The following is a 121,896-nucleotide window of genomic DNA, read 5'->3' on the forward strand; positions in this document are numbered from 1 at the left end:
GTAGACAAAGTAAACAAAGTGGCATAGTCAAAGTGGCTAGTGATACATGTGTTACATAAGGATGCAGTCGATGATGTAGAGTACAGTATATACATATGCATATGAGATGAATAATGTAGGGTAAGTAACATTATATAAGGTAGCATTGTTTAAAGTGGCTAGTGATATATTTACATCATTTCCCATCAATTCCCATTATTAAAATGGCTGGAGTTGGGTCAGTGTCAATGACAGTGTGTTGGCAGCAGCCACTCAGTGTTAGTGGTGGCTGTTTAACAGTCTGATGGCCTTGAGATAGAAGCTGTTTTTCAGTCTCTCGGTCCCAGCTTTGATGCACCTGTACTGACCTCGCCTTCTGGATGATAGCGGGGTGAACAGGCAGTGGTTCGGGTGGTTGATGTCCTTGATGATCTTTATGGCCTTCCTGTAACAACGGGTGGTGTAGGTGTCCTGGAGGGCAGGTAGTTTGCCCCCGGTGATGCGTTGTGCAGTCCTCACTACCCTCTGGAGAGCCTTACGGTTGAGGGCGGGCAGTTGGTACCAGGCGGTGATACAGCCCGCCAGGATGCTCTCGATTGTGCATCTGTAGAAGTTTGTGAGTGCTTTTGGTGACAAGCCGAATTTCTTCAGCCTCCTGAGGTTGAATAGGCGCTGCTGCGCCTTCTTCACGACGCTGTCAGTGTGAGTGGACCAATTCAGTTTGTCTGTGATGTGTATGCCGAGGAACTTAAAACTAGCTACCCTCTCCACTACTGTTCCATCGATGTGGATAGGGGGTGTTCCCTCTGCTGTTTCCTGAAGTCCACAATCATCTCCTTAGTTTTGTTGACGTTGAGTGTGAGGTTATTTTCCTGACACCACACTCCGAGGGCCCTCACCTCCTCCCTGTAGGCCGTCTCGTCGTTGTTGGTAATCAAGCCTACCACTGTTGTGTCGTCCGCAAACTTGATGATTGAGTTGGAGGCGTGCGTGGCCACGCAGTCGTGGGTGAACAGGGAGTACAGGAGAGGGCTCAGAACGCACCCTTGTGGGGCCCCCCGTGTTGAGGATCAGCGGGGGAGGAGATGTTGTTGCCTACCCTCGCCACCTGGGGGCGGCCCGTCAGGAAGTCCAGTACCCAGTTGCACAGGGCGGGGTCGAGACCCAGGGTCTCGAGCTTGATGACGGAGGCTGGTTCGTGGGCACAACATACTGTTCATGGCTAACGATCCAGCAGGGAATGGATGTCAGGTCAGAGCTTTTGAAGGGGAGAGGTGATGATCAGGTGCGGGTGAACATCGATCTCCCAACAAGCTAATTCGCCCGGCAACCAGACAGGGTGCGTTCCAGGACACCGGAAACACACTCCAGGACAGAAACACAGGCAAACACAGACTCAGGAAGCGGGATTCGTGACACATGTATTGTGTAACATGAAGTCCTATGAGTGTCATCTGATGAAGATCATCAAAGGGTAGTGATTAATTTATCTATATTTCTGCTTTTGTGACTCATCTCTTTGGCTGGAACAATGGCTGTGTTTTTCTGTGAATAGGCACTCACCTAACATAATCGTTTGTGGTGCTTTCGCTGTAAAGCCTGAAATTGAACACTGTGGTGGGATTGACAAGAAGTGTATCTTTAAAATAGTGTAAAATACTTGTATGTTTGAGGAATTTTAATTATGAGATTTCTGTTTGAATTTGGCGCCCTGCACTTTCACTGGCTGTTGTCATATCGATCTCAGCAATAATAAGTTAAAAAGAGCAATTCACTTTCTTTTCAACCTCATATTCATTATCTCCAGCACCAAAACAGGGTCTACATATGTGACCGACCGGCTCAAATCGGTCTTATATCAAATTTGAAATATTTGTTTATATTTTTACATTGGATAAAAGCAGAGACTCAGAGCTACAAAATGGTATATCATACACTACAGTTGAGGAACAAAGGGAAGAAAATTGCCTTTGAATGTTTTGGTACTACTACTGGAGAGCAGTTCTTTGTCTGCACCCATTCAGCATCGTGTACACCCTCTTAAGCTTTAGCTTATCTATTTAAGGGTTGATTAGTGTTCTGTACTAACAGCAGCAGTCAAGCACCCAAGCTAACCTGCTAGCAACTTCCAGACACAAATGAGAGAACGGCTCACTGAACATTACTCGTCCAAGCAGAGCTGGTTAGGCTGTTTTGTTATCCAGAGCGTTGGTGACTACAACTGCTGTCAGATTGTCCATTCGTAAATTCAGTGCGTTTAGAGCTGCAAAAGAGAAACTGCACCATTATTAATACACACAAGGATGTCTTCAGAGAAACAAGGGTGGTCAGTGCAATGGCACAGCAGCCAGGCTGACACACAACTCAGCCAGACAGGGACTCGGGAGAACTCTTTCCAAGGTGTCAAACTGAATGAGGGAGACCCAGCAAAAGAGTCCTTAATCAAAGGGAGTTTTTTTGAGAGCTTGGCGAGGAACTTGGATGCTAGAATGTTCTCTCAAGACATTTACATTTACATTTAAGTCATTTAGCAGACGCTCTTATCCAGAGCGACTTACAAATTGGTGCATTCACCTTATGACATCCAGTGGAACAGTCACTTTACAATAGTGCATCTAAATCTTAAAGGGGGGGGGGGGTGAGAAGGATTACTTATCCTATCCTAGGTATTCCTTAAAGAGGTGGGGTTTCAGGTGTCTCCGGAAGGTGGAGATTGACTCCGCTGTCCTGGCGTCGTGACAGAGTTTGTTCCACCATTGGGGGGCCAGAGCAGTGAACAGTTTTGACTGGGCTGAGCGGGAACTGTACTTCCTCAGTGGTAGGGAGGCGAGCAGGCCAGAGGTGGATGAACGCAGTGCCCTTGTTTGGGTGTAGGGCCTGATCAGAGCCTGGAGGTACTGAGGTGCCGTTCCCCTCACAGCTCCGTAGGCAAGCACCATGGTCTTGTAGCGGATGCGAGCTTCAACTGGAAGCCAGTGGAGAGAGCGGAGGAGCGGGGTGACGTGAGAGAACTTGGGAAGGAGAACTCTTTCCAAGGTGTCAAACTGAATGGGAGAGACCCAGCAAAAGAGTCCTTAATCAAAGGGAGTTTTTTGAGAGCTTGGCGAGGAACTTGGATGCTAGAATGTTCTCTCAAGGACAGGCAGTGGACAATACAGGACATAGCCAGTTCATCGAGGAGCTGAAGGTACTTTGTATGGGGAAATAGAGATAGAATCTCTCTGCCAGCGGTTTGATGCGGGCCTACAGACAGTACAGGGACACCAAAGGTAAAGGAGACATTCCAGATGGATTGAAAGAGTGGTTTGTGACAGTTAGCACCATCCCCAGTGCAGAATGCGAGCTGGGATTAACAGGGTCTACAGACAATCACCGATTATAAAAGGAAACCCAGCCACGTCATGGACACCGATATCTTGCTTCGGGACAGGCTGAACACCTTTTCTCGCTTTGAGGATAATACAGTGCCACCGACGCGGCCCGCTATCAAGGACTGTAGGCTCTCCTTCTCCATGGCCGACGTGAGTAAGACATTTAAGTGTGTTAGCCCTCGCAAGGATGCTGGTCCAGATGGCATCCCTAGCCGCGTCCTCAGAGCATGTGCAGACCAGCTGGCCGGTGTGTTTACGGACATATTCAATCTCTCCCTATTACGGTCTGATGTCCCCACATGCTTCAAGATGGCCACCATTGTCATCTTGTACCTAAGAAAGCAAAGGTAATTGAACTAAATGACTATCGTCCAGGAGCACTCACCTCTGTCATCATGAAGTGCTTTGAGAGACAAGTCAAGGATCATATCACCTCCACCTTACCGGTCACCCTAGACCCACTTCAATTGTCTTACCACCCCAATAGATGCACAGACGACGCAATCGCCACCACACTGCATTGTCTCATCTGGACAAGAGGCATACCTATGTAAGAATGCTGTTCATTGACTATAGCTCAGCATTCAACACCACAGTACCCTCCAAGCTCATCATCAAGCTCGAGGCCCTGGGTCTGAACCCCGCCCTGTGCAACTGGGTCCTGGACTTCCTGACGGGTTGCCCCCAGGTGGTGAAGGTAGGAAACAACACCTCCTCTTTGCTGATCCTCAACACTGGGGCCCCACAAGGGTGCATGCTCAGCCCCCTCCTGTACTCCCTGTTCACCCATGACTGCGCGGCCAAGCACTCCTCCAACTCAATTATGAAGTTTGCAGACGACACAACAGTAGTGAGTTTGATTACCAACAACGATGAGACAGCCTACAGGGAAGAGGTGAGGGCTCTGGGAGTGTCGTGTCAGGAAAACAACCTCTCACTCAACCTCAACAAAACAAAGGAGATGATTGTGGACTTCAGGAAACAGCAGAGGGAGTACCCCCCCCCCCCCTACCCCCCATACACACTGATGGGACCGTAGTGGAGAAGATGGAAAGCTTCAAGTTCCTCGGTGTACACATCACCGACAAACTGAAGTGGTCCACCCACACAGACAGTGTAGTGAAGGCGCAACAGCGCCTCCTCAACCTCAGGAGGCTAAAAAATGTTGGCTTAACACCTAAAACCCTCACAAACGTTTACAAATGCACAATTGAGAGCATCCTGTCGGGCTGTATCATTGGCTGGTACGACAACTGCACCGCCCACAACCGCAAAGCTCTCCAGAAGGTGGTGCAGTCTGCCCAACACATCACCAGGGGAAAACTTCCCACCCTCCTGGACACCTACAGCACCAGATGCCATAGGAAGGACAAAAAGATCATCAAGGACATCAACCACCCCGAGCCACTCCCTGTTCACCCCACTATCATCCAAAGGCGAGGTCAGTACAGGTGCATCAAAGCTGGGGCCAAGAGACTGAAAATCAGCTTCTATCTCAAGGCATCAGTCATCACTAGCACATCAGAGGCGGCTGCCTATAGACACAGATTAGGGATCACTAGCCACTTTAATAATGTTTCCGTATCTAGCATTACTCATCTCATATGTATAAACTGCACTCCACACTATTCTACGGTATCTTAGTCACTTTTAAATTGTGTTTACATATTGTGTCACCCATCTCATATGTACATACTGTATTCTATACTATGCCACTGTATCTTAGTCCATTCCGCTCTGACATGTGTATATATATTCTTAATCCATTCCTTACTTAGATTTACATGTATTTTGGGTATATGTTGTAAAACTGCTAGATATTACTTGTTAGATATTACTGCACTGTCGGAGCTAGAAGCACAAGCATGTCGCTACAACCGCAATAACATCAGGGCAAACACTGGCCGATGAGTAGGGTTGATCCGAACGGTCTGACCTCACAACGGCAGTCAAGCATCCAAGCTAACTGGCTAACATTGGCTAGCTTGCTAGCTACTTCCAGACAAAAATTAGAGAACACTCCACTCTGACCATATTCCTCACCCTAGTTAGGCTGTTTTCATGTTATCCAGAGCGTTGGTGACTGTAACTGTGTTGCTGGCAACAATTGAATAACGCTTTTTTGCCGACGCTTACTGACACTGCAATATTCAATGGGTGTTGAGCGTTCGTATATTCATCAGTTATTCTGCGCTCTGGCACACTCAAACAAGAGAGCCTTTTTGATTAGACATGTAGCTAGCTAGCTAGGTAAACAATGAACTATAATCCCAACTCATGACGTTACTACCCTGCATGAATCTGCAGGTAGCTAACCAACCAGGTTCAATGTTAGCTAGCTAACATTAGGCTATAACTAGTCAAGCAAATGGCTCTGAGACACGAATAATAAGATCATACACGTAACGTTAGCTAGCGAACCAGCTAACATTAGCTAGCTAGCTAACAGTACAAATTTACCAGCTAGTACGCCTATCAACAGTTGTTGGTGACATTCTATTGAAATGGATACTTGCATAGTAGAGTCCTTTGTTAAGACATGCCATTCACGTAACATTAGCAAGCGAGCCAGCCAACCAGCTAATGTTAGCTAGCTAATAGAACACTTTAACTTGAAATAAAAACATTTTCTGTCAAATTAGAAATGTGTAATATCTGAAAATGTAGCTGGCTGGACTATCTTACCTGTATACATCATGGATGGACGGGTCTCCTGTCGGATGCCATGGTTGCCCTTAGTTTGAAGATATAATCCGGAGACAGATGTTTTCTCCATCTCCTTAGCTATCATACTCAAATTCCACTGATTTCAAAACTCGGGCCTCCAGAAAGTGGAGAGCATACACGTAACGTTAGCTAGCGAGCCAGCCAACTAATGTTAGCTAGCTAACAGTACACTTTAACGTGACATTAGGTTTATGCAGTTATACTACACAATACATTTTTTAAAAGCCACGTTAGATAGGTTTACCTAGACATACTGACCAGCTCAAATAGACAGAAGTGTGTTATATGGCAGACCAATCCAAACTCATCTCTTGGCATGTCCAGCCCACTCATTATTTCAGCCAATCATGGCCAGTGGAAGGTTGCTTACTTTTTCTGTGGCTAAACCAACTAGGCTCGTAATTTAACAATTGTACTTGTATTTACAGATGGCATACATGTTTGTTATTAAGGCACATGAACGTTCACATGTTCGAGAAGGCATTTCTGCCAAAAAACACTTTTAAAAAAAAAGTGTCATACGCCTAGTTTCCTTAAACGGGTCACAAATGTAAAAACTGCGAATTTCTATGACTTGTGGTTAAAAGGGTCCTAAAAAGCGCTTCTCTGTGACATCAAAGGGTAGGATTAAAAGTAAGAAAAAACAGTGATTTTCAAATCCTGCAATGAGTTTCTAGCCAGAGGAAGGGTATTTTCTTGCTCCCCACATCACTGCGAATCTCATAATGTTTGAATATCACTGTTTTTAAAATGTTTAAACTTTTGATGATCTCGTCAGGTATAATCAATCAATCCAATTTATTTATAAAGCCCTTTTCTACATCAGCCGATGTCACAAAGTGCTGTAAAGTAATCCAGCATTAAATCCCAAACAGCAAGCAAATGGCTAGGAAAAACTCCCTAGAAAGGCCAGAACCTAGGAAGAAACCTAGTGATCGAACTGGGTGGCCAGTTCTCTTCTGGCTGTGCCGGGTGGAGATTATAACAGTACATGGCCAAGATATTCAAACGTTCATAGATGACCAGCAGGGTCAAATAATAATAATCACAGTGGTTGTAGAGGGTGCAACAGGTCAGCACCTCAGGAGTAAATGTCAGTTGGCTTTTCATAGCCGAGCATTCAGAGGTTGAGACAGCAGGTGTGGTAAGAGAGAGAGAGAGAGAGAGAGAGAGAGAGAGAGAGAGAGAGAGAGAGAGAGAGAGAGAGAGAGAGAGAGAGAGAGTGTGTGTGTGTGTGTGTGTGAGTGTCAAAAACAGCAGGTCCGGGACAAGGTAGCCGTCACATTTTATCTTACTATGTATTTTCTACAAAACGCAGAAATGCATGCAGACACTGGTATTGTACTGGAGATAATTAAAATGAGGTTGAAAAGTGGTGGAGTTGTCTTTTAACAGAGGTCATACTTAACACTCAAAATGAAAAAAATTGGCACTACAGCCAGAGTTTTCCGAACAGCTTACAAAGGAGGCTAAACGTCACAGGCCCGCTCATGGCTTTAAGCAAGAAATCAACTGTCAGGAGTTAAATGGACTTGACATGGGGAGAATTCTCCATTCCAACAACGCTGGCTGCAACACACAGCAACATATTTAATCCGAAATGAAGCGAAAACTATTTGAAAGAATAGTACAGGGTACTCCCAAAATCAGCTTAATGCTGGATGAGGCTACTAGTTTGAATAAGAAAAGTGCCTTGATTGTAAATATTAGACTTCAGCTGGCAAATACGGACATACCTGCAAAAAAATGTTTTGACCTTGTAGAACTGGATGATTTATCTGCAGAGGGATTAGTCCATAATCTGTTATCTGCATTAGAGGGTGTGAAGTTGACTGAGAACTTTCGATCCAAAACGCTCATTGGAATAATGTATGATGGTGTGCCTATCATGCTGGGACGTAAGAGTGAAGTAACAACCAAGCTCCAGGCAATGTGGTAAAAGAGATGGGAGCGATCAATCATTTTAAAATAGTGATGGACAAACTATACGCACTTTATAGCGTATCTAACAAAAAACAAATGTAGCAGAGGAAGTGCGTAGATAGTTTAGACATTCAGCTGTGAAACTTGGCAGGATCTTGGACTCTAGATGGGTGGCATCCAGTTTTAGAACTGTAGATACTGTTTGGAAGCATTTCAACACAGCAGCTGAGGATGCCTCCCGCGACAGCGTGACTCGTCAGAGCTATAGTGACCTTGCTATGCTCATATCCTTGCATACGTTTGTTAACAATCTAGGCCTTGTGTAATGTACTTTAAGAACTGAGTTGTCACTCGAGCTGCAAAAGAGAAACTGCAGCATTATTAATACGCACAAGGATGTCTTCAGAGAAACAAGGGTGGTCAGTGCAATGGCACAGCAGCCAGGCTGACACACAACTCAGCCAGACAGGGACTCGGGAGAACTCTTTGCAAGGTGTCAAACTGAATGAGGGAGACCCAGCAAAAGAGTCCTTAATCAAAGGGAGTTTTTTGAGAGCTTGGCGAGGAACTTGGATGCTAGAATGTTCTCTCAAGACATTTACATTTACATTTAAGTCATTTAGCAGACGCTCTTATCCAGAGCGACTTACAAATTGGTGCATTCACCTTATGACATCCAGTGGAACAGTCACTTTACAATAGTGCATCTAAATCTTAAAGGGGGGTGAGAAGGATTACTTATCCTATCCTAGGTATTCCTTAAAGAGGTGGGGTTTCAGGTGTCTCCGGAAGGTGGAGATTGACTCCGCTGTCCTGGCGTCGTGACGGAGTTTGTTCCACCATTGGGGGGCCAGAGCAGTGAACAGTTTTGACTGGGCTGAGCGGGAACTGTACTTCCTCAGTGGTAGGGAGGCGAGCAGGCCAGAGGTGGATGAACGCAGTGCCCTTGTTTGGGTGTAGGGCCTGATCAGAGCCTGGAGGTACTGAGGTGCCGTTCCCCTCACAGCTCCGTAGGCAAGCACCATGGTCTTGTAGCGGATGCGAGCTTCAACTGGAAGCCAGTGGAGAGAGCGGAGGAGCGCGGTGACGTGAGAGAACTTGGGAAGGTTGAACACCAGACGGGCTGCGGCGTTCTGGATGAGTTGTAGGGGTTTAATGGCACAGGCAGGGAGCCCAGCCAACAGCGAGTTGCAGTAATCCAGACGGGAGATGACAAGTGCCTGGATTAGGACCTGCGCCGCTTCCTGTGTGAGGCAGGGTCGTACTCTGCGGATGTTGTAGAGCATGAACCTACAGGAACGGGCCACCGCCTTGATGTTAGTTGAGAACGACAGGGTGTTGTCCACGATCACGCCAAGGTTCTTAGCGCTCTGGGAGGAGGACACAATGGAGTTGTCAACCGTGATGGCGAGATCATGGAACGGGCAGTCCTTCCCCGGGAGGAAGTGCAGCTCCGTCTTGCCGAGGTTCAGCTTGAGGTGGTGATCCGTCATCCACACTGATATGTCTGCCAGACATGCAGAGATGCGATTCGCCACCTGGTCATCAGAAGGGGGAAAGGAGAAGATTAATTGTGTGTCGTCTGCATAGCAATGATAGGAGAGACCATGTGAGGTTATGACAGAGCCAAGTGACTTGGTGTATAGCGAGAATAGGAGAGGGCCTAGAACAGAGCCCTGGGGGACACCAGTGGTGAGAGCGCATGGTGAGGAGACAGATTCTCGCCACGCCACCTGGTAGGAGCGACCTGTCAGGTAGGACGCAATCCAAGCGTGGGCCGCGCCGGAGATGCCCAACTCTGGGAGGGTGGAGAGGAGGATCTGATGGTTCACAGTATCGAAGGCAGCCGATAGGTCTAGAAGGATGAGAGCAGAGGAGAGAGAGTTAGCTTTAGCGGTGCGGAGCGACTCCGTGATACAGAGAAGAGCAGTCTCAGTTGAATGACTAGTCTTGAAACCTGACTGATTTGGATCAAGAAGGTCATTCTGAGAGAGATAGCGGGAGAGCTGGCCAAGGACGGCACGTTCAAGAGTTTTGGAGAGAAAAGAAAGAAAGTCTGTAGTTGTTGACATCGGAGGGATCGAGTGTAGGTTTTTTCAGAAGGGGTGCAACTCTCGCTCTCTTGAAGACGGAAGGGACGTAGCCAGCGGTCAGGGATGAGTTGATGAGCGAGGTGAGGTAAGGGAGAAGGTCTCCGGAAATGGTCTGGAGAAGAGAGGAGGGGATAGGTTCAAGCGGGCAGGTTGTTGGGCCGCCGGCCGTCACAAGACGCGAGATTTCATCTGGAGAGAGAGGGGAGAAAGATGTCAGAGCACAGGGTAGGGCAGTGTGAGCAGAACCAGCGGTGTCGTTTGACTTAGCAAGCGAGGATCGGATGTCGTCGACCTTCTTTTCAAAATGGTTGACGAAGTCATCTGCAGAGAGGGAGGAGGGGGGGGGGGGGATTCAGGAGGGAGGAGAAGGTGGCAAAGAGCTTCCTAGGGTTAGAGGCAGAAGCTTGGAATTTAGAGTGGTAGAAAGAGGCTTTAGCAGCAGAGACAGAAGAGGAAAATGGAGGGAGCGAAAGGATGCCAGGTCCGCAGGGAGGCGAGTTTTCCTCAAGGACAGGCAGTGGACAATACAGGACATAGCCAGTTATTCGAGGAGCTGCAGGTACTTTGTATGGGGAAATAGAATCTCTCTGCCAGCGGTTTGATGCGGGCCTACAGACAGTACAGGGACACCAAAGGTAAAGGAGACATTCCAGATGGATTGAAAGAGTGGTTTGTGACAGTTAGCACCATCCCCAGTGCAGAATGCGAGCTGGGATTTTCTCGAATTAACCTGATATGCACCTCACTGCACACCACCAGAAACTGTGGATAGATGAGAGCATTCGCGCAAAACTGAAAGCACGAACCACCGCAATTAACCAGGGCAAGAAGACTGGGAATATGGAAGAATACAAACAGTGTAGTTATTTCCACCGCAAAGCAATCAAGCAGGTTAAATGTCGGAATAGGGACAAAGTTGACTCCCAGTTCAACAGCTCAGACATCAGAAGTATGTAGCAGGGTCTACAGACAATCACAGATTATAAAAGGAAAACCAGCCACGTCATGGACACCGATATCTTGCTTCGGGACAGGCTGAACACCTTTTCTCGCTTTGAGGATAATACAGTGCCACCGACGTGGCCCGCTATCAAGGACTGTAGGCTCTCCTTCTCCATGACCGACGTGAGTAAGACATTTAAGTGTGTTAGCCCTCGCAAGGATGCTGGTCCAGATGGCATCCCTAGCCGCGTCCTCAGAGCATGTGCAGACCAGCTGGCTGGTGTGTTAACGGACATATTCAATCTCTCCCTATTACAGTCTGCTGTCCCCACATGCTTCAAGATAGCCACCATTGTCACTGTACCTAAGGAAGCAAAGTTAATTGAACTAAATGACTATCGTCCCGTAGCACTCACCTCTGTCATCATGAAGTGCTTTGAGAGACAAGTCAAGGATCATATCACCTCCACCTTACCGGTCACCCTAGACCCACTTCAATTGTCTTACCGCCCCAATAGATGCACAGACGATGCAATCGCCACCACACTGCATTGTCTCAACTGGACAAGAGGCATACTTATGTAAGAATGCTGTTCATTGACTATAGCTCAGCATTCAACACCACAGTACCCTCCAAGCTCTTCATCAAGCTCGAGGCCCTGGGTCTGAACCCCGCCCTGTGCCAACTGGGTCCTGGCCTTCCTGACGGGTTGCCCCGTGGTGGTGAAGGTAGGAAACAACACCTCCTCTTTGCTGATCCTCAACACTGGGGCCCCACAAGGGTGCGTGCTCAGCCCCCTCCTGTACTCCCTGTTCACCCATGACTGCGTGGCCAAGCACTCCTCCAACTCAATTATAAAGTTTGCAGACGACACAACAGTAGTGAGTTTGATTACCAACAACGATGAGACAGCCTACAGGGAAGAGGTGAGGGCTCTGGGAGTGTCGTGTCAAGAAAACAACCTCTCACTCAACCTCAACAAAACAGAGGAGATGATTGTGGACTTCAGGAAACAGCAGAGGGAGTACCCCCCCCCCACACCCCCATACACACTGATGGGACCGTAGTGGAGAAGATGGAAAGCTTCAAGTTCCTCGGTATACACATCACCGACAAACTGAAGTGGTCCACCCACACAGACAGTGTAGTGAAGGCGCAACAGCGCCTCCTCAACCTCAGGAGGCTAAAAAATGTTGGCTTAACACCTAAAACCCTCACAAACTTTTACAGGTGCACAATTGAGAGCATCCTGTCGGGCTGTATCACCGGCTGGTACGACAACTGCACCGCCCACAACCGCAAAGCTCTCCAGAAGGTGGTGCAGTCTGCCCAACACATTACCAGGGGAAAACTTCCCACCCTCCTGGACACCTACAGCACCAGATGCCATAGGAAGGACAAAAAGATCATCAAGGACATCAACCACCCGAGCCACTCCCTGTTCACCCCACTATCATCCAAAGGCGAGGTTAGTACAGGTGCATCAAAGCTGGGGCCAAGAGACTGAAAATCAGCTTCTATCTCAAGGCATCAGTCATCACTAGCACATCAGATGCGGCTGCCTATAGACACAGATTAGGGATCACTAGCCACTTTAATAATGTTTCCGTATCTTGCACTACTCATCTCATATGTATAAACTGCACACCACACTATTCTACGGTATCTTAGTCACTTGTAAATTGTGTTTACATATTGTGTCACCCATCTCATATGTACATACTGTATTCTACACTATGCCACTGTATCTTAGTCCAATGCCGCTCTGACATGTGTATATATATTCTTAATCCATTCCTTACTTAGATTTACATGTATTTTGGGTATATGTTGTAAAACTGCTAGATATTACTTGTTAGATATTACTGCACTGTCGGAGCTAGAAGCACAAGCATGTCACTACAACCGCAATAACATCTGCTAAACACGTGTATGTGACCAATACATTAGCTTTTGATCATATCAGGACAACTTTTTCTGAACCTTGTTTTCCCCTGACCAAATTCAACCCATGTGATGTCATGGATTGCTAAAGGACAAAGATGTGGCACAGACACCAGAAAAAATACAGGGAGAAGACACAAGAGTGAAGGGCTGTCTTGTGGGAGGTTTTGGAAAACTAAGGTAGACACATACTGTATGTTGTTTTTGACAAACCTGTTCTGTACTGTGAAGTTAATCTGAATATGCGCTTCATATCATCACATAGGCAGGCCTATACAGTTTGATACAGTATGTGTGTTCTGCTGTATTCTACATTGACATATTTTATTAGAAATGATAAACTGGGTGGTTTCTTCCCTAAATGCTAATTGACTGACAGCCACGGTATATCAGACCGTATAACACGGGTATGATTATCATTTTTTTACTGCACTTATTACGTTGGTAACTAGTTTTTAATAAGGCACCTCAGGGGTTTGTGGTATATGAACATTATACCACGGCTAAGGACTGTAATCCAGGCACTCCACGTTGCGTTGTATAGCATATACCTCACACCCTCTGGCCTTATTGCTTAATTATATGAAGTTGGGGCATGTAAAGCTGAGAGCTGAGTATGTGGGCATATGCGCATGATGAGTGTTCTGCAGTGACGTCTAAAATGCTTGGAATTAATCAGCACCTTGGAGAGCGCTGTCCATTTCAGTACCATTGTACTGAGTGTATACAGGTAAAAACTATGATCCCATATTAACGTCACTTGTTAAATCCACTTCAATCAGTGTACATGAAATGGAGGAGACAAGTAAAAGAAGGATTTTTAAGCCTTGATACAATTGAGACATGGAATTTGTATGTGTGCCATTCAGTGAAGGGCAAGACCAGATTTAAGCGCCTTTGAATGGGGTATGGTAGTTGGTGCCAGGAGCGCCGGTTTATGTCAAGAACTACAACGCTGCTGGGTTTTTCACACTTAACAGTTTCCCGTGTGTCTCAAGAATGGTCCAACACTCAAAGGATATCCAGCCAACTTGACACAAATGTGGGAAGCATTGGAGGGGGGGGGGACTCAATATGAAGAATGTGTCCTTAATGTTTTTTACACTCAGTGTGTAGTAGGCTACCTGGCTGTTTCATTTGTCTTCTGTGCTGTTACGCTGGTTGCCATTTTTTACCCCTCATAAATTCTGGTATTTTGATGTGTGTTCGGTTGCTGTTGTAAGGCAGGTCCTCACAAGACATCACCGGCAACAACATCGCCTATGGGCACAAACCCACTGTCGCTGGACCAGACAAGACTGGCAAAAAGTGCTCTTCACTGACGGGTTGCGGTTTTGTCTCACCAGGGGTGATGGTCGGATTCGCATTTATCGTCGAAGGAATGAGCGTTACACCGAGGCCTGTACTCTGGCGCGGGATCAATTTGGAGGTGGAGGGTCCGTCATGGTCTGGGGTGGTGTGTCACAGCATCATTGGACTGAGATTGTTGTCATTGCAGGCAATCTCAACGCTGTGCGTTACAGGGAAGTCATCCTCCTCCATCACGTGGTACCCTTCCTGCAGGCTCTTCCTGACATTACATTTACATTTACATTTAAGTCATTTAGCAGACGCTCTTATCCAGAGCGACTTACTTGTCATGACCTTCCAGCATGACAATGCCACCAGCCATACTGCTCGTTCTGTGTGTGATTTCCTCCAAGACAGGAATGTCAGTGTTCTGCCATGGCCAGCGAAGAGCCCGGATCTCAATCCTATTGAGCACGTCTGGGACCTGTTGGATCGACGGGTGAGGGCTAGGGCCATTCCCCCCCCCAGAAATGTCCGGGAACTTGCAGGTGCCTTGGTGGAAGAGTGGGGTAACTTCTCACAGCAAGAACAGGCACACCTGGTGCAGTCCATGAGGAGGAGATGCACTGCAGTAGTTAATGCAGCTGGTGGCCACACCAGATATTGACTGTTAACCCCCCCCCCCCCTTTGTTCAGGGACACAATATTATATTTCTGTTAGTCACATGTCTGTGGAACTTGTTCAGTTTCTCTCTCAATTGTTGAATCTTGTTATGTTCATACAAAAATTTACACATGTTAAGTTTGCTGAAAATAAACACAGTTGACAGTGAGAGGACGTTCCTTTTCTTGCCGAGTTTATATGGTGTGTTTCTGCAGTGACACTGAACAAAAATATAAACGCAACATGCAACAATTCAAGATTTTCCTGAGTTACAGTTCATATAAGGAAATCAGTCAATTGAAATAAATAAATTAGGCCCTAGACTATATATATAACATTACTGGGAATACGTATATGCATCTGTTGATCACAGTTACCTTAACAAGAAGTAGGGGCATGGATCAGAAAATCAGTCAGTATCTGGTGTGACCACCATTTGCCTCATGCAGCACAACACATTTCTTTTCGCATCAGGCTGTTTATTGTGGCATGTGGAATGTTGTCTCATTGCTCTTCAATGGCGAAGTTCGAAGTTGCTAGATATTGGTGGGAATTGGAACACGCCGTCATACATGGTGATCCAGAGCATCCCAAAAATGCTCAATTGGTGACATGTCTGGTGAGTGTGCAGGCCATGGAAGAACTGGGACATTTTCAGCTTCCAGGAATTGTTTACAGATCCTTGCAACATGGGGCGAGCATTATCCTAATGAAACATGAGGTGATAGCAGCAGATAAATGCACAGCAATGGACCTCAGGATGTCATCAATGTATTTCTGTGCATTCAAATTGCAATCAATAAAATGTTCTTTGTCCGTAGCTTATGCCTGCCGATACGATAACCCTACCACCACCATGGGGCTCTCTGTGTACAACGTTGACGTCAGCAAACATCTCGCCCACACAACAACCATCTGCAACCATCTGCCTGGGCCAGTGGCCATCAAAGGTGAGCATTTGCCCACTGAAGATGGTTACGACACTGAACTGCAGTCAGTTCCTGGCGAGGACGACGAGCATGCAGATGAGCTTCCCTGAGACGGTTTCTGACATTTTGTACAGAAATTCTTTGGTTGTGCAAACCCACAGTTTCATCAGCTGTCCGGACGGCTGGTCTCAGATGATCCCGCAGATGAAGAAGCCGGATGTGGAGGTCCTGGACTGGCGTGGTTACAAGTGTTCTGCAGTTATGAGGCCGGTTGGACTTACTGCCAAACTCTCTAAAATGATGTTGGTGGAGGCTCATGATAGAGAAATTAACATAAAATTCTCTGCCAACAGCTCTGGTGGACATTCCTGCAGTCAGCATGCCAATTGCAGTCAGCATGCTCCCTAAAAACCTTGAGACATCTGTGGCATTGTATTGTGTTACAAAACGGCACATTTTAGAGTGGCCTTTTATTGTCCCCAGCACAAGGTGCACCTGTGTAATGATTATGCTGTTTAATCAGATTCTTGATGTGCACAAGCTATACGGAGCTCTCTGCATTGTTACACAATTTGGGAGGCACACGGCGATGGAGTACAGAACTTATTTTGGCCACAATTATGTCACACCCTACAGAGATTCCAACCACATTTTCGGATCAAGCGTAAATTGGCTTTTAAATCAGCACCGGAGAGCGCTGTCCATTTCAGCACAACTATATAGTAGGCTACCTGGCTGTTTGTGCTGCTATGTTGTGTTTGACACTTTTTTTCATGCGTTCCAATACCTCAGAACCCCCCCAGTTCACCCCCCACTCACGATCAATTTTGCCACCTCACGATTTACAAATAAAGCCCAGATAAAAAAATACCGGTACACACATATTGACCAAAAAGAGAAACCTTGGAACACTATCAAAAAGCTAATACACATGGTAAATCTGTGGCCTTTGAATCTCAACTTGAATTTTCCCCTTCCGTAATTGATGGCAAGGGATTACAACTACGACTCATAATAATGGGGTGGATCTATTTAGTGCTTTTCACCAGGGGGAATTTGGTCCCAAGTCAGCACCTAGACAAGATTCTTGTGAGAATACAAAAATCCCTTCATCAACTCTAACATGTTGCATATGGTGGAAGCATTTTGGAGGAACATTTTATGTTTTCTGTCTCACCCAATGCTAATCCAATACTGACATAGCAACTCTGTCAGAAATAATTGACCATAATCCTGTTACTCCAGCTCTTATGTTTGACATTTCTAAATTATTTGTGAACTATGACATTAATGATCCAATGGGCCCAACCTTTGTTAAATCAAATTGGACAATCCTTGAGACCTTTAAACAGCTTGAATCAAACGATAATAAAGGCCTATTTTCTCTCGGAAGGAACAAGTGGGCTGTAAACTGTACCGTCTTATTTACCAGCTAAAGAAGGTAAGTTAGATGAAAGTACCATACTAGGAGAACGAGCGAGAAATATTCTAGTGCTTAAATCCTTTTTAACAAGCCAATGAACTTTCACTGCTTGTTCAACTGCAACACCAGGACCAGGGAAATGCTGACATTTTTTCCTCTAAAGCAATTTATCCTCGCAACGTAATCATCATAAGTGTTAATAAGGGGATTTGCTAAAAGTGTCAGCTTGTGCAAAGAAAAGTCATGTTTCTTCAAGCTAATTGCTGTCTGGAAACCCTCAAAAGGTTCAAACTCAGTTTGTTTTGCTCAAACAAATTATTTGCATCCGCTCTTGTCTATCGCTTAGCCAGGTAACATGGAGAGGGTCGATCTCCTCACCAAACAGCCAAACAAAAGGTGTTCCTTAGGGATCAGTGCTGGGTCCCCTAATGTTGTGAAGGTTTTACATTTGTCAATTTACCTACCACAATGGAGCGATCTATTAATTTAATATTCTACCCTACCTGGAGTGAGTCGGATTTGAAACCCGTTGGCCACAAGCCTGGGATCAGAGAAGGCCACTCCACTCATCTCAGGACTTCCCTTCTCCATGTTCCAGAGAACCTGAGTACACCCACTTGGAAACTAGAAAAACACAAGAACATATTAATCGAGGATACCAAATCTGTACCTGATACCAAATGGGACATTGTAGTACTTGTTTCAATGAATCTCACAGTAATCCAAAAATGAATTATTATGTAATTATAGAAAAAGTACACAGTTTTATTTATAAGTATATCAGGCAAATAGCAAACTGTAAAATGAAGTGTAACTAGATACATAAGGGGTGCTACATAATGACCAGATTATAGTATGCGCCATGAAATCGCTCTGAACTTATGAGCTGAGAACAAGATTGTGTCAATGTTCCCCTTTTTTCTGTCAGGTGAGAAATTGGAGTGATATGTCACCCATCTGTTAACTGTATAGGGTTCTGCAGGATCACTGTGGGAAGTATATTATTCTGCAGAAGTCTCCTAAACAGCAAGGCCTCCTCCACCCGAAGCAGATTTAACAACATGAGCTTTCTACCAAATAAAACGACCCAGGCGCTTTGAGAGGCCAAGCCATTTACAAGCCTGAGGCCCCGAAGTCTTGGGACGCTCTGGGACGAAAGACGATTAAGCCGCTGCCTGAGGGCAACCACACTGAACGGCAGGGGTTGTGAGGGCTTGGGCCTGGGGCTTCTCTTCTTCTGGAGTTGGGAGGAGAAGAGCTGGTCCAGGACCGGCTGGTTAGAAGGCAGTTCCTTGTGTTTCTAGCCCTGGGGCCGACTCTGTGGGGAGCCCAGACTGAGCCCCCTCTCGGGCTCTCTCACACCTCGATCTGAGGCCAGCTTGGTCTGGAGGTCATAGCGTTCCAGGTGTTTCTTTGCCTTATCCTCATACCTGCAAGGACCAGAAACCCTTTAGCCAATTAAGAAATGGTATATTATCATCTCCTGAAAGAAAGGAAAAACAAGTACTCGCTGAAATATTGTCTTTTTTTTTACAGGAGCAGAGTGTTTGGAGAACTATAGACATCCACCGACATTGTAGTACTGCTTTTTTCAGAATCATTATTTATATACATGTTCTACTGTTTTCCCACAAAATAAAAAGAAACAAAGAAAACTGCACATTTCTCAAGGGAAGCAACCTAACACGAGTTCTTCATTAAGGCCTCTAGGGCTCTCTGTTTTGTAAGACATGGATATAATATGCCTCTCTCTGTAACAGTCATTTGTATCTATTACCTCCCCTCTTATGTGGCTGTACAACTTGGAAAGTCAGTTTGCACCCGTCTGACCGCATTAGACGCCTGGCTTACAGGGGGCTTCTCGTCACCAGTTCTGATGTTGCACTTGTGCTCTGTAATACAAACGTTCAATTCCCTCTTAGACTTTCCAACATAATAATAGCCACATGAGCACTTGACAGTAAATGGACCACAAATTTGGTTTTCATTCCCGTATGAGGGTGAAGAAAGAAAACACCATTGGCCATTGCATTACAGTTCACACAATTATGACATCACAGTTCACACTTCTGTAGCTCAGTTGGTAGAGCATGGCGCTTGTAACGCCAGGGTAGTGGGTTCGATTCCCGGGACCACCCATACGTAGAATGTATGCACACATGACTGTAAGTCGCTTTGGATAAAAGCGTCTGCTAAATGGCATATATTATGTTATATGACATCACAGTTCACACAATTATGACAGAAAATTGCCAGGAGGGAGGGTATACAGAAAATGTTGAAGGGGTACATATTAATCTGCTCTTACCAGGCCGTCCCTTAGGTTTCTAGCACGCTTAAAAGCGAATCGAGGGATAGTCTGAAAAGCCCGACCAACATAGGGGTCCGTAGAGATAACATGCCAATGCTATTTAATGGAAGATTTAACAGTCAGACACATAGGGGAATAAGTAATAGGGCTGTCCCCAACTAAAAACAAAATCTTGGTCGACCGAAAGTCTGTTCTTTCGACAAATACCTAGGTGTCTGGCTAGACTGTAAACTCTCCTTCCAGACTCATAAGCATCACCAAACCAAAATTAAATCTAGAATCGGCTTCCTATTTCGCAACAAAGCCTCCTTCACTCACGCTGCCAAACATACCCTCGTAAAAGTGACCATCCTACTGATACTCAACTTCATGTGATGTCACTTACAAAATAGCCTCTAACACTCTACTCAGCAAACTGGATGTAGTCTATCACAGTGCCATCCCTTTTGTCAACAAAGCCCCATATACCACCCACCACTACGACCTGTATGCTCTCGTCGTCTAGCCCTCGCTACATATTTGTCGCCAGACCCACTGGCTCCAGGTCTTCTATAATTGTTTGCTAGGTAAAGCTCCACCTTATCTCAGCTCACAGATCACCATAACAACACCCACCCGTAGCACGCGCTCCAGCAGGTATATCTCACTGGTCATCCCCAAAGCCAACACCTCCTTTGGCCACCTTAAATTCCAGTTCTCTGCTGCCAATGACTGGAACGAATTGCAAAAATTGCTGAAGTTGGAGACTTATATCTCCCTCACTAACTTTAAGCGTCAGCTATCGAAGCAGCTTACCGATCTCTGCAGCTGTACACAGCCCATCTGTAAATACCCCATCCAACTACCTACCTCATCCCCATATTGCTTTTATTAACTTTTTTTGCACACCAGTATTTCTACTTGCACATCATCTGCACATTTATCACTCCAGTGTTCATTTGCTAAATTGTAATTACTTTGCTACTATGGCCTATTTTTGCCTTATCTCCTTACTCCATTTGCACACATTGTATATAGATCTTTCTATTGTGTTTTGGTTAAATAAAGGTGAAAAGAATAAATAAAAAAATAATAATCGTTTGGTCAAAATATTTAAATGTGCATTTTTCCATATACACAACCTACATGTTTAATAAAATCTACTATATATGCATGGAGCTTGTCTGATGCTATAGAGATTGTAGAGGAATACAAATACCTGGGCATTCTCTTGGACAATAAGCTTCAGTGGAGTAAATGTACAGACCTGATCTTACAAAGAGTCAACAGAGACTGTACTTCCTCAAAAAGCTGGGATCTTTTAATGTTGACTGTACTAACTCTGTTTTTACAAATCTTTCATTGAGAGTATTTTAACTTTTTGTATTGTTTGTTGGTTTGGCAATGCCAATGTCAGCCAGAGAAACATGCTGAGAAGGATTATTACCACAGCAAGCAAGGTGCTTGGAGTCAAACAGACAGGCCTGGATGAGCCTAAACCTATCAATGTTACATTGAACTGGGTGAAGGGAATATGAATGACAGTCATCCAATATGCTGTAATAGAAATAAGGTCATGCTCATTAAAAAATACAATTGTCCTCCCTCATCTGAAACGGCACAGACTGCCATTGATTGAATTTAGTCTTCAAGATCAAATCCAACTTTATTTGTCCCATGTGCCGACACATGGGACAACAAGTGCAGTAGACCTTACCGTGAAGTGCTTACTTACAAGTCCTTAACCAACAGTGCAGTTCAAGAAAGAGTTAAGAAAATATTTACCAAAAAAACTAAAACAAAAACACAAAATAACAATAACGAGGCTATATACAGGGGGTACGGGTACCGACTCTATGTGGAGGGGTACAGGTTTGTTGAGGTAATTTGTACATGTAGGTAGGGGTAAAGTGACTATGCCTAGATAAAATAGTGAGTAGCAGCAGTGTATAAAACAAATAGAGGGGAGGGGGGCTCAATGGAAATAGTCCGGTGGCCATTTGATTAAATGTTCAGCAGTCTTACGGCTTGGGGGTAGAAGCTGTTAAGGAGCCTTTTGGTCCTACTGTAAACTTGGTGCTCCAGTACTGCTTGCCGTGCGGTAGCAGAGAAAACAGTCTATGACTTGTGGACTAACCCCACCTAGTATATACACTACTATTCAAAAGTTTGGGGACACTTAGGAACGTACTTGTTTTTGAAAAATCACATTTATTTGTGCATGAAATTGATCAGAAATACAGTGTACACATTGTTAATGTTGTAAATGACTATTGTAGCTGGCAACGGCTGATTTTTAATGGAATATCTACATAGGCGTACAGAGGCCCATTATCAGCAACAATCACTCCTGTGTTCCAATGGCACGTTGTGTTAGCTAATCCAGGTTTATCATTTTAAAAGGCTAATTGATCATTAGAAAACCCTTGCAATTATGTTAGCACAGCTGAAAACTGTTGTTCTGATTTAAAGAAGCCAGTTGAGTATCTGGAGCATCAGCAGTTGGGAGTTCGATTACAGGCTCAAAATGTCCAGAAACAAAGAACTTTCTTCTGATACTCGTCAGTCTATTCTTGTTCTGAGAAATTAAGGCTATTCCATGCCAGAAACTGAAGATCTTGTAAAACAGGTTGTACTACTCCTTTCACAGAACAGAGCAATCTGGCTCTAACCAGAATAGGAGTGGGAGGCCCCGGTGCACAACTGAGCAAGAGGACAAGTACATTAGTGTCTAGTTTGAGAAACAGACGCCTCACAAGTCCTGAACTGGCAGCTTCATTAAATAGTACTGCCAAAACACCAGTCTCAATGTCAACAGGGAAGAAGTGACTCCGGGATGCTGGCTTTCAATACTTCGCACCTTTGGCAGCGATTACAACCTTGAGTCTTCTTGGGTATGACGCTACAAGCATGGCACACCTGTATTTGGGGAGCTTCAACCATTCCTCTCTGCAGGTCCTCTCAAACTCTGTCAGGTTGGATGGGGAGCGTTGCTGCACAGCTGTCTCTCCAGAGATGTTTGTTCGGGTTCAAGTCCAGGCTCTGGCTGGGCCACTCAAGGACATTCAGAGACTTGTTCCGAAGCCACTCCTGCGTTGTCTTTGCTGTGTGCTTAGGGTCGTTGTTCTGTTAGAAAGTGAACCTTCTCCACAGGTGAAGGTCCTGAGCGCTCTGGAGCAGGTTTTCATCAAGGATCTCTCTATACTTTGCTCTGTTCATCTTTCCCTCGATCCTGACTAGTCTCCCAGTCCCTGCTGCTGAAAAACATCTCCACCACCATGCGTCACCATAGGGATGGTGCCAGGTTTCCTCCAGAATTGACGCTTGGCATTCAGACCAAAGAGTTCAATCTTGGTTTCATCAGACCAGAAAATGTTGTTTCTCATGGTCTGAGAGCCTTTAGGCAAATTTCAAGCGGGCTTTCATGTGCCTTTTAATGTGGAGTGGCTTCCATCTGGCCACTACCATAAAGGCCCGATTGGTGGAGTGCTGCTTAGATGGTTGTCCTTCTGGAAGGTTCTCCCATCTCCACAGAGGAACTCTGGAATTCTGTCAGAGTGAGCATCGTGTTCTTGGTCACCTCCCAAAGGCCTTATCCCCCGATTGCTGAGTTTGGCCGGGTGGCAAGCTCTAGGAAGAGTCTTGGTGGTTCCAAACTTCTTTCATTTAAGAAGGATGGAGAAATCTGTGTTCTTGGGGACATTCAATGCAACAGAAATATTTTGGTACCCTTCCCCAGATCTGTGCCTCAACACAACCCTGTCTTTGAGCTATACAGACAATTCCTTCAACCTCATGGCTTGGTTTATGCTCTGATATGCACTATCAACTGTGAGACCTTATATAGACAGGTGTGCGCCTTTCCAAATCAAGTCCAATCAATTGAATTTACCACAGGTGGAGACCAATCAAGTTGTAGAAACATCAAACATCAAGGATGATCAATGGAAACAGGATGCACCTGAGCTCAATTTTGAGTCTCATAGCAAAGGGTCTGAATACTTTTGTAAATAAGGTATTACTATTTTACTAGTAAAATGTATGGGGTATTGTGTGTAGATTAAGGACATTTTATTTAATCCATTGTAGAATAATGCTGTAATGTAACAATGTGGGGAAAAGGTATGTTTTATTTTTAACAAGAAAATCTTAACAAGAACATGTTCTTAACAAGAAAATTTCCCAGGACATCGACATTTCTTATATGGGCAGAAAGCATACATTCTTGTTAACTTAATCGAACTGCACTGTTGAATTTACAGTGAGAAAATACCATGTTATTGTTTGAGGAGAGTGCACAAAAAAACTTTTATCACAGCAACTGGTTTGATACTGTACATTCACCTCGAAGGTAAATAATGTACTTCCATTCAGAAATCTTGCACTGATTTGTCATCCTGAGGGTCGCAGAGATAAAATGTAACATAGTTTTGTTTATAAAATCAATTTTTATATTCAAATGTAGGAACTGGGTTCTAAAGTTTGAACTCCTGTTGTTTCTAAGTCTTTGGAAGCGGGTGAGAACCATGAGCCTCCTAGGTTTTGTATTGAAGTCAATGCACCCAGAGGAGGACGGAAGCTAGCTATCCTCCGGCTACACAATGGTTCTACTCTACAGAGTGCTGTTGAGGCTACTGTAGACCTTCATTGCAAAACAGTGTTTTAATAAATTATTTGGGACATGTGAATATTTAGATTTATCTAAAAATTATATTTTAAATGTGTTAAAAAATATATATGAAATTCACTGAGGATGGCACTCCCCTTCCTCCTTTGAAGAGCCACCAATGAAAACCATATAGCATCAGACTGACGAGGTGAAAAAACTGATTGTTTGACTATTATTTAGATACTTAAAATATTACCTGAGAAACCACAGGCTCCATCTACAAATGACCTGGCTCAATCTGCACCTTTGTTTAAAAAACTCAATATCTTGTCTATTTACGACATTAATGTACAACAATTATGTACTTTCATCTACAAATACTCCTTCCTCCCAGACTGTTTACATAAACCATTCAATGGACTATTCCAGGTGAATTCTGAATCCATCTATTGACCACCAGACACTGTGATAATCTTCACCTTCCCCACTGCCACACCTCACATTGTATCTGATAGAGAATTGACTGAGGTACCATACTCTGGAATTCTTATCTTCACATTGTCAAATCACCGTCATCCCTCAATAACTACAAGCTTAAACTGGGGGTCAGCCTGATGAACCAAACTACCCAATTTGATTATGTATACTGTGTCATGTATTGTATTGTCATGTCTTGTCCCTGTGCTTTCTCTTCTCTTCGTTTCCCCCTGCTGGTCGTATTAGGTTTCTTTCTCTCTCTTTATCCCTCTCTCTCTCTATCGTTCCGTTCCTGCTTCCAGCTGTTCCTCATTCTCCTAACGACCTCGTTTACTCTTTCACACCTGTCCCCTATTTTGCCCTCTGATTAAGTCTCTATTTCTCTCTCTGTTTCTGCTTCTGTCCTTGTCGGATTCTTGTTTGCTGTTTGCTTTGCCTTTGTTCCGTCCAGTTGTATTCTGCCTCGTCATCAGATACTGCGTGTGAGCAGGTGTCTCTATCCTCTACGGCCCGCGCCTACCCGTAGGGACCTGCAGTCTGTTGCCGCTAGCCCTGCAACTCTCCTCAACAACTAGAAGGGGGACTCTCCTGCTAAACTAGAGGACTTGTGTTTTCCCTGTTTGGACTTCCCCTGTAATGATTGAGGATTTATGTTTTCCCTGTTTGGACATTAAAAGACTCTGTTTCCGTTATATCGCTTTTGGGTCCTCACTCACCTGCATAACATACTGAGTATATTTTGTACAATTACAATGAATGTGCTTTGTTTAACTGTCTGAACAAACTTTTCTTTGTACATATATTTGTGGTGTGGTTTTCATAAGTCCTTTTGCACTTCCAACCTCAACTGCACACTGTTTTTACCAGTGTTATATCAGTTAGTTTTGTATTTGACTTTTCTTTAGTGCGAATAAATAAAACCTATGAATAAATAAAACCTTCCATACTCAAATGGTGAAACACTAAATGTGATGTTCTTTGTTCGACTGTACATGCATGAAACGAACATTATGGAAAACATGCCTCACACTAAGTCATAGTTAGGAGTAGAATAATGTATTGGCAAGAATTTGGCACCGTCAACTTTAAGAAGGTTACTAAGAAAGTTCAGCCAGACACAAGTCAGTATTCGATGCCCAAGGACGTCGGGAGATGACGGGGACACCAGACACTAGGGGCAACAGGGATTCATTTCACCTTACTCACTTCGAAATTTGACGTTTGGAACAACTTGGCAATTTGATGTTTGAGAAACATGGATGAACGTCTAATTGTGACGTGAGACTGTGAGAGCTTGTTGGGAAAGTTAGCCTAATCATTTAAACCACCTAAATATATTTCCTTTACATTTAGTATTTGAAACTCAAACATGAATTCCCATCTGCTTTTTCTATAATGCTGCAGAATCTGTATCATTATCCATACCTTATATTCCAATGCATCAAACATTAGGGGCTGCAGGTAGCCTAGTGGTTAGGTTGCAAGATCGAATCCCCGAGCTGACAAGGTAAAAATCTGTCGTTCTGCCCCTGAACAAGGCACGTAACCCACTGTTCCTAGGCCATCATTGAAAATAAGAATCTGTTCTCAACTGACAATTTTAAAAATAAAAAGTTACACATGCCCACCATGGTGTTGGGTAGCTGCTGACATTTGAGAACTCATCTAGTTTAGAAATCAAACTCTGGTCATGTTATTGCAGAGCACATTGTATACATTTTTTGCCCAGCTGTTTTTAGAGAAGATTGTAATTGTAAGGTAGCTGTAATGTTCGTTTTTAAACCTCCATTCTAGCATACATGACACACACATTTTTCAATCGACATGCTTTTATTTGGGTTTCTATGCTAATTATAAAACTGAAATGTTTCTTTGAGCTAGTTACTTAAAATTGTAGAAATATAACCATGCCAACACATGATTCAAACATGTAATTCACCAACAGAGAGGAAACTAATGAAACACTGGCTTTGTCAGCAGGCAATTTTACATTTACAGTAGCTTGCTAGGCTAATCAAACTAACATTAGCCAGCCTCAATAAATTGGCTAAGTGGTCAATGGAGTTGGTGCTTCATATGATTAAGACAATGTTCATTGCAAGCTGTATTTTTCAAGTGCACTCAAACAGATATGGATCTTATTTCAGTCATTACACAAAGTGAGCAGCTCGAGTTTTCATGTGAGGCTGTGTTTCAATGACTGTATATCTGCGTTTACATCTTAGATAGAAGCCGGCCATTGGCTGCCTTCATCACGGGGGGTATGTACAGGAGTTCTGATTGGTTCCAATTTTGGCAAATGTGCCTGTGCAGACAGTGTTGAAATGTACTTTTTATGAAAATGTGCAAGACTTCAAGGTGCCAACAAATTTGATAGTCTTTATAACAACGTTTCACTGATATACAAAAAGAATCTGCTCCCTCGAAGGAGATCAATCAACTTCACGTTTTTCGGCTTTCTGCCCACCACCTAGAATATGGAGGCATTCCATCATGGATGCCTCAGAAGAATCTGCAGAATTTTCTGGCAAAAAACCCCCCACCAAAGACGAACTCTACAGGAAGACCAAAAGCCAGATTATCACATACCAAAATCAAGATAAGAAGAATGCGTTCGCTTGGCCATGTTTTCCGGATGGAGCAGGATAGCATCCCAAAATTTGCCCTATGGTGGACCGCCAGGGAAAAGAGAACCTGGAAGACCTAAAACTACTTGGAGAAGAACTGTGATGGACGAGCTGGCCAAGATGAACCTCTCGTGGGGGCGAGGCACAACACGTGGCCAAGGACAGAGAGCGGTTGAAGGAACTCATTGTAGCCTTATGTCCCCATAGGGGAAGAAGAAGTAAGGAAGTATAATGCAGATTGTCAATCAATTAAGCCCAAAAGTTTGTAATACTACAATGACATAATATTGCTGCTAATGCCTCTGGACCTTTCATCAGAGGGCAATGAGACGAAATCCCAGGTGTGCCACTGCTGCTATGTCCTAGAGGTAAGGTCAACTAAATTACACTCATAAAAAGCCTGCTTTGGTGTAAGGGGTTAAAGGCAATTGAATCTGCTAACTTGCACTCCCATACGCTTCAATGTAAATGATTATTTTTGGTATTATGGCACGGCATCCACACATGCAACTGACCTGTGTTACTAGAGTTCACGTGAGAGCGATAACGATTCCTAGAAGTGGCGTGCCCCTTAACTGTGGCGTCGAAAAAGGAGCCAAATATTTGCCTCGTCTTATTTCACGTTTAAGACAGCGGTAACACAAGGTGGGATTCTAAACAGATGTCTTTTTCCATACACTCGTCCATACCTTACATAAGTTCCACACGTAGGCTAGCGCTGAGACACATTTTCCGTCCTTTCAATGACTTTAAACTGGTATGCAGTGATCCACGATAATTGGGTGGAGTGCTTTCGGTAGAGGGTAATGATACTATTCCATGATGCTGGTTGAGTTGTTCAGTCTCAGTGGATGTAGATCAGAAGATAATGCCATTTATGATTTGTTTTACTGGCATGTGAATGTACATCTGGATGTTGTTAGAAAATAAAAAGGAAAGGGGGATACCTATTCAGTCCGTTGTACAACTGAAGGCATTCAACTGAAATGTGTCTTCCTCTTTTAACCCAACCCCTCTGAATCAGAGAGGTGCGGGGGGCTGACTTAATCGACATTCACGTCTTCGGCGCCCGGGGAACAGTGGGTTAACTGACTTGCTCGGGGGCAGAGCAATAGATTTTTACCTTGTCAGCTCTGGGATTTGATTTTTTCCGAAGGTCCCTAATGGCAGTACGACGTGCATTGCATATCTTTGATATGGGCCGGCAGGTAGCCTAGTGGTTAGAGCGTTGGACTAACACCCGAAAGGTTGCAAGATTGAATCCCAGAGTTTACAATGTAAAAATCTGTCGTTCTGCCTCTGAACAAGGCAGTTAACCCACTGTTCCTAGTCCGTCATTGAAAATAAGAATGTGTTCTTAACCAACTTGCCTAGTTAAATAAAGGTCAAATTAAAATTTAAAAAATATCCAATTTAAAACAATTCTTCAATATTAGGGAAGCACAAAGGTGAGTGACCTCTCTCGTGCTGAATCATGAGTCACGCAGACCTTTTTACAGTGTGCTGTACTATACAGACACCACCGAAAATCATGGCCTCTCAGCTGTGGAAAGGCAATTAAGGGTCACAAAATGTAACTTTCACATTTTCTTATAAAATGTTCAATTGCATTTTCTGAATTTTATTCATATCAGTTTCGTTCTCCTACATCTTATTTTTATTAGGCGAAATACTCAAACTTGTTCATAATTTACATACTGAACAAAAATATAAATGCAACATGTAAAGTGTTGGTCCCATGTTTTATGAGCTGAAATAAAAGATCCCAAACGCAGCAAAGGCTTATTTCTCTCAAATGTTGTGCACAAATTTGTTTACATCCCTGTTAGTGAGCATTTCTCCTTTGCCAATCCATCCACCTGACAGGTGTGGCATATCAAGAAGCTGATTAAACAGCATGATCATTAAACAGGTGTACCTTGTACTAGGGGCAATAAAAGGAGACTAAAATGTGCAGCGTTGTCACACAATCCAATGCCACAGAAGGTGCAATTGGCAAGCTAAATGCAGGAATGTCCACGAGCTGTTACCAGAGAAAATACCTTTGAGTGCTCAAGATGCATGGCATACTTTGGAAAAAGGAGATATTTCATGCAGAATACCTGTTTAACAGTGGAAAATATTGACCATGTAACCTAGTAATCAGATGCAGTCTGGAAAATATAAACATAGCTCATATTAACAATTCTGTCTGGGTAGCAACATGAATAAGCCAAGCAAAATTTCCAGGGCCATATTTTACACATGCAAGTGACAGGTCAATCTTTCTTTTTTTTGCCTTGCTAATAATAACTAATGGAAACTGCTTCGAAGGTGAAGTCTGGAAACTCACTTCTTTCGGTCCTCCTCCCCCAGGTTTTTCCATCTCTCCTGCACGGCAGAGGTGATGTCCTGGAGGCTTGCTGCGGGCTTCTCCTGGAGAACCTCTGCCCGGGTCTCCCTCTCAAACAGGCAGGGGGGGGGGGGGGGGTCCTCATGGTACGGCTACTGATCAGGTTGTAGGCCTTCAGTGACACACGTTTCTCCGTTATAGCGTTTGACACCTTTTTGCCAGGGCTGCTCTGATCCTTGGCCTGGACCAGGCCCAGGTCATTGCTGCATCCGGTGGGCAGGTGGACCTTGACTGACTGCAGTGGCTCTCCTGTGGAGGGGTCTGTCAGAGCTGTGCCTCGGCTCCAACTCACTGCTGATAACTGCTCAACGTTTTGGTCAGGACCTTGGTCATGGCGGTTGAGCCTCTCCAGGCCGTTGGCTGGGCCTGGATTTATTATCTCGCTGCAGGTCAAAGCAATTTCATCTTCCAATAGTGGAAAAGTCAAAGTCCCCTGGGATTTGGTTGACTATCCAGTCTTCAGAGGAAGAGGAGGAGCTAGTGTTTACTGTCTGGTCACCTGCCACTACCCTGGATGGAGAGCCATCACTGCAGCCAAATGGCGCTTTTTCCACCGTGACACTGTGCTCCATAAGACTGTCCGCTACGTCAGCGTTTCCCCTACAGTTGCCCAGTGATAATGGGCAACTGTAGGCATCTTCTCCAGTGACTGGTGGAGCCTCACTAGGAGACCCCGAACCAGGGCCATACAAGGAAACCAACAGCGTCTCCAATTCTGCCAGCACAGCCTCCTGACAGTCACAGTCTCTGTGAGAAATAACATAACACACTAATGCCCATGCTGTTCACTTTCCCTTCTTTACAGGCAGTGGCTGTGCACCCAGGTAACTGCACATTTAGTTAATGTGGTTAATTACATCACTGGTCAGCTCCTCCTATTTCAAATGGTGGTGGCTAAGGAACTGATTGGCAACTTATTGTTTACTGTCAGCGCTTTCTATTTTTTATCACAGAAAATCAATCAAGTTCTTTTGAGGAGAGAAACGAGATAGTTGGACAAAGGGTAAAGGGACAGTAACGTTAGCTAGCCAAAGCAAGTGAATGGATTCCTTGCTGTACCGTAGAAGCTACATGTAAGGAAATCATACATTTGCTAACTGGATCTTGCATCGCATATTTGCAGCGGAATCGGTCAGAAAGCTGAGAAGGATAAATTGACTGGTATCTGGTTCTGCAGCTACTGTCTGTTTTTATACATCTTTTGAACATCTTCAATCATATTTAGTTTCCCCTAAGTTTTGTATTCTTTCAACCAAAGATCATAGAAAGAGAGTGGTAGTATGGAACATGAATCTGTTCTCAAGGAAATTGAGAAAAAAAAAGAGAGAAAACGGAAACCCTGTTCTGGTGCAGAATCTGGGTCTTCTTGGGGGGGGGGGGGGGGGGCAGGTTGACGCCTACAGTGGATGCGGGAACAGCGATGTTGAGCATCATAGTGGGATAACGGCTGCAGGCAGAGTCTGCTGGGTACTTGAGCCAGGTAGTGCTGCCGGACTACCCGATGGTCAAGCAGAAATAACGTATCAGATCGATCATTCAAAGATAGATGTTTTGCTGGGGTTACTGGAGCTTGATAAAGAGCCATCCATACCAGGTTTGGGAAAGAATCGATCTATCACAATCTGTTAAAATAAATCAAATCAACATAATAACTGGGGAACCATTTCAGTGAAAAACAAAATTATATTTTCTATATTTGTATTTCGGTCCCCACTTCATTCCAAGTGGCTCTGCCTATTAACATGCATAGTACGCAGGAAGGTAGAATGTTATGTAGACATTTTTACATAGCTACTGTAGTTACAAACATGCTTTTTGCATAATTTGTAACAATATGTAGCTATCCACACAGTACTTAAAAGGCATCTGTCATTTAAACACCATGTAAAAATACAGAATGCTAAAGGGATAGTTCACCCAAATTTCAAAATTATTTATTTGTTTCCTTCTATGGACAAGGAGAGACAATTCTCTATGCTTTCATTGTTTACCTAGGCACTGCACTGTCACCAACCGCTTACAATAATGTTTTCTTACCAAAAACCAGACACCCAATATTAACATGTTTAAAATTTCACAGCCAAACCATGTTCACTTCAAACCAAGTTATTGAAAAATACAAACTTTTGGACTTTGAGATTTTTAAAAGTACACTATCAAATCGATTCATGTCGGATCCTCAAGGGTTTTAAATCTTAAAAGGATTCACTTTTTTTTCTCCCCTACACAAACATATCACACGCTGTAGACACTTTGAAAAAGTTTGAACAACCAATGACATCTAAATGCTGTTGCCTTCTAAACTCGAAGAAAACAGTTTACGTTGACAAGTGTTGGTGAAAAGAGAAACTGCTCCAAATGACTTAATTAGCAAATCTCTCACTGCATGACTCGGGCAAACAATTCTAAAATAAACAAGCTTCGCAGTTGACGAGCATCAGGGTCATAACAACTGGAGTTTTTTTAACTCTCTAATTACTGCCATTGAGACCTTGATAATAGCTGTGTACATTACATATACTTTGCCATTACAACATTTGTCAATTACTGTGATACAGTTGATACTGCCTGCTGACTGCCTGGCCATGAATGAGCCCTATTATTCCCATTCTGAGTTGTGTAGAGGCATCTGGGCCTCATTGGCAGCAGTGTTCACTGCCACAGGACCCTGCTCTGATAATTAGAAAAGCAGCACAGAAAAACTGACCAAGGTTCACTGTCAATAAATTTAAAGCTAAGTCTCTTAAACTCTCGATTTGTCCACTCAATCAAGGAGTGATTACGAGTATGGACTTTTTCCCCCAATAATATTTTTGATACAAAATTTGTTAAACAATTCTATCTTGCCTAAAGTGATAAAATACTTCAGAAAGATAATAGGCACGAGAAGAAAAGGAAAATAATAAAAACAAAACAAGTCAGAACTCTGAGGCTTGTGAAATCTGAAAGAAGATCTACCTAAATCTGCAAAACAGAGGTCCTAGGTTTGACACAAAGTCCTAAGATTGATACAAACGTTTCTCAGGTGACATGAGCAATAGGCCGGGGCTGTGTTCCCCAGTCTGTCTGCACACGTCTTCACGTGTCACACCCATGAGCCCGGAACTGGAACACATCTCGGCTTGGCGTCCTACCTGATGACTGATCATCTTTTCCTGGCTAATGACTGATTATTCAAGCAGATCTCTCACCGCATAAATTAAGAGGGTGGGACATTCTAAGAATTGTTGAGAGAAAAGTACAATAAATTGGTACACAAAAACATTTCCTTATCTGGCAAATGATGTTCATGAGCCAGACCTATGGCTAATATTATATAACAGGCAAGAGAGGAACAAATTGCAAAGCAATCACTGTGGCTGGGCTATATATAGTGCTGTACCACAAAACCAAGCACTATCCTCACACATGGAAGAAGTAGTTCCAGGGACACATAGCTTTGTTTTAGGATTGGCACACTGATCATTTTAATGAGCAATACAAAACTTCTCATAACTTTTAAAACACATAGTAAATGGAAAGCCAGTTCATTGATGCAACACTGTTTGAGGTTTTGCGGGTACATGTGGTTTCCTCTCGTTCAGCTCATTATCTACTCATTAGGTCAGGTTATGAGAGAACCAATGGCACCTTTGCTCAAAAGGGCATGGTTGTGGGTTGACACGTTGCCAAAATAAGTGTAACATTTTGTTCCACAAGGGGCATGGCTCCTCCATCAACTTGCCAGAGTTGTGTGTGGAATCTTTGAACTGGATTCCGTGATCGCTAAGCTTCGGCCAGAGAAGGGGGAGGCAATAAGTGTTCTTTCATTGCTACAGGGAGTAGAGGACAAAGGCCAAAGGTCCTTGTCATAACTGGGCTCCAGAGTCCTGCTGCAAAATAACAACAAAGGAAACAGGGGAAAAGGGACTTGCGCTCCATATCTGTCAGGCCACATTAGCCGGGAGATGCACGGCAGGTAGCAGCCACACAACGCCTACCGTGACCAAGCAGAAACTTAACGCTCCACAGCCAACTCAATTACCAGCAGCAAAGCAAATCTCTCTCGCACAGAAGGAGAAAAGGGCATGGACATAGCTGCCCAACAGCCAGCCAACATCACATACTGGCTTGAAATCAAGAGTTCTTGATGCAGCCATTTTACAAGCTTGCTGTCTAGTATTCCTCTTGGGTTTTTCACTTTGCAGTCAGTCACACAGACTGTGGTGGACCTGTTTGTTTTGCAGCTCAACCACCACCTTCCAGAGAAAGGTTCATGCAGACTGTGGAACACACCCAGGGTATGGGGAGAGGGTCTCTGGGACCCCTGGTGTTGGCCAAGACTGGAGGGCAGTGGGAGGACGAGTGGCTGGGTGCCAGTGCAGCCGTGCTATGTCTCTCTATGACGCTAGGCCATCCACATGCACCACGGGCCACAAATTAGACACACCCTATCTTTAATGGTGCCCAGTTTTGCATCACTCATTGTACTCTTGGTTAGGAGAAAATGCCAATCTCAGGGCACTTATTGTAAAGCAAAACAGTGTGACATGTACTTTTGGGAGATATGGAAGTCTGATTTGAATCAGTAAAATAGAAATTGGTGTCATTGAGCACTGCAGGAAAGGACAGAACTGCAAGAGCAGCAATATTTAAGTCAAGCTTTGTGTGGACACCTCCAAGAACAGCTGCCATCAATGTAATTGTCTGCATCTGCATCATTTCCAATCGCCATAAAAAAAGATTATGTCAATATATATTTTTTATATATTTTCCTTTATTATTTTACCTTAACCCCATTACCCCTCCCCTAACTGGAGTAAACTAATGGACATCTGCACCTAGGCTTCTACTTGCAATTTATACATACTATATACACTTTATAGACACGGTATCGTTTACAATAGTTATCTTTTGTTTGTATTTAGTCTCATCCTTCAGCTACCCTCAACCTCTCCCATCTATCTCTGAAGACCATCCAGTTTTGATTTCTACTTGCCATATATATTTAAACTGTACTGTTTCACAAAAGTTCTGGACCTCCGTGCATTTTACAGACACAGTATATTTTAAATGATTTATGTTCTTTCTAGTTAATAATAATAATAATAATAGTTCCACCCATCAGCTCCACTCAACCACTCCCATCTATCTCTGAACACCATCCAGTTTCGATTTCTATTTGACATATGTTTTTCAACTGTGCTGTTTCACAAAAGTTCTGAACCTTTCTATTCTCAAAGTTGATTTTAAATCACCCAGCAGTGCTATTTGCAGAGTTAGCTCCAGGTAAGTGTTGCAATTCTTCAGCCATTCCTGAACCTGCGACCAAAGACTAGCTACATGTGGACAGTATCAAAACAAATGGTCTAACGTTTGTCTCTTCGCAGGCAAAACCTGCAATAAAATACAAATCTTTGTGCTTCACTTATTTAGCATTGTTACGTGACATTTCTGCGGTATAAAAGTGTTTTTTTTTATCTCTGATGACTGGTTTGGATGGACCAGGGCCATGGCTGAGTGATGCTGGTGTTTGACTGACCTCTGGTTGTTCTTGTTGATGGTGGACTGAAAAGCAGGTGGGCCACAGCGTTGGGCCCCAGCGTAGCCATGAGAGCAATCCTGTGATCGGACACCTTGGCCTTCTGCCACACCACCACCTGCAACAACACGCAGCAGCTTATTTTCAGTCCGCCTAAAAAAAGACCACCTGCCGGATCTCGCATTCAAAACAGCAGACCCTGATGACCAATCAAAGCCTCTTCTCTAGCACTTCCCGTACCTGTGTGGATCGCTCAGAGAGAGGTTCAACAATAGTCCTACTCGCACGGGACTTGCATTACTATAGAACGTAGGTTATGTCATTATTAACCCCAGTATGTCTGTTTTTCCCAGAGGATGATTCGGACGGGATTCGTTTTCACCAAACTGCCCCCTGTAATTATTTTTCCCCCATTATGACAGAAGCCTGGAGGCTGTTCTAGGCATGAGGATATTTCAACTTGTCTAAAGATAATAATGGCTTTCAGTTGGGAGAATGTCAAAATAACATCAATAAGAACCGTGAACTAACTGCGTGCAGACGTTTAATTAACTGACGTTTTTGGTAATTTATCAATTCATTGGCACAATATCATCCTCTTCATCTTTAAAAAGAGTAAAAAGCTGATGAGACAAAACAGATCATTCATCTGTAGGGTATGTGCATAGCATTACATTTTAAGCATCCATTTGTTCCCATGTTCTAACCCAAACTGCAAGCAGCACCTGCTAAACACAGTAATACCCCTAAGTATTATCAGAGGACCTTGGAGTCTGCATGCCAAAAAAAACAGTAGGTTATTCTGGCTGGAATTATCACTCTCCTGTCACGTGAAAATGATTGACATGGCATATTCGCACGGGTGTGGTGTTTTGTGCTGTGCACATAATTACATTACCCGACCTCCCCCAGTAAAACTAATCCCGTCCGAATAGGGCTTATGTGTCATCTGTTCTAAAAAGGCCTAAACCAGACCAGAGGGGTTTAGGGATGACTAGAGAACAAGCTACTGTGCGCTGACGCCTATGTCAGGTCACAAACTGTGAGAGCAGTTCGACTGAATAAACGGGCCGTACTTCACACCATTCCCAAATCAGCATGTTGTCTGAACATATTATTTCAACCCACTGGATCAATGTACACTACATAATGAAAGCAGATACACAGTGACCACAAGGTTACACAATCTTCCTCATCTCTGTGCAGCCTCCACCGAGGCTTGGAATCCTCTACTTTTCCTTCATGTCCGATATATGTGAGAGAAAATGAGTCCAACACTAAATGAGAACACATATTTTCACACCCACGGGTGGGCTTGTCGTTGACGTGTCCACCAGCGAGTATATCTCCTGGGTGTTGATTTCTGAAAGTATGCTGTCCGCAGCAGCACACGTCTCCGCTATGAAATATGCAATTTGGTGACTGTAAACGGATCTCACACACAGCACTTGGAGAAGCCATGAAACCCGACGAAGGTCGAAGTGCAAAGTTCGGGATACAGATATGCCTCCCATGTGCTGATGCCATGAAATGGGGGCACGCTCCTCCCTTGATGATGTCAGAGTGATTTCAGTGAGACGTATACAGTGGTGTTATACCTCTGACCCCTTCCCTTAAAGATTCACTCCAAGTGGCCACTGACTGAAACTGAATCTGGGGTTAAGTCTGCAGCCCAGTGTTCTACAGCTTTCTCTGATGGTCTTCCTTTCTTCCATAACTCAGCTCCAAAGGCATCCACAGTTCACTAAATATGACTACGGGAGGGAGTGGGTTCAGGTCATGGGAAATTGCGCATCTTTTCACTGGCACCACAAAATAATCTCTGTCGTCTGGACAGCGTGCCCGGCAAGAACTAAATGGATTCCTGCACAGCATAAACATGTCAAATTCCCACACAAATGTGGTATACTAATTGGTGTGCTATTAAGTGAGAACCTGTGTAAAAAGAACTTGAATTCTCAAGATACTGCAGTGACAGCATAAGCAATGTGTTACTAGTTTTTTTTAAACGATAATTCCTTATTTCTCTGCAATACTTTGTCTGCCATTTTATCTACCTTGGAAAGTTGTGATAAATGATGGAAAAACTACATTTTTACATCGATGCCATATCTAATGATACTTTACTTTGACAAGCAGAAACCTAGGCTAAATCACGCATTTTCCACAAAATCAAACTCATTCACAAAATAAACCCACCTGTGCTCAATATATGGACATTGTTTTGGTGAAAAGAAGGTAAACGCCCAAGAAATGTTGGAGGAAGGCTTTTTGACATAGATATGAGTTGTGCGGCGTGTTAAATACACTGGAACTACTCCAATGCCAGTAACTTTTGAAAGACATGGCCCATTGATGAAGCTCTAACTAATAGCTGAGAGCAGTGACAGTGTTCGAGAGAATGAAAGAGGCGTATGACTAAAGAAAAATGTTTGCTTCATGTTTAAGCCCTATCAACGACAACACTAAAGTATCAAATCATTGATGGCATTAATGACGCTTAAGCAGTGATTAATGGAGTTGGAATGCGGGGAATGGGTTTCACCCATGGAAATGCAGACAGATGAGGACACCTTGTGGTAAGAAGTGTTATTGTGTGCAAGAAGATTAATAAACAGTGAGAACGAAGTTGTACCTTACTGTGAGTGAGGGTGAGTCTCGGCTCTGGTTTTACAGTGGCATACGCCATGAGAAGGTCCTGCACCTTCTTGTGCTCCTCCTTGCACTTTTTCATGTTGCCGCAATACTGCCTCCTCAGTGGGAGATTCTTAAAATATGCTTCAGTGCACAGACTGTGGTACCTGAAAAGACATCAAAGCCCATGTCTACCTATAAAATGTTTCTCTGTGACGTCTACATAAAAATACCATCAGAAACTGACTCCAATTTCAGTAAAAAGGGAAATGCCAAACCTTGCCCTGGGTGAGGGCTTCTGGGAAACGACCCTGCCCGTGAGGTCAAGCGTGTACTGGGTGCCGACGTCGTCCTCGGCAGTCTTTGTCGTGACTGCTACCTGGTGGGAGACCACGGGGCAAATCTATCACAGCTGCTTATTACCACTTTGAACTTTTTCAAGCAGAATTTAGTGTAAAAGAGAGCTGCTTCTGACCTCTGCCACAGTGCATAGGGAGCCCTGGGCCTTTCCTCTGAAGCCATATGTCTCCAGGCGCTCTAGGCCATCGTGGCTGCAGATTTTAGAGGGGTAGTATTTCACAGCCATCACAGCAGTATCAGCAGCTTTTATGCCTGAGCCATTGTCTATGATTTCTATTCGATCCAGACCATGATTCTCCTAAGACACATTAAATACATAAAATAGAGAATGTTCAGTATTGTCCCTTCAAAGAGCCTTGAAAGCAGATTAGATTTTTTTGTTGTTGTCATATTAACAGCTATGTGTTCTAAGTTCTTAAAGCCTCTTTTGTGGATTAATCTGATTATTATATACACTGAGTGTACAAAACATTAAGAACACCTGCTCTTTCCATGAAAGACTGACCAGGTGAATGCTATAATCCCTTATTGATGTCACTTGTTAAATCCACTTCAGTGTAGATGAAGGGGAGGAGATAGGTTAAAGAATAATTTTTAAGCCTTGAGACAATTGATGCATGGGTTGAGTATGTGGGGGGGGGGGGGTGTTCCTATTAGGAAGGTGTTCCTAATGTTTGGTATACTCAGTGTATGTTAGTGTCCACTCCAGCTCCGTTTCCAATTCAATGAGGTGTAAGTACAAGAAATTATAAATTGTGCTTCAAATAAATTGGGCTCTCCAGTGGCACAGCGGTCTAAGGCACTGCATCTCAGTGCTAGAGTCATCACTACAGACCGTGGTTTGATCCCAGGCTGTATCACAACCAGCCGTGATCGGGAGTCCCATAGGGTGGCGCACCATTGGCACAGAATTGTGCGGGTTAGTGGAGGGATAGGCCGTCATTGCCTAGTTAAATGAAGGTTAAATAAATACAAAATAAAAAACATTTGCTTCCTTCCATACAGGCAGGTTTATGTGCTAGAGATACTTGGAGGTCGTTTGATATTGACCATGTGGTGTTCAGTTCCGGGAAAATGTTTTCCTCTTGATAAGTGGATTTGCTTTCCTCTTGGCAATATAGGAGAAGTGTTGGAAATATTAGTCCAATCAAAAGGCTTCACTATGTCCTCAGAGGCTGGCTGTGCTGCCTGAAAGGATTACCGCTGACAGCTCATTAAGAAATGGCTCTGAAGTGGGCAAAGAGTGCACTCATGAGAGAGAACTCAAGTATTCCCCCATGCCAAGAAAAACAAATTCACAGAGAGAGCAGGTGAGCCGAGCCCACTCACAATGGGAAAATATCTGAGGAATTCAGATGACATGACCATATGAGTACACTATAACCATTTCGGACAGCATTGGGAGTTGGAGAGGGTGTGTGTATAGTTACATACATTTTATCAGGACATGTTTAACAGGATACCTTTAAGTAGGCCTAATTCCAACCAGGGAAAATGAGTACAATAGCTATGTGCTTTACAATGTGACAATTTCAACATGCCATGAGTGATTTGCATGTGCTTCACTGGCCACACTAAAGAGTGAACACACATTTTTTTTTTACCAGTTTAATGTAAATTCTCAAGGCACCAGCACCAGGAGTTCCTTCACCACGTTTACCAAAGAGGTGATGACCTCACAGTTGGACAGAATGCGCAGTTTCTGCAGGCAGCGGTTTCATGATTAGCTACTGTTTATGGACACCTGTAATATGGAGAAAGAAAACGTTGATGTGACATTGTTGTGCAATGAGCTGTCATTCACAAATGGAGGTTCTAGTCTGGAGTGTCCGGTTAAATTGTGGTTGAGGGCATTTTTAAACTCTCTAAAATTGTTCAATGAGTGAGAAATAGATGTCATTGTTGCAATAGTTTGTGAGTGGGCAATATATACTATCATCTTAAATGGGAATGTTTCATTATTTTGCCATATTAAAATAAAGTACATTGTGCTAATTTACCTAATGTGGACAGTTTGTGATACTACCTTACACAAGCTTGCATTTTCACCCATAAAATTGAGTGGAATTACACATCCTTTTTATCTCAGATTGGTGGTTTTAGTATAAAAGTTTAGTCATTACGATGACATAAGACTGATTGCTTCAAACGGTTCAATATCTTTGGTTTTGTACGTCGCGCGCGGTGGGATGTGCAGGATTAGGAAAGCGGAGTTAATAAAATTGCCAGGAAATGACACAGAATATTGGGGGTGGGGTCTCTATAAAAGTCGCTGGCCACACACCAATACATGGATTTGACAGTCAATATTTCACTTAAATTATCCAACAGAAAAAGTGTTTTGTTCTCTTTCCCATGGTGGCAGCCTCCCGAAATCAACATGCGACATTGCAAAATATAGATATAAACCTTCTACAGGTCATGAGTGACGTTCATGTGCTTCACTGGCCACACTAAAGGGTGAAATACCAACCATCTATAGGTAATTTCTACCATGTATAGGTTATTGACTTACTTAACGAACCATGTAAAGAGTATTCCAAGTTTCCGTGTGGTCTTTGACTAGTGTTAGTTTAAACAGCGCTACACCCCAAACGTTTTACCCTGTATCCTACTGAATTCAGCGTGATATCCATTGAAGTTATTAAAGTGTTGCGTTTAAACGTACAGCTTTGGCGACCCACTTGAATCAAAAGGTAGCTAAGCTGTTCGATACAAATTGTCCTATAACCAGTGACATCAAATTGTATTTGTCACTTGTGCCGAATACAAGTGTAGACTTCACCGTGAAATGCTTAATTACGAGCCCTTTCCCAATAATGCAGTTAAAAAGTACTAACATTAACAAATAGATAAATATTTTAAAAATAACACAATACCTATATACAAGGAGTACCGGTACGAATCAGTGTACTGGGGTACGAGGTAGTTGGGGTGATTGATTGCGGTAAATATACACATTCCCAGATTCCATGTATTTTTTTCCAGCTGTGTTAGTTAACAGACCGTGGAACCTCATCTCCCCCTCTCCCGCAATTGATTTCAACGTGATATCGATGTGTGATTGACAAATAAATGTTGCGTTTCTCTTCCCATTTTGGCGAACCCCTACTCAAAATACATCTAACTGATACATTTAACTGATTGTCTGCAGGTTAAGTTCCCCATTCATAGACTGGTTTTGCGCCTATTGACGGTAGAATCTTCTGACCAGTTTTGTTAGGAGTCGCGATACTTGCTCTAAACATTAAAACGCATCGCTTGCGGTAGGTTACGTTTTTGGAAACATAAGAAACGCATCTTTCATATCAGCGAAGAATAATTTTCAGAAAACGAATGGTTAAATTACTACACACCTTTATTGTGTTAGTGTTCCCACACCGCCAACATCGCTTGTTTACTGAAGACAGATGGAAGACATTGGCGGCTATCTTGCGAGCAACGAACATCTGTGTAAGCGTAACATGGGAGGATGTCTAGCTTGTCAATCTGTGCAAAACTAAGACAGTAAGTTTATTTTTATTTTTTAAGAGTCCTTGTTGATACGAGAGATAAAGGGCATATCAGCATGTTTCGAAAACCGGGTTGAAAGTGATTGTTTACTTTTCTAAACGTTAAAAACACCGCGTCGGAATTGTAGTGGAGCCAAAATATGGGCGGATGTAACCGCTGAAAACCTTACATTGTTGTGTTAGTTTCAACAGCGCATTACCCGATTTCCCCTCTAATCGATAGTTTTATTACCACTTGTCAAAACAGGGTTTTTGGTGCTTGTTTAAAATGATTACTATTGTTACACATGTATGTGTAGATGGATAGCAGATTGTATGTTTAAGCTTTCAACATATCAGGATTTGTTTCTGCAAACTGGAAATTGATTTGGATACGTTACAACTGTGTTTTGTCATTGGGCTATTTATCCAAATGTCTAGTCAACAGGAAGCAGCGACGAAAAAAATAATTTATGTTAAAAAACAACATTTAACTTAAGTTTTAGGAATATGAATTAAACTTCATTTCCAATTGAACATTTCTAATGGTATTTAATAAGGTAAAAACGGCCGAAGGAGTCCAAAAACTGCTTCGATGAATTTACTTGTATAATATACCAGAAATCTCCAAAACATGCCTAGGCTGAGTAGGGTTTAATTAGTTAATTAACTAACGTTACAGCTAACGTTAGTTATAACCTTACCTGCCAATCATTAACTCTTGAAACGAAGAACACATTTACAATACATTATGAATAGTGATTCACTGGTGGGCTGTGTAGTTATTAAACAATATTTAGTTGAATTGACAAGGTTATTGCATTTTACATGATAGCTGTCTCCTCTGCACTTCTTCTTCGGGTTGAGTTTGATGGCGGTTGGCATCCAATATGGTGCAGTACCGCCCCCAACTGAACTATAGTATAAATGAATTACACTTTGTGATACCAAAGGGGAAAGGGAAAATTAAATATTTTTAATTACCCTACCAACTAACAATACACACATTAAAACCCACCACCATATTCCACTACTTTAACCCAATCTGATCCTACCCCAGGCCATGATCTGAGAGGATCACACTACCACTCAACACACCCTGTACTACTACTGAAGTCAAATCTCGTAACATAGTGACCGGCCTCACACTCCAGTACAGTAGGTGGCGGGGTATGCATCTGTCAGTTGGTTGCAATCTGCCAATAAAAAGTTAAAGAAGACAGAAGACTATTTGCATTCTAGAGGACTGACAATTGCATGATGCTGCCTATTTGCTCATCAATTTAGCCTATAAAAAGCCTATTTTGTTAAATATTGTGTTGCAGAAGTCGAGGTCTGATATTTATTTAATCAAATTTAGAATAAGGCTGTAACGTAACAAAATGTGGAAAAAGTAAAGGGGTCTGAATACTACCCGAATGCACTCTATCTGTATCCTTTCATCATCATCAATAGTGTCTCCCAGGTCTTCCTCACATTTTTGTTTGACATGTTTTGTGTCATCGGAAAAGGCCTCTATCAACCCTTGATACAGTTTGGAAATCAACTTTGGAGATTTCAGACTGCTAGAGGTTTGAGCTGACCTGGCTGTGGTATCTACTAGCTAGCGTAATTAGCTAATTTATTTACCTCATTTGAGATGGGATGAAACATGTAACATTACATGTCAGTTACAATACTAGCTCAGCACCTGAATAAACACTCGTTTAGTTTATTTGTTTGTTAAGTTAAACAGCTGTTACCTTGCCAGCTACATCAGTCAATTGAAGAGTAGTCAGTTTATGCTCTGCTTGCTTTTACAACTAGGTGAAAGAGTGCAACACACACTATGGTCAATTCTCCTGTCCTGACCCGGCCAGCCTTCCAGAAGCTTTGCTTTCACACAGCCTGTCAGCCCGCTTTGTGGTGTCTGCACTGTCCTAAATCCAGCCGGCTGAACACTCCAAACAGTCTACCCGACCGCTCTGAGTCGTCCGCATGGTCCTAAAGCACACAGTCACTGTTTTTTGTATTAACATTGCAATGATAAAACCTGGGGGGGACAAAATGCAATTTCAGAATGTAGGGGGGATATGACACTGTTCGCAGTGAAAGTTGTCCCCATAATATTTAAATTGATGAAGTGTGATCATAATCATTATTTTAGCGATCCATGGTGGTAGACGTGTTTCTTAAGAACAAATCAAATCAAATTTTATTTGTCACATACACATGGTTAGCAGATGTTAGTGCGAGTGTAGCGAAATGCTTGTGCTTCTAGTTCCGACAATGCAGTAATAACCAACAAGTAATCGAGCTAACAATTCCAAAACTACTACCTTATAGACACAAGTGTAAGGGGATAAAGAATATGTACATAAAGATATGAATGAGTGATGGTACAGAGCGGCAAAGGCAAGATACAGTAGATGGTATTGAGTGCAGTATATACATATGAGATGAGTATGTAAACAAAGTGGCATAGTTAAAGTGGCTAGTGATACATGTATTACATAAGGATGCAGTAGATGATATAGAGTACAGTATATACGTATACATATGAGATGAATAATGTAGGGTATATAAACATTATATTAGGTAGCATTGTTTAAAGTGGCTAGTGATATAATTTACATCATTTCCCATCAATTCCCATTATTAAAGTGGCTGGAGTTGAGTCAGTGTGTTGGCAGCAGCCACTCAATGTTAGTGGTGGCTGTTTAACAGTCTGATGGCCTTGAGATAGAAGCTGTTTTTCAGTCACTCGGTCCCAGCTTTGATGCACCTGTACTGACCTCGCCTTCTGGATGATAGCAGGGTGAACAGGCGGTGGCTCAGGTGGTTGTTGTCCTTGATGATCTTTATGGGGCGGCAGGGTAGCCTAGTGGTTAGAGCATTGGACTAGTTAGTAACTGAAAGGTTGCAAGTTCAAATCCCCGAGCTGACAAGGTACAAAATCTGTCGTTCTGCCCCTGAACAGGCAGTTAACCCACTGTTCCTAGGCAGTCATTGAAAATAAAAATTTGTTCTTAACTGACTTGCCTAGTAAAATGAAGGTAAAATAAAATGTAAAAAAAAAAATGCCCCCCATCCCTGTTGATTTGAGCTGCTGAACTGTGTTTGCACTTGTGGATGAGAATGTGAACTTGCCATTTCCAAAAAGTTTAGTGAGGATGCTTTGCGATCTATTGCCTAGGACAGGGCTCTTAAACGCTTCCCCTAATCTTAACCATTTTAGCTAACCCTTCTCCTAACCCATTAACCTAACTTCTAACCTTAACCCTAGCTAACATTAGCCAGCTAGCTACCGTTAGCGTTAGCCATCTAGCTAACGTTTGCCACAACAAATTGGAATTTGTAACATATCATACATTTTGCAAATTTTTAACAATTTCCAAATGGCAATTTGTGACGTATCATACAAAATGGAGGAAGGTAACCCACAAATGAATACATACCATACGAATCCTATCATACTAAACGGGGGGTCTCTGCTTTACGTACTTAATAATACGAAATGTTCTGAGACTATGTTGCAGCGCAACCAAGAAGAGTAGTATGTTCAGATTCTGCATCAGTTTTTTTGCAGTATAGGATCTGGGAAGTCAAAGTGAGAATTGTATTTTGCGAAACAAAGCAATGGGATAGAGGTTCTGTTTTGTTGTATCCCTGCTCATACAGGTCTTGTAATGGGAACAGAAGAGAGAAATAATGTTGTCTAGGATGAGTTTAGAGCATACAGGATTTCATAAATTCTTTAAATTGACAGGGAAGCATGGTACTGGAACGTGCAATGGGTGTATGGTGGAAGAAACAGTTGAACATGTGGTATTATTATATTGTGAATTTTATGATGTATATAGGGAGAGTTTACTTGACAGGGTAAGAGAGGTGCGATGGGGTTTGGGTGGTATTTTGCAAACACGGAGCTAGATAAGAGGCTGTGACCAGTGAGGTACAAAGAACCGTGACCGGCCTCACACTCCAGTACATTAGGTTTGCCACCTAATGTATGTAACTTTTAGTTGGTTACGATCCGCCAATACACATTTTTTAAATAAGAAGCTAGCTGCTATGTGTATTAACTATACCCCATTGAAGTTGAAATGTAAAATGGTTACAGTAAGAGGTTAGGGTTTAGGGTTGGGATGTCCTAAGGATCCCGGATAGCATTGACTGAGAGAATGGCAGGTTGAGGTTTCCAGGGTCAGAAGGTATCGTATGGGTTAGTTGGTAGGTACATTTCTTCCCTTTTCCTCATCCTTTTTTCCCCTCATCTTTTTGTATCATAAAGTGTAACAAAGTCACACTGCAGAAATGCAGGCAGACACAGCGCACACAGAAAGTGTTGGCATGCATCGAGATCCCATTAAATTACTAGAGGGGCTATGTCATAAACCCGCAAAGTTTCAGAATGGAGTGAAATAGTCAACCATATTGCTCAGTGAGAAAGCCAAATCGCTCTAATTGGAATGAATGGCTGTAGCGGCATAATCCAGGAAAATAAAAGTAATGCATGTGATATGTCAGAAATTGTGTAATATAATTATTGGCAACTTAAAATATTGTCATATGTGGCATGGCTTGCAAACTATCACGAATTACAAAGGGAAATCGAGACGCGACCTGCCCAGTGACGTGAGCCTACAAGACGAGCTAAATGCCTTCTATGCTTGCGTCGAGGCAGGCAACACTGAATCGTACATTAGAGCACCAGCTGTTCCAAATGACTACGTGATCTTGCTCTCCATAGAAAATGTGAGTAAAACCTTGTCGTGGAAATTACCACCAGGGACACCCGAAGTCGATCTTAAATGAATTATTATCAGCAAGCACAGTCAAACTGAGATGCAAAAAGTACCTGTCTGAAGTGAGCTCTGCTGGGGAAGTCCCGTTAGTTCTCTTATATACTGCTTACACAGACAAGCCACATAGGCATGGTTCATAGGGTTGGTTTCTACATGTGTCTGGCACCGTCTCCCATCTTAATTTATAGAACATTTTCTGGCCGTTCTGCCAGAAGGTGTGAGGGGGTCATGACCGTCTCCCCCTCATATCTCTAACCAGCACCTACAAGAACCAATGATTGTATGAAACAAGATGTACAATTCTGTATGCTGTACTGTAGCGCCAGCTGTGCCACCAGAGACTCTGGGTTCGTGCCCAAGCTTTGACGCAACCGGCCGCGACTGGGAGGTCTGTGGGGCGACGCACAATTGGCCCAGCGTCGTCCGGGTTAGGGAGGGCTTGGCCGGTAGGGATATCCTTGACTCATCGCGCACCAGCGACTCCTGTGGCGGGCCGGGCGCAGTGCACGCTAACCAAGGTTGCCTGGTGCACGGTGTTTCCTCCGACACATTGGTGCGGCTGGCTTCCGGGTTGGATGCGCGCTGTGTTAAGAAGCAGTGCGGCTTGGTTGGGTTGTGTATCGGAGGACGCATGACTTTCAACCTTCGCCTCTTCCACCACTGGGTAATACTCTCATCATAATAAAGGTTATACTTCTATTAACGAGAGTGAATTCATAAAAAATATACACACAGCATGTTAACACAATTAGGCAAACAAAACACACGCTGCAGATAATTTGGCAATTTGGGATCCCAAACAGGGATTCCAACCAAGTTGCAAGTGTCCTTTCTGGTTGTGGGGAATTATTTTTTAGCAACAGTGGCAATGTATTCGGCGAGATCAGTCATATTAGAAGAGTGATCTGGGACAAAGGTACAACATTCATCGCCAATGATTGCACGAGTGCCCCCTTGACCTGTCAAAAGATAGTCCCAGGAAAAAAATATACCAAAGAACCTGGAGATGTAACAGTAGAATTAAACCGTCCCCTCGCGCGAACCAGGGACCTTCTGCACACATCAACAACAGTCACCCACGAAGCATCGTTACCCATTGCTCCACAAAAGCCGCGGCCCTTGCAGAGCGAGGGGAACTACTACTTCAAGGTCTCAGAGCAAGTGACGTAACCGATTGAAACGCTATTTAGCACACACCGCTAACTAAGCTAGCAGTTTCACATCCGTTACAGAGGCAGGTGCCTGGGTGTGAGTGATGTCAGTCAGATACCTCTTATCTCTCCTCAATCCAGGAGGTTTGTCCAGGAGGTTTGTCTCTCTTGTTTGGAATGGTTCTCATAGCTGTCACCACTAACCCAACAGTGCAGGCAATTGATCCATTAAGATTCATAGTACATTGTTGTTCAAAGTCTTAAAAGGCATTTTTCCTGCAAATGCTATAGTAAAGTTCACCTCCTTAACCAGACACAACCCACACATCCAATAGTCCTTTTCTTTGGATATCAGGTCGGCAACCAATTCTGCTCTGGATAAGAACAAATTGTCCTCATGGTCCTTCCACAATGACTTATGGGCCACTCCAGGCCTGCGTTGGTCCCTTTGGCTCAGGACTTACCTCACCATTATAGAAACAAACATGCCACCTTTGTACTTTGCCTCAGGCCACGAATACATTTGCACATAAATAATTCCATCTCACCCATAACACATTAATTGCTCCACTTATATGGTTATAAACATACTAATAACTTGCTCAAGTCAATTAGTCAGTTACAAAAAATGTGCCAGTTTCCAGCAATCCCTCATCTGGAACAATGATCACATGTTTGACACTACCTAGAAACCATATTGACTTTCACAGGGAAGAGAGAGAACACATGTTATAACAGTTTCACACTAACCTTGATAAGAATGAGATTGGGGATTGAGTCATTTTAGCCCAAGCTACAAGCTGGTGGCTCTCCTCACTGTAACACTTGTCGTTGGGAGATAGAGAGGAGGACCAAGGTGCAGCGTGGTAAGTATTTATATTCTCTTTTAATGAAAACTCGAACAAAAATAACAAACACGAGAACGCAACGAAAACAGTCCTGAACGGGGAAATACAAATACAGAACAGAAAATGAACACCCATGAAACACAGGTGGAAAAAGGCTACCTAAGTATGATTCTCAATCAGAGACAACTAACGACACCTGCCTCTGATTGAGAACCATACCAGGCCAAACTCAAAACACAACATAGTAAAACGAACATAGACCACCCACCCAACTCACACCCTGACCATACTAAAACAAAGACATAACAAAAGAACTAAGGTCAGAACATGACAGTGCCCCCCCCCCCCAAAGGTGGCCGCAAAACCTGAACCTATATGAGAGGGTCTGGGTAGGTGTCTGTCGGACGTGGATCCCACTCCACCATAGTCTTTCTCCGCCACTTTACCCACCTCAGTGGCCTCTTAAGAGCGGCGACCCTCGCCGCCGACCTCGGACTGGGGACCCAAGCCACGGGTCCCGACTGGACGGGAGATTCCGGCAGCACCGGACAGACTGGAGATTCCTGCAGCACCGGACAGGCGGGCAGCTCCTGGCTGACGGACGGCTCTGGCAGCCCCTGGCTGACCGGGCGGCTCTGGCAGCTCCGGACTGAAGATAGACTCTGGCAGCGCTGGACAGGCAGGAACACCTGTAGGAAGTCTGTAGCCTAAATCAATTTCGGGCATGGTTGACCACCCCCCTCCTTCATGGCACATATGTTCAATGTGGATGGCCCTTGATAATGTCCGGATTTCAATCTCTCACCTGAGCCGCTATATATATATATAAATAAAGAGAGAGAGGTAAAAAAAAGAGAGAGGGAGAGAAAAAAAAAATCTGTTTACCGTATGACAAATTATTACTACTACCAATATTCTTAATACAGATCTGAGACAAATGTAAAAAAAACAAGTACATTTATTATCAAGAGAATGTACATGTGTGTACCTAAAACTTGGAAAATAGGTAGAAAATGTCAGTTGTGCCATTTAATGTGCATCCTTTCTAACCTGTGAAAAACCCACTAAAACCAAAATAAATAGACCTCACACAAAAAAATCAAACAGTGTTAACACCACTAACAGATATGCATAACAGGTGGGTTGTGTGGGTGCTGGCATGTGAGGTAAAACATGGGGTAACAAAATGGCCAGACCTTACTTAGCGTGGGAGCTCCCTTAACAGCCCGATCAGGGTACTAATAGTTACGTATAATACACTGTCGTGTCTTTACTATCATTAAATTGAAGACTTAGTTTTTAACCAAAGATTCCTGTAATTAGTATTACGTGATTAAACTGAATAATCATGTAACTGTAATTAACTAGGAAGTCAGGGCACCAAGGAAAGTATTCAGATTACAAAGTTATAATTTCCCAATATAACCTTTCAGATATTTTCATATCTGATCAATAGTCTTCTGATTAATGATTTATTTATTTTACCTCACGTTAGTCTCATTCCAAACGTCGTAAATTGTTGGTTATCTGCACGAACCCAGTCTGCACTATGAGTCATCCACACATCAATTGTCTTAAATCATTTATTTACTACTAACTAAGTAATTCACAGAAATGCATAAACAAACAAACATGGTAAATGTGGTTACATGAAATGATAGTAAAATGTGCCCTAGTGGGCTGAACCGCATGGCGGCTTGTTAGACAAGAGGAGGAGTGGGGGTCGACTAAGAAGTTACTCCAAAGTGATAACTATAACAATTGAAATGCTAATCCTTACACATGATTGCTCACTCAGTCGGGAACAATTGCAATCAATATATATATTTACGCTCAGTGTATCGTCTTGATCGCTGGTGAAAAGTTCATTTCTTTTGTAGAATTGTCTGTCTCTCGCCCTCTCTCTCTCGGTTGAGGTTAGAGGGGATTGTTCAGAGTGACATTTGTTATAGAATGGATGCTTCGGCGGTTGTCGTTCTTCGCGTTCAATGATACCGAATTCCTAGCTGCAGACTAGTAATCAATATCAAAGACTTGTTCTTATTCTGTCGGTATCGATAGTCTAAGAGTTTAACCACGTGGTATGGTTAAAAAGATTCAGCAATGGTCTACACCTTTAGCCATCTCGTAATTAATATATAATATATATAAGCCATTTAGCAGACGCTTTTATCCAAAGCGACTTAGTCATATGTGCATACATTCTACGTATGGGTGGTCCCAGGTATCGAACCCACTGCCCTGGCGTTACAAGCACCATGCTCTACCAACTGAGCTACAGAAGGACCAGAGGTAAGCTTGGTCTGGGGATAATTTCTGAAAGTTGTGTTTTATTCGGAATGGCAGAAAAGGGCTGTCCCAGGATGTCTGACCCTAACTGGGCTCAGGGGCGGTCCTCTGATTTAGTTCAAATCCAATTCCCTTTTCGAGTTTTCCTTCATTAAACAGTCCAAAATCACATTGTAAAATTGTGTAAACAGTATCATACTCACTCATTCATCTTATACAACAATTAGATGTAAACCTTATATCTGGGGCTATTATATAAACAGCGTTATGGTAATGTGGCCACACTGTCTCCTATGAGCTTCCCAAGTTGTGACAAACGGACCAGTTCGTAACTGGATTCTTCACCGATCTTTTACACTTTCTCCGGAACATGAAATTTGTTCGTACCTCAAGTTCTGTGAGGTGGAAGGATTTCCTTTGTCTCCATGAAAAACTACTCTATAACTGTGTCCATGAGGTCTTCTCAGGAATTTACGACCTCTGACCACAGTAGCCTAGTTGAAGGAGGCAGGGAGAGGGGGATGGGCTTGCTATACCCAAAGAGGCCAACGTCAAGACAACACAGTCTCAATAGCTGCTCTCCTAAGGCACCTGCCTCAGGAAGCCTTTCAAAGGGAGAGATAGAGAATCATTGGTAAACTTGTCCAAAAAAAACTTTGTAGCGGACATTCCATCAGTCCTGGAAGAAAGAAAATAAATATGTACTTAGTTTTCACTGTTACATTTGAATCATTCCTAAAATTCTTCATCTTAATAGAGTTTTCTGCATCTTGGGCAGGAGGTCTTGGGAAAAGCATGGGAGAAGAGTTAGGATCGAGGGAAAGATGAATGGAGCAAAGTACAGAGATCCTTGATGAAAACCTGCTCCAGAGCACTCAGGGCCTCAGACTGGGGTGAAGGTTCACCTTCCAACAGTACAACGACCCTAAGTAGACAGCCAAGACAACGCAAGAATGGCTTCTGGACAAGTCTCTGAATGTCCTTGAGTGGCCCAGCTAGAACCCGGACTTGAACCCAATCTAACATCTCTGGAGAGACCTGAAAATAGCTGTGCAGCGACGCTCCCCAACCTGACAGAGCTTGAGAGGATCTGCAAAGAAGAATGAAAGAAGCTCGCCAAATATAGTTGTGCCAAGCTTATAGCATCATACACAAGAAGACTCAAGGCTGTAATCGCTTCTGTGGGTGAGAGAGGGTCTGGTTGAAATCATCAATTGCAAAGCTGATCTGACACATCTGGATCCTCACAGGACAGTCATGACAGCATGGTTCATAGGGTTGGTTCCTGCATGTGTCTGGCACAGTCTCCTATCTTAACTTAGAACATATTCTGGGCCAAAAGGTCTGAGGAGGTGTCATGACAGTCTCCCCCTCATATTTCTACCCAGTACCTACAGGAACCAATGATTGTATGAAACAAGCTGTACAATTCAAGGCTGTCCCTTCAGACTAAACACTTTTCCTCCACAACCTTTAAACAGGTTCACATTCACAAGGCCGCAATAACCAGATGGAATACCAGGACGCGTACTCAGCATATGATCTGACCACCATTTTCAACCTCTCCCTGACCCAGTCTGTAATACCTACATGTTTCAAGTAGACCACCATAACCGCTGTGCCCAAGAACGCCAAGGTAACTTGTCTAAATGACTATCGCCCTATAGCACTCACATCTTTAGCCATGAAATGCTTTGAATGGCTGGTCATGGCTCACATCAACACCATTGTCCCAGACACACTGGACCCACTCCAATTCGCATACCGCCTCAACAGATGATGCAATCTCTATTGCACTCCACACTGCCCTCTCCCACCTGGACAAGAGGAATACCTATGTGAGAATAGTGTTAATCGATTACAGCTCTATGTTCAACACCATAGTGCCCTCCAAGCTCATCACTAAGCTCAGGACCCTGGGACTGAACACTTCCCTCTTCAACTGGATCCTAGACTTCCTGACGGGCCGCCCCCAGGTGGTGAGGATAGGCAACAACACTTCCCCCATGCTGATCCTCAACACGGGGGCCCTTCAAGGGTGCGTGCTTAGTCCCCTCCTGTACTCCCCGTCCACCCATGACTGCATGGCCGTTCATGACTCCAACCCCATTATTAAGTTTGCTGACAACACGACAATGGTAGGCCTGATTACCGATGACGATAAGACAGCCTATAGGGGAAAAGTTAGTGACCTGGCAGTGTGATGCCAGGACAACAACCATGCCCCCATCGACATTGACGGAGCTATAGTGGAGCGGATTGAGAGCTTTAAGTTCCTCAGCGCCCACATAACTAAGGAATAAACATGGTTCACACACACCAACACAGTCGTGAAGATGGCACGACAACGCCTTTTCCCCCTCAGGAGGCTGAAAAGATTTGGCACGGGCTCTCAGATCCTCAAAACATTATACAGCTGCACCATTGAGAGCATCTTGACTGGCTGCATCATTGCTTGGTATGGCAACTGCTTGGCATCTTACCGCAAGGAGCTACAGAAGGTAGTGCATACGGCCCAGTACATCACTGGAGCAAAGCTCCCTGTCATCAAGGACCTCTATACAAGGTGGTGTCAGAGTGTAGCGGTATTTATTAAAAGAGGGGTAAAGAAAGAATTTGTTCGGGCGCCAGGCAGGTATTAACCCTGCCGAAAGGAAAAGAGTAGAATAGAGAGTACCACTACCAGACCCACACACATCAGCAGAAGAGACTGCCTAGAGTGTAGCCTGTTTACCAGATAGCCAGTGGAGAGAAAAAGAATACACACCATATAAAACCCACATCACAGCACAGGGGTAACCCAAACACAAATACCTCATACAATAATACTAATACTAATAATGGCAGAGCAATTCAACAGCAACTTCATACAAGAACGAACCCAGTCATCAACATAGGATTTGTAATAATCTGTATTATTTTCTAGTGGGTGAGTGCAAAGGGTATGAATGTGGGGGGTGTTCACCGACACAAAGGCCTTAAAAATGTCCACAGTCTTCTCGGCCACATGTCATTAGTACACCCCACCTCAATACAGTTCACATAATATACAACTTGCAAGTTACCTACTAAAATGTCCATCCAAATACTTCTGTCAGGGAAATAATAGTCCAGCTCTAATGAACTTCAATGGGCAGTGCATTTAACAAATAGAGAGTCTGTTGCAGGGTAAAGCACTGGAATGAGAGGGAAGAGAAAGAGAGAGAAAAAGATAAATCTTAGCTGTGGTCTTCAGGGCTGCCGGTGTCTGACTGTCCGATGGTTTGTTGGTTTGTTTGTTAAAGCTTCGCAACAATGTTGCTACTAATCCATGCGATCCATAACGGGCGCGGTCCCAAACAAAAACAACCACGATCTAAAGCGATCACACCGATGATCGAGTTAAATACGTTATATACTACAAACGCTGAAAACAAACAAAACTTCTGCAGCACACACAATCAAACTGCCGCGCCTCCCAAGAGCTCCTCCCCAAAGAGCTGAACGAGCCCTCTTTATTTCCTCATTCCTTACTGCTCATGCCCTCTTAAAGTGGCAGCGCACGGTGAATGCTCCGAGCAGATTTCGCCACACTCCTCCCCCCATGAAAAAACAATACCTGTAGAACCAGAGAGGATGCAGGCTTTGACAGGTTCATGTTCCTGCTACACAAAAACCAGGGAAGTCCTCCTCAGAGTCCTCCACGAAGAGGTCCTGCAGGTGTTGCTTTTGCCTGCGATCCAGCTCTTCTGCCGTAGGGTAGCAGGGCTTTAAGTCAACAACATGCACTGTCCTGACATCTTCCCCAGTGTCCTCCAAACAGACCAAGTAGTTCACTGGTCCCAACTGCTGCACTACACGGTATGGACCTTTCCATCTCGAAGCTAGCTTGGCAGTGAACTTCTTAGACGCCTTTGACAGATGTGAACGTACCCAGACACGAGACTGGGGTGGAAAACACACATCTCGTCTATGTTTGTCATAGTTTCTCAGCTGTCGTTGTTTGGCTTTGGTTTTGCTGGCCTCCACTCTGGCTAGCAAGGTGTGGTGGTGTTGTACGGCATCAAATGCTGGGCAGTCAGGTGAAACATTCGAACTTTGCAAGACCCTGTCCATCAGACCTTTTAGTGGTCTTCCCAGGTGGAGTTCGGCGGGAGTGACCCCAGAAGTCTCCTGCACGGCAGAGTTCAGTGCAAAGCGAAATTCAGGGAGATGCTGATCCCATCTTGTGTGCTGATCCCCCACGAATGAAGCAATCATCCCCTTCAGAGTTTGGTTTACCCTCTCAGTCAGGTTGGTCTGAGGATGATAGGCTGTGGTCAACTTGGCAATTACACCCCAGTAGGTACAGAGCTCTTTGTAGATTCCTGATATGAACTGCGGACCTCGGTCAGAGAGGATTTGGTCTGGAATTCCAAATCTGGTAAAAAACCTCCCTTCACAAAATTAGAGCAATGGCTGATGCAGTAGCTTTGCGGAGAGGAAACAACTCCACCCAGTGTGTGTAGTAGTCCACTACCACCAATAAAAATTCATTCCGTGTCCCCCGGCTGGGAGGAAAAGGTCCCATGAGGTCAATTCCCAACATTTCATTTGGATGGTTCACCACGGTCTGCTGCATTTTCCCGGCAGGTCTGCCAATGTCTGGTTTGTATTTCTGGCAGACTTCACACTGCTGTACAAATCTCCGGGTATCAACCCACATTCCTGGCCAGTAAACCACCTCTTGTAGTCTTCGATAGGTTTTAAAAACTCCAAGATGGCCATTCATGGGATTGGCATGATAAGCTTGGATTATCTGGTCACACAATGTAGAGGGAATGAAGACGCGATAATGGGTGCTGTGTATTCCATCTCCTCTTGGAGTTTGATACACTTTATCCTGAATTATGCTATACTTATCATTGAAGCGACTCTTGGAGTCTTCTTCAGACACTCTTGTGGATCGCCATGATGGCAGCATCCTTCTGCTGTGCTCTCCATACACTCTCATCATCCAGAGGAAAGGAATCATCCAGACATTTAGCGGTAGTATAAGTACTGCACAAGGGAGGACAAACATTGGCAGTCTCTGTAATCCGAGAAAGGGCATCTGGTACAACGTTCAGTTTCCCTTTGCGATACTCAATGATGAAGTCAAACTTCTGCAGTCTGATAGACCAGCGAATAAGATGGCCGTTGGTCTTGCCGGATGCCAGAACCCACTGCAGAGCAGCATGGTCTGTGACAACGGTGAAGATCTTTGCCTCCAAGTAGTAGCTCCATTTCTCCAAAGCCCAGACCACAGCGAGGCACTCCCTTTCAGTCGTTGAATAATTCCTCTCAGCTGAATTAAGGGTGCGACTTGCATAGGCAAGAACTTCTTCTGTTCCAAGTCCTGTTTGTTGAGCCAAGACTGCTCCAAGTCCTGTTTGACTTGCATCCGTGTACACAATGAAATGAGCATTTAGGTTAGGATGTCCAAGCACTGGAGGAGTAATTAGACTGTTTTTGAGTGCTTCAAATGCACCTTGGCATGCAGGGGTCCATTGGAATTTCACACCTTTCTTCTTAAGGTGGTTGAGAGGTTCAGCTACCTTTGAAAAATCAGGCACAAACCTGTGGTACCATCCAGCCATACCCAGAAACCGCTGAACAGCCTTGAGGGATGTGGGAATGGGAAATTCCTGCACGGCTGCAACTTTGGCTGGATCTGCATGGATGCCTTCAGCATTAACCACATGACCAAGGAACTTGAGTTCTGGCAGACAAACGACACTTCTTCAAGTTCAAGGTCAAACCTGCAGCCTTTAGTCTGTCGAAGACTGACTGAATGTCTTGCAGAAGATCCGCAACAGAGGAGTAGATTATGATGTCATCCAGATACACGAGACAATTTCTACCCCTCAGATCTCCCAGGACAGTCTCCATCAACCGTTGGAAGGTTGCTGGAGCATTCTTCAAACCAAAAGGCATGACTTTGAAGGAGTACAAACCAGCAGGGGTGACAAAGGCAGTCTTGTCCTGACTAGCGGGATCCATTGAAACCTGCCAATAGCCACTGTTCAGATCCAGATTACTAAAGATGGATGCTCCTGCCAGAGATTCCAGTATGTCATTTATGTTTGGTAGAGGGTAGGCATCACTTTCTGTTATGGCATTTGGCTTCCTGTAGTCCACACAGAATCGATATCCACCATCTTTCTTAGGAATCAGGACAACCGGAGAAGCCCATCCGGAAAAAGAAGGTTCCACAATTCCATTCTCCGACATGCTTTTGAGCTGTTCATTGAGAATTTCCAGTTTGGCGGGGGACAGCCTGTAGGGGCGCTGCTTAATGGGGACCTCATGCCGGGTATAGATTTTGTGTTTGAAGACAGTTGTACGGCCAAGTGTAAGAGTACAGACCTCACTGTTCACGTCCAACATCTGGGAGAGCTGCCACCTTTCATCATCCGACAGATATGCCTGTTCCACTGCTTGTTTGATGTAGAAATCCGCATCAGGTTTGTTTTTGCTCTCGGATAGAAGGGGGGGTACGGCGGTAATCAGGGTGATAGTTGGGTTCTCAGACTTCACTGGTGGAACATGTTTTTGTCTTTGTCTCTTTATATTTTCTCTGTCTCTGACTTGACCTTGTCCGGACTCTGCATAATATAGCAGGCTCCAACCTGAAATCAGTGCATTACCAGGTTGAAATGGATGAGGCTGGGAATAGTCAGAGTGTAGCCGATAGGAGGGTTCAAACAGAGATGGTCAGTCCACTGAAGAACAGGAAGTCTAGGCCAAGGACTACAGCAAATGAAAGTCTTGAATCTGCAAGTATTGCCACAGGAAGGTTAATAGTCTCACCATGCAGTTTTATTATTATACTAATCCAGCCCAAGGGGGTGGTAGGTTCTCCATTGGCCAAGTACAATGGTCCCTCCTCCCATGTTCGTAGCTCCTCATGAGGTAATGCCATGTTCTGCCACAGGGCCTCTTGCATCAGGGTGTAAGATGCCCCTGTGTCGATCATGGCCTTCCCTCTCCAGTTCCTAACAGTCAGAGGAACCAATAGTTGTTGCGGAATAGGAATAAGACCGCTAGCTGTGCTGTCTAAAGGCTTCATGGTGGGAATTAAGGCTGACCCAATTGTATGCAAGCCACCACGTCGGTGTAGACTTTCAGTCTTCGGTCCTTTCTGACCTTTTCCTGAATCCTGATGCTGGACATAGAGCGGGCAAGAATCTGGAGGATGTTGGACTTTACACCTCCAACACATAACTGGACTTTTGTCCTGGATCTTGGGTACAAATATCTGAGACGGTTTAGCCCCAGGAGAGTTATGGGTATACTGGGATGAGGGAACAGTGTTTTTAGTTTGGAGGTGGTGCTTCCAGTCCTTCTCAAACTGAGTCCCAAGACGCACCAGATCATCCACATTTTGCACACGTTCTCGAAGTTGACTTGCAAGGCGGGGAACCATGTTCTTAAGGAGTTTGACCATCTCCTGCTCAGTAATGTCAGCCTTCCGTCTCCTACATAGAACTCGATAGGAGAAGGCAAAGTCCCGTATTGGCTCTGCTTCACCCTGGACACCGTTACGAACACGTTCCGCCAGTTCATCCCCATAGTCCTCTGAAAGGAAGGCTAAGAGGAATATTTTTTGAAACTCCTCCCAGGTTGACACATGTTCACGGGCTATCTCCCACCAGTCTCTTGCTGTACCATGGAGAACACTGCGGAGGGTGGCAAGAACCTCCAAGTCAGTAAGGGGCCGGATAGAAAGAGAATCATTACACTTAGATAAGAAAAACAGTGGATCAACATCATCTTCTGGACTTCCAAAAGTGGGGAAAAGTAGTTTTATAGGGAGGGAGCGCTCTATAGGAGGCATGACAGTGGCAGAGGGAGTTCTGTTGTTTAACAATATCTTCAGAGGGGGTTTTGTAGTGCTACCTGTTCCTATTCCCTTACTGGCCAAGCCAGTGGCAGAGGTAAAACCTGAGGGAGGTGCAGAAGATTTGTCCAGAAGGGAAAAGCACTGCATTACCTCCTGGTGCAGCCCTTCCAGTTGAAGGTCTGTGGCCTTCTGTGCTTTTTCCATCTCATTAACGGTGTCCTTTTGAGTCTGTTCAATCAAAAATCGTAGTTCCCCTGTGAGAGAGTTCTTCATGTCCTCCATAACTTCCTTCAGATAAGAACACACTCCCTTCACAACAGAGGCAGACTCCTCTGCCCTCTGTTTTTGTTCCTCCTCAAGAAAGATTATGACTTGATGATGGTTAGTTTCCATTTGTATTTTGAACCGGTGCAGTTTTCCTTGAATATCCTGCTTCAGAGAATCTTGCAAATATTTCTGTCTCTGAACAATTTGTTGTTGGTTTTTCTCCATTTGACAGGGAAGGTAATCCAACCTCCTCTGCACATCTGTCTGATGAACCTCCACACATTCACTGAGTTTGCGAATGGCATTCTCCTGCATTGTCAAACTATGATTGGTGTGTGTCCATTGATGTTCCAGTTGTCCAGTGATCACAGAGACACCTCTCCCAGTCTCTCTGGACAGGGTAACCGGAAGGGTTTGAGGGGAGGGTAATGGTGGAGATGTTATAGGTGAGCCAGAAGCATGGGGATTAGGGGCAGTGCTATCCAACTCCATTAGTTTATCGAGTCCTTCTACAATGAAAGAATCCAGAACATGATTACCGTCAGGTGTGTCCACATTGACGCAGTATGGGGTTCCAACAAAATACATGATTCAACCTTGTGTGGATGGTGTCATGGGTGTTTCTCTTCAAGTCCCTGTTTGGGCGCCAATTCTGTAGCGGTATTTATTAAGAGAGGGGTAAAGAAAGATTTTGTTCGGGCGCCAGGCAGGTATTAACCCTGCCGAAAGGAAAAGAGTAGAATAGAGAGACTACCACTACCAGACCCACACACATCAGCAGAAGAGACTGCCTAGAGTGTAGCCTGTTTACCAGATAGCCAGTGGAGAGAAAAAAGAATACACACCATATAAAACCCACATCACAGCACAGGGGTAACCCAAACACATATCTCATACAATAATACTAATACTAATAATGGCAGAGCAATTCAACAGCAACTTCATACAAGAACGAACCCAGTCATCAACATAGGATTTGCAATAATCTGTATTATTTTCTAGTGGGTGAGTGCAAAGGGTATGAATGTGGGGGGTGTTCACCGACACAAAGGCCTTAAAAATGTCCCAGTCTTCTCGGCCACATGTCATTAGTACACCCCACCTCAATACAGTTCACATAATATACAACTTGCAAGTTACCTACTAAAATGTCCATCCAAATACTTCTGTCAGGGAAATAATAGTCCAGCTCTAATGAACTTCAATGGGCAGTGCATTTAACAAATAGAGAGTCTGTTGCAGGGTAAAGCACTGGAATGAGAGGGAAGAGAAAGAGAGAGAAAAAGATAAATCTTAGCTGTGGTCTTCAGGGCTGCCAGTGTCTGACTGTCCGATGGTTTGTTTGTTAAAGCTTCGCAACAATGTTGCTACTAATCCATGCGATCCATAACGGGCGCGGTCCCAAACAAAAACAACCACGATCTAAAGCGATCACACCGATGATTGAGTTAAATACGTTATATACTACAAACGCTGAAAACAAACAAAACTTCTGCAGCACACACAATCAAACTGCCGCGCCTCCCAAGAGCTCCTCCCCAAAGAGCTGAACGAGCTCTCTTTATTTCCTCATTCCTTACTGCTCATGCCCTCTTAAAGTGGCAGCGCACGGTGAAGGCTCCGAGCAGATTTCGCCACAAGAGTAAGGTGGCTTAGGACCAACACTTTACATACGTTTTATGAGCTGAAATAAAATATCCCCGAAATTGTCCATACGCACAAAAATATTATTTACTCTCATATTTTGTCCACAAATTTGTTTCCATCCCTGATAGTAAGCATTTCTCCTTTTGCCAAGATAATCCATCCACCTGGCAGGTGTGGCATATCAAGAAGCTGATTAAACAGCATGATCATTACACAGGTGTACCTTGTGCTGGGGACTAAGGCCACTCTAAAATATGCAGTTTTGTCAAACAACTCAATAACATGTATGTCTCAAGTTTTGATGGAGTGTCCACTTTGCATACTGACTGCAGGAATGTCTACCAGAGCTGTTGCCAGAGAATGTAATGTGCATTTATCTACCTTAAGCTGCTGCCAATGTCGTTTTAGAGAATTTTGCAGTACGTCCAACCAACCTCACAACCAAAGACCACATGTATGGCCTCATGTGGGTGAGTGGTTTGCTGATGTCAACGTTGTGAACAGAGTGCCTCGTGGTGGTTGTAGGGTTATGGTATGGGCAGGCATAAGCTACGGACAATGATCACAACTGCATACTCACCAGACACCAGTCACCCATTGAGCATGTTTGGGATTCTCTGGATCGACGTGTACGACAGCCTGTTTCAGTTCCCACCAATATCCAGCAACTTCGCACAGCCATTGAAGAGGAGTGGGACAACGTTCCACAGGTCACAATCAACAGCCTGATCAACTCTATGTGAAGGAAATGTGTCGCGCTGCATGGGGAAAATGGTGGTCACACCAGATACTGACTGGTTTTTATGATCCCGGCCCTACCTTTTTTCTTTTTAAGGTATCTGTGACCAACAGATGCATATCTGTATTGTATTCCCAGTCATGTGACATCCATAGATTAGGGCCTAAGGAATTTATTTAAATTGACTGATTTCCTTATATGAACTGTAACTCAGTAAAATTATTGTGTGTTGCGTTTATATTTTTGTTCAGTATACATACAGTGCCTTCAAAATCACAACCAGCCGTGATTGGGAGTCCCATAGGGCGGCGCACATTTGGCCCAGTGCCGTCATTGTAAATAAGAATTTGTTCATAACTGACTTGCCTAGTTAAATTAAGGTAAAAATATATATATTTATATATTTGACATCAGGTCCCCAAGAACAGTGGCCTCCATCATTCTTAAATGGAAGAAGTATGGAATCACCAAGACTCTTCCTCGAGCTGGCCTTCCCGGTCAAATGGAGCAATCGGGGGAGAAGGGCCTTGGTCAGGGAGGTGACCAAGAACCCAGTGGTCACTCTGATAGAGGTCCAGAGTTCCTCTGTGGAGATGGGAGAACCTTCAAGAAGGACAACCATCTCTGCAGCACTCCACCAATTACGCTTTTATGGTAGAGTGGCCAGAGGGAAGCCACTCCTCAGTCAAAGGCACATAACAGCCCGCTTGAAGTTTTCCAAAAGGCACCTAAAAACTCTCAGACCATGAGAAACCAGATTATCTGGTCTGATGAAACCAGATTGAACTATTTGTGCAGATGTAAAACCTGTGGAAGTAGATAGAGTGGTGGGCGCACGTGGTTGACTGACCCGTATGGTAGATGAAGTGAAGAAATTCTGTTCATCCATACTTGTTTTCTTTGATGAAGAGTCTCTCCCTTCTCATGTCAAGTTGGGCTATGTGAGATAACCTGTAAGAGACTTTGCACAAACCCCTTCGGTGCCATAAATGCAAAAGATTTGGTCATGTGTCAAGCGTATGCATGTGGGAAGAGTATTGAATTGTGGTGGCGAACATGCCCTCGAATTTCTGGATTGCTCTGTTGGGTTTAGGAGACAGAGGTGGCAAGAATAAGAGCTGTCCAGCGTGTATCCTATCTGAAGGATGTGAGAAGAGTTGAAGGAGCAAGTGGCGTTGAAGATGCAGTGGTAATTGGGGCTGCACCAGTGAAAGTTTATCTGCAATCAAGGGATCCTGATATATTACATGTGGAAAAAGGTGGACTTTGTAGCATTTATTGCAATGGTCATTAACTGCATAGCGCAAACAAAGAAGAAATCCTGAAATCCTCTGAGTTTACAGCAGAGGTATTGCAAGAAATCCTGTCAAAGGAGGATCCGCCCTCACATGCCCCTGAGCCTTTGTAGGGATGTGACTTGAATTGGAATGTGACTGAAGGAGTGTGATGTTTTTTTTCTTGTTTTTTTCTACAATAGATGTTTTCCTATAGTTTACCACCCATACATTAGGTGGCGACATGCACCTCTAACGAATTTTGGTGGACCGCCATAATATCATAGAAGAAGAACTGCGCCAAAGTTAGCTAGATAGCTCACTAGTCGTTAGCGAACAGGTTCAGTCAACAACCGCACGTTTGATTAGGGGAGACTGGCCTTCTGCACTGCCACGTTTAAAAACAGATTCATAACAAGGTACTCCAGTAAGTATATTGCCATATCTATGTGTTGACTGTTCAAGTATTTGATAACACTAGCTATTGGTATGCAAATGTTGTCACCTAACTATCTAACGTTTCAGTAACTAGATATTCGTAGCTTATCACAAATGGCTAGCTAGGAAGTTAGCTATTCAACTGGTGTTTCAAGCATACTTGACTTACTAACATTAGCTGGAGTTTGGCTGAATCATTAATAGCTGGGACTTCTACAAATGTGAACATAATGCAAAGTAAGCTAACTAACTAGCTAGCTAGAAATATGATAAATGAATGTCAATGAATTACAAGGCATCTCACTTAGCATAGGTAACTAAGCAAGCCCAATTTTAAGAGCAGGGTTCATGTTGAATTCACCTTTTTTTAAGAATCACACTTATCTAGGGAAAGTTGTAGTTAACTTCCGATCACACAGGCTTGGCTCGGGAAAGTTGTTTAATGTAGACGCTGCTGTCTGCTACCTGAGGTTAGTGAGTTGCTTTTCGTGCCTTGATCTTTTCTGTCTCAAAACGAAGTTCGCAAGTGTTGCCTAGCATTGCTGCTGCACTTTTCTGAGCCTCCGTGCAGCTGCGTATGAATGCATTCCCTTAGGACAGTTGCACGTGAATAGCTTGGTTTCCCATTATAGGCTTGAAAACGAACATGCCACACGCTTTCACGAAACGGTTGAGTTACAAGCTAACCAGCAAAGGAGTGACATAAACATGCATTACTTGCCCACAGGCGTATTTATTTTCCCAGCATTATCAAGAGCTTGAGAAATCTTAGACTGTATGACGTAACCTCGAACTTTCAATCTCATGCCAAGCAATTGGTCTGAAAAGCAACTCTTTAGACAAGTGAAGTCCAAATCGGTTACTCATGTCATGTTGTGAAAAGCTTTCTTTGATTTGCCTGTAAACAGCGGTAGGTATTGTTGTGCAAGAAAGGTGAAAGTGTACTACATAAGCAGATCATGTTCATAATATTTGCATAATAATTTATTGTACCTCCAGGCTATGACCTTTTTTTGTGTATTGTAATGCAGCAAGTAATTATTTTATAGTCCTGAAGCAAATGGCTCCCTGTTGGGGTTCATTTTGAATGACTCGTTTTTGTGTTATGTTTTCAAAGGACTAATGCATGTTCATCAATAACATAATCCACTTGTTCACAGAAACAAAATGAATGTTGGTGTAGCCCACAGTGAGGTGAACCCCAACACTCGGGTCATGAACAGTCGAGGGATCTGGCTGACCTATGCCCTCGGTGTTGGAATGCTTCACATTGTGCTCTTGAGCATACCCTTCTTCGGTGTACCTGTGGTGTGGACTCTCACAAATGTTATACACAATTTTGTAAGTAATTTTTCTTCTCATGAATACATTTGTGTTGACCCCATTTTGAGTGCTTTTATCACCTATTATTACTTGGGACAATATCGGCATTGCAATTAAAACATGAAAAAGACCAAATGTTGGTCCTTTTTAAAAACCTGCTGTATGTAAAATATTGTGTGCTATGGCTTGGAAAATAAATTAAATGTGATTCTGGATGACACTAATGTTTGTTTCCAACATTAGGGCTGTTTTCCTAAAGAAGTTCAATTTGTTTTGTTTCCTTGCCACAATACTAACGAGTGTTGCGGTATTGTCCCAGCCCTAATTATTCTAATGTATTTATTATGGATCCCCATTAGTTGCTGCCTTCCTGTGGTCCTGCAAAATCTAAGGAATGACCTCATGTCCACAGTGCCAGGTGTTATAAAGAAACTAAGTGAATACCCAGAACTTTGTCTACATACTCATCTCATATGTATATACTGTACTCGATACCATCTACTGTATGCTGCTCTGTACCATCACTCATTCATATATCCTTATGTACATATTCTTTATCCCCTTACACTGTGTATAAGACAGTAGTTTTGGAATTGTTAGTTAGATTACTTGTTGGTTATCACTGCATTGTCAGAACTAGAAGCACAAGCATTTCGCTACACTCGCATTAACATCTGCTAACCATGTGTATGTGACAAATAAAATTTGATTTGATTTGAACATACTAACTCCCATTGTCCCACTTATGAGAAAGTAGTTTAAGTATCAGTCCTGTGTTGTGGTAATTATGACATGCTTTGGTCAGCAGTTTTCACATGCGCTCAGCTTCTTATCATAAATGCAGTTCAGGTTCTATCGCAGCTATGTCTTTTAAATGTGTACATTTAAGTCATTTAGCAAATGCTCTTATCCAGTGTGATTTAGTCGTTAGTGCATACTTTTCATACTTTATTCCCTTCTTCTCCGTACTGGTCCCCCATAACCCTGGCGCTGCAAGTGCCTTGCTCTACCAACTGAGCCACACGGGACCATGGAAGGATGAATTCTCTATTCTTGAAAGAAAAAGACACGTAACCGAAAAGACACATAGCTGTGCTGCAACATCTACCCTCAGTCCCTGGCACACCATTTGCTACTTTAAAATGTGTTTGTCTTGTCTTAGTGGACTGTCACTCACCATTGAGACTTGGACTCATTTCCTGTATGTCTGTGTCTTCCAGGGGATGTATGTCTTCATGCATGCAGTGAAAGGCACTCCGTTTGAGACCCCAGACCAAGGCAAAGCCCGGCTCCTGACACATTGGGAACAGTTGGATTACGGCGTGCAGTTCACATCATCCAGAAAATTCTTCACTATCTCCCCAATCATTTTGTACGTAGCCTTCCGTCATTTAGGTTAAATTTTTGTACATTTAGCTTTAGATACCCACTTAGCATCCAGTGCAAAAGTAATTGTAAACTGTATGGGGCGGTTTCCTGAACACAGATTAAGCCAAGTATTGGACTGAAAAGCACTTAAATGGAGGTCTTCCATTGAGATTGTGTTTTAGTCCCGGACTAGGCTTCATTTGTGACTGGGAAAATGGCCCTATAAATGCTAATTGTTGACCATGTTGCTGATATCTTTTAATTGACACATTTGCTAACTTTTTTATATTTTTTATCCCCCTAGATATTTTCTTGCCAGCTTCTACACAAAGTACGACACAACACACTTTGTCATAAACACTGCTTCCCTTTTGAGCGTGCTGATCCCCAAATTGCCACAACTACATGGAGTCCGAATCTTTGGCATCAACAAGTATTAATCTGAGTGTTAAGAGGGTCAGTGGTGTGTGACCAACTCTCAAAGGAGCTCTTGCCTCATAGCAAGATGAATAGTTAACCCTATGTACTCTGTACCACTGGAGTGTGTACTAAGCAGTTTTGTACAGTACGTGCAATTATCACTCATTGTTTAGATACGTCAGGTTAAACTAGTGGGAGAATGAGCGAGAATGCCATGTGCATTACTAACTTAAGTAAATATTTAATGTTGTATTTTTTTGATCTGCATAGACCTGGGCTGGCCCAGGGTTCAAACGTGGGCCTTTTTTTGTTCTGTTCTGTTTTTTTGTTATTTGCCCTCACTTCACACAGTGACATGGACTGCGTTCCTTGTCACAATGTATTTTTCTGTTCTTAACCGGAAGCCTTAAAAATACCAGATGTATTTTTAAAGATGATTTCTTCATAAAAGTATGGGCCTATGGTTCATTGTTTGACACACACTTAAGAATGACACCCTTCTAAAAATGATTACTGGAAAAAAACTGGGGCCTCAGAACTGTTGTGTAAATTTTACACTAAATCTGAATGTGCCATTTCTGAAGTCTGTGCACGCACAAATATTGAGATTTATAAACTTGGCACGTGCCAATCATACGCATGTTTCCCCTTAGAAATCAGACCTGTCGTAAAACTGCGTGCGTGAACAAGCATTATAACTCTGCCTGAAAAACGCCCCATCGTTCACCTTTTATGGTGACAATTAGTGCCCTTTCTTACTTTGGAAGTATTGGCATTAGGCCAAGATCATATCTGGAAATGGCGAATGTGATCAAATGTTTTTGGAGGTGTTGGCAGAATGTTTTCTTTTGCAGTGACTGTTGCGGTAGCCTATCTGACTGTTTCTGGAAGACAAACATTTGCTAATTGTCGTGGACCTGTAAACAGATTTGAATTAATTCAATCATGTTTGGCTTTTGGCTTTTTACTTTTTCCCCCAATCTAAATATGGTGTACTGCCCCCGAGTTCTGAAACTGACTCCTTGAAATAGAAATAAGCTAGTAGGCCTAATTAGTGGTAGCTGACACACACGTCAATGCAAAATATCAACCTGTCTGCTCACCTGTTTAAATTCAGCTGTATGTTATAAACCACGCTCCCTTTCGGATGAATAGAGCAAAAAACTTAATTATACTCGCCTATATTAATAGGCCCAATTAAATGAGATGCGCGTTGGTAATTTGTTGTATGGCTGCTTCAGGAAAATGAACTCGTGGCCAGAAAAGGTGAGCAATTTAATTTGCAATAGTTCTGTATAAATGCAATGTTTGTCTTGGAATTTGACATTAGTGTTCAGACGTGTCTCACAAACGTCAACGGGAAGAGGTGAACCCTCTGCTCTTCCATTAACCTGCACTTAAGAGCAGATCACAGCAAAATACTTAACGTAGCTTATCTATTTACTACTGTGAAGTGGGTCCAATTAAATGAGGGATGGGATGAATGGTAGCCTATCCTAACTTGTATGAAACCATCAGTCAGAAAAGGTGAGGAATTTATTCTACAATGGTCATGTAATTGAGGTAAAGAATAAATATATTTCTATAATTTTAGATCAAATAAAGGGATTTTTGCTCTTCTCACTAATGGTAAATGATTGCATCTTATTATATTTAGTTAGGCCTACCTATTTTTTTGTGTGTGTTTAAAAAACACAACCTTTTTTGTTATAAGAGTGTCATTATGTATTCCTGCACAAGGCCACTACTAGGCTACTTCTGCCTTCTTACAATGCAATACTGAAACCACTAGAGACCATGCGTACGCATGGTCTAAAGCAGCAGTGGCAAACTAATTGTGCCCCGGGGTCAGCATTCAGTTTTCAACGAGTTCCAAAGGGCTACACTGAAAATGTCATATTGATCCTTGCCATCAAAATTAGCACACAAAAAAGTCCTATATTCAGTTTTTGGAATTTTCAATGCTCCCTGACTGTCTTGTGATATATTAGTGAGATGGACAGTCAAGAAACTGTATGAATGTAGATCCATTGACTGCACAGTGATTAGTGAGCAGGACAGTCAAACTATATAAATATAGGTTCATTATAATTTAAATTTTAAAGTATATTGAGTTGTTTTTACTGGGACCACCTTTGTGAGCTGTATGTTTGACACCCCTGGTCTAAGATTTGCGGGAGGATAAGCACATCAAGTTACATTTTTATTAATGCCAACTTGTGTGAATACTGGCACATGCATGTTTTGGGCATATTTTGTGTGTATGTGACACTTGAGGCCCCTGAACAATATGAAATACTAATTTTAGCATGATTTCCTTTGTATATTAATCATTTATCCTTGTTACTCAATCATATAGGGCAGACATTTTTGCAATGTATATAGCTTGTCTAGGTTCATGTTTTATGTGAAGATCAGATGATTTGTCATACGTTGTTAAGTGTTGTCAGATAATTGTTTACTGAGACAGGTCTATGGTATGGCTATGTACCTACACATGACTGCCAAAATAAAATAAACACTTGAGTAAATAAGGGATGTAAAGTATATTGAAAGTGGGTGCTTCTGTGCAGCTGTGGTTCCAGAGTTAATTAAGCAATTAAAATCTCATCATGATTAGGGTCATATAAAATGCCCAATTTCCCATTATTTCAGCTACCATGGCTAGAAGAGATCGGTGACTTTAAAGAGGGGTCTCAAAGGAGCATAGGTGGTTTAAAGTGTGTGTGTCACCAGCTCTCAACTCAATTGAACACTTCTGGGAGAGTCTGGAGTGGTGCCTGAGACATTTTCCACCATCAAAACACCAAATGGTGTAATTTCTCAGGAAGAATGGTGCTGCGTCTCAATCCTCGTGATGTTAAATATTAGTGATGACGATATTACTGTGCAATGTAGCTGTTCTGTTTTCACCTGAGATTGCATAACAACTCGTATGTTGATGTAGTGTCCATCGGTTATGAATGTTTCCACCTGTGTTGAAGTTGTGCTTTTATGTCAGTTCCTGGCTTCAAAGGGCACCAAAAACAACACTAAACATGAGTTTTGGCGGTTCTGCTGCCACAGAAACAGACCCTGGGTCTGTTCTAATGTGTCTAATCTTGGTTAACCCAGAGGTAAAACATACTGTAGTTTGGGCAACTGATCGTCACACGGGAGACTATAACACAACAAATTCAGTTCCTGTGATTTTACTAACAGATCTCAGTTTATTTTAGTACTATGTATGGCAACTCCGGTAGCTAACAGAAATTGTTAAACGAAACACCTCGCCAAACAACCAGCATGTTTTTCAAATTTCCAAGGAAAGATTCCAGTGGTCATGTGAATTTCATCTGCTCCGGTTGGATGAAACAGGCTGCACTGCCATATGGGATGAGTAGTTTGTTTGCCCCCTAACTGGTATGTAGTCTTGTACCCTTAACTTTTCTTCCATATCACTTTGTTACAATTTCTAGTCTTTTGGATGAATGGTTCACCCTGGAGATTTTTGTACCTATTCCACTTGACAAGCATTTTGTTGAAATTTGCATGCTAAAAACAAGTGGGTGTGTCAGTTCCGGAACCATAACTGTGTAAAGAGGGGCATGGTGGCACAATGCCATTTTAAGACACTTTATGTTGGTGTTTCCTTTTATTTTGTCAGTTGCCTGTATATTCATGTAGATCTACTTGTTTAGGATATGAATATCTCCTGGAGGCTGTTAAGACAACCAAACAAAAACAGGACTACCTATGTCTTATCCACAGTAATTCTTGGAGCTTTGTCAGCCCTTGTACCTAACATCATTAAAACATTTATGCCCTGAAAGCAGCATGTATGTCTTAACTGGATGAAATCTCATGGGAAATGGATGGGAACCATATTGACAATAAGCAATAAAACAGGTTGTGAATGCTTGATGTCACAGTGGCCAAACTTTATTGCATTGAATTTTACACAGTAACAAAGTAAAACATTAAAATGTGTTTGTAAATTCAAAATCTTCCAGAAGTAAAATGTTACTTATGTAATTCACATGTTGATCTAGTCTCGTTCATCAACCATGTGTGCCTAGTAGTCTGACACGAGATTAATCCGTTTATAATAGTCTAGCGTTCCTGTAACAATTATGTGAACCTTTAAGAATTCATTTTGATATAGTGTATAGGCCTGTTAAGGTCTTCACACTGTTGGTCCAAGACTCCTTTGAAAACTTCAAAGCGGTGATTCAGTTCTTTTTGAGCGTGGATTTTGTATTTAGTCCCAAATGCCCCATCGGTAGAGGCTGTCCCATAGAAGACTCTGCCTATCCTAGAATGGACTAGCGCCATGGCACACATAACACAAGGCTCTCGAGTAACATACAGGTCGTACCCGGTGCAGATGTATGGCTCAACTCTCTCCTCTGCACTGTCCCCGTCCTGCACGACCCCACAGGTTGTCATGGTGGTGGCGCCCTGTTTTTGAGAGGGTGAGGAATAGGGCAAAACAGACTGGCAGACGGGGTACTTGTCATAGGTGTAGGCCCCACCCCCCTGCCCACGTGCCACAAGGTCAATGCAGACCATGATGGCGTGATGAAGTGGGTGACCGCCTTGCTGGCAGTCATGTCCCACAGCGAGGATCCTCTCTGCCTCTGGGTCAACGACCGCAGCCCCCACAGCCTCCATGCCACTCTCCTGCCCCGCTCTGGCTGCAGCCACAGCAGCCATCATGTACTCCTGCATCTTTGATTTCTGAGAGGAGGTGAACAGCTGGCCCCTCAGGGCCACAGTCACCTGTTTGTCCTCGTGAAAGGAGGTGGGCCAGTGTTTGCTGGCCTGCTCAAACTGCGGTCTGGTCAAAGGAGGGCATGCTGGTATCTTGACCAGGAAAGGGTATCCTAGACCTTCACAGTTCAATCTACCGGATGACGACAGATCAGATATGTGCAGCTCCTTACTGTGATCAATGACTGGTGCATCACTGGCAAGGCATACAATGACCTCCAGAGGGTGAGGGCTGCCCTTATCCTTGCATGAACGTACCCTCTTGATGTGCTGAAGTCCAGGTAATGGGTATACTTTGGCCAACTCCTTGATCAAACGAGAGGTTTCTTTCTTGTTGATAATGGGAGCTGCAAAGGCCTCGATTAGCTCAATGTCTTGTGACTGCTCGTTGGACAGCACAGGGTAAGCAACCCAGGAGTCGATGTCACACTCATATTCTTTTCTGCGTTTGGGTTGTGGCTCCATTTCAAAGCAACTCTGTTAAAAATCAGGATGAAACAACTCGGATACAGACCAAATGTTTACAAGAAGATAAACATTGGATGTAGTGGCGCAGAGATGTAAGGTTGTTTCAGAGCATGCGGAAAAAAAACTGTCAGTGTATACTTAACATTACCGATTGATGAATTAAAATTACCTTGTTGACCAGGTTTGATTAGAAGTGTGAAACGTGACAGATTTCAGATACGTGGAGCTAGCTCTCCGTTTCCATCCATGCTTGTTGATGTCCGACTGCATATAATATCCCCCTGAAACAAAGGCTATCACTCTTCATAGACACCCATAGATTTGTTTCCTAGATTCATAAAATGCACTGATTTTAAATTAAAACAATCCATTTGATATCAGAAAAACCTTTTAACATTTTCTTCATATTTCTCAAATCATAAAAATGAAACCACCTAACGTTAGATTAGTGTTATTTGTGGTTTCATGGAGGAATTGTTTTCATGTGACACAAAGCTCCTCTTAAGTATATTAAGTACACGGTCGTAGCAGGTTAGGAAAAGTGGGTTAAGGTTAATAAAAAGGGTTCGGGTTAGCTTAAATACATTGATTTGACAAAAGCTGGATACCGTCTAGCCATGACCAAAGTACACGGGACGTCACTAGCTTCTATGGAGGGGTCAGCGTCCGGTCTAGAAGCGAAAAGGGTGACCTTTCCTGTTACTGGAATAATAATTGGATAATTTATTTCGGCATGTCAATGCAAAGTCGTGACAAAAATAGAAAGGAAGAAGTTAGCCGTTCTATTGCTAATCAACAAGAGAGAAACATGCTTATAGACAACTGCCATAACTACGCTTGGCTTATGGATAATATCATGCTGTTGAAGATGACGAATTCCCCTCTTTACAGGTTACTCCGTGCAAACCTCCACCCTCCGAAAAACCCAACACGAACTCTGGTAGGCGCGAACGACATGGTTATCGAAGGCTTGAAAAAGACTGTGGGGTTTGCATGCGGTGAAATCAAGGATGTAAAACCGAGAGTGGCTAAAGTGGAAAAGAATAACAATGTACCATAGACGTCTCACTGATCTGGAACAATAAACAATAAGATGGAACCTGAGACTACGGCTTGTCAGAGGTGGATAATGAAGATGTGCGAGGAGAGGCTAGCCGCCATCTGCCAAGACGTTATGCCTGCAGAGAAGAACAAAGTTGGTGATACCATCGACGTTGTGCATCGCCTCGGCAAGAAGCACCAGCAAAAGGATCAGACTGCAGACTGATACAAATCACCTTACATCATAAATAACTACTCATTTATTATTTGTTGACCAGTTAGTCACAATATACCCAATGTACATTGTGGTTTTGATCCTTTAACACGTTCATTAACATTTTATATTCATCCAATGTCTGATGTTTTTGGATGACATGATGACGCTGTTGCGCACTGAATGCTAGTGTGGATGTGATGTTGGTCCATATAAACCGGATGCAACCCGATATAGACAGTCCATGAATTGACATATGCGAACGAACGTGAGTAAATTACCTTTAAAAAATACACGGACATCTTGGAAGTAATCTCCAGTTCTTATTATACCTCAATGGCTTCTATAGCCACTAAGTCATATACCCCAGCCATTTCTACAATGTTATCTTGTTAAAATGGGATTTAACCTTAACCTTATGCCTAACCTTACATTAAGACCACAATTTGTGGCTATAGAAGCTAGTGGAAACCAGTACAAGTGTCAAGAGACAGAAGAGGAAGCGAGACATACTGTACCACTCCCTTGTTTTTTTCTGTATCTATGGGAAATTCTCATTTGGGCAAAAGACCGTATTCCGTCCTCTCTCCTCCATGACCCGGAATCCAGTAAGTGGTCAAGGAGTGTTTAATTTCATTAGTAGGCAAACGGAAGAGTGTTCTCCCCTCCTCCATATCCACGTTTGATCGAAGAGTTAAATCTGTCACACCCATTTTGAATCAGCTTTTGTTTTGTCAGAGGAGAAAAACATGCACATGTTTACAACAATAAGTAGCATTTTGCTTTTATCTATAAAATGTATTGCGCAACTAACTTAATTTGTTTTAATCACTTTACACATTTGTTTTGAAATCCACCCCTGCAAACGTCCTTTGCCTAAGGATGTGTGAATGGAGAAGAACCATCTAATTTCAAACAAGCACATTTCCTTCCACGTTCACTCTCCTTGATTACCTTTGACCTTTTTCAAAAGGGGGAGAGAGAGAGGAAGGAGTGAAGACCCAGGAGTCGGGGAAATCTAATTGATAAAAGGCCAATGGCCTTTTCTCATTTGGGCCAAAGTCCGTCCTCTGCCCTCTTCCAAAAACCTCTCCTCCGTGACCCAGAAACCGGTATGTGGTCCCGGAGTGTCAATCCGTTAGTAGGCAAACGGAAGATGCTCATCCCCTCCTCGATAGCCTCCTTTTGGCGAGGAAGCACAAGTGTATCCTACCAGAGTCATTCATGGAAGAGTTTTGAAATCTACCACTGTTTTCTCGAAGGAGAAAAGCATGCTAACATTTACAAACGTGTCCTTTTATATATAAAATGTATTGCACAACTATCTATATTTGTCTTTATAACTGTAATTTACTGATGATGCACGATTGGAGAATAGTCTCATTTCATTCAAGTGCATTTTTGTCTACTCTCTCTCCTTGCAGCCTCCCCTCAATTACCTTTGACCTATTTCAAAAGGAGGCCAGAGAGTATGCAGGAGTTAAGCAAATCCAATTGAGAAAAGGCAAATTAACTAAATATGCGTTTAGACAGGCATCACAATTTGGATATTTTTTCCACTAATTGGTCTTTTGACCAATCACATCAGATCTTTTTCAGAGCTGATCTGATTGGGCGATAATCGGAATTGGGCTGCCTGTCTAAACGCAGCCAAAGTAGACAACACCCAACTGCGATTGCATTGGTGTCTATGGGAGCCACAGGAACTGACCCTTTTTCCCCCCTCAATGGTAAACTATTTCACTATCTTAAAAGTCGTGGAGCTCCATGCAAAAACCATTTCTCAGCATTGCAACTTCAGCTTTTGGTACAACGGTATTTTTTATTTTTTTTATTTTATTTCACCTTTATTTAACCAGGTAGGCTAGTTGAGAACAAGTTCTCATTTGCAACTGCGACCTGGCCAAGATAAAAGCATAGCAGTGTGAACAGACAACACAGAGTTACACATGGAATAAACAATTAACAAGTCAATAACACAGTAGACTTCAATAGTGAGACGTCTATGGTACATTGTTATTCTTTTCCACTTTAGCCACTCTCGGTCTCACATCCTTGATTTCACCGCATGCAAACCCCACAGTCTTTTTCAAGCCTTCGATAACCATGAGGTTCGCGCCTACCAGAGTTCGTGTTGGGTTTTTCAGAGGGTGGAGGTTTGCACGGAGTAACCTGTAAAGAGGGGAATTCGTCATCTTCAACAGCATGATATTATCCATAAGCCAAGCGTAGTTATGGCAGTTGTCTATAAGCATGTTTCAGACTTCAATAATCAAGTATTTAATACAGTACCTTTCAAAAATAGTAATGGTAGCTGGTACCCACTGGGCACAGATGTCAATTCAACGTAATTGAATTGAAATGCCGTGGAAACAATATTGATTCAACTAGTGTATGTGTGTTCAGTGGGTAGCTACACTGCTTCCATTTTTGCTGAGAGGAAGAGGCGAAGCGAGAGGCTCAATTCAGCCAAAAATCTGTCTTCTCCAGCAGATGGCGTGAAGTTGAGTTTTTGTATGGAGGTCAATGAGTGTCGAATTTGGTCAGCCAAAAAATGTATGGGTTATGTGCTACAATCCAAAGAGTGTTTAATTGCTATATTGTAATTACTTTGCCACCATGGCCTATTTATTACCTTACCTCTCTTATCCCACCTCATTTGCACATGCTGTATATACATTTTTCTACTGTATTATTGATTGCATGTTTGTTAATTCCATGTGTAACTCCGTGTTGTTGTATGTGTCGAACGGCTTTGCTTTAACTTGGCCAGGTCGCAGTTGCAAATGAGAACTTGTTCTCAACTAGCCTACCTGGTGAAATAAAAATGTAAAATTAAAATAGAGAGGAATAGGCAGGAGTTTGACAGTCCACGTGCCACTGTGGACAACATCTCCCTTTGTCTCTGGGCGACTTTAACCTCCCCACGTCTACCTTTGACTCATTCCTCTCTGCCTCCTTCTTTCCACTCCTCTCCTCTTTTGACCTCACCCTCTCACCTTCCCCCCCTACTCACAAGGCAGGCAATACGCTCGACCTCATCTTTACTAGATGCTGTTCTTCCACTAACCTCACTGCAACTCCCCTCCAAGTCTCCGACCACTACCTTGTATCCTTTTCCCTCTCGCTCTCATCCAACACCTCCCACACTGCCCCTACTCGGATGGTATCGCGCCGTCCCAACCTTCGCTCTCTCTCCCCCGCTACTCTCTCCTCTTCCATCCTATCATCTCTTCCCTCCGCTCAAACCTTCTCCAACCTATCTCCTGATTCTGCCTGCTCAACCCTCCTCTCCTCCCTCTCTGCATCCTTTGACTCTCTATGTCCCCTATCCTCCAGGCCGGCTCGGTCCTCCCCTCCCGCTCCGTGGCTCGATGACTCATTGCGAGCTCACAGAACAGGGCTCCGGGCAGCCGAGCGGAAATGGAGGAAAACTCGCCTCCCTGCGGACCTGGCATCCTTTCACTCCCTCCTCTCTACATTTTCCTCCTCTGTCTCTGCTGCTAAAGCCACTTTCTACCACGCTAAATTCCAAGCATCTGCCTCTAACCCTAGGAAGCTCTTTGCCACCTTCTCCTCCCTCCTGAATCCTCCTCCCCCTCCTCCCACTCTGCAGACGACTTCGTCAACCATTTTGAAAAGAAGGTCGACGACATCCGATCCTCGTTTGCTAAGTCAAACGACACCGCTGGTTCTGCTCACACTGCCCTACCCTGTGCTCTGACCTCTTTCTCCCCTCTCTCTCCAGATGAAATCTCGCGTCTTGTGACGGCCGGCCGCCCAACAACCTGCCCGCTTGACCCTATCCCCTCCCCTCTTCTCCAGACCATTTCCGGAGACCTTCTCCCTTACCTCACCTCGCTCATCAACTCATCACTGACCGCTGGCTACGTCCCTTCCGTCTTCAAGAGAGCGAGAGTTGCACCCCTTCTGAAAAAACCTACACTCGATCCCTCCGATGTCAACAATTACAGACCAGTATCCCTTCTTTCTTTTCTCTCCAAAACTCTTGAACGTGCCGTCCTTGGCCAGCTCTCCCGCTATCTCTCTCTGAATGACCTTCTTGATCCAAATCAGTCAGGTTTCAAGAATAGTCATTCAACTGAGACTGCTCTCCTCTGTATCACGGAGGCGCTCCGCACTGCTAAAGCTAACTCTCTCTCCTCTGCTCTCATCCTTCTAGATCTATCGGCTGCCTTCGATACTGTGAACCATCAGATCCTCCTCTCCACCCTCTCCAAGTTGGGCATCTCCGGCGCGGCCCACGCTTGGAATGCGTCCTACCTGACAGGTCGCTCCTACCAGGTGGCGTGGCGAGAATCTGTCTCCTCACCACGCTCTCACCACTGGTGTCCCCCAGGGCTCTGTTCTAGGCCCTCTCCTATTCTCGCTATACACCAAGTCACTTGGCTCTGTCATAACCTCACATGGTCTCTCCTGTCATTGCTATGCAGACGACACACAACTAATCTTCTCCTTTCCCCCTTCTGATGACCAGGTGGCGAATCGCATCTCTGCATGTCTGGCAGACATATCAGTGTGGATGACGGATCACCACCTCAAGCTGAACCTCGGCAAGACGGAGCTGCTCTTCCTCCCGGGGAAGGACTGCCCGTTCCATGATCTCGCCATCACGGTTGACAACTCCATTGTGTCCTCCTCCCAGAGCGCTAAGAACCTTGGTGTGATCCTGGACAACACCCTGTCGTTCTCAACCAACATCAAGGCGGTGGCCCGTTCCTGTAGGTTCATGCTCTACAACATCCGCAGAGTACGACCCTGCCTCACACAGGAAGCGGCGCAGGTCCTAATCCAGGCACTTGTCATCTCCCGTCTGGATTACTGCAACTCGCTGTTGGCTGGGCTCCCTGCCTGTGCCATTAAACCCCTTCAACTCATCCAGAATGCCGCAGCCCGTCTGGTGTTCAACCTTCCCAAGTTCTCTCACGTCACCCCGCTCCTCCGTTCTCTCCACTGGCTTCCAGTTGAAGCTCGCATCCGCTACAAGACCATGGTGCTTGCCTACGGAGCTGTGAGGGGAACGGCACCTCAGTACCTCCAGGCTCTGATCAGGCCCTACACCCAAATAAGGGCACTGCGTTCATCCACCTCTGGCCTGCTCGCCTCCCTACCACTGAGGAAGTACAGCTCCCGCTCAGCCCAGTCAAAACTGTTCGCTGCTCTGGCCCCCCAATGGTGGAACAAACTCCCTCACGACGCCAGGACAGCGGAGTCAATCACCACCTTCCGGAGACACCTGAAACCCCACCTCTTTAAGGAATACCTAGGATAGGATAAGTATTCCCCCCCCCCTTTAAGATTTAGATGCACTATCGTAAAGTGACTGTTCCACTGGATGTCATAAGGTGAATGCACCAATTTGTAAGTCGCTCTGGATAAGAGCGTCTGCTAAATGACTTAAATGTAAATGTAAATGTCTCGGCGTAGAGACGAGTATCTTGTCAGTATTATCCATAATCTTAGATTTTGGTGATTTGCTATGGATATGTATTTTGGCTAATGCAGGAACTTCTGTTTTAGTGAAAAATGTTTGCATTTAAAAATTCAGCTCCACAGGGTCCACCTGTTTATACTCAAGCATTTATGGAAATGTGCTTTTAGAGTAGCAATGAGTTCCAGGCTTGTTCATGGCATGTGACAGGTGCGGCTGTAGTGGATAAAAAAAGGCTTAATCCTTGGAGAATCTCTTCATTCACAAAAAGAGGTGGGTATAATTTTGTTAATTTGTTCATGTTCATCCAGCAGAAGTGATGGTCTGATTTTGTATTTCATTGTAGGACTAGAAGGATTATTCCCACTGTTGCGCAGCGGCTCCACAGAGAGAACATATTGTAGGTCATGTTGTACAGGAGGCCATGGAGCGGTCTGCTGTAGCCACCACTGAAGCCGGGCCCTGAGTCTGGGGATAGGTCTGGACTTCAGCCTGAGCTTTGTAAAGCAACAGCAGAAGCACTTCATCCCCATCCACCACATGGAGGCCCATGCCCTGATGGTCAGGATGCTCCAACCAGTGGTCTTCCCCTTCCTTGTCCTCCTGATCTCTGGTCACTCTCCTGGCTCTGGCCCAAGGAATCAGCGACTTTCTTCTACTGGGTCAAACACACTGGATGGCGCTCCATGGGACACTATAGACAAGGTCTTGAGTCTACCTTTAAGAAAACACTTGTCAGAGGCCGGTGGGTTTTCTTGGCCTTGAATTTGTGACCTTTGTTCATTCACAGGTGTCAAGATGTCTGTCACTCATCAAACACCCAAAGTGATCCACGATAAGTGGGGGTCAAGCAATAGGGCTTCTGGCTTAAGCTGGAGACAGGTTGATGTTTCTCTTCAAGCCACCAATGGGAGCAGACTATGACTGTAACTTGTCCTTTTCTCTTCTGCAAAATCAGGTGACAATGTCAATACAGAAAAAAGAGGAAGGTAATAAATAAGTCAAATATATAATATGCATTAATATCATGACCTTTCCCTGGTCGACACATTGAATCAGGTCATTTAAATTAAGTGTGAATAATGCATCAATTGTGTTTTTTTTTTGTTTTATCCAAGGTGTGGAGCAGGGGACTTTGTTGCATGTGTGAATGATACAGCTGCCGCTACACAGTGGCCTCTCACATTGCCAAGTGCACACATCGTGCCATTTTCTTCTGTAAGGCCTTCTGCCTTCATGCAATCCAACCCTGGTTGATTTTATTAGGATCTCTTTTAGTCCCCATTTGAACTAATTTTCCAAGAGTCCTTAACATTAAAATACAATTTATAATACAAACACACTTTCACATATAACACACTATTACAAACATACATAATACACTAGCATAATGACCCAATAAATACACTAATCTAAAAATACATTTACATTAAAAAAAAAAATATATATATATATATATATATATATATATATATTGATTCTTCATCTATTATAGTCCCACAACATTTCTATATACTATATTTAAATTGTTTTTAAATAATGTTTAAACTTATATATTGAAAGGTTTCTAGTTTGCTCAGTTAATTTATTCAATTTCTTTATTGCTCTAAATCGAAATATTATTTTGCCCATTTCTTTTTTCTGTCTGGGTAACACATAGATGGTGGACAATCTATTCCTAGTATTTACGGAATGTCTGTCTCTTACCAACTGAATACAATTGTGAATAGAACTTGGCCGTTTTAAATGATGTATATTATAAGATAAGCATGTTTTTTTCAATTATCTTGTCGATTGATGACCAACCAAGAACACTGCGCATGACTGCAACAGAAGAACCATATCTCCACCTTAAAACAATCCTTGCTGCTTTATTCTGTGCATTCTGCAGCCTCCTAACTTCACTAGATGATGCATTTCCCCAGAACACCGAACAATAGTTCACTTGACTCTCAACCAATGCCTGTGTTATTTGCTGAAGGATTTTCCCTGGTAAATATTTAGCTATCCTTCTGATTATGCATGCTGTTTTAATATATCTTTTTTTTTACATAGATTAGTTATTTGAGACGACCATGATAAGCAGTTGTCTAGCTGCACTCCCAGTAGTTTGGTTTCTGCCACTTCTTCAATTTGTACTCCTCCCATACTTAATTGTATCCCATGCTGTTTTGGCCTTTCCCTAGTTGAACAGACCAACATAACTTTGGTTTTCTTGTTGTTTAAAGCAAGTTTGTTTTGGCAAACCCATTTCTTGATCATCTCCAAATCTCCTTGCAAAGCTTGCTGTACCTGTTGAACCGATTGTCTTGCTGCATAAATTGTAGTATCATCTGCAAATATAGTAGCTTGAGTTTCAACCAAGGCATAGGGAAGGTCGTTGGTGTATATTAAGTAGAGAAGTGGCCCAAGGCAGCTGCCCTGCGGTAATTCCACAGTTTAACACATTAGGGGAAGAAAATGAACCATTGATATAGGTGGACTGTTTCCTGTCAGTTAAAACCCTAGTGAGTGAATTCATCCCATAATTGGATAGTGGGTTCATAGCTCTCAAGACGATCTAATTCACCATATTTTACTGATGATCTCCTTTTGGACCAAAGGTATATTTCTACAAACACTCAAGTCTGTTTTCCTAAAGGTGATGTCAGGAGGACTTGCCAGTAACCAGTACATCATTACGGCTTTGAAGATGGCCACAGACACCACTGAATTACATTTGCTTTGTCCTCCATCCAAGTTATGTACTAAAAATGGAGTCATGGTTGCATGGTATGTAGAAGACTATTTGTTATTTTGGATATGAAAATATGGCTTTGGAGTCCAAGGCATGCACCTACTCTTTATTTGATTTTTTCAGGAATGCAATTGAGACTGAAAGAAGGAAAGGGCATCCTGTCTAGAGGTCAACCGATTAATCGAATGGCCGATTAATTAGGGCCGATTTCAAGTTTTCATAACAATCGGAAATCGGTATTTTTGGGCGCCGATTTCCGATTTTTTTTTTTTTTTTTTTTGTTTAAAAAAAAAACATTTTTATACCTTTTATTTAACTAGGCAAGTCAGTTAAGAACACATTCTTATTTTCAATGACTGCCTAGGAACTGTGGGTTAACTGCCTTGTTCAGGGGCAGAACGACAGATTTTCACCTTGTCAGCTCAGGGTTCCAATCTTGCAACCGCACAGTTAACTGGTCCAACGGTCTAACCATTGCACTCCATGAGTAGCCTGCCTGTTACACGAATGCAGTAGAAGCCAAGGTAAATTGCTAGCTAGCATTAAACTTATCTTATAAAAACAATCAATCATAATCACTAGTTATAACTACTAATCCAGTTTAGCAGGCAATATTAACCAGGTGAAATTGTGTCATTTCTCTTGCGTTCATTGCACGCAGAAAAAAATAGTATATGCAACAGTTTGGGCTGCCTGGCTCATTTGCGAACTAATTTGCCAGAATTTTACGTAATTATGACATACATTGAATGTTGTGCAATGTAACAAGAATATTTAGGGATGCCACCCGTTAGATAAAATACCGAACGGTTCCGTATTTCACTGAAATAATAAACGTTTTGTTTTCGAAATGATAGTTTCCGGATTCGATCATATTTATGAGCAAAGGCTCGTATTTCTGCGTGTTTTTATGTTATAATTAAGTCTGATTTGATAGAGCAGTCTGACTGAGCAGCAGCAGGCTCGTGTTTATGACATCAAGCCTAACAGCCAAATGGCTGGTGTAACCAAAACCTCTTACCTTGGAATATTGAAGTCTCATGTTAAAAGGAACCACCAACTTTCATATGTTCTCATGTTCTGAGCAAGGAACTTAAACGTTAACTTTTTTACATGGCACATATTACTTTCTTCTCCAACACTTTGTTTTTGCATGATTTATTTGATGTTTTATATTAAGTTAAAATTAGTGTTAATTCAGTATTGTTGTATTACAACAACAACAACAACAAAAAACGGTATCGGCTTTTTTGGTCCTCCAATAATCGGTATCGGCGTTGAAAAATCATAATCGTTCGACCTCTAATCCTCTCCAACACTGACAACACATTTCTCAACATTTATGATTAATCCTTTGATATACTGTACATCCTAACAGAAATTACTCCATACTCCATCCATTAATGGTTGTTTCATTTTGTTTTATTATTCAAACCACATCCTATATATTAGACCATTAAGTCACTCTTTCCCGTTAATAATATAATGTAATATATTAATCTTGAACATAAATAGAATGGTTCTCTGAGTTCAGTCCCTGAGTCACAAGATCACTACGTTAAGCTGGTTCCCAGTCAGGTTAGATCCCAGACTGACCACCAGGGTCACTGTCTGCTGGCTGTCTTCATCCAGCCTTAATGAATCCAGGTTGGGCTGTCCCCCACAACCTAACCTTGGGGTTGGCTGTCCAGCTCCTCTGGCGTTGGAGCTGGGGCCGAGCTGGTCCGCCCAAAGTGACCTACAGACACCAGCTGGCCATTAGTGCAGCTCGTCATTTTGGACACACCTGATGTACATAGGAGTCAAAGCCAATCATGAAAAACATTGAGATTTATCATGAAACCAAATGTAGGGCATTTTTACTACATAACAAAATGTACCTTTTTATTGTTGCACTGAGGAACAGGTGGGCCACCATTTATCTCCAAACTGTGTTGAAAAGGACATAAATTATTGATGTTATCCCAACCAGAAATGTGTGAAAGCATTGGAATGGCTTGCACCTCAGCTATGACCCTCGGCCGTTTGGGTTATTGGTTTGTGTCAATCCTAAAATTAGATGTACGAAACATGCACTCAAAAACACATGTACAGCACAGGAGGCTGCTGAGGGGAGAACGGCTCATCATAATGGCCGGAACGGAACAAATGGAATAGCATCAAACACCTGGACACCATGTATTTGATGCCATTCCACTGATTCTGCTCCAGTCATTACCACAAGCCTGTCCTCCCCAATGAAGGAGGCACCAACCTCCTGTGATGTGCAGTATAAACCAGAAGTCATGGTATATTATTAGATTGTACACTGTGATCTGTTTCCAAGTCAACTCTGAAAGCTATGTTACTACTCTAACACTGTTACAACAGTAATGGGCAAAATAGTCAAGTAATAACATGACAAACGTTTGCTCAAATCTCCCATTGATACCAATGCATGACTTCTGCAAACCTTTTTTGTGAATGTACTGTTTCTCAAAAAAAGATTGAGCCTTGCTGAGGATGTACAGTTGAAGTCGGAAGTTTACATACACCTTAGCCAAATACATTTAAACTCAGTTTTTCACAATTCTTGACATTTAATCCAAGTAAAAATCCCCTGTCTTAGGTCAGTTAGGATCACCATTTTATTTTAAGAATGTGAAATGTCAGAATAATAGTAGAGAAAATTATTTATTTCAGCTTGTATTTCTTCATCACATTCCCAGTGGGTCAGAAGTTTACATACACTCAATTAGTATTTGGTAGCATTGCCTTTAAATTGTTTAACTTGGGTCAAACGTTTCGGGTAGCCTTCCACAAGCTTCCCAGAATAAGTTGGGTGAATTTTGGCCCATTCCTCCTGACAGAGCTGGTGTAACTGAGTCAGGTTTGTAGGCATTCTTGCTCGCACACGCTTTTTCAGTTCTGCCCACAAATTCTCTGTAGGATTGAGGAGCAGGGTTTTGTGATGGCCACTCCAATACCTTGACTTTGTTGTCCTTAAGCCATTTTGCCACAACTTTGGAAGTATGCTTGGGGTCATTGTCATTTGGAAGATCCATTTATGACCAAGCTTTAACTTCCTGACTGATGTTTTTAGATGTTGCTTCAATATGTCCACATAATTTTCCTTCCTCATGATGCCAACTATTTTGTGAAGTGCACCAGTCCCTCCTGCAGCAAAGCACCCCCAAAACATGATGCTGCCACCCCCGTGCTTCACGGTTGGAATGGTGTTCTTTGGCTTGCAAGCCTTCCCCTTTTTCCTCCAAACATAACGATGGTCATTATGGCCAAACAGTTCTATTTTTGTTTCATCAGACCAGAGGACATTTCTCCAAAAAGTACAATCTTTGTCCCCATGTGCAGTTGCAAACCATAGTCTGGCTTTTTGTGGCGGTTTTGGAGCAGTGGCTTCTTCCTTGCTGTCGATATAGGACTCGTTTTACTGTGGATATAGATACTTTTGTATCCACAAGGTCCTTTGCTGTTGTTCTGGGATTGATTTGCACTTTTCACACTAAAGTACGTTCATCTCTAGGGGACAGAAAGCGTCTCCTTCCTGAGCAGTATGATGGCTACGTGGTCCTATGGTGTTTATACTTGCGTACTATTGTTTGTAAGTCGCTCTGGATAAGAGCGTCTGCTAAATGACTTAAATGTAAATGTAAATGTTTGCACAGATGACTGTGGTACCTTCAGGCGTTTGGAAATTTCTCTCAAGAATGAACCAGATTGTGGAGGTCTACAATTTTATTTTCTGTGGTCTTGGCTGATTTCTTTAGATTTTCCCATGATGTCGAGCAAAGAGGCACTGAGTTTGAAGGTAGGCCTTGAAATACATCCACATGTACACCTCCAATTGATTTTATTGTACCTTTATTTAACCAGGCAAGTCAGTTAAGAACAAATTCTAATTTTCAATGACGGCCTAGGAACAGTGGGTTAACTGCTTGTTCAGGGGCAGAACGACAGATTTGTACCTTGTCAGCTCAGGGGTTTGAACTTGCAACCTTCCGGTCACTAGCCTATCAGAAGCTTCTAAAGCCATGACATCATTTTCTGGAATTCTCCAAGCTGTTTAAAGGCACAGTCAACTTAGTGCATGTAAACTTCTGACCCACTGGAATTGTGATAGTGAATTTTTTGAGTCTAAATAATTGTTGCAAAAATGACTTGTCATGCACAAGTAGATGTCCTAAATGACTTGTCAAAACTATAGTTTGTTTACAAGAAATTTGTGGAGTAGTTGAAAAACGAGTTTTAATGACTCCAACCTAAGTGTAAACTTCTGACTTCAACTGTACGTACCAACATACAGGATGCCCAGGGCTCGTATAACACTGAGGAGGGTTCTCTTAATTGTCCGGGACACCCGTAGTAGATGAACCAGTGGTGGAACTCTTTATATATATATATATATATATTTTTTCTCTTTACACATCCCGTCCAGGTGGCTCAGATTGTGCTATAACTGCTTGGCAGCTTGAAACACAATACTATTTGGTTACACTTTACCAACATGAATCGTTGGTAAATCTTGACTTGAATCATAAGGGCTAGTATAAGTGCCATCTCTGGCCTGACTATATCTAACACCTCCACACAACATTTGACAATTGGCAGTTGCGGGATGTGAGTGATGCCTTTGTTGCATATCGGTCAGCAGTGGTGACCGTGTGAAGATGACAGGATGAGGGCATAAGTTGATGCCAGCTGTCACCTCATGAAACTGTCAAGGAAAATATGACCAGGGTAAGCTAGTTCGCTAGTGTAATGCCTTGCCAATTACCTGACCCTAATAACAATGGGTTAGCATAGTGTAAAGTTAGTCGCTAGGCCAATAAGATGACATCACCTGTCGTGACTGTTCTGTCATTACTAGGATGGCGTTATGTAGAACTTGTATAAGAGGGTTCAAGTAAAGTGTTACATATAATTCAAGCTGTACATTAAAAGGTGTAATATGTCACTTTTTGGACAACCTGACTAAATTCACGTAGAAATGTAAGTTACCATTTCCACATCGTTAACCTACTTTTGTCTCTCTAATTAAGAGAACAACAGACATTTATCGTGAAAAAGAAGGCTGGAATAAAAATAACCATCTGTTGTCTTGTCTGGACAGTTACTATTTCAGATGCTGCTGGACAGATTCTCTGTAGACGTGTGTGACAGACAGGGGACCTGAGGGAAGACTAGAGGCTGTTGCCATGTTACAGGAAAAAGAAAACAGGAACACATCTATTCAGGGAGTCAGAAGTAAGCATTCGGAAACACAACAAAACAGTGAACACCCATCCCATTTCAATTGATACCCCAGTTCTTCCAAATCAACTTTAGGATATCGAAACATTTGGAACAGTCAGTATTGTTTAGGATTGTGTTCCTCTTCTTTTCAAGGTAGACATTCCTGGCTACATGCCTTCCTGTGCTCTGGCTGGGGGTGATGAGTCTAGCAGAAGAAAGCCGTCTGGGGGCAGGAGATGGCTTGACTTGCGGTGACAGAGGCAGGCCTCGCTCCAGCACAAATCTCAGGGTGCATGTCCACAGTATAGTCAATCATTAATCTGCATTGCCTGTCAACGACACATGGAAGTAGCGTTGTTTTACGACGCTCTGTGTTTCGTTTCATCGATCCCTAGAGAGGGCATCCCCCTGAACGAATTAAATGTTGTCTGGAAAAGCTTGACGTTAGCTTGTTAGCGAGCCAACTCTGTCCATGAACTGATGAGTGTCACTTAACCTTTGCTCTGCCGAGGAGTCCTCTTTTAAGAAAGATTACCTTGGTGTAAGGGACTTATTTTGCGTGACAATTTTGGTAAGTACAGAGGGGTGGCATTTAAAACAAAAGTGTTGGACTTGGAGTTTAAGGAACCTACCGAGATATTGCACCCTGTCGCGAGGAGGAGAGGATGAGCTCCAGGATAGAGTTGTAGCCGATATGCTCTGCCATTTCATAGTGTGTCTTACCAAGGTCCACAGAGAGACGGCACCCTGCTACCTCACCTCCACCTGGGTCACATGTAGTAGGGAGAAAACGTTTAGAAACAAATTAAAACAGGGAGGTACTACCTGAATTTGTCTCATAATAACATTTTCATTTTCTGTGACCAAACTGTTTGATACTGTGTGCCCTACTGAACTCAACCCTGAACACTGCCGAGGGGACAACTTAAAGTACTGTGCTGAAGTGCTACCAGAGTGTTAATAAATACATGATATATTAAATACATGATATGTTAATTTGGGCATTGTTACCTGCCTACAATATCCACCGTAGAGTGCATAGGTTACAAGCCCATTGTAAGTCAATAGAGCTAACTGTCTGGCTACTATTGTTATCTAGCCACAAATAATTGTTAGCTAGCTACCCACAAATAATTTACAAATACCTTGGATAACATTGGTTTTAGGTCATTTTTGCCTGTTATACTATCTGGTTAGCTACATTATTATGATTCACGTATAGCTAGCTGATAGGAATGAAATAAAACATTTGCTTTGTGTATTTGTTGTTTCATCTCTACTGCCATTGTCCTGGCTAGAAGAAGGAAGGTTCAGATAATGGGTGAGTTGGCTAGCCACAAATAATTATAAACTAGGGGGTTGCCTGTTTTGCATGTTATTTTGACATTGTGTGTCAAATATCAGTTTGTACCCACGGATAATTGACATCTTGTCACGCCCTGGTCGTAATATATTGTGTTTGTCTTCATTTATTTGGTCAGGCCAGGGTGTGACATGGGTTTATTGTGGTGTGTTTTGTCTTGGGGTTTTGTGGGGTGTTGGGTGTATGGCTTAGTGGGGTTATCTAGCAAAGTCTATGGCTGTCTGGAGTGGTTCTCAATCAGAGGCAGGTGTGTATCGTTGTCTCTGATTGGGAACCATATTTAGGCAGCCATATTCTTTGAGTGTTTTGTGGGTGATTGTTCCTGTCTTTGTGTTTGCACCAGATAGGGCTGTTTCGGTTTTCACATGTCATTATTTTGTCGTTTCTGCATGTATAGTTTTTTCCTTCATTAAAATATCATGAATCATCATCACGCTGCATTTTGATCCGATCCTTGTTCCACCTCTTCGTCAGAGGAGGAGATAGAAGAGAACCGTTACACATCTACTGTACCTTGCTTAACATTAGTTTTAGGTCATTTTTGCTTGTTTAAGTAGCTAGCTGTCTAGCTAGATTACAGTGACTCACTTATAACTAGCTGATAATTATGAAGTAAAACAATTGCTTGTTTCGTTTCTATTGTTGCCATTGTCCTAGCTGGAAGACATTTCAGTGAATGGGCAGATGCAGTGTGAGGTAATACAGTAGGGGGAGAACAAGTGCTTCTCAAATGTAAGGTTTTATATGTTCTCCACCCTCTTGTCCTCTCAAGAACGTACTCAAGAGAGTCCTCTGAAAATGCACTTGGAGCATGAGTGTGAAGCACAGTAGTATGCATATTGAGAAACATCCCATTATCCATCATTCAGGGCAGGTGTTTTTTGGTGGGGGAACATGCCTGTTTTGCATGTTATTTTGACATTAATATGTGTCACATATCAGTTTCTAAACAATATTTAAAAAAATAAAAATAATAATCATTGAGTTAATAAAGCCATGGTCGCTTTTTTGCTTTCTTGAGTAAGGTAGCTCCAAAATGCAACTGTTTCAGCTCAGTTCAGTGCTTTCTGTGGTGGTTGAGCAGCCAGCGGAAAATACAGAGCGTAGAGGTTGGTAATGTTCTCTAGTTGCGCCATGATTGGGTAATGTTTTCTAGTTGTGCCGGGATTGCCTCAGTGTTCTGTCACTCATGGGGACACTACATCACCGCTAAATCTAAGGGTAGAGCTCGACAATTCAAGCCCCTTGGGTGCTGCATTAGAGTTACATTAGAAGTGCCCATCCAAGAAACCTCAAGGTCATTGGCCACAGATACAATTGTCAAATCATGTTATTTCTACACTAGCTTTGATTGGACTGATCATGTCAACATCATACTTTCAAAATCTTAGCTAGCAGTCATCATCATGATTCAAGTTTACAATCTACAGGCAAATGCTTTTTCATCCGTGTCATATAAAGAGAAATTACAGATAAAACGTATCGGTACTCATGGGCCATTGGACATAAACATTACACAACAAGTAGGAAATCGCAAATTCAACAATGAGTGGTTTGGAAGGAATTAGTGGCTAACTGGAAGCATTGCAAAGCAATCCCTAGCTTGCTATTCAGTGGAGTGGGTTTGTAGTTCCAAGTCTGGGTTTAAGGGTCTCTTTTCCAAACTTAAAAGGATAAACATTCAACGTTGGCCATGCTGTCAATTCAGCATGACTTCTGCCATCAAAACAACTGGAAACTCAGAACCTTGAAATCTGACTTCAGTGAGTTTAAGACAGCTGGGAACTCGGAATTGAACGGTCATCCAAATCGGTATTGCAAGTCGGGAACTCAGGCCTCTTTCTAGAGCTCCAACGTCATCGTAATTTGACCTTGTTTTTTCCCCAGAGTTCCCAGTCATATTGGACGCACCATTAATCCAGAGAATGCCAGACTTTGATGACAAAATTTGCTCACGAAGGACCTGTTCAAGTGAACACAGCAAGATGAGTCCAAAACTGTATTGTATGATGCTTCATGAATTATGTAATATACCAGGGAGATATGTATACAGTAGCTAATAAAGTGATACTAAGTGTATGTTGTGTAGTAAGCTGATTGTAGCCCATGTGCCTCACCCTAGTAATTTGGTCCCTTTTCCCCCCTCTTAATTTCAACTACCGTTCTGACTTGGTGGTGCACATGTAGCCTATAGGCTGTTTTAGAGAAATGTAATCATTGAATATTGTAAGAGCTTTCCTTCTCTGCTCATATGCCCCTTTTATTTATCCTATGGTTCTGACTTGGTGTACAGGGAGAATAGTGTAAGAACTGTCGTGGAAATTAAGTACTGAGAGACTTGGTCATTTCGTCAAACAATCATCTTTATTTAATATAAATTAATTATTGCAATAATGAGACCGGCGTTATCTTAACCCCCGACCCTGGCCGATTTTCCCAGGCCAGGATGTCTAAGAACCATTGAGCCCTTTGTTCTACTCCTCTCTATCCGTGTTACAACCACCCCACATCCTGTCACTGGAATGCTAGCTGTAGGTTTTATCACCAGGAAACTAGAGTGGACAACATAAAACTCAGCACTAGCAGGACAGAAATATCTCACTGTTTAGGTGAATAATTGTTACATATCCAACAAATAAGGTGAATACATAATTTTTCTGTCACAGAACAGCACATGCTCTGAATTCTGTCGCTGTACATTTAAAAAATACTGAACAAATAGTTAAATTAGCTACATCCGTCCTAACTCGCTCATTAATGTCTTCATCAAAATTACAGATTGCCTCTTAGCCGCTCGTCGTCCCCTTATGCTATAGTTTTTACATCTCAATTGTCAATAGAAACCACATTTGTTTAAGCAAGTCAGCCATATCAGCTATGTTTTTTTTAAAGGAAGTAAATGAGGCTGAATTAACTGTTTCGCTGCCAGGAGCCTCACCAATGGAGCCACCCACCCTAGATACACACACAAACAAGCACACAGGAATGGTCAAACATGCAAACACACACACACGCACAAGACATTGGTTAAACAGTACTAACCTGCTGGGCTATGAGGGACTGGTACTGGTCGCTGTTCCTGACCAGGCACAGCGGAAGTGGAGCATGGCCTGCTGGCTGCCAAGGAGATTGACCAGCACCGGAATGGCACTGTAGCGCATCAGGGGCCTCATTTATCAAGGGTTAGAGTATTTTTTATGCACATGCACCATTGATAAACGAGGCCCCAGGGCCTAAAACACAAGCGTCTTTTCAAATGTGACACCACCAAGGTAGCAGCCATACACTGCAGTGCTGGCCTTGCGCTACGCATCAGCTCCAGCAGGGCCAGGATTCCTCCTGAATAGGGTTGCAAAGCTACCAAGTCACCATAATTTTGGTAATATATACTTGAATAACTTTCCTTTTTTATATATCTGTGTCCATATTGTCCATGAATTTCTAGTAGATAAACCATATGGTTCAAGAGAAAAATAGCCTAATTCATTAAAAAAAGCATCTAAATCAACAATGGCACTATTTTCAATTACCTCTGCACCTCGTCCAACTATTGACTTTTTTCACAACCGCCACAAGATTGACACCAAAACATTAACAATAACATATTGACATAGAAAAATGTTGAAGAAAAAAGGATACTCGTATTAAACACCAATGTTGTTATGTGTTAATAACATTTAGACTACTTTACCCAGCAGGCTATGCGGGAGGCGGATGGTTAAAGAATGCCTTGCATGGCTAAACATGGAGTTTTCTAGCTGAAGTATATGTAGTTAAACCTACGCCCCAGTTTGTCATTATACAAGGAACAAACATAACAGTTTATATTTAGGATAATGTTTTACAGCTTTGTAATTTTATCATTTCATTTCATTATTTGACGTTACACCTGACAGAGGGCCAGAGATAATTACAGACACCTGTGATAATCTGAAGTACCTAAAAGGGCCACTAGATGTCTTGTGATATATTCTGGTAGTTTACTTGGAATTTCCAATATTATACCCTCCCTTTGCAACTCTACTCCTGAAGTATAGGAAAGCTACTTTAGGGTCTGTCGATATTTAGATTCTATTGCAGAATTAGTTTACCTTTAACACTCATTACGTGCTCCATTGTGGCTAAAACACCCCATGGCTAAGGTACGAATACAGTGCCTTCAGAAAGTATTCACACCGCTTGACTTTTTCCAAATGTGGTTGTTTCAGCCCGAATTAAGCCATTATTAAAAGTAAATGTTGTGTCACTGATCTACTACACACAATACCCCGTAATATAAAAAGGGGAATTCTGATTTTAGAGATCTTTACAAGTTCATTTAAAAAAATGATATGTCTTGAGTCAATAAGTAGATAAGTATTTTCAGTGGCTTGCGACGGCTCACTCGTAAATTTGAAGTGAATCCAAACCTTACCTTTGTTTCCTCAGAGACTTCCTCTAGCTGACGGCTTCCGACGTCAAACTTCAATCCCACCGTGTAGGTGGAAATACCCATCTGGCAAGTACGGGAAATGTTTATAGGCGAATGCAGGTCCTAAGAGCAATGGTGTTAAATCCACTCTGGAACTAAAGCTGATCGATATCTCACGCATCCTGTTGTCTCGTGACAGATCTACGGCACCATATGTTTACGTAGTCTGTCCACGAGAGATGATGTACACTTAATTAGGGATAGGGCTGTCTACTGCCCCCGCTGGAGTAATTGCGTGCCCATGGTAAACATAATTATTTTTTGTCAAAAGTTGCTAATATATGCAAATAAAAAATATTATTGAATAGAAAACACTCTAAAGCTTTTAAAACCGTTTAAATTGTGTCTCTGTGTGCAGCAGAACTCTCAAAATATGCATTCTCCCAAACTATCTCTTCTCATCTGAAAACTTGGGCCACCTTTGACGTCATCACAAACACCCTCCCGAACAGTTACAGCTCCAGGAACAGTCTCCACGTGTTCAGCGTGATCTCAGCTTTCAATAGGGCTTGTCATTGTGAGAATCGCCCGCTCGCGAGAGTTTGAGCACGTATGCTCCCAGTCAATCAAAAACAGCTGTCACTTTTCTGTGCGCAGTGGTCAAGTCCTCTCTTTCTTCCAAGATCGATTGAACGGTGCCTGTGTTTCTGTTTGTTCTCAAAATTGCTGTACACCTTTATAACATGTTAAAGCTTGATTATGAAGTTAGTTTGACAAGTTAACTAGACATATAATATATAATTTCAACATTTTGGTGCGCAACCACTTCAATTTTGCGTAAATTTCAACCGAAATGTGGGTATTTTGAGAACCGAAAGACGTAGACTTGAAAACTAAACGCTGGTTTGGTAAGTATAATCCCTTCCAGGTCGTTTGATGGAAGAACAACAAAGGTAAGGGAATATTTAATGTATTAATTTTGGGTTTCTGTCGACTCCAAGATAGAGGAGTCATTATGCTACTGTGGGAGCGCCGACTCCATATTATAGTCTAGTGAACGCAAAATGTAACGTTAAAATTAAATGTAACAATGCAATTGCATTTAGAAGAAGTGTATCTTGCTATACATATGTAAAACATGCATATTTAGTCAAAGTTTATGATGTGTATTCCTTGTTAGCTGACGTTATCTGCCGGGGCTATCGTCATTTCTCAGGACATTTGGGTAGCATTTTTGAACGATGCATCATTGTAAACAGAGATTTATGGATATATATAGCATATTATTGAAAAAAAAAAAAAATGAATGTACTGTGTAACATGTTATATTACTGTCATCTGATGAAGATTTCAAAAGGTTAGTGAAATGATTTTTCTTTTAATCCTGCGTTTGTTGATTGCATATTTTTTCCTACTTGGCTATGCTAATGAGCTATGTCTGCGGTGGTGGTTTGACATAAATATGTGCTATGTTTTCGCCGTAAAACATTTTAGAAATCTGACTTGCTGGCTAGATAAACAACTTGTTTATCTTTCATTTGAGCTATTTTACTTGTTAATGTGTGGAGGTTAAATATTTTTAGGAATATTTCTTGCGTTCCCTGCGCCACATTCCAGCTGGGGGGGTGGGGGCGCGTTCCCAAATGGGAACTGGTGTCTCTAACAGGTTTTTAAACCTTTATAACTTTGCATCAATCACACATGACTTGTTTGAAGCATATCTCCAAAGGGATAAGATTTGTGAATGATTTATTACATGTAATAATATTACATATAAGCCTACATGTAGCCAACTTTATTTATGAACAAAATCGGTCTTTGCTCCCATAGACACACAGAAGCATGGTATTTTTGAGGTGAATGGAAACCTTCAGGTGCTCTATATGAAGGAGAAACCCCTTCCCTCTGAGACCAAATCTAGAAGAGTAGTAAGTGCATTCTAACACTTTACTGTCCCTCCCTACAATATAACCAACTTCCTAGCTATGACTTGTTTTGCCCTCGGAAGGTTTATAATTGCAACATTAAAAAGACAGAAGTCACAGATAAACCTTTGTGTCACGATCGTCGTAGTTAGGAGACCAAAGCACAGGGTGATGTGAATACATATTTTTGATGAAAGACGAAAAACCACGAAGTACACTAAACAAACAAAATAACAAGACGACCGTGACCGCTATCAAAACTGAGTGCAAACATGCAACATCACATAGACAATAACCCACGAAATACCCAAAGAAGATGGCTGTCTAAATATGGTTCCCAATCAGAGACAATGATAAACAGCTGCCTCTAAGTGAGAAACAATCTAGGCAACCATAGACATACATAAACACCTACATGGTAAACAACCCCATAAACCTACATAACCCCTAGACAGTACCAAACACATACATCACCCATGTCACACCCTGACCTAACCAAAATATATAAAGAAAACAAAGAATACTCAGGTCAGGGCGTGACACTTTGGCTAATGTTATAAGGGATCAAACTGGGATCGAGTAATCCTTTTGCTGATAAGAGCAAACCGCATTCTACTTGATAAATAACCCTCCTAACTTTCTACAGTGTGTACATATTCATCTGTATGGAATGTGGCCGCCCTCATTATTAAGTTAGGCCTCCTTTTCTTTCTTTTTTGCAGTGTCCTTGTTTCTACATGTTTTCCAAGAAAAGCCTTTATTGGAGGATGCTTTTCTTGATGGAAAGAAGGTAAACAGTTTGTAATTTCCTTAATTTGGGCTGGTAATCAATCCATAACTTGATGGATTTGAAACTTTTTTGTCAAGGCTCATTTCAAGGTACTATTTAAGATTGATGGTCAAAATTCATGGATGTAAAAACAATGCATTATCTAAGCACACATTTCCTTTTCCCTCTACAGAAAGCCTGTGTATATTCATCAGATTTCTGTCCGTTTTGATGTGGGAAACCTTGCTTCCTATGTTTAACGTGACTGTTACTTCAGAGAAGATCTTCAAGGTGTGGGAAACCTTCCTTCCTATGTTTAATGTGTCTGGTACTTCAGAGAAGACCTTCAAGATGTGAAGTCTTACACAATATAGCTTACTCAGGTGCATTTGTGAGGTTGACAATGTGAAGAAAACAGCAACTTTGACTATTACAAAAACATATCAAGAGTAAATGTATTCAAATGAATTAAAACATGTCTGTTGATACTGTGGCTCACTGTGACCCGAATTACAAGCATGACTTAGTTGGCTTATGTCAATACAGTGAACAAAGATAACATTCCTGATTAAATGTTCTGCTGACCTAAGTTGTGAGGAGTCTCTTGCACTTGTCTGACGCCTTCCCATGGCTGTTTTTCCTCTTTGCGATGTGGTCACCAAACTGCATGGCTCTCTTAGGGAGTAGAGCAAAGGTCCCAAGGCCCAGCTCCTTGGCAGCCAGCCTCAGTAGTAGTTCCTCCCGACAAATCCTCCTTCTCGGACACTGGCAGGGCATTCAGGAAACACACCACATCCTCGTCCAAATAGGGAAGCCTATACAAAACCAACAAATAAATATAGCATGTGCGATTGCTTCAGTTCCTCAATGGCAATGCTAATAGAGCAACAAAAAAAAGTACCTTTTAGTTGAACTCTTTCAACTCCTGAGTAAATCAAGTGCATTGAAATTACTTAGGAACTGTGCCCACTTTGGAGAGGTGTGTGGCCACTTGGAGACACGAGTTAGTCCTCTCACTCAAACCCTTGTAAATGTTTTGTCTTGTGTTGCATCTACCCCACATTTTCCAGTAATAGTCTTAAAGTTACTGAATGTATCCAGAGTATTTTCCGATTTCGTCATCAACAAATGCGGCGAAAAGCACAGTAAATTAAAAATGCACATAAAATCAACAGTGTAGTGTTTGGATTCAGACTTATCAGGTGAACGGTTGTGTACTCACCTTTGGTCTAATAATTTCCCTTTATCTCTGAACTGTTCCCTTTCAATTGCTACGATGGTTATGCATATGTTTTTCATAATTCTTCTGTAAGAAACATTTAAATGCAGCCCCATCCATATAGGCCAATTTCCACAAGTGTAAAGGGTTAAACAAAAACTCTTTCTCTGAGCAATTGTATTAGTATAAAATAATATTAATTCCCTTTTTAACCCTAACCCTATAGGTGAATCTGTGCCTTTCTTTTTGATCAAGTTACTCATGGCCTCTTTCTGTGTTCTTATTTTTTTAATAATGGAAAATCTGCTTGCCACTGAAGAAGGACAGAAACTGTGACGACAGACTGGTGTGACTCAAATCAACATTTTAAATGGGTGGTAATAAATTGGCATTAATCAGTAAAACGAAAACAAATGTTATTGCTTAGTGTCCTATTCAGTACTTGCCTAGCCTCCTTCCCATGGTCCGCTATGATTCTGTCATCTCGAAATTAGATTCCTTGTAGAAATACTGCCCAGCTCCATGGCCAGCTCTTGGACCAGACCCTAATGCCCAGAGGTCTTGAAGCGGACTCTGTGTCTGGAGTACCCTGCCTTCTGCTCATTGGCTCCAAAACCTGTCAAAGCCACTTGCAGACAGAGCAGTGGTTTGATTAGGCCTACATACTGTTGATCGAATTTACACCACGCCCAAGCTAGCATAATTTTCTCAAAAAAGGAAAATACTTTATTCACATCTAAATGGCATGTTCCTTATTACTTTACCCATGTGATCTACAAAGGGGCGGCAGGTAGCCTAGTGGTTAGAGTGTTGGACTAGTAACCGGAAGGTTGCAAGAATCCCCGAGCTGACAAGGTAAAAATCTGTCGTTCTGCCCCTGAACAAGGCAGTTAACCCACTGTTCCTAGGTCGTCATAAGAATTTGTTCTGAACTGACTTGCCTAGTTAAATAAAGGTAGAATAAAAAATAAATAAAAAGGACAAGACAAACACATCAGTGATACTGTACCTTGGCAGATGAAGTGAACCCCCCTCGGTTTGTTGCCTTCTGTGAGGAAGCCTGTTCCTTTCACTGCAAACCACACAGCACATCCAATGGGTGCACAAGGTGACAGATGAGATCTTGGCGAGTTTTCTGCAACTCCTTCTGAGGGACGTTGATTTCAACATAATTCAATTTTCTCTCAAGTGCTGAAGCTCTTGCAGGCCTGCTCTGCCAGTGATCCTGTCTGGTATGTCACATGGGAATCAGCAACGTCCGTTTTAGAATCCATGGGCTTTGATTTGTGCTTTTTGCTTTTCTTGGTAGACTCCTTCAGCGGCTTTGGTTCTTGCAGTTTGAATGCCACATTCAGAAGGTCAATTGGTTGGTGGGTTGGGATTTGGCAGTTTTTTAAAACCTGTATATTTAGTTAAAAGAAATTCAGGTTAGCAGGCAATATTAAACTAGGGAAATTGTGTCACTTCTCTTGCATTCATTGCATGCAGTCAGGGTATATGCAACAGTTTGGGCCGCCTGGCTCATTGTGAACTAATTTGCCAGAATATTACGTAATTATGACATAACATTGAAGGTTGTGCAATGTAACAGCAATATTTAGACTTATGGATGCCACCCGTTAGATAAAATATGGAACAGTTCTGTATTTCACTGAAAGAATAAACACTTTGTTTTCGAAATCATAGTTTACGGATTTGACCATATTAATGACCTAAGGGTCGTATTTCTGTGTGTTATTATATTATAATTAAGTCTATAATTTGATAGAGCAGTCTGACTGAGCAGTGGTAGGCAGCAGCAGGCTCGTAAGCATTCATTCAAACAGCACTTTACAGCGTTTGCCAGCAGCTCTTTGCAATATAATATATATATATATATATATATATATATATATAGAAATCGGCCGATTAATCGGTATCAGCTTTTTTTGGTCCTCCAATTATCGGTATCGGCGTTGACAAATCATAATCGGTCGACATCAACATCAATAAGACTATTCACCACAAACGTTCTCTCATCAGACTCCAGCAACACCTCCAGGTCTTTAACTGAGGCTTGTGAGCTCGGATCATGTTCTTCCTCCTTTGACAACTGAGGGATTATCATGTTCAGTGAGCAAACTGGAGAGGTTAGGGAGAATAAATTAGGGAGAGACCTGAATTGTTCATCACTGCTGAGGTGTTCCTGGGGATACCCTCCAACTTGGATTCCTGACTAATAGATGACAGACTCTCACCTGCGTGAACCCATGGATAAACTTCAAAGGTCAAAGAGCCAGACTCTGCAAAGGTCAATTCTGTAAACACCTACTGCTGGAACCTCTTGCCACTATGGTGGTCTGTCAGAGCCAGGGAGCTGGGAAGCCACAGATGTCAGAGTGAAAGACTTCTCATGAGCGGCATATTGCCAAAGCAAGCTTCGCCGGCCAAAGACGTCTCTCCTAAACCAGAGATAGTGTCCGGCCTGTTCGTAATAGGTAAAAGTCCAGGGTCCATAACGTTTGGCCAGGACAGACAGGATCTCTGTAGGGCTGTCCCAGGCTGTGAGATGGTGGCCAATAACATCAGTGTCATTATCTTCTGGTCTCAATGACAGTCCACCAAAAACCTCTGTTCCACATCAATACATTCCTGTTACTGTCGTGTGCTGGCTGAGGTGAAAGTCAGTTCTTGCATAGGTGTTCCTGCATACTCTTCTCCAGCATACAACAGATATCACACGTATTTATAGCTTGTGTAACAGTATAACTTTAGACCGTCCCCTTGCCCATACCCGGGCGCGAACCAGGGACCCTCTGCACACATCAACAACAGTCACCCATGAAGCATTGTTATCCATCGCTCCACAGAGCAAGGGGAACCACTACTTCAAGGTCTCAGAGCAAGTGACGTCACCGATTGAAATGCTATTTAGCATGCACCACCGCTAACTAGCTAGCTATTTCACATCTGTTACACTCACCCCCCTTTTGACCTCCTCCTTTTCCACAGCAACCAGTGATCCGGGTCACGGCACCAATGTAACAGTATAACTTTAGACCGTCCCCTCGCCCATACCCGGGCGCGAACCAGGGACCCTCTGCACACATCAACAACAGTCACCCTCGAAGCATCGTTACCCATCGCTCCACAAAATCCGCGGCCCTTGCAGAGCAAAGGGAACCACTACTTCAAGGTCTCAAGGCAAGTGACGTCACCGATTGAAACGCTATTTAGCGTGCACCACCGCTAAAAAAGCTAGCATTTCACATCTGTTTCACTAGGAGGCTTCATTTGTATTTCCCTCCCAGATTGTGTAGAGTTCGACATATCCTGGACCTTCTTCATGTTGACCAGTTCTTCTGAGGGACGAAAAGTTCACAGGTTAGTCTATCTATGGCTAAGAGAAAACTAAACTTGTAAAATAATATGAAACTTGTATGCACTTTGGCCTACTTTTGCATGAACCAAGAGTCTGCACTCTGTCTGCCAAGAAGAATAGGTTACTGTTGGGCTGTTGGACATAGACGCTCTGAAATAAATATGGATGAAGATTAGCAGATGTCCGTAAATTACGGTCTGACAATAGCATATTTGTTATAGCAATCATTAAATTAAATTAGCTAACCCTGTTTTACCCTATTTTTACGCAGATTGGAGCTCATCAATCACAATTTTATGTTCCTTGATCTACAGAAACATTTCACTTTCAGTGAGAAAACCTCATATAGCTCGCTACAGACATGAAGTCAGTTCAGAGAACCTTTATAAGATGGCATAGCCAACGTTTGCCAAAGAGCTAGCTAGCTACTGTAGCTAGATGCTCAGACATTTGACAAGTCAACAACCCATTATACCTTGTAATTTATTTCCTCCTTCAGCGTAGACTCTCCCTCAGCAAAGTTTTCGTTCACTTTCTGGTTCTTTGCAGACATTTTGATGAGGTAGCTAACATACGAAGATAGTAGCGAATATAGTAGCTAAATTGATTATTTATTAGCTAGCTAGCAGAGACAAAAACTAGTTACAGCCACAAAGTCAAAATTGTCTATTTCATAAAAAATCATGAAAACAGCCCCTCTGAATCAAGAGAGGTGCGAGTTGCTGCCTTCCGGGACCCTTTGCTTGGGACGTCCCAACAATCCTGAATAGCACCATAAAGGAAGAGGCCAGGTGAGAGGGATAACTGGTGCCACAATCTGTCTTTGCCAGCAGGTGTAGTTTTCTTTTTGCTCACTATGCGAGTTGTTTTTGTATCAAGGTCAATGAGAGTGTCAAATTTGGTTAACAAAACATGTAATGGCTTATTTGAACTAATAGAATTTTCTTAATGAGTTGGTTGTTACCATTGGCGATTTTATCATGTACATCTTGGTGGGGCAAAAAAAAACATGTGAGATGTATGCCAGCAAAGCCACTACACAACACTAAACAATACATGAATTGCATTATAACGGTGACAAACAGTGCCCACAAACTGTTAGGGCCTACATAAAGCTGTCCCAACAGCAGAGTCCCAACACCTTACCACTGCTACAGTTCATTCAGACTAATTTACAGTTCATTCAGACTTGCTTAAACAAATGTGGTATCTACTGACAATTGAGATGTACAAATACGTCCGACAAGCAGATAAGATGCAATCCGTAATTTCGATTAAGACTTTGAGCGAGCGACGACGGACGTGGTCAATATAACAATTTGTTAAGCACTTTTGAAATGTACAGCATCATAATTCAGAACATGGGCCGTTCTTAAAGTGTACGCACTGTACCAGTCAGAACCGTAGGATAAATAAAGGGGGCATATAAACAGACAATGAAAGCTCTTACAATATTCAATTATTACTGTCACGTTCTGTCCATCGTTCGTATGTGTTTTCCTTGTTTTAGTGTTGGTCAGGACGTGAGCTGGGTGGGCATTCTATGTTGTGTGTCTGGTTTGTCTATTTCTATGTTTGGCCTGATATGGTTCTCAATCAGAGGCAGGTGTTAGTCATTGTCTCTAATTGGGAACCATATTTAGGTAGCCTGTTTTATGTTGGGTTTTGTGGGTGATTGTTCCTGTCTCTGTGTTTTGCACCAGATAGGGCTGGTTTTGGTTTTCCACGTTTATTGGTTTGTAGTGTTCATGTTTATCTGTTTTTATTAAACATGAGTAAATATAACCACGCTGCGTTTGGGTCCTCTACTTCACCACAGGAAAACCCTGACAGAATCACCCACCAACCAAGAGCAGCCAGAGTCTCCCGCCTGTCCGGCACTGTCAGAGCTACCGCCCCTCATGCCAGAGGCGCCAGAGGCCCTCATTCCAGAGGCACCAGTGCTCCTCAGTCCAGCGCTGCCAGAGCCTTTTTCTCCAGTCTGCCCAGCGCTGTCTGAGCTACCTGTCTGCCCAGCGCCGTCTGACCTACCAGGCTGCCCAGCGCCGCCAGTCTGCCCAGCGCCGTCTGAGCTAACCGTCTGCCCTGCGCTGCCAGTGCCACCAGTCTGTCCAGCGCCGCCAGTCTGCCCAGCGCCGCCAGTCTGCCCAGCGCCGTCTGAGCTACCCGTCTGCCCAGCGCCGTCTGAGCTACCAGTCTGCCCAGCGCCGCCAGTCTGCCCAGTGCCGCAAGTGCCGCCAGTCTGCCCAGTGCAGTCTGCCCAGTGCCGCCAGTCTGCCCAGCGCCGCCAGTGCCGCCAGTCTGCCAGGATCCGCCAGTCTGCCAGGATCCGCCAGTCGGCCAGGATCCGCCAGTCGGCCAGGATCCGCCAGTCGGCCAGGATCCGCCAGTCGGCCAGGATCCGCCAGTCGGCCAGGATCCGCCAGTCGGCCAGGATCCGCCAGTCGGCCAGGATCCGCCAGTCTGCCAGGATCCGCCAGTCTGCCAGGATCCGCCAGTCTGCCAGGATCCGCCAGTCTGCCAGGATCCGCCAGTCTGCCAGGATCCGCCATTCAGCCAGGATCCGCCAGAAGTGCCAGTCGGCCAGGATCTGCCAGTCGGCCAGGATCCACCAGTCGGCCAGGATCGGCCAGTCAGCCAGGATCAGTTAGATCCGCCATTCAGCCAGGATCCGCCAGAACTGCCAGTCGGCCAGGATCTGCCAGTCGGCCAGGATCTGCCAGTCAATCAGGATCCGCCAGTCTGCCAGGATCCCGCCAGTCTGCCAGGATCCCGCCAGTCTGCCAGGATCCGCCAGTCAGCCAGGATCCGCCAGTCAGCCAGGATCCGCCAGAACTGCCAGTCAGCCAGGATCTGCCAGTCAGCCAGGATCCGTTAGTCGGCCAGGATCTGCCAATCAGCCAGGATCAGTTAGATCCGCCAGTCTGCCAGGATCCGCCAGTCTGCCAGGATCCGCCAGTCTGCCAGGATCCGACAGTCAGCCAGGATCCGCAAGAACTGCCAGTCGGCCAGGATCTGCCAGTCAGCCAGGATCCGCCAGTCGGCCAGGATCTGCCAGTCTGCCAGGATCAGTTAGATCCGCCATTCAGCCAGGATCCGCCAGTGTGCCAGGATCCGCCAGTCAGCAGGATCCGCCAGGATCTGCCAGTCGGCCAGGATCTGCCAGTCGGCCAGGATCTGCCAGTCGGCCAGGATCTGCCAGTCGGCCAGGATCCGCCAGTCAGCCAGGATCTGCCAGAACTACCAGTCAGCCAGGATTTGCCAGAACTACCAGTCAGCCAGGATCCGCCAGTCTGCCAGGGTCGGCCAGGATCCGCCAGTCGGCCAGGATCCGCCAGTCGGCCAGGATCAGTTAGATCCGCCATTCAGCCAGGATCCACCAGTCAGCCAGGATCCACCAGAAGTGCCAGTCAGCCAGGATCTGCCGGAACCACCAGCCAGCCAGGATCTGGTAGATCCACCAACCTGCCCGAGCTTCCTCTCACTCCCGAGCTTCCTCTCACTCCCGAGCTTCCTCTCTCCCACTCCCCCGGTCCCGAGCTTCCCCTCGGTCCCGAGCTTCCCCTCGGTCCCCTCCCCCTCGGTCCCGAGCTTCCCCTCGGTCCCGAGCTTCCCCTCAGTCCCGAGCTACCTCAGTCCAGTGGGGCCCATTGTTAGGTTTCCTAGGCCAAGGTTAGCGGCGAGGGTCGCCACTCAAGGGACACTAAGGAGGTGGACTAAGACAATTATGGAGTGGGGTCCACGTCCAGCGCCAGAGCCGCCACCGCGGAGAGATGCCCACCCAGACCCTCCCCTTATAGGTTTAGGTTATGCGTTCGGAGTCCGCACCTTGGGGTGGGGGGGGGGTTCTGTCACGTTCTGTCCATCGTTCGTATGTGTTTTCCTTGTTTTAGTGTTGGTCAGGACGTGAGCTGGGTGGGCATTCTATGTTGTGTGTCTGGTTTGTCTATTTCTATGTTTGGCCTGATATGGTTCTCAATCAGAGGCAGGTGTTAGTCATTGACTCTGATTGGGAAACATATTTAGGTAGCCTGTTTTGTGTTGGGTTTTGTGGGTGATTGTTCCTGTCTCTGTGTTTTGCACCAGATAGGGCTGTTTTTGGTTTTCCACGTTTATTGTTTTGTAGTGTTCATGTTTATCTGTTTTTATTAAACATGAGTAAATATAACCACGCTGCGTTTTGGTCCTCTACTTCACCACAGGAAAACCCTGACAATTACATTTCTCTAAAACAGGTTATAGGCTATTTGTGCACCACCAAGTTAGAACAGTCGGTGAAATTTAGAGGTGAAAATAGACTAAATTATTAGGGTAAAGCACATTGAATGCCGTTTGGGTCTTCACGTGTCAAAAAATATACATCATATAACAACACTATTTCACGCATTAAATTAAGCCTTTAATTTGACACGTGAAACAACATTCTATTCAAGAATGGTGTGTGTGCTGAATTTGCATGTGCAAACCAAGCACCACAACTACTAACGTTATGTTTACAATACTGCGTTGGTGAAAATAGACCAAATTATTAGGGTGAGGTACATGAGCTACTAACAGTTTACTACACAACATACACTTAGTATTACTTTCTTAGCTACAGTACACATTTCTCCCTTGCATATGACATTTATGCAGATGCATTCAATACATTTTTGGACTCACCTTGTGCAGGTGGCGCAGCGGGCCTTTGTAGGCAAATTTTGTCATCAAAGTCTGGCATTCTCTGGATTAATGGCACGAATTTGGAAGAGAAAAAAAACAGCCACTCCATTGAATAGCAGGCTGACGTTGGTGGTTTCTTTGCAATGCTTACAGTTGGCCACTGATTCCTTCCAAACAACTCATTGCTGAATTTGCGATTTCCAACTTGTGTAATCTTTATGTATAACGGCCGATGAGCACCGATACGTTTTTATCTATAATTTCTCTTCATTATTTCTCTTCATATGACATGAATTAAAAATGATTGTCGATTTGATGACAGAAAGCACTGAGCTAGGCTGAAACACCTGCATTTAGGAGCTGCCTTACCGAAGAAAGCAAAAACAATACCATGTTTGTATGCAGTTTTATTAACTCAATGACATTTTTTGTTTTTATTTTACATTGTTTGCAAACTGATATGTGACATATTAATGCCAAAATAACAAGCAAACAGGCAAGCCCCCCAAAAATAAACAGTTTTAAAAAATAAAATGAATCTTAAGGTTTATATAACAGCTTCATAAGACCAATCAGTATAGGCAATTATAGGCTAGCCCAAATATCAAGACGCTATAGCTGGTTTCCCTGTAGGTAACTACAGTAGCAACAGCAATAATTAGCACGGAAATAATGCATAAGAGATGTATTTTTGCTGGAACAAACCCACTGATGAAGAAATAAACAAATGTCACAAATAGTCTTCTTGAATCAATTTAATGCCTTGAGCAGTCAACTTTTTTATCACACCAGTTTTTAAAAACCCTCTGGAACAAGTAAACACTGTCCAAAACAAAAATATATTACTTTTTTTGAAAATGTTCATACAAAGATATTCAAAAGAAATAGACAAAGATAGTTTTAAATAAAATGGAGATACTTATGATAAATTAAAACCGATTGTTCATGGACCATGGTTCACCAATGAGAAAAAAGGTCCTGTCAATCATCTCCACTCTCTTTTGGAGTTTTCTTCAGCTTGTTCTTCAGCTCATTCATCATCAGGGGATTTCCAAATCTGGTGGATAAATATTAAACAAAAGGTGTTATAATAAAAAGAGAGTGACATTCATGTAGGAGATATCTCCATATAAAAGTCATTTCAAACAAGAAATTAAGAGAATCTTGTAGAAAATAGTTCAATTGATTCCGTACCCTGGGTGCCTAGGCGGTGTCCATTTAGTTTTGCGCTCCTCTTGCGTCTCTTCTTTCTTGGGAGATTCATCCCTTACATCTGGCTCGAGCTCAGATTTCTGTTGAATAGATGACATTGCCAAATCAAATTAAAAGTCAGAATAATAAACATACTACTAGACCTATTCAAAGGTTGAGCTCAAAAAGTGCAAGTATCTGATTGGTACCTGAGGGATATTTTCGGTGTTATTTTCACCTATCACCCCCTTTCCGGTCTTTCTTAAGATGGGGGGCCCTGCACCGAGTCCTGAACAACATCATAGCAACACAAACAACAAAGAAAGATATCCATTCACACTTAAATCTGGGCATCATCCATTATCTATCATAGAACATTGTGTCACCAACGATAACAGAATGAAAGAACACATATACATTACATTCCTCTTTTCTCTGTTAAACTTACCAGGTAGTTTGATTCCGATGCCGCCCATGCCCATCATTGGTATCCCTGTTGGGCCTCTGACTGGAATGTGTACGGTGGGTTTTGAAGGGGAGGGGGTCAAAGATGGCATCTGTAGAAGAGTACGGGGATCCCTGGGTGGACGGGCATGTGGATTCTTGAGGGCAATGCGAGACTTTTGAGCAGTGAAGTCCAAAGTGGAGGCGTCAAACTGCAATGGTATGATAAACCACTGATTTACTAACAAGTTTTCAAATTCATAACATCCTTTTAGATGAAGCTATCAAGCTTAATTTCGGTAACATAAAAATAAGCTAAACAAATCCAATAAAATATATGAAATAGACTAACGTTTGCTTTATCTCTTACGATTAGACATCACAATCGTGATGTATTTGATAGCATTCTTTTAAAGGGATACTTCAGGATTTTGGCAATGAGGCCCTTTATCTACTTCCCCAGTCAGATGAACTTGTGGATACCATTTTTAAAAATGAGGAAGTTGTTAATTTTGGCCTCATTGCCAAAAATCCTGAAGTATCCCTTTAATAGGGAAAGTATTATCATTACCTGAAGCTGAAGACTTTGGTCTACATTTTTGGTTCCGGACAGGGAACTGAATCCTGCTTTTGCACCCTCCCCTCTGTTTTCCTCTGGTAATCCTGCATCTGTTTCCACAGTTTCCCCAGACTGCCCAACCTGGGATTTCTCTATTATTCCATCGTCGATCTCCGGTAGTTGACCCTGTGATCCAAAATCTGTCTGCTTTGATAAAACAGGCCCTGTCTTCACAACTTCCTCTGTTACCAAAGCCTCGGTCTCATCGTTTTCCCAAAATAATCCTACCTCAATTTCCAGTGATTTGTTTGCCGTGTTATCTCCTGCCTTCTCTTTTAACACAGCCTCTGTCGCCTCTGAAAGTTCAGCCTCTAGCATTATCAGAGCCGTTGTATTTTTCACTAATTCTGTGTCTGACACATCTGTTTCCTCTGATAATCCAGAATCTACGGTCTCCTCTGATAATCCAGACTCTTTCTCCACATCTGGTATTTCTGTGTAAATATCCTTTAATCCAGCCTCACTGTCCACTGATTCTGCAGATAATCCAGTCTCTGATATTTCAAGTGATCTGGACTCCAGTGACTTGTCTGATGAGTCCGTATCCATCTCTACTGTTTCCACCGACAGCACAGTCTCTGTTCTCACATGTAGTATGTCTTCTACTATGTTCTTCTGTAACCCATACTTGGTCTCTACTAAATCAGTCTCTATCTCCTCTGAAAATCTGACTTCTGTCACATCTGTGTCCTCTGATGAATCAGCACCTGTTCTATTCATTTTTTCCAATAGCTCTATCATTGGCCTAACTTCCTCTGGTAATTCGGCTTCTGTCCTCACTAATCCAATTTCTGTCTCAACCGTATCCCCAGCCTCAGATTCCACTAATTCCTCTACGTCTGTCTCCACCGATGGCTCTGTCTCAATACTCTGTCTTTTTGTCTCTTTGTCCTTCTGTGATCCAGACTCAGTCTCAGATAATTCCTCCAATAATTCAGACTCAATCGCTGTCGTTTCCAGAAACATTCTGGCCTCTGTGTCAACTATTCCAGACTCTGTTTCCTCTGATGGCGATTCCTCAATCTTCATATCAAGTATTGCTGCGTCTGTCTCATTCATGATTCCCTTTTCGGGCTCCAATGTTTCCCCAGCCCCTGGCTCCACTAATTCTTTCATTAATGTAGCTTTTATATTATATTTTTCCTCTGATAATTCATCTTCTGTGTCCTGTGATAGTACAACTTCTCCACAAACCATTTCCTCAAATAATTTGGCCTCTATTTCTGTCAAATCTGGTAATCCAGCCTCTACCATTCCCTGTGATTTAGTCCCAGCCTCAGATGATTTGTCTATTTCCAGTGACTCATTAGATGACACAGCCTTTGTCTCTGTGAGAAACACAGCCTCTGTGTGAATTGATGATGGGTACAATGTCATGTTCATTGATAATCCTGCCTCTGTCGTCACAGTTCTTTCTGATGATGCAGTTTCAGTTCTCACATCTGGTATTTCTGCCTCATGTTTTTTCACTAATCCAGATTCTGTTTCCAACATGTCCCAAGCCTCAGATTCCACTAATTTATCTGTGTTTGTCTCCATTGACAGCACAGTCACTGTCCTCACCTCTGGTGTGTCTACCTCTGCCCCCTTTTGTAACCCTTCCGCCACAGTTTCCCTTAGTAATCCAAAATTGGTATCTGCTGATTCCTGCATTGATCCAGACTCTGTCTCATCTTTGTCCTCTGATGGCACAACCCCGGTCCTCACTTCTGGTATTTCTGCCTGTGTCTCCTTCACTGATTCAAATTCTGTCCCCACTGTCTCCCCTGCCTTCGACTCCATCCATCCCTCTCTAAACTCGGCCTTTATCTCCTCTGTCTCTTTGTATAATCCAGCCTCTGTCCTCAGTGCCTCATCTGATAAACAAACATATGTCTCTGCGGCTTCCTCTGACAGTCCTAACTCAATCTCCATCGGTTCGTGTGATTCAGCCTTTGTCTTCGCTAGGTCCTCTAGTATTTGAGTATCTGTTTCATTCAGTGATACAGAATCTGTTCTCTCCGTTTCTCCCAGTGATTTCGCTGGTTTCGCGACTGTGTGCTCGTCTACCACTGTATCAGAGGCTTTCTCAATATCCTCACTTTCAAATAATCCTTCAACAGTTTTCGGGTCTTCTTTCCCTTCCATGAGTTCACTCACTGGTGAATTGTCCGATTTAAAACTAGTTCCAGTGTTCTCTACACCTTCTAACCCTTTGGTATCACTTTCGGTGTGTGCTTCTTGTAAACGGGTGGTGTTGACTTCATTGCCGCCAACTTCCAGGATCTTCGGTGCCGTATTCTCGTCTAACTCTTTGCCATTGTTGATTTCAGGAATTTCCTCTCGAGTTTCTTCACACGCTACACGTTTTGGCTCCTGAGCCACAACAAGGTCCTCACATAGCCCAGGGGAAATGTATTTTGCCACGCCTCTGATTTCCACTCTATTGTCAACCACTGAAATATGTTTTCCCTCCACTTCATTAAGGGGGTCTTCGTCTTCCTTTGAAATCTTGTCTTCCTGTAGTTTATTTTTCTCCACTACAACATTTCTCTCCTGATAAAAGAAAGTGTCCAGCCCAGTCACTTTATCTTTCACATCCTCTGCTTCTGTATCCGTCTTCGTCCCAATAGCGATTGCAACGTCTTCTATCTTGTTACTGCCCCCGTCCTCAAACACTTTGGATCCATCCTCTGATACCTCTTCTTTTCTTTCCTCTAACACTGTGCTGTCAATTCTTTCAGTGTTGCCCTCCATTCTCTGCTCGTCTCTAACAATAGTTATCTCATCATTTGACACAAAGACTCTTTTGTCATAGGCCATTGGCAATTCAAACTCTGCCTCTGAAACAAAGATGTCCTGGCCTCTTCCCAGTGTTCTATCTTCGTCTGATAATCCTGCACAAAGTGGTCGTGGGTTGGGGTCATTTTCTTGATCAAACCTCTCTATAGTTCCTTCATCAAACTTCAAACGATTGTCACCATATTCATGTTTGTTATTGTTTTCTGAGACTTGGATATCATTGTACGGTCCAAAGCCCCTGTCCAATATCTCTTCCTGTTCTCTTCTGCCCATCTCTTCTATTGCTCTATTCTCTTCCTCCCTCTCCTCCTTCCTCCCAAGTACTTCCATGTCTATGCCATTCTTCACTTCATTACCATCTCGACTCAGTTTGTCTTTGATTACACACAGATCCTCGCTATTCTCCCCTCCCGCTGAGAATTCTACTATTTCTGCTACTTTCCACCCTTCTTTGCCTGTCTCCACGAAGAGTACTTTTTCATTTAATTTGACCATGGTTTCATCCTCTGTACTTTGCACATCGTGTTTCATTAATCTATCCTTATTTTCCTTGTCTCCATTCTTATCCAAAAGTGTGGCAGGTTCAGCACCGGCTGATGTAAGGTTTGGGGACTCTATATCAAAATGTATTTCTCCATCTCTATTGTTTTCATGTTCTTCTGTTTTGGTTCCTTCTTCACCACAGGGGAATTCTTCAGTAACTTCTTCAGGGATTTCTTCTTCCTCCGCTTTTCTTTCTGCCACTGCACCTCTTAATCTATTTGCTTCAGCACAGTTGTAACTGTCAGTCTGTCCTTGTGCTCCCTGGCCCTCTGACCTTTCAGATGTCGGCTCTCTAAATAAGATCGGGATCCCAGTGACTACCACTGATTGGACCCCTTTCCCCATATTTAATTCTTCTTTAGTAACATGCTGGATTGTGCCTTTATTTTCTGTTCGTTCCACCTGCTCTTGTTTTATATCATGCACCTCCGGGGATGATTTGTTATCACTCCCTCTGTTGGATTGTCCAGTGTATTGCACATTGTCTCTGCCGAGGCCTGGACCAATGATGACATTGCACTGTTCCCAGGCAACAACAGATCTTGGTTTCTTAACCTCAGAGCCTGTTTCAAAAGTGACCTCAGTTTCCTTTATCTCATTTTTCGCACATTCTCCATGGTCGTCTGTTTGTTGTGCAGCAGTGGCTTCCTGTCTTGAGCTTGTGTCATTGTTAATGGACTCTGGGCTTAGATACCTCCCCACAACTTCCGTAAAGTAGTTCTGTTTGTATGTGTGAGTGTGAGTGTGTGTGTGTGTGAGTGTGAGTGTGAGTGTGAGTGTGAGTGTGAGTGTGTGTGTGTGTGTGTGTGTGTGTGTGTGTGTGTGTGTGTGTGTGTGTGTGTGAAAGAGAGAGAGAATTACTCTATGTTAATGTCATTTACTTCCTTGTCCATATATAATAACATATAACATAACATTACATCAATCCAGATACAGTGAAATAGAGTTAATGCAATCATTGTGTTTTTCTCCTCCTTGGGGAAGTTCTCAATTCAAACTAATTGTTCATCAACAAATTATTAAGTAGTCTAAAATATATCTATTGTAATTATAGCAATAGGACATAATGAACCAATCACGGTAGGCTATAAAAATAGTGTCCTGTTAGTAAATTATTTCAGCGCAGAAACTCACCCAAACTGTCCAGAAAGTCCTCCCAGCACGAGTGAGGGGGCTTGCTGGTGAGTCCATCTTTTGGTGTTTCAGTGGCTTTTTTCGATAAGATAATACACTTCTCTTCAGAGTAGACTACAACAAAGTAACTGCAACCTGAGGTAGCCTACTTCTTATTGATAGGCCTATTAATTATTTTGTCAAACGAGGACAAAAAAATCTCATTAGTAAATTGTCAAATAGACCTATTAACTTTTCCAGAGGTCTAAACGCGAGCAAATGTAAATGAGAATTTTGGTAACAGCTCTTATGTAGTTCCTGACGCTGAGATGTCCGGTTATGAGTCATTGCGTTAGTGGAAACCAAGACTGTTCTCAGGGCAGGCCTGGTTGCAGTTAGATATGTTCCAGTCACACCAGGGACAATTTTAGCTAACCCTACACCTTTTCCTATCATTAACTTAATTATCCTAACCTGTCACGTTAAAATTATCCTAAACTGCCATGAGAACAAGTCTTGGTTTCAACTAATGTGATACAGGTATACAGCAGGAAGATGATAATGTCGCGTTCAAATGCTACTCTAAACTTGGAAACTCTTATGACAAGTTTAAGCAAAGATGATCTATTATATTGACAAGATGGTCGAGTGACTTCTCTAACAATGGAAATATATGTATTCAAATATGGAAGACAGGCGCGATCAGGTGGGACCATTCTAGCCAATGAGAGGGCAGATAGGCGTGTGAAGACTGGCACAACTCCGATACAAGGTAGTTTTTTTCAAAGTTGTCGAAATGCCGCGTGCGTCCATTTATATCCGTGCATTTTAAACAAACTAACCCTTACGAAACTTATATTTGATCAGATAAGCATAATGTAGAATATTAGCAATTACATTTATTCTTAACCAAATTTGCCGCTGTCATTGACCTCCCGCCCAAAAATAAGAATTTGTATATGGAGTAAACCCTCTCTCCTCTCCTCTCTGGTTTAGTCACGTCGCACCCTCATCATTGCAGGAAGCGCAATAGTCAGGCACTGTGGTTTCCTCATAATACACATACAACCTAACGTTAGCGGTAAAACCTGATAAAGGTTCCGATTGTTTTGACCATGTAATTCTCGCTCAGACAAGGTGAGTTCGCAATATATTCGCCTCAATTTTACTCTCCATATTCTAACTGGAAATTAGCAACAGAGAAGACCTCAGCAAGACAACACATTCCTGCAGGAAGCTCCTGAACCTCATCTCTAGCACACTGTCAGCTACACTTCACCAGCGCGATCTGTGCCCAAGCCATGAATTTGTCCCCTTTTTCTGTCTAGCTAGCCACTGACTACACTCTAGTTAGCAGAATAGTTAAAAAATAATTTTGTTTTACTTAGCCTCAATAATTGTTTGTACAGGATGTTGACTTTGGTGTCTATTTCAGACCTTATGGCGTCAGAGCATTAAAAGGGTAAGTCTGCCATGTTGAGAAGTGCAGCTATAGTGAAAGACAATTTACTGGTTTGGTGTGGGCCAGCATGATAGATACAGTTTATCCTGTGTCAGTGAGTGTAGCTATTAAGTTAAGTTTGAGCATCTTAGCAATACAATGTCTTCTATACAGCTATCAACATTCTATAAGGAAAGAGCCAATTAATCAGTGGTATAATCATTAACCAGATTATCCCGGATACCAGAATATGATGAGTGATAATTCAGTTTTAGAATAAAATCTAAAAACCTATTGACATTCGACATAGACTTTGTTTAGACATTCAGCCTGTATTATAGTTTTATAACCAGAGACAAATCTTCAAAGGCACAGTATTTATTTATTTGGAGTGGTACATGCATTCACACAGTCTTGATTTATGGGATCCTTCCCAATATATGATTGATATGTCATAAAGTCCCAAGTTCTTACTTAAAGGTGTATTGCAAAACTGTACTTGTCCTCATATTCTACAGCTGTAATGTCATCAATCAAATCAAACATATTTATATAGCACATTTCTCACAACAAATGCATTTCAAGGTGTTCAGTCGTTGGATGCGGTGTTGTCTATAAAGTGGAGCACATATAACGAAAAGGAGGGCATCAAGGCATTCAACATGTCTACAGGGATGGATGTGCTGGAGTCATGGCTTTGGGTCACTGAGTCTGGGATCCTGGGAGCCTCACTAGATGGTCATAGCAGTGGTGAAGGTCAAGTGTCCCTGTGGTGCAAGCAAGGGACCTTACTGTTTCAGTATGATATGTTGGATAAATGAATAAAGACAGACACCAATGTCAAGTTCAATAGCCTTGTTCAAGCATTGTACAAATTCCTACACGCAGACTCCGGGGAACAGTCCGGCTAGTCGATTACCTATCAACTAGACTCCGTAAAATCATCCTTTTCGATAGAAAGTGCAAACATAACGTCACTCTGGGTTGTGACAGGATTCGTGACTTCGTAGTAGCGCAACACTGGCATAGATAAAGCCAGAGATTTCATCTCCTTTACTGCGGCCTCATGTTTGGGTAGCCAGTGCCATGATGTGTCTTTGTCCAGCAACCGGCATAGAGGAGTGTGGCATGAACTTTGCAAGATAGTTTGCAAATCTGATGAGACACTGTACTCCTTTTGCATCAGACGGGTTTGGCATGTCGTGGTCGCTCTGACTTTGTCTGGGTCCGGCTTCAGGCCTTTGGCCGAGAGAATGTGGCCATGGAATTGGACGTCTTTCACCTTGAACTGCAGCCTCATCAGGCCAAGATGAAGCTTAACCGTTCAGCAGCGCTCCATCAGTGCCAGGAGCTTCACATCATGGTCGCGTTCTGCTTCTTCATCTGTGTCACCACAGCCTACGATCAGGACATCATCGGCGATGGGTTCAATGCCCTTGAGCCCAGCCAGTAACTCGTGCTGCTTACGTTGGTATACCTCAGGCGCCACTGAGACACCAAACGGGAGCTTGAGCCAGAGTTTCCGACCCCAGGGGGTCCAGAAGGTAGTCATGAAGTAGCTTTCTTCGTCCAGCTTGCATTGAAAGAATGCATCTCGGGCATCTAGCAAGGTGAAAATCCTGGCCTTGGGAAGCTTGTAGAGGACATTCTCTAGTGTCGGCATGATATAGTGGGATCGTTTCAGTTGCTTGGTTCAGAAGCTTTGGGTCGATGAAGACCCTCAGCTTCTCTGTTTTTTTTTCACTATGACCATATGGCTGTTGGTTCAGTCACAGATGTCATGTGGCCATCGGCCTCATACTTGTCCAGCTGGGCCTTCACAGCCACTTTCATTGCAATGGGCACATTGCGAGGAGCACACTGGACTGGAATGACACTCTCATCCAATTCAACGTGTATCTCCCCAGGCACTGATTCAACGGGCCTGTTGAAAACATTGTCATATCTGCTGAGTAGTTGTTCTTTGGAGAGGGGTCCATGCTGGACATGCTCCATAATGTGCAGGTCATTTGGTACGGTGAACTGCATCAGTCCCAGGCTTTCGCATGTAGAGCCTGAGAGGAAAGCATGTTGACTTGTTTCCACAATCTCAAACTCCAGCTTGTGTTTGCATCCCCGAATTACACATTTGTTCTCAAAGATGCCCATAGAGCTCATTAGCTCTCCTGAGTACAGCTTTAGTCTAGTATCGCTGGGCAATAGATGTGTGTCAGGTGCCATATCGATTTTGTCTTTGTAGCTCATTACGTTGCATGTAGCACCGGAATCCAGTTGACATTGTTGTGTAATCGTAGTTTCACAAACCATTTCTTCCCTCGAGTGTACAGCCCCAATGGATTCATGCATGTAAATGCCACGTTCACTGTTCTGCTCTGAACATTGAGTGACATCATCAACACAGTGAATCTTGCCCTCACTCACCCTTCTTTTGCCTTTGAGACACACTTTTGCAAAGTGATTATTAGTTCCACAAGCTCTGCATGGTTTTCCGTAGGCAGGGTAGTGCTCTTTGCCTCGTGCGTGTGTATTTACATGTTCTGTCACTCATGGGACAGTACATCATCCCCAATTATAAGGTTAGAGCTAAAAAAACGTAGCCCCTTGTGTGCTGCCATAGAATTATATTAGAAGTGCCCATCCAAGAAGGATCAAGATCATTGGCCACAGATATAATGTGATTTGATGTCATTCTTTCTACAGTAGCTTTGATTGGACTCATGTCAACATCTTACTTTCAAAGTCTTAGTTAGCAGTCATCATCAGTTGTCATCAAGTCCACAATCATTTTTAATCCTTGTCATATGAAGAGAAATAATGAAGAGAAATTATAGATAAAACGTATCGGTGGACATCGTCCATTGTACATAAAGATTACACAACAAGTTGGAAATCGCAAATTCAACGATGAGTCGTCTGGAAGGAATCAGTGGCTAACTGCAAGTGTTACAAAGAAACCACCATGTCAACATCATACTTAAAAAATCTTAGCTAGGAAGCTAGCAGTCGTCGCCATGAATCAAGTCGATAATCAAATCCTTTTCAATCCTTGTCATAGGAAGAGAAATTAGAAATAAAACGTCTTGATTCTCATTGGCCATTGCACATAAACATGACACAACAAGTTCGAAATCGCAAATTCAACAATGAGTGGTTTGGGAAGGAATCAGTGGCTAACTGCGAGTTCAAGACAACAGGGAACTCTGAGAAAAACAAGCTACTACTGGGAAAATACATTTTGAATGGTCATTCAAACCTGTATTGTAAATCCGGCATCTTTCTCTTTGATGACAAAATTTGCCCACGAATATTATTATTTATTATTATTTATTATTATTATTATATTATTAAGAACCGCCGCACCACTTTCCTGTTCAAGCACATCACAACGTGAGTCCAAAAATGTCTTATGCTGCTTCATACATTATATAGGATGCCAGATAGTATTACTTTAACAGTATACATATCTAAGTGTATGTTGTGTAGTAGAGGTTGACCGATTTAATCGTCATGACCGATTTAATTAGGGCCGATTTCAAGTTTTCATAACAATCGGTAATCAGAATTTTTGGATGCCGATTACAGAACGGTTCCGTATTTCACTGAAAGAATAAACATTTTGTTTTCGAAATGATAGTTTCCATATTCGACCGTATTAATGACCAAAGACTTGTAGTTCTGTGTTTTATTATATTATAATTAAGTCTATGATTTGATATTTGATAGAGCAGTCTGACTGAGCGGTGGTAGGCAGCAGCAGGCTCGTAAGCATTCATTCAAACTTAACTGAGTTTCCAGCAGCTCTTCGCAATGCTTGAGGCACAGCGCTGTTTATGACTTCAAGCCTATCAACTCCTGAGATTAGGCTGGCAATACTGAAATGCCTATTAGAACATCCAGTAGTCAAAGGTTTATGAAATACAAATGGTATAGAGAGAAATAGTTGACGCATCATAATTCATATAATAACTACAACCTAAAACTTCTTAAGTAGGAATATTGAAGAACTGGGAATATTGAACCACCAGCTTTCATATGTTCTGAGCAAGGAATTTAAACGTTAGCTTTTTTACATGGCACATATTGCACTTTTACTTTCTTCTCCAATACTGTGTTTTTGCATTGTTTAAACCAAATTGAGCATGTTTCATTATTTATTTGAGACTAAATAGAATTGATGTATTATAGTAAGTTAAAATAAGTGTTCATTGTCCATTCAGTATTGTTGTAATTGTCATTACATATACATATACACATATATATACACATACATATACACATACATATACACACCAGCCGATTAATCGATATCTGCTTTTTTTGGTCCTCCGATGATCGGTATCGGTGTTGAAAAATCATAATCGGTCGACCTCTATTGTGTAGTAAGCTGTTAGTAGTCCATGTGCCTCACCCTAATAATGTCAGGATTTGGCCAGGGTTGTTCCGGTTTTTGGTCACTAGATGCCCCCATTGTGCTTTTTGACCTTTTGTTTTCCCTTGATCCCCCATTATTATTTGCACCTGTGCCTCGTTTCCCCTGATTGTATTTAAACCCTTAGTTTTCCTCAGTTATTTGCTCTGTGTTTGTATGTTAGCACCCAGCCCTAGTATTCTGTGTACTCTTGTTGATCCCGGTGGACTCTCTTGTGGAATTCTGTTTTTTTTGTTCTTGTTTATTTATTTTTGAGTATCTTTTGAGGCTTGTTATGCTATACCTACCACCTTGTGGATTTACCTTTTTCCTGAAGGACTTCACATTTTTACTTAATTAAATACACTGTCTCAAGTACTGCTGTGCCTGCCTCATCTTCCGGGTTCTGCCGACTATTCGTGGCTCAGTTGGTTAAGTGACTGTTTCTCACTCCAGAGACCCGGGTTCGTAACCGGGTCCCGACAAATAATTTGGTCTATTTTCACCAAGGTGGTATTGTGAACACATCGTTAGTGGCCGGTGTGTACTCGTTTGCCTATAACCTGTTTTAGAGAAATGTAATCATCAAATATTGTTAGATCTTTCATTGTCTGTTTATATGTAAGAACGGACCATGTTCTGAATTCTGTCGCTGTACATTTCAAAAGTGCTGAACAGAGAGTTATATTGACTACCTCCGTCGTCTCTCGCTCATTGATGTCTTGATCTAAATTATAGATGGCCTCTTATCCGCTTGTCGTCCCCTTATGCCATAGTTTGTGTTACATCTCAATTGTCAGTAGAAACCACAGTTTAAGCAAGGCAGTCATATCTGCTATGTTTTTTTGAAAGGCAGTAAATGAGGCTGAATGAACTGTAGCGGTAGTAAGGTGTTGGGACTGCTGTTGGGACTCTGCTGTTGGGACAGCTTTATGTAGGCCCTAACAGTTTGTGGGCACAGTTTGTTACCGTTATAGTGCAATTCATGTGTTTTTTAGTGTTGTGTTGTTGCTTTGCTGGCGTGCATCCCACATTTTTGGGGTTTTGCCCCACCAAGATTTACATGCTAAAATCGCCACTGGTTATATTACATACAAGTTTTGCTCAAAGCAGCCAACTAAAGAAATGTAGATAACTTTATCATGGGCACAGTGGGAATTTAAATCTGTGATCTTCAAATTCTTTCCTAGTCCCTGTGTGTTCCTTGCTGGAGACCCTAGTCATCCCTGCCTGTACCTGACATTGTTGAAAAACAAGTGAACAATGAATAAAGATCATACACAAACAATAGGTTATAGTGTATTACATTCCAATTTTGCCAACTAAAATAATGTAGTTAAAAGTCAATTAAATCACAAAGGCTAGTCTGAGTGCATCTCCTCAGTTTCATTCAGTAGTATAACACAATTCACAGTGCATTTTATCATGGGCATTTGTGATGTATATATATATATATATATCTGTGATGTTGAAATTATGTCTTACCCCCAGAATGAGAGAGTACATCTCATTCCAGGAGATCTCCTTGCTGAGGTTGGCGTTGATGTCACGTTCTGACCATCGTTCGTGTGTGTTTTCCTTGTTTTAGTGTTGGACGTGAGCTGGGTGGGCATTCTATGTTGTGTGTCTGGTTTGTCTATTTCTATGTTTGGCCTGATATGGTTCTCAATCAGAGGCAGGTGTTAGTCATTGTCTCTGATTGGGAACCATATTTAGGTAGCCTGTTTTGTGTTGGGATTTGTGGGTGATTGTTCCTGTCTTTGTGGCACCAGATAGGACTGGTGGGTTTTTTTCTTCTTTCTTCTTCTTCTTCCACCAACGGTTCTTGGTTTTTTGTAGATTGTTTTATTTTCATCTTTATTAAAGATGTACAAAAATAACCATGCTGCATTTTGGTCCGCCTCTCTTTCACCAGCTTCTATCTCAAGGCCATTAGCTTCTATCTCAAGGCCATTAGACTGCTAAACAGCAATCACTAACGCAGAGAGGCTGCTGCCTACAATGAGACCCAATCACTGGCCACTTTAATAAATGGATCACTAGTCACTTTAAAACAATGCCATTTTAAATAATCAATCAATCAAATGTATTTATAAAGCCCTTCTTACATCAGCTGATGTTACAAAGTGCTGTACAGAAAACCAGCCTAAAACTCCAAACAGCAAGCAATGCAGGTGTAGAAGCACAGTGACTAGGAACAACTCCCTAGAAAGGCCAGAACCTAGGAAGAAACCTAGAGATGAATCAGGCTATGAGGGGTGCCAGTCCTCTTCTGGCTGTGCCGGGTGGAGATTATAACAGAACATGGCCAAGATGTTCAAATGTTCATAGATGACCAGCAGGGTCAAATAATAATAATGTGCAACAGGTCAGCACCCCAGGAGTAGAAAATGTCACTTTTATGTTGACATATCTTACATTACTCATATCACATGGATATACTGTATTTTATACCATCTATTGCACCTTGCCTACCCCTTTCGGCCATCACTCATCCATATATTTATATGTACATATTCCCATTCACCCCTTTAGATTTGTGTGTATTAGGTAGTTGTTGGGGAATTGTTAGATTACTTGTTAGATATTACTGCACTGTCGGAACTAAAAGCACAATCATTTCACTACACTCGCATAAATATCTGCTAACCATGTGTATGTGGCCAATAAAATTGGATTTGATATAGGCCATTTTGATTTTGTGGCTGTGGTAACTAGTGGAAACCGTTGTTCCTATTGTTCAACTGTCTCCCTCCAGCAGGTGGCGTTTTCTCGCCCACCAAGAAAGGCGTTTTTGTATGAAGATTAATTAGAGAATGCAGAATTTTGTCAACAAAAATTGTTATGGCATGTGACGGATGCATGTGATACGGGACTAGGGGCCGTTCAGTCCCAGATACACAATGGGGAGGAGCACCCCATCATGTACATCAGCCGAAAGCTGATACCTAGAGAAAAAAGTACTCTATTGTTGAGAAAGAGTGTCTAGCGGTGAAGTGGGCGCTAAAGACAATCAAGTATTACCTGTTAGGTATCCACTTCACCCTGGTCACGGACCATGCTCCCCTGGTCTGGATGGCCAGGGGAAAGGACACAAACGATCAGGTCACCAGGTAGTTCTTGTCCCTTAAACGCTTCTCTTTTTCTGTTGTGCACAGGTCAGGGGCGAAGCATGGAAACGCGGATGCCCTAACGAAAGGGAGACATACTGATGACAGTCCCCGCCCCAACAGAGCTAAGGGGTGGGGGGGGTGTACAACAGGTCAGCCACCAGGAGTAGTTGGGGACGGTTACAGAGGTAACAGGAGTGAGTGCAGTTTTGACCCCGACAGGATACAGTAAGACGCGGAGCCCAGAAGACAGTATCCCGGGGAGGGTCTCATGGGGAGACCTATCCTCCTTCTTTTTGATGTATTATTTAAATAAACACCCTTGACACTGAGCTAATCCTACTCAGTCCATGTTTGATCTGTGTAAACGTCTTGACCAAACCCCTTGGTTTGCCACAGTATCAAAAATGGTCCATCACCCAAAGGACATCCAGCCAATTTGACACAACTGTGAAAAGCATTGGAGTCAACATGTGCAGCCCTGTGGAATGCGTTTGACACCTTGTCGAGTCCATGGTCTGATGTATTGAGGCTGTTCTGAGGGCAAAAGGTAGTGCAACTCAATATTAGGAAGGTGTTCTTAATGTGTTGTACACTCAGTGTAAGTTTACCACATTTCAAACAATCCAGTGCATTTTTGTCGATGTTTTTTAAATCAACACGTCAAAAGATTTAACGACTGAAACAAACAAATGGATCCAACAAAGACAAACAGAAAATTCCATTTTTCAAGCCTGCTGGAGGCGTGGCGGCTCCACCAGGGGGCATGCTTGAGCTGGTTTTATTAAGACATTGTAATTGAACCTTTATTTAACTAGGCACGTAAAGTTTAGAACAAACTCTTATTTCTTGCATATCAAGAGGCAAAAGGCCTCCTCCGTGGACGGGGGCTGGGATGAAAAATACAAAATGTAGGACAAAACGCACATGACGACAAGAGACACCACAACACTACATAAAGAGAGACCTAAGAAAACAATATAGCATGGCAGCAACACAACATGATACAAACATTATTGGGCACAGACAACAGCAAGAAGGTAGAGACAACAACACATCACGCCAAGCAGCCACAAGTGTCAGTAAGAGTGACCATGATTGAGTCTTTGAATGTAGAGATGGAGATAACAGTCCAGTTTGAGTGTTTTTCGTTCTATTCGCCAGCTGCAGCGAACTGAAAAGAGGAGCAACCCAGAGATATGTGTGCTTTGGGGACCTTTTAACAGAATGTCTTTCGTGGTTGTATGTGGTTAGAATGGATACTTCAGAGTACCATTCGGAATTGTTCTCATAGAATAAATGCTTCAGCGGTTGTCAGTATTCTCGTTCTGGACTTCCGTAATTTCTAGCTGCAGACTAGTAATTATACGTCTAAGATTTGCTCTTATTCTGTAGTTGTCACATCCTGATCTGTTTCACATGTCCTCATTATTGTCTCCACCCCCTCCAGGTGTCGCTTATTTTCCCTGGTGTATTTATCCCTGTGTTTCCTGTCTCTGTGCCAGTTTGTATTGTATGTTCAAGTCAACCAGCGTGGTTTTCCCGTGCGCCTGCTTTTTCTATTCTCATTTTGCTAGTCATCCCGGTTTTGACCCTTGCCTGTTTCTGGACTCTGTACCCGCCTGCCTGACAAGTCTACCTGTCTTGACTTCGAGCCTGCCTGCCACACTGTTTACTCACGTGGAGAAGTGCAACTATAGTGAGGGGAAATGTACGGATTGGTCAGGGCCAGCGTGAGGGATAAAGTTAATCCTGTGTCGAGCGTAGCTGTTATGTTTGAGCATCTCAGCAATACAATGTTTTCTATACTGCTGTCAACATTCTACAAGGAAAGAGCCACTTAATCAATTACATAATCATTAACAAGATCACCCCGGATACCATACTTCGATGAGTGATAACTCAGTTCTAGAATGTTGTCATTGATGAGAATTAATCAAAAGGTCCATCGACATTCAAAATTGACTTTGTTAAGACATCCAGCCTGTATTGTAGTTTCATGGGCAGAGACAAATCTTCAAAGACACAGTATGTATTTATTTGAAGTGGTACATGATTTCACAGAGACTTAAAGGATCCTTCCCACTATATGATTGATTTTGTCAACTGATAAAATCCCAAGTTATAAATGAAATGTTCATGGAAAAACTGAACTTGTCCTCATGGAAAAAAATAGTTTATTTAAATATTGTACAGCTGTAATGTCATCAATCAAATCAAACTTCATTTATATAGCACATAGCTTTCAATGAATGCATTTCAAGGTGTTCAGTGTCGTTGGGTGTGTCTGTAAGTAGGGCACAGACAACGAAGAGGAGGACATTAAGGCATTCAAAATGGCTACAGGGATGAATGTGCAGGAGTCAGGGCTTTGGGTCACAGGGTCTTGGATCCTGGGAGCCTCACCGGAAGGTCTGGTGGGCACCACAGCAGTGGTGGAGGTCAAGTGTCATTATGGTGCAAGGGACCTGACCATTCAAGAGGCAGTGAAGTCAAATATTTCTATATCAAGGAGAGAGAGTCTTACAGCCTCCGTAAATACCATCCTTCTGGGCACCT

General features: G+C 42.9%; 3 protein-coding genes, 2 long non-coding RNA genes and 3 pseudogenes across 7 annotated transcripts; 4 read left to right on the forward strand and 4 right to left on the reverse strand.

Moving 5' to 3' along the window:
- Positions 1 to 18,125: 18,125 nt before the first annotated feature.
- On the reverse strand, positions 18,126 to 39,917 carry LOC124044404 (annotated as a pseudogene).
- Positions 39,918 to 41,495: 1,578 nt separating this feature from the next.
- Positions 41,496 to 68,625, forward strand: LOC124043789 (ORM1-like protein 1). 3 transcript variants are annotated; one of them, XM_046362748.1, is made up of 4 exons: positions 41,496 to 41,703; positions 64,131 to 64,311; positions 65,514 to 65,665; positions 65,966 to 68,625. In XM_046362748.1, the coding sequence occupies exons 1-4, from the start codon at positions 41,669 to 41,671 to the stop codon at positions 66,099 to 66,101; spliced, it is 504 nt and encodes a 167-aa protein (XP_046218704.1). In that variant the 5' UTR covers positions 41,496 to 41,668; the 3' UTR covers positions 66,102 to 68,625. The 3 variants fall into 3 exon arrangements, with proteins under 3 accessions (XP_046218704.1, XP_046218705.1, XP_046218707.1); XM_046362749.1 differs by lacking the exon at positions 41,496 to 41,703 and adding an exon at positions 62,813 to 62,959; XM_046362751.1 differs by lacking the exon at positions 41,496 to 41,703 and adding an exon at positions 62,818 to 62,951.
- Positions 68,626 to 69,980: 1,355 nt separating this feature from the next.
- On the reverse strand, positions 69,981 to 71,575 carry LOC124043788 (probable inactive tRNA-specific adenosine deaminase-like protein 3). Its single transcript, XM_046362747.1, has one exon. It carries the CDS (start codon positions 71,296 to 71,298, stop codon positions 70,204 to 70,206), a length of 1,095 nt encoding a protein of 364 aa, XP_046218703.1. The 5' UTR covers positions 71,299 to 71,575; the 3' UTR covers positions 69,981 to 70,203.
- Positions 71,576 to 78,352: 6,777 nt separating this feature from the next.
- On the forward strand, positions 78,353 to 87,517 carry LOC124043790 (annotated as a pseudogene).
- Positions 87,518 to 93,267: 5,750 nt separating this feature from the next.
- On the forward strand, positions 93,268 to 95,018 carry LOC124042870. Its single transcript, XR_006840220.1, has 3 exons — positions 93,268 to 93,679; positions 94,399 to 94,466; positions 94,639 to 95,018. It is a non-coding gene; the product is annotated as an uncharacterized LOC124042870 (long non-coding RNA).
- A 2,609-nt stretch (positions 95,019 to 97,627) lies between these two features.
- LOC124044405 lies at positions 97,628 to 98,321 on the reverse strand (annotated as a pseudogene).
- Positions 98,322 to 104,076: 5,755 nt separating this feature from the next.
- On the reverse strand, positions 104,077 to 110,926 carry si:ch211-136m16.8. The gene is made up of 6 exons (XM_046362752.1): positions 110,400 to 110,926; positions 105,894 to 109,985; positions 105,327 to 105,534; positions 105,088 to 105,167; positions 104,882 to 104,979; positions 104,077 to 104,744 (listed from the first exon to the last, which is right to left on the reverse strand). Exons 1-6 carry the CDS (start codon positions 110,454 to 110,456, stop codon positions 104,669 to 104,671), a joined length of 4,611 nt encoding a protein of 1,536 aa, XP_046218708.1. The 5' UTR covers positions 110,457 to 110,926; the 3' UTR covers positions 104,077 to 104,668.
- Positions 110,927 to 111,279: 353 nt separating this feature from the next.
- Positions 111,280 to 119,674, forward strand: LOC124042871. Its single transcript, XR_006840221.1, has 3 exons — positions 111,280 to 111,515; positions 111,788 to 111,840; positions 119,386 to 119,674. It is a non-coding gene; the product is annotated as an uncharacterized LOC124042871 (long non-coding RNA).
- The last annotated feature ends 2,222 nt before the right edge of the window (positions 119,675 to 121,896 follow it).

This window comes from Oncorhynchus gorbuscha, linkage group LG09 (assembly GCF_021184085.1).
Source record: "Oncorhynchus gorbuscha isolate QuinsamMale2020 ecotype Even-year linkage group LG09, OgorEven_v1.0, whole genome shotgun sequence".
Lineage (NCBI taxonomy): Eukaryota > Metazoa > Chordata > Actinopteri > Salmoniformes > Salmonidae > Oncorhynchus > Oncorhynchus gorbuscha.

Coding starts and splice junctions, on each gene's coding strand:
- si:ch211-136m16.8 (XM_046362752.1), bottom strand. CDS start 110,456: ATGGACTCACCAGCAAGCCCCCTCACTCGTGCTGGGAGGACTTTCTGG. Junction 105,168..105,326: donor CATCGGAATCAAACTACCTG/GTAAGTTTAACA, acceptor GATGTTGTTCAG/GACTCGGTGCAGGGCCCCCC. Junction 104,980..105,087: donor ACACCGAAAATATCCCTCAG/GTACCAATCAGA, acceptor TCTATTCAACAG/AAATCTGAGCTCGAGCCAGA.
- LOC124043788 (XM_046362747.1), bottom strand. CDS start 71,298: ATGGAGCCACAACCCAAACGCAGAAAAGAATATGAGTGTGACATCGAC.
- LOC124043789 (XM_046362748.1), top strand. CDS start 41,669: ATGTCTAGCTTGTCAATCTGTGCAAAACTAAGACA. Junction 64,312..65,513: donor CAAATGTTATACACAATTTT/GTAAGTAATTTT, acceptor TGTGTCTTCCAG/GGGATGTATGTCTTCATGCA. Junction 65,666..65,965: donor ACTATCTCCCCAATCATTTT/GTACGTAGCCTT, acceptor TTATCCCCCTAG/ATATTTTCTTGCCAGCTTCT.